The sequence below is a fragment of the Rhinolophus ferrumequinum genome, chromosome 11, assembly GCF_004115265.2.
Source record: "Rhinolophus ferrumequinum isolate MPI-CBG mRhiFer1 chromosome 11, mRhiFer1_v1.p, whole genome shotgun sequence".
Classification (NCBI taxonomy): Eukaryota; Metazoa; Chordata; class Mammalia; order Chiroptera; family Rhinolophidae; genus Rhinolophus; species Rhinolophus ferrumequinum.
The window spans coordinates 23,406,350-23,528,245 of record NC_046294.1 but is presented as its reverse complement, the minus strand read 5'-3'; the positions used below and the strand labels follow the sequence as shown (position 1 = coordinate 23,528,245).

The window sequence follows — 121,896 nt, the reverse complement described above, 5'->3', positions numbered from 1 at the left end:
TATCCCCAGAAACCCCTCAGTCCAAGGCAAAACTGGATGGATTGTTTGTTTCCCAAGATGGTGGGCACATCAGTAGTGACCAAGACAAGTAATTGGATGGGGCAGCAAAAGATTGTGGAGGCCATGGCAACCAAAAGAGAGAAGGTGGAAGTTGCCATAGTGACAGTGATGGGGTCTACTAGAAGAGATGCTAGGATACAGTGATGCCATTGGCAGCATGGACCTGGGTTCCAAATAATGAGCTGTGTTAATGGCTCTAGCAAGAAGGAAGGGGTTTCCAGTTTTTCCACTATTGTAACCAGGAGATCAAAGGTGTTGGGATGGAGGCAGAGGGCCAACAGTGGTGATTAAGATTCTGGGACCTGCATTCACAGAGACCACGTTTCTGTTACCATTCTGGTCTGCCTGTATCTCTTCAGTTGTTCTTCTCTACTCTTGGAACTGGGGTGCATTAGCTGGTTATTTCCAGACTTTACCTGGTTTTGCAGGTCTTTTGGGGCCTAGAATCACCTTTAGCTCATATACACATCATAACTTATCTTTCTTGTTCACATTTCTGTTTTTTATAAAAAGATCCCTGGTGCTTAAAAAAAGTCAAGTTGGGTTTTTTTTATGGTGTGTGTGTGTGTGTGTGTGTGTGTGTTTAACTTGTCAGGCAATGGAACACACCTTGGAGAAGAAATTCATCGAGTAGATTTGCCAAGGGGAAAAGTCAGCGTTTGTTAACTGCTCCAAATCAAGGATTGAAATCTATTACTTGGATAGAAAACGAACCACGGGCTTGTATGCTGGTTGAAACAAGACTTGTGGTTCATTGGTCAGGAAACAGTTTCTGGTTACATTTCTTGAGTATCTGGCATACCTGGGGCATTCAAAGTTTATGGTGTTAACAAGCTGCCACTGCTGAGAACCAGTTATGATGACACACCATGTTTTGTTTTGCTATCTCTTCGGTAAGCACAGCTCTAAATGGAAATTTCTCAAAGTGGAAAGGTCTTATAGCCAGACTTTGCTTCCTTCACCTCTCCATTTTAATCCTGGTATCTGGCAGTAGTGCCTGGACTTGGCAGAACAAATTGTACTTTCCTCAGCATTTCCAAGTTGAGATCCTGTCTTGATCACCATTTCTATTTTCTCTAATTGCCCCTTCCCTCCATCCCTCCCTCACTTTCTTTTCCTTTTCTTTTTTTGTGCAGTCGACAGCAGACTCTCAATCTCCATAACTCTATGCCAGTCATCTCTTTGGTTCCTTCCAAGCTTTCCTTTACAGCTCAGTCCCCACAGCTAAATATGTCCTCAGCCCCGTGTGTGGCTCGGGGCTCTCTCAGGAAGGCACTGTCTTTGGTCCCCAGGTCCTTGTTTCTTTTAGACCCACAAGAGTATAAAATAATAGCACATCTGCCTTTAATTACAATTCAGCCTTCCTGGCTCCACATTCACAAATTTCGAATGCTTTGCAGGCAACTGACGTTTGCTACTAACACTGGCCGTAATGACAATATTTCCATCTGCTTCTCATTCCCTAGATATAGTCATAAACAGAGGCGCGGGGTGGCTGAAATGCTTTGGGAGAGGAGGGTTTGGGCCATCTGACATACTGTCTGCACTTGTAATTTTTTCTGGTTTTTAGTTGCTATCTTTAAAAATATGCCTTTCTTTTTCTTCACACTGGCATAGACCAAATAGAACTTCGACTTTGATTTCACAATTTATGTGGCTGATTTCATAAATTATCATGTTTCATGTTACCTAATAATTCTGACAGTTCCTAATAATTTTGTTCATCTTTAGGGCACAGGGCTTTCCTGTTAGTATACTTGATATAACTGGGGGTGGGGGACACTCTGCTTTTTCTGGTACAAACCACATACCTCCCCTGCCCCCAGCCCAATGGGATGCTTCTGTCCACAGTTTATGTTGAATGCCCCATCCATGCGGTGTGTGGTTAGCTACTGCCTCATCCTTCTCCCAACTGTGACACTCCCTGTGGGGTTCGTTGTGGGGTGAGAGGTCTTGGTGAGTGATATTTTTGGCACTTTTTAGTCATTGTGGGCCTGTGCTGCCTCAGCCTCTCTCCAACGTCTTCACACTCTCCTTGCCCAAGCTTTACAGTATGATTGAGTTTTACTATAGACACTTTGATATCAGAAACTCCGACTGTTTATGGAACGCGTGTTGTTGTAAGAAGGGTGCTTTTCTCACCCTTACTTAAGTTCAGACATTAAGACTTGTGTTGTAAGTATCCCTGTCAACGGAACACTATACAGAAGAATCTCTAATTCTAACAGCACGATGCTACAGCAAGGATAGGTCATATCTCTAACACAAACAAAAAGGCCATACAATCAGTGCCTGTTTTGAAAATAATAGCTTATGTTTACTAAACTAATATCAACGAATTATACTGTAATCAAAAAGTCAGAAACAAGTATTCACTGTCAAGTAATTCCTTGCCTCAGGGTAACACTATAAGATAAGCTTATAATAGTTTTTGTCAGATGGCCTCAGGGTTTTATAAGTATAAATACATTAAATCTCATATACAGAGGGTGCCAAAAAAATGTATACAGATATTAAGAAAGGAAAAAGCTATTAAAATTGTAATAATGTATACTGATAACAAAAGATGAATATAAGTCACGTTTGACTTCTGCAATTTCAAGAGGTGCTCAAAGTGGTTACCATCAGCGTCCAGACACTTCAAAGTGTCCACATGTATACATTTTTTTAGCATCCCTGATATATATAAGAACGAATAAAATCATAGGTTTGCTTTTATGTATAGCCTGATGGTCTAACTGTGTCTATATCTTTTTACTTACCCCCTGCTCCTCATACCATGTATCTTTTTACTTTTTAACTTCTGCCTTTGTGTCTTAAATTGTTTCTACAAAAATAAAATAAATCACTGGGTCCAAGGCAAAACTGTGACATAGGTGAGGTTTGAATTCAGGGACTTCCACTTCCTCCTCAGCTTTCTTTTGCTCATTCTTTGCTACTATATCATCCCACATACGGCCCAAACTGGGCCCCATTCTGGATCTCAGCCAGCTACAGAATACTTATAATTAAGGGATTACCTGAGAAAATGTTTCTATATGACCCTTCCTAGAAATGTATTTACATTTCATGGTAAATTTTGACTTTGATATATTAAAAGGGCTGAATGTTACAAAAATAATACAAATAACCTCAGTGGTTTACCCTTTACCAAACTTCAGTACTTATTTACACTTTCCCTTATTTGTTTTATCATTTCCTGCTCTCTTCATTTGTATGTATGTATGTATTCTGAACCACTTGACAGTATATTGTAGACATCAGGCCTCTTTACCACTAATCACTTCAATCTGTATTCCCTTAGAAAAAACATCCCCGTATATAACGACAGTACAATGATCAAAACCAGGAAATTTAACATTGATATAATATTATTATTTATATAAAATTTATAAGATTTTGTTTTAAAAAAGTAAATAGACCTTTGTTTTCAGATTGCATAAAACAATTGCTCTTGACACTTGACATCAGGAGGAGAATTTTTGCTTCATGTCACAATGTCTCAGAATTGAATGTATTTATGTCCACATATCCTGCAGTAGGACTTTCATATAAGTGATGATACAGATCCTCTTGTCTTGTGGAAATCCAGTCTTTTTTTTTTTTTTAAGATTTTTTATTGGGGAAGGGGAACAGGACTTTATTGGGGAATAGTGTGTACTTCCAGGACTTTTTTTCTCAAGTCAAGTTGTTGTTGTTTCAATCTTAGTTGTGGAGGGTGCCGTTCAGCTTCAAGTTGTTGTCCTTTCAGTCTTAGTTGTGGAGAGCGCAGCTCAGCTCCAGGTCCAGTTGCCGTTGCTAGTTGCAGGAGGCGCAGCCCACCATCCCTTGTGGGAGTCGAACCAGCAACCTTGTGGTTGAGAGGACGCGCTCCAACCAACTGAGCCATCCAGGAGCTCTGCGGCAGCTCAGCTCAAGGTGCCGTGTTCAATCTTAGTTGCAGGGGGCGCTGCCCACCATCCCTTGTGGGACTCGAGGAATTGAACTGGCAACCTTGTGGTTGAGAGCCCACTGGCCCATGTGGGAATTGAACCGGCAGCCTTCGGAGTCAGGAGCATGGAGCTCTAACCACCTGAGCCACCGGGACAGCCCAAAATCCAGTCTTTTAATAGACGTGCTTCCTAGGGAATATTTGTCCTGTTATCTTAAAAGTTTGAGGCTCTGGCTCCCCTTTGCTGTCAGAATGGAGGACGGAGGAAGATCCTTCTCCCCCTTCATCTTCGCTGCCTCTGCAAACAGGCCCTTCTCTGACACTGTTAGCACCTCCTTTGGATGTCCCACTATCCCATATGTCTCTCTAGGTCTGCAATGCTCTTGTATCACAAAACCATAACAACTTCCCATTCTTTCTTTCAAAGACAGTCTGGAATGTCGTTTTCCTGGGGCCTTTATCAATTATGTGGGATTCACAGTTAGTATACGTCGGTGTACTTCTGGAAACCCAGGTCTATAGGTGGACAGGAGCTGGTACAATGCTTTAGTAGTATACTAAGAATGGGGACGCTCACTCCAGATCTTCCCATACTCATGCCTACTTTGTGGCTGGCAGAACAATGTCGAAGTTGAAGTATGACCTCCAGAGTCTAGTTTGAATCCTGGTCCCATCACTAACTAGCTATGTGACTTTGTGAGGTTGCTTAACCTTTCTATATCTCGGTGTCCTCATGCATAGAGTGAAGATAAGAGTTCATACCTTATAGAGTTGTTATAAGGATTAGATGGGTTAATATTGGGAAACCCCTTTAGAGGAGAGCCTGGGACATGATAGAAACGTGTGTTAAATAAATAAATATGTTTGAGAGGATGGTTGTGTGGAACGGAAAGGTTTGGTTTAGGGCCGTGGCTGGTCCTTGTTCATCAAAATGTGGCCTCAGAGCCACACTTGCAGTGGCCAGAGGTCGTCTCTTCACTATAGCATACCCTATAGGGGTGGCTATAGTATAATATCTTAATGCAAAATTTATTTGCTGTATGTCCTCAACAGCAATGGCAGTCTATGGAAGAGCTCTATGGAAGGGCTCAAGAGCAATACTGAGAAATGCTGATCTTTAACCCTTAATCCTCCCAACTTCTCTAGGAGGTCAGTCTGGTAGATACGGCTAGTTGACCACCGATATCCATTCTCCCTTTCTTCTTTGATAAATGCCTGAGTTTTGCCAAGCACATGGTCACCCAGCCACTGACTACATTTCCCAGCTTTCCGCACAGCTAGGCATAGCCATGTGACTAGATTCTTGTCAAGGGAATGTGAGTAGAAGTGAGGCATGCCATTTTCAGGTTGTGCCCTCAAAAGGAGGAGGCATATGCTCCATTGGCTCCTTTGCTCTTTTGTGCCCCTTCCCACTGGCTGGTATGCACTTGTGATCCTGTGAGCTGGAGTAGCCACTTTGGATTCAAGAGATGAAAGCTCATATTGAGGATGGCTGAGCTGCCTCACCAGCCCTGTGCCATCTAGGTCTGAGATGTTTTGTGTGAGAAAAATAAGCATTTATCTTGTTTAAGCCGTTGTATTTGGGGGGTTCTTTTAGCATCTTAGATTATACGTAATAGAGAAGATGTTAATGTCTCCATTTTACAAAAGAGCAATGGAAGCCTACACAGGTCAAGTGAATTGCCTGAGGTCACACAGTTTGTAAATGGTCAGGGTAGGATTCAAACTCAAGTGCTTTGACCCTGGAGCTGTGAATTTTAACTGTGCATCCCGTTGTTTTCCCTCTTAAAGGTCTGCTGATCTTTGATGTGGGTTTATGGGAAGCAACGGGAGGACAGAGACCTGTCCCAGTTCTCTTAGTCTGTCATCGCTAGCTACAACCAATGGTTCCACTTAACACATACATTTTATAGCTATTCATTTCTTCATAGATACATAATTGTGGAGTCCTAGTCCATATGGAATGTGTTGATTTATCTATGAGGTTTCTGCAGTTTTTGGATTTTAAGAGTTTTTGGAGACAGAGTTTAAGGCTCCACGTCTGGTGTCTGCATACAGATTTAAGCCCAAGGTCAACACAGATGCAAAGCTTAACAGCTTATACGAGAAAGACAATGGAAATATCTCAAAGACAGCAGCCCTGAGAAATAACTTCAAGCCGGGCATAGCAATCCCAGGAGTTGAATATGACGGGTTTGCACAGGCCTTGCAGGATCCCGGATGAGGGGAGGGAAAGTGGGTGGGTATGCAGCAGGAGTCAAAACCAGTTCAAGTCAGATACAGAGGCCTGCGTACATGGACAAACGTGAAACAGGCTGAAATTCAGTTGCAAATGTTCACTTGCTCTCCTGCTCCTACTCAAGTCTTCATAACACCGTGATTAATGAAGTCAGATGTTTAGGGAAAAATGGAAAAAATCTCTTCAGGTTTCTGTGGTAAAGGATGGATCAGGGTCACATCATGCTTATTCCTGGCACTGTATCCAACACTGACACATCCTGCAACATTTCACTTGGCTGTTATGTCCTCAAGGAAGCCTCCCATGTCCTGCTAAGTTCAGGTTAGGTGACCTTCCCAGGTACTACTACCGCAGCTTTCTCTCTCCCTCAGAACACTTTTCACATAGCGGTATCACCTGGTGTTTTGCCTACGAGTATACCCGTCTCCTTCACTGCTACGTTCCCAGAACCAAGCATGCAGAGTGCCTAGGAGCTGGTACACGTTCTCTAGCTGGAATGAATCCCATGGGATGGTGGTGATGGCTAAATACAACACAAGATCTTGTCCATTCTGAAGAATCTAATAAAATATGCATTTATAGGCATCTAGAATCTAACTACTTACCTATTTTTAAATATTTACTTCTAGTCCACACTCTCAGTGCTGGTGAGAGTGTAAACTGACTCGAGTTTTGCAGAAAACAATTAACAATATGTCACAATATGTTTTGCAGAAAACAATTAACAATATGTCAAATCAAACATTCATATGATTTGAACCAAAAATTACTTCTAGAAATAGATCCTAAGGAAATAAATACAAAAACAGTATAATGAATATAGGATATTCACTATATTGTTACTTATAATAGAAAACAAAATTTAATGTCCCAAGTAAAGGAATGTGTTAATAAAGAAAACATCCTTTGATTGCATATTGTACAGCCATGGGTGAGGGGGGAGGAAATCACATTTTAGAAGAATATTTAATGACTTGGGGAAATTTTCACCCTATAACGTTAAGTGAGAAAAGCAGGATGCAGGATGCAGTTGGTGTGCCATGGTGCCAGTGAGGTCAGCAGCAGGTGGCAGTCAGGGAGTTTTGGGATGGGTGGTGAAGGGGTTTCTCCAGTCAGATTCAGGAATAAGAATGTGAGTCAAAGGACATGGCGACTTAACCATACCCACGCATTCGTGGGGAGCGTTCATGAGGGACGAGGCTTTGCATTTTGGAGAAAACTGAAGATTCAACAAAATTACAAGAAACTGTTACGGAGGGTAAAGAAAGTTGAAACCTCCCAGGAACCCCAATTCACAGATGGATACCCTGATCATTTGAAACATCTTTAATTAGCTGAAGGGGAAAGACTCAGAAACAACTTAGAAAAGGTGACCAGCTTTGTCAGAAAAACAAGTTGATCAGACTTTGCCAGAACAACAATGTAGCATTGACCAGGTTTTGTCTGAAGAACACCCATAGTAGGAAAAGAGTAAACCTCATAACCATTCCAAAGAAAATGTCAATCAAAAAGCACAAGAAGAATATGAACACGTACAAGCTAAGTGTACTGCTGAGAAGCAAGAGTTTGAGAGAAAACAAGAGAGAAACTCAAAGGCTCTACAAAAAGAAGGAAATGGAGGTGTTCAAAATATTGAGCAAAAGGATTAAAAAGGGCTAACCAAACTTGAATTTACAAATGAAGTATCTTCAAAAAAATATAAGAAAAAGTTTAAATCAGGCATTTTGTCCTTAGTCAAGGATTAAACTGTCTGCTGTCTATTGAGTTCTTTTGTATATGTAATGTACCTCCTAACAATTAAGTAAAGTTGTGAACATAACTGGATTGCTAAGTTGTACCAAATATAAAATGTCCAAATATTTTTGCTTTTGTAAACAAAATTTTTCTGTATGTACTCTACATAATTTGATTTGCCTCTTATTTATTTGCCTCTAAAGGAAGGTTGGACTGAAGAATGGAAAGAACCTTCTATTTGAGTGACAGGTTCAAGCATGTAATACTTTTGTACCATATAAAATTCAGGTAAAATAAAATATTTTGAAAATTAGAAAAAAAGCAGGGCACAAAATTATATATTCTATATGATTCTCTCTCTCTCTTTCTCTGTCTGTCTCTCTCTCTCTCACACACACACACTACATACAAACAAGAAAAAATATTGGTAAGAAAGATATCTATTACCATCTATAGATGATTATTTATTTTATATATTAATCTGTATTTTCCAAGCCTTCATTGGTAAGCATATATTACTTTTAAAATAAAAAGAAGTTAAGGTATAAATTCCAAATTCTTGATTCTGTATTCCCTTTTTTCCTCAAACACCCAGATCAACAGCGTGGCCCATGGGGCCAGGTTGAAAAATGGATTTTAATTTTTCCCTCAGGACAGTTGCAACTATGGCCATTACCAGACTCCAAGGGACATCTGGGCTACCTCCTCCTAATAATTGTTAAAGCAGGAAGATGTGGGAAAGCAAAATAGGCAGAGCAGAGGATATGTGCCATTATCACTTATAATAAAACTGCTGTCATTTTAAAATGCAAATTCTACTTCCTCCTCCTGCATGCTGTCAGGCCTAGTCCATGGTGGGGTGAATCACACAGCTGCGGTGGTGTTCACTGCCCTTCCCTCAAAGGCCTTCTGGATTGTAAAACACCTCTTCTCTTTTACATTGTGTTCTTTTTTTCTCCCTACTCCTGCCTTTACCTCAGAGAATATGATTGAAATATGTGGAATATTCTCAGCCCCTGAGAGGGTGAGTGGAATCAGAACAGAAATGATTATTTTGGTTCCTGTTATTGCTCATGTTGCTTTATATACTTGTCATCCAACAAGACATATGTTCATTCTCTCCATTCTTTTTTTTCAAAGAAAATTTGTCTATAAAGATTCCTAGTTGAGTGTCTGAAATTTTCTCTTAAACATTTATTATATGGCCTACTTTGTAAGCTTGGTTTTAGATTTGGTGTTGTCAGGATTAATAACATTATCTTTTATGCCAGTACATTGTATTTCATTGGGTCCTGAACAGAGAACAGCATTTCCTAAATAACAATTTCATTCAGTACCAACAAAAATACTCATGTGTTTATATTAATAAAACATAAACATCTGGGACCAAAACCAATCATTTGGAATTACCTTGACGGGGTCAAACAGATTTGGTTTAATGTATTTTTAAACTAGGTCTGATTTTCAGAAATGTTTTTACTTAAACTATATGTAAATTTGAGTCATAAAGCCAATGAATAGAATTCTACCTAAGTAGCTATTATAAATTTATTGTCATTACTTGTAAGCACACACCTTATTTTAACATACAAGATACGACAGGATCTGAACATGTCTTGCTTCTCCATTTCTCTTTCACTGAAAACAATTCCTTAGGAATCCAAACCAACATGAAGGGAAACAGAGGAAAAAACACAGCAAAAGATAGGACAATATTTATTTAAAGAACAAAGGTTAACATATGACTTCAGGTCTTTTTTATTGACTTTGTTGATACTTATCTTAGTTAATGAAGAAACCAGATTAGTTTGTTTCTTTCAACATTTATTTATTCAACAAACCATGGGCTCTGGAGTTAAATGGACAGGGCTAGAATCCTGGCTCTATCCCTTAATAATTGTGTAACCTTGGACAAGTTATTTAACCTCTCTATGTCTGTTTCATAATTTGTAAAATGAGGGTAATATTAGTACCTAACTCATAGGGTTGTTGGAGGGTTAACTGAGCAAATGCACACAAAAAGCTTAGAACAGTCCCTGGCAGAGTAAGAACTCAGTCAATTCTAGGTGTGCAGCAATACAACAGAGAACAAATCAAGATCCCTGCTCTCATGGAGTTTATACTCTAGTGGCAGTGTATATAGGGTAGGTAGGGAAAGACATCACACAAATTACACAGCTAGTAGCATCTTTACAATTGTGTTAAGTGCAATGAAGGAAAAATATGGGATGCTAAAGATTAATCTCTGAGCAGCTTTTCCCATGAAGTGCAAAGGTTAAAATTTTACGACTTAGATTCTTGATATCACACTTTTATAAAATCAAGAACATCTGAAATTTTCACGATCATATATCCATCCATTATATGTAGTTGATTGAAAAAAAAATCAAATTTAAAGTTGAGAACTTTTAATTTGAAGGTGATGGTATATTTATATACAAAGGTCCTTAAAGATAAACTGAGGACTTGAGGGGGGAAAATCATTTAGTCCATTTGATTTCAATGACAAACTAGTCAATGACTTATTTTACTTTCAACATGGCTCTTCAAAGACACATAATTTTTAAAAATTCTTATTCTTAGAAAGGCATTACAGCATAGTGTTCCGGGTCCAGGCTTTTAAATCGAAAGACCAAGGATCTAGGCTCTGACATTTAGCTAACTTTTAAACTTTAGGCAACTTCCTCCACCTCTCTTAAGCATCAGGTTCTTAATATTTACAATGGGGGATAACAAAGTTTTCATCATGAGATTGTTGTGACGATTAAATGATATAGTCTGGCAAACAACTAGCAAAGTGTAGCACATAGTAGACACTGAAAAAAGGGGAGCCTAAAAGGTTGACCTTTCTTGCAATGGATTTTAGACTATTGAGACCATTAAGAACTTGTCAATGTTTCATTTTTCTGTGTTTTTTTTAAAAAGGCACAATTTTTCCTGTACATATAATACGTGATAAAGAAAAAAATAATGTACATTTGAGAGTAAGATAACTTGTTAAGCCTTAATTGCAGAATAGTGTTGGCATTTATTCCAAATTTCCATTAATCTTTCAGTTTTAAATAACACTAATATTAGGGCATGTCAAAACCTCATTGTGCACAGAGGAATTCAATCCAGGATTTCTGACTTTTTAAAGAACGGAGAGCAAATTTGTAGAGTTCAAAGCCCCAACCCGTAGGGCCTAACCGTTCCCTCAGCAAAACTGGCAGGATATCAGCATCCGCGTTCTCTACCCCAGGCAGCCAGAAAGATGCTGATAACCGCAGGCGAGAGTCAAGTCATTGTCTGCAGGGCGCGCCCTGGGTTCATTAAACCCCGGGTTTGGAGGTCGGAGGGCCCTGACTCCCCTCTTCATCACTCCGCTCCCCCGCCTCTCCCGGTCCTCCGGTCCCGCCTGCCGGAAGGATCCCGGGCCCCTCACCCCCTCAGGCTCCTCACCCCCTCAGGCTCCTCACCCCTCCACTCCCGCCCTCATTTAGCATTCATCCCATCCTGCCTGGCGCTCGAGCGGCCAATCAGGAGGTGGTCCTCCCGAAGGGGCGGGACCAGGGGCGGAGTGATCGACGGAGTCTGAAGTCGTCTAATACAGCTCCGGGGTTGTAGAAACGTTGTGCTGCTGCGGGTGGAGACGCGTCAGCCTGGGCCGCCAGCAAAGTTCTGCGACGCTAGTCGGACACCATGGCGGAGGACCGGAATCCAGCCAGCGACCAGATGAAGATTTGGAAGGAGCAGCGGGCTGCGCAGGTACACCCTTCGCTCTCGGGAAAATGGGGCCGCGAGTAACGGCCTTGGCTTCCCCAGCGCGGCGAAGTTCCGGGGGCTGTACCATTGATCCTGGGCGGGGGATAGGGGTGGGGTGGGGAGCTGTTTTTCTTTCCAGATGGAGTTACATTTTCGGGGAGGAGGGCAGAGGGTTCTGGGGCGGGGGGCAACGGGCCTGAAGGATTTGTCGCGAGGGTTGGTTGGTGCAAGTTGTCGCGTGAGCTGGTCGCGGGTGGTTAGTTGGCTCCGAATGTTGCACTTTTGCCAGCTGGGACAGAGGTCGTAGGACAGAGGGAGGAATGGAGGCGCCGTGGAGAAAGAGGCAGAGAGCTGCAGCTGCAAGAAAGGAACTGAGGGGAAAGTGGGAACAGGCTCTTCTTTGACGTTGCTCAAACAGTAACTACAAGCGTTCATATTTGCGGGGTGCCGTGGGATTAGGGACCGTGTTTTATCATCTCGATGTCCCTAGCACCGATCACGGTGACTGACAGTACGCACAGCATTAAACGACTAAATAAAATCATTTTTATATCATTATTTCATTTGCACTGAAAAACATCAAGCCTAGCGTTTTAGAGCTAGAAGTGAGATGAGGGATTAATGTATTTATTCACACCTATTGTTTGCCTGTGGTAGGCACTGTGCTGGAGGGAGGTGTACAAATTCCAATGAGGTCAGAAATGTGACATTGAGAAGCTCAAAGTCTAGTCTGGGAAACAAGACATATAAACAGATGATTACCATCCATCGTGGTCAGGGCTCATATAGGTTATCTGTAAAGGGAGCAGCCGACTTTGCCTAACAGGCTTCCCAAAGCAGGTGACATCTGAACAAGAGCTTTACAGATGAGTAGGATTTCAGCCAAGTGGGGGTACACGAGGCATTCCTGGCCTGTACCCAAGGGTGAAGGAGGTTGGATTAGATAAGAACCCATCTGGTCTGAGTCTTCTTATATCAAATTTATCAAATTGGCCCAAAGAGTCTAAGGGACTTGCCCAATTCTTTGGCAGCTGATTAATAGCAGAGGGAGGACTAGAAGTATGCTTTTCCTCATCTTTCCTTTTGCTCTTTTTCAAAACCGGGTTAGTATAGATGAAATGAGGTATTCATGCTAAGTGCCCATGGATTACTTTCTTTTTGAACCATTGATTTTTGTACTTTTTTATTTAATGCTTCCTTCATTTGGCAAAAATGTTTTAAGACTAAAAAGATGTTTTAAGATTCATGTTACATGCATCAATAATTTGTTTTTCTTATTGCTGAGTAGTTTTCCATTGTATAAATATACCACCATTTGTTTATCCTTTGCTATTTCCAGTGTTTGGATACATTATGAATAAAGCTGCCATAAAAAGTCTTACACGAGTCTTTTTGTGTGCATACACTTTCATTTCTCTTAGGCAATACCTAGGAGTAGAATTGCTGGGTCATAGGGTATGTGAATGTTTTATGATAAACTGCTAAGCCTTTTTCCAAAGTGGTTGTACCCTTTTACTTACACTTCCATCGTCAGTGTATGAGAGTTCACTTGCGCCACATCCTGTCAGATTTTGGTGTCGTCAGTCTTTTAATTTTAGCTTCTGGTGGTTGTGAAGTGGTAGCTCATGGAAGTTTTCATTTTCATTGCTCTGATGATAAGTGGTGCTGAGTGTTATGTGTTGAGTGACAATTAGTATATGTATGTTCCTTGGAAGTATCTGTTCAAAACTTTTGTTCTTTAAAAAACTGGATTGTCTTTTTATTATTGATTCATAACCCATATTTTAAGTTAAAGCATGTGTGGGCTAAGTGTTATAATAATAGATCCTAAAATAAATAATGATATAAACATATTAGAAATTTATTTCTCTTACTTGATGAGCCTAACTGGTTTGAGGTTTAAAAGGGAAGTGAATACTCTGCTGCTCAGTTCCTGAGGTCTCCAGGCTTTTAAGATTGCCCTGGGCATCATTGCCCAGCCACAGAAGCTTATGAGCATGGAGGAGTGTGTGTGGGAGGGTTAGGAGCCAGGCTGGAAGTGGGTCACTTCTCACATTCCATTGGCTAGAACTCTGTCACATGGTCGCACCTAACTGTGTGGGAGGCTGGGAAATGTAGTTTACCTCTGTGTCTAGGTAGATGACATTACTACATTATCCAAACCATACATTCCATGTTTGTTGAAAATCTATCCATCTATTGTCTTGTGGTGTGAATGGCAAGCAGATATAATCTCTTTTTAAAGGTTACTTCCTTTTTACTTTCTGACATTAAAATATTCTTTCAATTAGAAAATTATGACAGTAATGGATGGTATGTTTTTTTTTAAATCTCTTGCTGGGAGATGCTTTTATATAAGTGGGCAGCTATGCATCAATATCCTCCCTCTCACTCCCCAAATAGTTTTTACTTTTACTGGACTGTGAGAGCTTTAAGTTTTGGAACTAGTATTGGGGGTCACCATGTTGTCTCCTCCTTCCTCAAGACCCAGCCGCAGAATGCCAAGAGGGCGTATGATCCTCTGGAACCAGAGTGTCAGCTAATGTGAAAGGAATTTATTGGGCGTCTCCTTTTGTGGACAGATTTTGTCGCTGATGAGTGAACCGGTAGCTTTGTAAATTTTAATAAGCGAGCATTGCATCAAATGTGTTCATAGGTATGACTTGGATCTTCTCAAAGATCTTTATTTCTCTTTTTCTCAAAATACATTGAGGGCAGGGAGATGGTTCTCCACATAGTCACTTTGGATGGAGCAGAAATGGGAACTTTGTTGCTCACTGCCTAGAATGCCATGGGCTCTTCCTTTGGCATACTTAGGCTTAATTGGTGACCTCGGATCCCTCAAAAACGGGAGAATTTGAATATTTCAAGCCTTACCTTTTAGAACAGTTCCCTTTTTACCTGGGAGAGAGGTTGGGTCTTAGTGCATCCTTTCCTGTCAATGAATCATAAGACAGAGTCTGTGAGGGTCTATGTATTTTTTAAGGTAACCTGACGATAACCACATTGATGTAACACTACCAACATTTGGAATAGAGAAGGGGTGACTGGTAACTCCCTGTGCACATGTGCTTTCCTTTGAACTACTCAGGAATGGAATTGCTGGGCCATAGTGTGGGGGTGGGGGAGGCATGCCCTATAAGTAGTGGAATAAAAATTTTAAGCTTTCATTTCTATTTGCCAATATCTAAACCACTCCATATTTTTTCTCCAGGCAAGACTAAAGGCTGATTGCAAAATATAAAAAAAGCAAATATTTGTTTTTATTTTCTCTTCATTTTTGTTCTTTATTTTCTTTCTGAGTATTGTGACTACTGTAGTTCCTATTGCAAAGAGCAAAGGATTTTTTTTTATATTTGTGGATCAGTTATCCTTCATTTTTTGAGTGTTTCTTTGTCCTCCCTCTTACTCTGTACTTTTTTTCCCATTTTTTTTTAAATTAAAGTTTATTGGGGTGACAATTGCTAGTAAAGTTACATATGTTTCAGGTGTACAATTCTGTAATAACATCATCTATATATATCCCATTGTGTGTTCACCACCCAGAGTCATTTCTCCTTCCATCACCATATATTTGATCCCTTTTACCCTCATCTACCTCCCCCCACCCCGCCTAACCTCTGGTAAACACTAAACTATTGTCTGTGTCTATGAGTTTTTGTTTCTTCATTTGTTTGTCTTGTTCCTTTGTTGTTTTCAGTTTTGCATCCCACATATCAGTGAAATCATGGTTTTCGACTGTTTCTGTCTGACTTATTTTGCTTAGCATTATAATCTCAAGATCCATCCATGTTGTCACAAATGGCACTGTTTCATCTTTTCTTATGGCAGAATAATATTCCATTGTGTCTATATACACCACATCTTCTTTATCTAGTCATCTATCAAAGGACACTTTGGTTGTTTCCATGTCTTGGCCACCGTAAATAAAGCTGCAATGCTATGATTATTGTTGTTTTGAGGTTTGAGTGTGTCTAATAAGTAAGACCTCGCACACACATCCCGTTTCCAAGCTGAGAGAGAATAAAGGATTCAACGTGATGGATGGGTGGAGATCAAAATTTACCTTTATTGCCGGTAGAGGCTTGATTGGACAATGTGACTTAGCAGTTTTGGCCAAGAGGTCTTGGTGAAATTGCACCCAAGTTTAATTTATGCTCTGCCTTTAGGCAGCTCTGGATATTACCAGCCCCACCCCTCCCCCCAGGGTTGGCAGGTGCAGGAAGAATGTGTGCTGCCTGTGGCCTGGCCTGCTGGCTTCTAAAGAGGGAAGTGTGGAGCCCCTGTGCAGGCCTGGATCTTTTTCGCAAACTGTTGTGTCATGGAACTCTCCCCCCTTCCCAGGATCTGGGCAGAGGGCTGGAGCACTGCTACCCTCCTAACACCCTCACCCCGCCACCAACACCCCCACCTCCCCAAAAAAAATTGAAAGCCAGGCCAGTCTTTCGTTTTCTGTACATGGATGTGTTCACTGCGGGTACTTGATGAGTCTTTGTTGAATAAATGTAGAGTGTTAGGCAGTAATTTGCTAGATAATACCAGGTATGTTCTGTATTGATCTCTGAGAATGTGAAGCTATCATTTGACTCCTTTGGGATTCAAAGTTAGGGATTGGTTGTAATACTCTTTCAATTTAAAAACAGAATATGATGTTTAGTAAGTTCTTGCAAATTCTGTGAGCAGAGGGCACTAATCAGTGGAAACTAGAAACTACCGTGTTTCCCCGAAAATAAGACCTAGCCGGACAATCAGCTCTAATGCGTCTTTTGGAGCAAAAATTAATATAAGACCCGGTCTTGTATTACATTATGTTAGATAAGACCCGGTCTTATATTATAGTAAAATAAGACCAAGTCTTATATTAATTTTTGCTCCTAAAGATGCATTTGAGCTGATGGTCCGGCTAGGTCTTATTTTCGGGGAAACACGGTGTTTAACCAGAGAAAGCCAACCTTCTACTCCTCCCAGGAAAATTTATATATTGATGCCTTGACTTGAGTGAAAAAATAAAAAAGAGCAAAGCCAAAATGGAATTTAACTTTGAGTCCCTACTTGTAGTCACTGTGCTAGTTTTTAGCTAAACCAGAGTACTTTGCCAATTTCTGCAGCAGTTTTCATAAAATTTTGTCTAAACGTGTTTGATCAAAATTTGAAGTTATAAGTTCAAATATTTCCCTTTTATTTTTTGGAGGGGAAATGTGGGGAGAGGGATAGGCTGTTGCTGCTTTCTCCTATCGAAATAATCTTTCTTGGCTGTTTCATATTGGTCCAAAGTGTAATTTATCACCTGTTGAATCCACAGCATTTGTTGTACACTTGTTGATAACTGAGCATCGTGTCAGGTGTCAGGGATAGAGAGAGATGTAAAAGAAGAGACTGTCTCGAGAGGAAAAACAGTGAGGTAAATAGGCAATTATAATATTTTGTTTTATGGGGCACAAAAAGAAAGAAGACCGCGAGCGCCCTGTGGTCTAGTCTAATTCAAATTCCTACATTGGGTGGGAGGGAGGGCCAATGGTGGCAAAATTCCAGCATTCCCACTCTAGGATTCCGTGATTCGGTGTCGTCAGGGGAGTCCATCTCATTCTTTAGCTCTTCCCTTATTCATTCATCCAACTACTCTGCATCTGCCTCCTTTGGGCACAGCTTTTATTTTTGACCTTATCACCATGACCTGGTCTTGAGGGGACATGTGGTCTCATCTCTTTTCCTAGCAGTAGCCTTTTCCCTGTTTTAGGAATGAAAGGATGTAAATGACACTCTGATCTATTAACCTTTTTCCTTTTACTGTGCTTCTTGGTATCCTTTCTCATAGTCATCTCATTTTTGGAATGTCCCCTTTATTTTTTTTTAGGTTTCCTTTATTGCCTTGTTTAGATGATGAAAAGACTGTTATTATTTCCATTGTGGATCATCCAAAAGCTTTAGGTCAGTAGTTCTAAATCCTGGCTTCACTTTGGAATCACCTGGAGAGATGAAAAAAAAATCCCACGCTCAGGCCTCACCCAAACTAATTATATAAAAAAATCTCTAGGAGGATGAACCAGGCAGGCATCAGTATGATTTAAAAAGCTCCCCAGCTGATTCCAGTGAGAGCCAAGGTTGAAAAATCAAAATTTTAGGTTTACACTGAAGGTGAGGTTATGCAGTTTCACTCTTCCTTTTTCTGATTCATGTTCTGCTTTAAATTTTCAATGGATGCACAGTGTCACGTGTATTAGCACATGTGTATCTCCCAAAGAGAGGGGCGTGGTTGGGTGGTAACTGCTGATTGGACCCTTAAACTTGTGTATAGTTGGGAAGGGTTTGCTGCTGGAGGGGAATAGGGTAGGGTGAGAGTGTGTGGACGGATGCCTACATGTCTGTCATGGTTTCTGGAAAGTAAGACCCAGAATGCCTTGCTTCTGCTGTCAGGTAACTTTCTCACAGCCCAGTGAAGTGGTAGCATATAGGTGCCTCGTGTGTGGCTTGCATTTTGCGTACATTTAGCTCTTTTAATCCACGTACTAACTCTGAGCGGTACTTATTTTTTGTCCATTCTGCAGATAAAAAATTGAGACTCAGAAACAATGAGTAACTTGCTAGTAGCCTCACATCTGGTAGTTAGTTGGCAGAGCTGGAGTTGGACCCCAGCTCTGTGATGCCAACACTCGTGCTTTCTCCATGTTGACCTCTTCCCATTCCATGGCGAATAGAGTTCTAGGGAGTGAGGGGGGTTTATTAGTGTGTGTGAGTCTTGTTCATTAATTCTGCAAGTTCCCAAATCTCTTATTCAGTACGTTTTCCCAAATTGCTCAGGTACTTTTACAGTTTTTTTTTTAAGTGATTTCCCCCTCCCCCAGACATCCCCTTCTAGAGAAGAAGCAGGTATTGACTTTAACATTCAGGACAGATGTGCACGAAGAGTCAAAGTTATATACTCCACTCCAGGTTCGTGGCAATTCTGAGCATAGTGCTTTTCTGGGTGAAACTGGTACCACTGACTTTTGTCACTAGACCTTTTTGAGTTGTTCTGCCAGGTACTTTTGTTTTGCTTTCCCCACAAATCTCCCTGATTTCCCAGTGACCAGGGGAGGATATTGCAGAGGCACTTGTCTGTGGTCAAAAGTAGATTTTATGAACATCGGACAACATGAAGCTAAGAGTTGCCCAGGATCTTGTGGGATTTAAAGAAACACCGCTCCCGCCCTAGAGAAGGGATAGCTGCGAGGCTTCAGTAAAATAACCTACCTATCCCATTTCAGACATTTGACATCTTTAGAAAATTAATACCATAAAAGCCATTGACTTTTTTTTTAATTGAAAAGAGATGTTGCAAAAAGCAGGTATACACTGCTTGAAAAAAACGAATATCACTGTACAGGATGACCCACTTTAATATCTATAGCAGGAGTACAGATTTGGGAGTTCTGATTAAGCATTAACTAGCATAGCTTCTCCAGAGATCATCTTCTCACTATGAGTTTGGACACTGAGTGTGAAGCACATATGATCCCTTTTTGGGGATCCCTATCTGGGGGGTGTCCTGTGTGGAGCCTGGTCGCTCCATCTAGAGCAGGAACCAAGCAGGTTGGCGGGTTATTGATTCATCTGTCTGTTCTTCGGAGCAGATTTCTTAGCAGATTGGTGTTGAGATTTCTGAAGGACTTCTGAGACCTGGGTATCAATTTCAGGCAGTGTTATATCTTGTATTTCAGTACTTTGGACACAGGAAATTTAGAAAGACTTTGGCAGAAGGTATAAAAATTGCAAAACCATGTACCTATGACAATGTAAATTAATGGTTCTTTTGGTTACTGACTCTCCTGCCCTTTTTTCCTTTTCATGTTCACTCAGAAACCTGATGTCCTCACCACTGGGTCCGGTAATCCAATAGGAGACAAACTTAATACTATGACAGTCGGGCCTCGTGGGCCCCTTGTTGTTCAGGATGTGGTTTTCATTGATGAAATGGCTCATTTTGACCGGGAAAGAATTCCTGAGAGAGTCGTGCATGCTAAAGGAGCAGGTGAGAGCTACATCTGTTTGTTGTAAACGAATTGTTTCATAACCCCTGGGTTAAAAATTATTTCGCAGAAGGTTGGAGCTCCTTTAATAGGAGTGTCATGTCTCCCTTCCTGGGAGGAAGAGAAAGATGTCCATCGCAAGAGGAATTAGTAATTAAGTGATGCTTACTTCCCTGGACTGAACAGTACATATAAAATTCTTTATTTTACTAAAAATAAAAGTAATCTTCCTTTTCTTCCATTCTGCAGTTTAGTGAAGAAATAAAAATGTGGATATACAGACACAGACATGCTGTAACTGTAACTAGATTTTGATGGTGCACTAACTGGATAAATACTGGGATGAACTGGGCAAAATTGAGAATACTTGTGTTAGGGTGGTGGGTTTGTGGTGATTCTTCCTTCTTGTCCAAAACGTCTGTAAAACTTTTCCCTTGCTTTTATTATAGAGACAAAAGATGGAGTTGGTGTTTCAGAGAAAGCTAAAAACTCAGGAAAAATATAAGCCTGATAGAAAGGAAGAAAAAGTTTTTCTATTAGCTGCTTACGTGACTCCTAATTAGGACTTCCTGATTTCTTTGTTTCCTCTTCTGTTTTCTCCAGCGTTTTTTGCATGGCTGTTCCATGATGACTTTGATATTTTGTTTAGTTTGTTGTTTGGCTCCGTGGTGTCCTTCCTAAGTATTTAATCTATTTCTTTCGTTCTCTGTGTTTTCTTTTCTCCTCCTCGGTCCTACCTGTACTTTAGAGTCCTCTCCGGCCCTTGTCATTGGGTCATCCTTGACCCTGATTAGTTACTTCTAGGCCCACTCCTGTCCTCCTTCTCTTGGCTCCAGCTGCAAAGCACTGAGTTAGCACTGAATGATAATAGGGCTTTGCATTTTACTCTCATTTTTTTTTTTTTTAAGGAGGGGGCAGCACACAGTGGCCCGTGGGGTGGGGATCGAATGGGGGAACCTTGGTGTTATCAGTACTACGCTCTAACCAACTGAGCTAACTGGCCACCCCCTACTTTCCTCATTTTGCGTTTGGACATCTCCCCCTCTCCTATTATATTGGAAGCTCCCAGAAGGCTCGTGCTAACCATCAGTTTCTCTTGTCACCCAGATCCCTATGGAGGGTCTGATAGACTGAGTGATGGTGTCATGAGGATTTCTGTGTCTTTCTCCTTAGGGGCTTTTGGCTACTTTGAGGTCACGCACAACATTACCAACTACACCAAGGCAAGGGTGTTTGAGCACATTGGAAAGAGGACTCCCATTGCAGTTCGCTTCTCCACTGTTGGTGAGTCTGTCCGATTGCATGCCTCGTCTTGCTTAACTCAACACTGTACCTTATTTGGGGGCATTTAGAACTTAATTTCAAGAAAACCTTATTAGAAGATAGACAATAAGCACTTCTGCAAATTATAGCCAGGTTTTACAGTAGAAAAAATATTTTGAGACATGTAGGAAATTACTTATAATTCTGTTTGTTGAGGTCTTAGGAAATCACACTTGTGCAGAGGCCACCTCTGCACTTCTGTAATGTTTGTTTCTACAAGTGGTTGCCTCAAACGGAAGTGTGGAGTTGGGGCTCTTACTCAAAAACCAAGATAACAGCTGCCCTTTATTGAGAATTAACTCTATGCCATCTATGGTTAGGTGCTTTAGATACATTAGCTGTAATCTAATCTGTGGATTTACGTTGCAAAGTGGAATTATTTCTATTTCCGAGAGGTGAAGTGATTTTTCCTATGTAACAGAGCTAGTAAGAATTAGATCTATCATACTGCACTCAACACACTGTAATGTTGTGATTCTGTGTCTATTTCAGTCTGTGTTTGTGCATTTTTAAAAATACTTTGGAATGCCAAAATAAACAAAATTAAGAATAAGAACCCATATTTTAACTCATTTTCTTAATATTAACCTCATCATTTTGACAGCTCATTTATTCTCTTTGTTCACTACCTTAATTTTCGTAATTATTCTCGTCCCTTATTTTAATTCCCTATTTGAACAAAGCTATCTTATGATATAAATGGACAGTCTTTTCAGCTGTTATTACATAGATAGGCATACCTCAGAGATATTGTGGTTTTGGTTCCAGACCACTGCAATAAAGCGAGTACTGAAATAAAGTGAGTCATAATCTTTTTGCGGGTGGACGGTCTTGCTTTAATTTGTAAAAAAACACAGCATCTGTGACACTCAATAAAGTGAAGCACAATAAAACAAGGTATGCCTGTACTCTCTTATTACTCTCAATTAATTCTTTTGTTTAATTTGTAGACCAATTTAGCTGGTGGGTGGTAGAAATAATAACCTAGACACTTTAATACCTAATTTCCTTCTAGGAAATGGATTGGAAAGGTTAGACCTCAATGTTTTTTTATGACTTTAGGCTTCTTGGATGCAAAATACTCTGGCTTATGCTTCATTTTGTCCGTATGCATCTTTTAGCTGGAGAATCAGGCTCTGCGGACACAGTTCGTGACCCTCGTGGGTTTGCAGTGAAATTTTACACAGAGGATGGTAATTGGGATCTTGTTGGGAATAACACCCCCATTTTCTTCATCAGGGATGCCATATTGGTAGGTGGTATTTTGTACTCTACAAATGCTTGTTGATTTAAATTGATTTCAAATGCTCTGTATAGATTGGGATTTGAGGGGAAGCCCCGGGAAAGGCAGAAAGAAGAGAATTTGGTTTGGCTAGATTGGCTTTTTAAACACATTGTTCTGTGTTTTATATCTGTTTATAAGATCAAATAATAATCACCATTGGTTTTAGATTTGGCATTTCAGGATTCACTGACTTAATGGGAATAGTCCAGTTTTCCTTTCAGTGTGTGGAAGAGTAATAAAAAGAGGTACTTTGCCCTAGGAACAGGTAGAGGGTAAAATTCATTTTAGGGTTTGGCAGTTTAAAATTCTAGGATGATATTGTTCATAATATCATAATAATCCATAAACCTAGCAATAGGCATTATATAATATAAGACACCATATTTCCTGTAAACTTTTTTTTTTTCCTCTCTCTTTCCCATTTAGTTTCCGTCCTTTATCCACAGCCAGAAGAGAAACCCTCAAACACACCTGAAGGATCCGGACATGGTCTGGGATTTCTGGAGCCTGCGTCCCGAGTCTCTGCATCAGGTGAGACCACTTCTTTTTCACTATGTTATGAGTATAATATATCACCTGGGATGAAACTGTAATTAGGCTTCATAACGTGTTTCTCCAGTTTTGACTATTTTATTGGAATTGGTTTCTGACTTTCTTTTTGGGAGGCTTCCTCAGATTTCTTGATCTTGAAGTTTATAATGACTGATTTTGTTTGTTAATCTTCCCCCAGTCATACCCCTTAAGTGATACTAGAAACATTATCAGTTGATATTTAGCAATATTAAGGATTAAAGCCTCTAGTATGAAGTCAAGCTTTTTGTATTTGGGAAATGAGGTAAAAATAGTGCCAAACAAATTTGCTATTAAAATAAATTTTGAATAAAAAGTTAGTCTAGTTTTCAGATTCGTTTTAGCTTTTCTTTGTAGGATTTTGAGCCCTGAGGTTAATGATTTATCTGTCATTCTGCTTTAAAATTCTTTTTCTTTTTTTTTTAAATAAATGATAATAATGGTAACTCTTGTTGTGGGTACTTGGCTAGTATGTTCCATGTCATTAAGGGATTTTCTGGAAATTTAGGAATGTCTTAAAAATCTAGGACATTGTGATTTAAACTGAGGATTTTTAGGCTTTAGTTTTTGTTCCTTAGGTGTCCTTCCTGTTCAGTGATCGAGGGATTCCAGATGGACACAGGCACATGAATGGATATGGATCCCATACTTTCAAGCTGGTTAATGCAAATGGAGAGGCAGTTTATTGCAAATTCCATTATAAGGTACACGTTCCCTTTGGGGCAGGGTGCCCCATCTCCTTACTTCTGAGGATTTGGCAAAGATCAAGGCCTCTCCCACCTTTCCCTTAACTCCACCCCCAAGGATGAGAAATATTGATCTCTTTGGTTAGTACCATGAGTGTTTTGTTGGCCACCAGCCAAGTGAATAGATGCACGCTGTCCAATTAGAAGGAGTGTGTGTGGTCTCTTTTTGGTCTCCTTTTCATGTGGCCAGAGAAGACCACACAGCTGCTGTCAGTAGTTAAGCTTGCTTCTTCTGGACCCTGGGAGCTCTGTGATACACATTTGGGAAAGTGTTCCTTTTCGGTGGCTCTCTGCTTTAATGGTTCCGGTGCCGGAAGGTGCACACTGAAATTCATTTCTCCCTGGAGAGAGTAGATCGAAGGTTTTGGTTTGTGCTCAAATGTGAGGAGATAATACAGGCCTCTAGGCAAGATCTACCTGGGTTAGCCTACCTTTTAGAGTTCTTTGGTGAAGTTTAGAGTCAGGTATTACCAAACAGTAAAGTATCATGCTTGACATTTCTTAGCCCTGAGTCATGGTTCTGAGCATAGATATCTTTTCGGGTCCAGGATGGGAATAAGGCAGAATTAGAGCATCCTGTTGGTAAACACCTGTCTCACCATTACTTTTGATATCCGATGCTATCTTTCCAAAAACATTTCAGCTTGAACTTCTTTCTTTTGTTCTGTAGACTGACCAGGGCATCAAAAACCTTTCGGTTGAAGAGGCAGCAAAACTTGCCCAGGAAGATCCCGACTATGGCCTCCGGGATCTGTTTAATGCCATTGCCACGGGCAACTTCCCCTCCTGGACTTTTTACATCCAAGTCATGACCTTTAAACAGGCAGAAACAGCTCCATTTAATCCCTTTGATGTTACCAAGGTGAGTCAGTTAACGACTAAATTGTTTTCTTTTTTAAGTCTCTTTGTACCTAATTTTAACAAATTTCCAGTCAAGCACTCATCATGTTAGGGAAGTCACGTACAAACTGCAGGGGTACCACTTTAGAGTGTCCTAGCTTGTGAATGAATGCTCACCAGTTCCTGTTTGGTAAGATCATTGCAGTCATCTAGGGGGCTTGATGTATTGTTGTTAGCAAGGAACAAATTTTGTAAAGATGATGTACTTTTGCCTAGGGAAAGTGTCAGTATTTACCGTTTGCTGTTGGGAAAGAATCAATCAATGTATTCACCTTAAGTTCTTATCATTTTATTGGATTCACCATTACTATTTTCACTTATTATCATTGGTTTCATTATATTTGAAGGTTGGCATTTTTGTGGGTACTTTAATTTCCTTCAGTTGGTTGTCTTGTAATTGGGACTATGACATTATTTTCAGATTTGGCCTCACAAGGACTATCCTCTTATCCCAGTTGGTAAAATGGTCCTGAATCGGAATCCAGTGAATTACTTTGCTGAAGTCGAACAGTTGGCCTTTGACCCAAGCAACATGCCCCCAGGCATTGAACCCAGCCCTGACAAAATGCTTCAGGTAAACCTGGGGGGCTGAGAGGTACTGTAGCGGTAGTGCCTGCGAGTGCCTGCTGGCATGTGCGCGTACGCGCGCACACATACACAGTGTAATTTGGCAGGGTCTTTGTATGAAGAATTAACTAGAACATCTCTTAAACTTTCATCTGGGTTCGTAGTTCCCAGATGCTCAAATGTGAGGATATAATACAGGCCTCTAGGCAAGATCAAAGGAGGTTTCTACCTGGGTTAGCCTACCTTTTAGAGTTCTTTGGTGAAGTTTAGAGTCAGGTATTTTTGAAATGGTATCACAGTAAAAACCAAATTTCGTATTCAAGTCCCTCCATAGATTAAGACTTTGACATTTAGTCTCTGAATTAAAAAAAAAAAAATCGTATTAGAAATGTCTCAGGTATTTGCAGAGTAAAGCACTCTGTCCAGTCTGTAGCTGACAGGAGGGAATATCATTCATTGATTATAACGCCTTGGTTGGCATAACTTTATTCATTTCCCATTCCGTGGTGATGCTTGAACTTTTCCATCTATAAAAAGAGGTCCGGACCTGATTTTTCCAAACTAAATTTGTGCTCTCAGTGATTAAAAGCAGTGGGTTAATTTAACCATTTGTCTTGGTAATGTTCCTAGGCATTCAGTACTTGGTTTTTTCTCACTTTCCATTACACTCTTTCAAGAGTTCAAAGAGTGAAAAATTCTTCTTGGGACTAGAAGTCAGTAGGAAAATCACTAGCTTAATAATTATTGAGTAAATCAATCTTTTGCGTTTTTTGGACTATGACGATGAAACAAAAGTTAAAGATCACACCCTAGATCAAACTGCGGGGACTGATGGCTCTTATGTAAGCATCCAATTCCAGTTCAGGTGTCACTCCTTGAAGGCAAGCTAAGAGTCCCTTGTTTATTTAATACCTTTTTTGCTTTGACATTGGGAACATTTGAGACTTTTATAGAAAAATAAGTTTTCTATGAGTTTTTAGTGCAGTGTAACTAATAAAAATTGAATCCCTATCTACTTACTGTGTGTGATAGACCGTCCTGGCTGCTATAACAGATACGAAAACACAAGATAACTGTAACGTAAGGCAGAATGCTGTGGTGAATCAGGAGAAAGCTTGTCTGATAGGAGGACGATGACAAAGTCTCGAGAAGGAGGTAGCATTCGGGATGGCTTTTGAAAGATGGACAGGATTTTGATTTTCCACAGAGGTGAAATGGGGCAGGAGGGGGACATGAGGAGAGACACAGAGGTGGACGGTGTTGGGTATATTTAAATTGTAAACAGTCCACTCTTTCCTAAAGGAAAGAAATAAGATTGGGTACACTGAGCATATGTTGGAAGGGACCTCAGTGCTTGAGTAGCAATGTGTACAGTTGTCCTTTCTAGGAAAAGAAAAGTTTCCTTCAGTTTTGAGAAATTTGATCTGGTGTATCAAGTAGAATCATTCCGGTTGGTGATAAAAAGAAGAGGGAACTTGGGTTGGGAATAGAAAAGGGAAGTCAAGCAGAGTACAGAGGGTAAACAAGAAGTGCTCACATTGGAACCGGGGAGTAGGGGAAGCCAGACAACGTGACCCTGAGCCTTCTCTGCCTGGGTGCTGGAAGGGAGCTGAACTATGTGAGCAGGAGCAGTTTATGGGATTTGCCTGTGCCAAGGCACAAAACTGTCCTGGCTAGAACTAAGACTGCATAACCCTGGTATTGAGGGAACAGGTTCAGGAATAAAAGGTTACCCAAAGGCTTTTCACAAGAATCCAGGGTTACCATGGATTTCTGGGGCCACAGTGAGACCTGGAGGCAGTGAGTGACACGGAGTGCCACAATCAGAAGAGTACTGGGGCATTGGATGGAGGCCTAAGCCCCGGGAAAGGGACCACACAGCAAACACGACATCTTCTCTACCTGCAAAAAACAAATGTGTCGGGCATCTCATTGACACCGTGAGGAAGAGCGTTCTGGAAAAAGGATGATAAATGGAAATCCCATAATTCTATTAGTGAATTGGCGTATATGAACGCATCCTAGAATTTCTATTAGTATTAATTTCAGTTATGGCAAATACATATTTTAAATTTTGTGTTCTGTCTTTATAGTTTTTTAAAATTGAGTTTAAAAAAGTGAAAGAGCTTTAGTAGGTTCAGTCAGGATATCAGTTCCTAGCCTCGTTTTTCCTACAACTTCTTAGGTCTTTGAGCTCTGAATTGTAATGCCATGAACCATGTTCCGGCCCATGCAGGGAGGGACGTGGTACTTATTTAGCCGTTTGGTGACTAGTGAGGAATTGTTTAAGGTTTTCTAAGTGGGTAAGTACTGTAGTCTGCACGGGGCCCTAGGAAAATTATTTTGGCAGGAGTGTGTGGGGTGCGCTGTTGGAGGAGGGACTGGGAGTGGAGAGCCCGTTAGCGGGACTTGGAAATTCCTCGGATGAGCACTGATGAGCGTCCGAGGGTGGTAGTAGTTGCACAGTCATGGACGGTGTTCTCAGTTACCTTTCCACAGGGCACATTAATACGTCTGAAAACTTTGTTATTCCAAGCAGTAAGCCAGACGGAGCATGGTGAAAAGACACAGTAGTAGAATGTAAGTCACTAAGAGACTGTCTCCTGAGCACCTGATGCTGCAGGTGCAGCCTTTCTTTACTCTCAGACTCTGCAGTTTACCAGGAATGGAGAAGACGGTGTCCTGATTGCCTGAGTGGGAGAACTTTGTTCTGCTTTCTAACCCAGGACCAGCAAGGGGGCTCAGGCACAGGGCCTTGGGTGAGGCCTAGTTCATGTCAGGGTATACCGTGTTTCCCCGAAAATAAGACCTAGCCGGACCATCAGCTCTAATGCGTCTTTTGCAGCAAAAATTAATGTAAGACCCGGTCTTATATTATGTATTATATTTTATTATGTACTGTATTGTGTTGTGTTGTATTGTATTGTATTATATTATATTATACCTGTTCTTATATTAAAATCTTATATTTTAATATATAATTAAAATATAATTATATTTTATATATATAAATAAAATATATATTTTATATATTTTATATTAATTTTTATATAATTATAAAATTACATATTAATTTTATATTTATATTATATTATAAATATATTATATTTATATTATATTAATATATATATTAATATATATTAATTAATTTTTTATTAATTAATATATTAATTTTTGCTCCAGACGCATTAGAGCTGATGGTTAGGCGAGGTCTTATTTTCAGGGAAACACGGTAGCCTTGCTGTGTCCATTTTCCAACCTTGGCTCTCTATCTGTAGGTGGGGTAGCGTTGCCTTATAAACACAAGGTGACACAAAACCGGAATTACATGATAGAGGCTATATCCAGGAGCTGCTTGCTTGTGGCTCAATAGTATCTTCTGTCCTGTTGGTACATTTAGAGCATAGCTTAGTCCATTTTGAACTAAAGGAGGAAACCAGTTTCTAAACTACAGGTGGCTCTGTCATGGCTATATGACCAGTCATCTAAATCTTACCATAGGCTATTTGAAATGATGATGTGCAGTCGAGTCACTCAGCCAAAAGCAAATTATTGACAGAATAGTGAGACTGGAAGCGTGAGACTTAAGCATGTTGGTATGAGTGATTTGGTACAAAATAATTGCATAAGTTGCCCTATTCAACTTGATTTTCATAAGAATATTCTTTCAGATTCAAGGTCAATGAAAAAGTCAGTAAAAGAAAACTGCTCATAGAGTAGAGCTTTAAATAATGAGAATATTTAAATAACTGGATACTAAGATTAAGGCAGAGTTAATCATATAAACCTTTCTGTTTCAGCACTAACTGAAAGAAATTGCAAAATGCTTATCATTCTGCCTTGGTAAATATATAACTTAATTTAATCTTTGATTCAGGACCTTGTGGCATCATAGGGCCATGATTTTGAACCACGGATTTCTTTGTGTATTACTTTGTTTATATCTACAAAGTCTCAGAGCTTTCTGACATAAATCAGATGGCAATATGGGTGGTGTTTTTTCGTGTAATTTCCTATCCAGTTGGTTTTGTGGAAATTTGTTTCTTTTTGTTACTATACACAGTCAGTGTCTGTTTCATTTATGACTGTAGGGTCGCCTTTTTTCCTATCCTGACACTCACCGCCACCGCCTGGGACCTAACTATCTTCAGATACCTGTAAACTGTCCCTACCGTGCTCGAGTGGCCAACTACCAGCGTGACGGCCCCATGTGCATGTTCGACAACCAGGGTAGGCCTAAGACATCTGGCTCCCCCTGTGAGGGCAGAGGGCACCGCTGAGCAGAAGGGTGGGATGGCAGGCCCGTGGTTTTCAGTCTCACCGCATGGGACCTACTGTTCTGGGAAGGTGCTCCACAGACGCTGCTGCCAACTGCGTATTTCTTGCCCAGCAGTGATGGTTTAAGCTGTCTGAGGACTCTTCGTCCTTTTATCTGTTTTATATGTTTCATTGAGAGTTTCCACTTCAAATTTTACTTGCTATCCATCTGATAGTGAAAGGCTGGGAGAAAGAACTTTCACTCTGGTGATAGCAGAGTAGGATCCATCTTAGAGGTTAAGTTTTGGAGACTCTTCACAAAGGGGACTATTCCTTAAATCACTCTGAAATCACCAGGACTTAGAATCTTGGACGTCCAAAAGCCAAGAGTTCATGTCTTTTATTTCTCTACACTTCTGCTTGGGCTGTGGAGGAGCAAGCCTAGCTATGTAGAATTTGGAGGTGAGGGGTAGGTTAGAATAGGGGACATAGAGCAAATCAAAGGATTCATTCTCCCTCACCTTTTTTTTAAGTGAAGGAGTTGAATTCATGTAAATCAACTGGTGAGATGAGACCACTGCATTTTGTTTTTTGGAGCTCATTTATCAAATTTATGTTATTTTACCCCCCTGTTAACTACTTTTTGTTGGTGCCATGTACCAATAGCTTCTATTTCTAACTACTTGTTCTAATTAGAGAATGCTTGATTATGTTTTTTTCCTTTTAATAGTCCAGGTTAGCATAGATCTTAGCTTTTTTTAATTTTCATATTTAGGACCTGTGTTTTAGTAATAGGTTGCTTACATTGATCCTTTCAGAAATTTCATTAACATTTATATTTATAGCCCTAGATGTCTGTATTCCAACAAAGTTAATTTTCCTGTGATAAAAATAATACACGTGCCCTAAAGCCCATTTGGAAACTAAGGGATAAGAAAAACCTCCTTATAGTCCCAACACCCAAAGGCCACAACTGTTATATTTTGCTGTATTTTTTGCCAGTCTTTTCTGGGAATATTTTTTATACACTTAAGATTATTTTGTGTAAATAATTTTGTGCCTTGCATTTGTTGCCATTCTCACTAAGCCTTTTCCACGCATTTATTAACAAGTTTACATGCCCAGTAACTGATTCTATCAGACGATTACAATATTTCTGCTCTCTGAGTTTACAGAGTTACAGGCTGTATTATTGCTCAAAGTAACTGATACTTCCTGTGTCTGTCTGCTGCATTTTTATTCTAAAATGATTTTATTTTCCGTTCGTATTTCTTGGTCTTTTCGTTATTGAGACTTATTAGAGAAGTTGACGCATGTTTTGGAATCCATTAATAATTAATTGCTTCATGTTTACCACTGTAGTGGCATACATATGAAAAAACTATAAAAAAGGTTTAACCACCCTTTGCCTCATTTTAAAAGTAGAGCATTTGGGCTGTGCTCTTAGAGTTCGATAACAGAGCTTAATTTTTCCCAGTAGCGAGTGACTTGAAGACAACTCCCACTTTGAGTGAAGGTCAGAGCTTTTTTGGAAATCAAATTTAAAAATTACTCAAATAGGTACATTTCAAAGTGCGAATTAATGCAGAAAACCACTGTGGTTGCTCGTCATTGGCACACTTTGCTTTTCATATAGAAACGGCTGACTTCCAGTAACTGGGCTCCATAATAGTATGGTGTACTCCCTCTGCCTACATGCACTTGGTACCTTGATAAATGTGATAATCAGGCACCTCTTGATTATCCACTCTGAGTAATCCATTCTGGCAGTGTGCTGGGGAAAATTCCAACCCAGGTTGGTTTGTTCAAACCACTTAATATGTTTCTAGGCTACGCCTTCTGTTTAGGCAGTGTGTGTTCGTATAATTCAAGCTTCTGCTATTATTAGCCAAAGCAGAGTATAGTTAGGAAAACAAACGTGCCACAATGGAGAAAAAAAGGCTTTGTATGTTTTTCCAGAAATTAGAACAGATGTTTTGTTTTTTTTCTGGTAGTTCAGAATGCTGATATACTAGACATAGCACAGTTTTAAAAGTTCCTTTTCTATTTATTTGTGGAGGGAAGTAAAAGTGAAGCTAGAATTGAATAAAGTTGTAGTCAGTACAGGAGAGATACCTTGAGAATCCTAAAAACCTTTAAGGAAAAGTGAAGTTGTGTGATAGGAATATAGTATGTGCTGGAATGGAAGAGACAAAAAACCCAGAGTTCTAATCCCATGCCTACCACTAATTGCCGTGTGACTTTGCAGCAGTTAACATCTCCAGTCACAGTTTATGTGCCTGTAAACCGAAGGTGCAGAGCTAGCACTTTTAGTTGCTCCCAAGAATGTTGCGCTTCAGTATTGGATTGAGCCTGAGTCCACATCAAGTCCTCACATTTGAAATGTGTCTTTGGGCCTCATTTTCTGTGGGGGTCAAATCAAACCTTTATAAATATTTTTTTGTACGGTAACCATCAGAAGATTTTATAGATTAGACCATTTGAAGTGTTCAGAGGGAATTTGCGATCTCTTCATCAAGACGCAGAGTGAGATAGCCCATGCGCACATTTGGGAGATGGCAGTGTTCTCTGAGAATCTGTGAATATGGCACATTAAAAATAACATGTTCATGGCATGCATGTGTATGTGTGTGTATGTGTGTATACATACTCGTATACGTAAGTAATTGAATTTATTTCATATTGCACTGTTTGCAGACTTCCTTCACTTTTTGTCTCCCTGAGTGAATCTGTGTGGTTTGCCTTTCAAGGTGGTGCTCCCAATTACTACCCCAACAGCTTCAGTGCTCCCGAGCAGCAGCAGAAGTATGCCCTGGAACATAGCGTCTACCATTCTGGGGACGTGCGGCGCTACAACAGTGCCGGTGATGATAATGTCTCTCAGGTAACGACTTCCTTGTCTGCCGTGCGCGTCACTGAACCACTCTGCGTCTCAGTGTCTGCTGGTTTCCCCCCTTGCAAGGTGACTGACTTCAGGGAAGACCTGTCTAATCCTAAGTCAGTCCCATTGTGAGATGGAGTTGAAGAGTTGTGTTACTGTGCTCTTTCAGTACAAGATAGGACTCATTTCAGTTCCCCCACATTTTATTGAAGGGATAAGGTGGGGGCCAATTGGGGAAGAAGTGATTTCATGGAAATCTAAGAAACGGGCGAGTAAAGCTTACGTCAGCCAAACCTAAGGATTTGGGCAAGACTGCCCAGATTTAAGGGACTAGAACTTGATTCAAAATACTTTCGGAGCCTCAGTAGCAAGAGGGTAGGTGTTTCCACTGCGGGGCCCAGCATTCCCGTGACGCTGCTGGTCTTCATCTGTCTGCTTCTGCGTTTTACGTAATACCAGCTGCTTATTCTTACCATGTCCTTCTGTTTTCTCCTCCTTGCCTCAGAGCTTCTGTTTTAACACGGCTGTGGCTTTGCTATGACCATGGCCTAACTCTTCTTGATGGTTTCTTTCTCCATATATTGCACTTTTTTTGGGGGGGGGGTCGGGGAGCCATCTTTTACTCTTTCAATACTTCTATATCACATCTGGAGAGCGGAAATCAGATTGATTTGACTCATCTTTTCTCTCGAGGTCGCATCACTGCCTCTGGCGAGCCTATAGCTAACTGCCCCGGGTCAAGTGCCCACCTTCCCCATGACCTGTGGGCTCCCACGTAGACGCACTGAAAGACACCCTTTAACTTTGAAGGGCTGCCACCTCCTTAATGTGTTCAGTGCAACTTACACCACACACAAGAAAAGAATAAAGTTAAAAAGTATAGTTGTCGTAGAGCTCTGCTTTGGTAGTTGGTGTTAAACTTAGTATTTAAGTGAGACTAGGACCTATTTCTAGTTTCTCACTTTGTAAATGTGGGTTCCAAGTAAAATATACTAAAATACAGGAATTGATTCACTGTGAAGATAATCTTGATTTGAAAGGCACTTATGTGTATACGTATATATGTGTACATAAAAAAGAAATTACTTTGTTGTAGGATATGAACCATATTTAGATGGAATTAAACAAATCCTGGAAAGCCTGTTGTAGAAACTGCATTATACTTGCTATGCAAGTGATACCAAGTATATTACAGTACAGTTCCTGCCTCTCAAAGAATTTTGCCTACATGAGGTCTATTCCGGTATTAAACTAGCTTATATAAACCCTGCAGAATTAGATAATGAGGCTATTGCTTACACATTAAAGCGTACTAGATAATCATTCTTATTTTATTGAGATATTATCGCTATACTGAAATCATGTTTTTGAGCAGTCATGATACTGCTTACAGGTTTATAGCATAATCCTGTAACTATAAGTCTCATGGGAAGTGAAGAAGGTCCAGAGTTATACTCTTAAAAAAAAAAAATGACTCGTTTGGACTTCCACTTCTGGCTTATGGCAGCCTAGCTTTTATCAGACCTGTTCTTTCATGGAGAACATGGAAAGCTAGATAAGATACAAAAAGCATCTGCTTTTTAAGGCTTTGGGGCGCAAACAGAGCAATAAGGATTTGAGGGGCCAAGATCTTGGACAGAAAAGTAGTGCAGAGATGTGAGCTTGGCATTAGGGCCCTGTCCTAATGAAGCATTTGTTACTTTTGTAAGCATTGGCCAAGATGCTGAACAGAGTTTACAGCATTTTCATGGGTCTGGAGGGATAAAAATTGGAGTTCAAGGCCTGCTAAGGAAGAGGCCTCTGGCTAACCTCCCAGGCTTTCAGTTGGAGTCTCTGAAGGATCATACCCAAGAATAAGGGCAAACCTGAAATAAGCTTTCCCTCACAAAAACTGAGGCACAGCTTTGCATCAGCTCAATATCAGACTGGATTAAAGCAATTTCTTTCTATCCTAACTGTCTGCCAGAAGCAAACATAAATCTTCAAAGGAAAATAGGGCCTCAAATTATCTCTCTCTGTTGTTTTATTTACAAATGTCCAGCATTCAATAATAAATTGCCAGCATACCCAACACATAAGACTTTATGACTGAAAACCAAGAGGGGAGTAAAAAAGCTGTCAATAGAAACAAAACTACCGTTGACCCAGATAATGCAGTTGTCAGATATAGACTTTAAAATTACTGTGATTAATATGTTCAAGAAAAAAACAAAACATGGAGAATTTAACAAGAGAACTTTATACAAAAAGAATTGAATGGACATACTGAACTGGAAAATGCAGCAACTGAAGTTAAGAACTTAGTAAATGGGTTTAAAAGGAAATTAAACACAACTGAAGAGAGGATTAGTGAATTGAAACAGAGCAGTAGATATTATCAAGAGTAGCTCATGAAAAGAAAACAAGAAAAGAACTCTTCATTATGAGACACCATGTAGAGATTAAAAAGGCAAGTCACAGAGTGGGAGAATACATTTGCTGTTCATCTAACAGATGACTCGTGCAGAATATATAAAGAACTCCTACACAACAATAAGAATGAAACAGAACAAATAAATAGAAAAATGAGCAAAAGACTTGAACAGGAACAAATAAATAGAAAAATGAGCAAAAGACTTGAACAGGCACTTCACAAGAGGACAAACAGCCGAAAAACATATAGAAAGATGGTTTACCTCACTAGTCATCCAGGATATGCAAAATAAAACCACAAAGCAATACCACTACATACGCACCAGAATGGCTAGAATTAAAAAGACTGACCATACCAGTGTTGTGAGAATGAGGATGAAAATACTCCCTGGAGCTGATTTCAAGCTGCCAGCATGATGTCACTGAACCTGTGGCACTGGGAAGTGATGTTCATTATCCCACTATTATAGTATTTCCACCATAGAGATGAAGTAAATACAAATGTCCTCAAGAACAGAGATAATACGTATTAATTAAGAAGTGACGTGTGTTAAGGATTTATTACTTTTGTTTGTAATGTTATTTAATTGTAAGTTTGTATAATTTTTAATCATGGCCGTGTTTAACAAGTCACTCACAGATTTCCTAAAAATTTGACAACCTGCTCTCAGGAGCAAGTTGGCAGCAGCACACCAATGGAATTGCAAGACCAAATTCCTTTTAGTTCAGGATGGTAGATTGAAGTGCCGTATTCGTAGGAGGTCTTTCTTCTAATTCTCACACACGACATATTAGACTAAAAAAATCAATTAAAAAGTATGTAGTTGAGCTAATAAACAAGGTTTAATGTCCAGTTTCCAGAAATGAAAAAGGAATCACAGCAGTGCATGAACATTGAAGGTGTATATCTCATGGGGGTAACCAAACCCCATTTACATCTTATTAATATTTTATGCCTCCAAGGGGCTAGGAGTTGAGGGCTCAAACTTATGTTGCAGAGAGAGAACTGAGCTCTTGAAATAATGACCACAACCAGGAACTGGCATCTCATTGGAAAAATTACCCACCAGACTGAAGATGCAGCTTGGAAGCATGTGGACTCTACATGGGAGCAATTGCTTCTGAGAAGCTGGGGTCCCTTTCCTATACTGTGCTCAGCTGTGGTCCGTGCATTCTTGTCCCACTTAGAACCATATGGAAGTCCTGAACTGAGAAACAAGTGAATCAGTGAACCTTGTTAGGCCTCTGCATAGGTGACAAAAAAAGAGTCACCATGTGAAGACACCTTCACAGCTCATACATATTTGGAATTTCTGCAGAAGGTAACTTCTGTTGAAGATGAGTCGCATAGAAAAATTACAATACATACAAGGAAATCCAATGCCCTGAGAGACTGTACATGCAGTAAATGATTGCACATGCAATAAATGATTGCACATGATAGAATAAAAGGGATTTAAAATAAGCACCTGTACAACATTAAGGAGATACAGAAAGGAATATTTTCTATTAGACGAATAGGATATAAGAAAACAAGAACAAGTAGATTTGAAAAAGAACTAAATAGAAATTTTTAGAAATAAAAATACAATCTTTGAAATAAAAATCCAACAGATACAGTGACTCAGTAGGTGTTTAAATAATATGTTAAATACAGCTAAAGAGAGAATTAGTGAATTGGAGATAGATCTAAGGAGATCCCCATAATGTAGTACTTTGATTAGATTGTGTTAATATCAAAAGTCTGATTTTTAAATTTTCATATCAGATTTAAACTTTGCTTAAGTTAAAAAAATGTTATAGCTTATTTCATAACTTAGAAAAGAAAGAATGAATAGATGAATGAAATGTTGGAATAAAATTATACCTGTAACTTAGAAATGGTTGTTTTCAGAAATGAGCAAAGACCATTTGGACTCACACTTGATACTTACTGTGTTTCCCCGCAAATAAGACCAGGTCTTATATAATTTTTGCTCCAAAAGACGCATTAGGGCTTATGTTTAGGGGATGTCATCCTAAAAAGTCATGCTGGGGCTTATTTTCCGGTTAGGTCTTATTTTCGGGGAAACACGATAGCTCCCATTTTTCATTTTAATCTAATGATGATATTCATTTTAGAAGTAAACCCAATAATCTAAGGCAACTATCACTGTTAACATCTATCTATCTTCTCCAAGAAATCTTGGCTTTTGAATAACTAAGGTTATATATTAATGAATTAGGTTTTGTTTTTTTTTTCTGTGGTTTTGGGTGAATTGAACAAAGGTTGTGTTGTGCTAAGTTTGCATTTGATAATTTGCACAATCTGGACTTGTCAGTATTAAGAGTGGAGTGGGATTTTTAATTGTAGGTTATACTGGCTTTTACTTATAACAGATTTATTAGCAGTGACTACAAAGGACATTATTAAATAGCAGTTAACAACTGACTTCTTCCTATTTTGCTTAAGATAAAACAAAACAAAAAGTGAAGAACTCAACACAAAAGGCAGTTTCAATTATAATTTAAAATTATTCTTAAATTCTAAAAGCTTTTCATTCTTATGTAAAGGAGAAGTCTCACGGTTTCATTTCAGCAGTCACATATTGGGCGAGTTTTGTTTGTGATAACTCTGTATTTTCTTTTTTTTATTAAATTTATTGGGGTGACAATGGTTAGTAGTTACATAGGTTTCAGGTGTACAGTTCTGTAATACATCATCTATATATCGCCTTGTGTGTTCACCACCCAGGCAGCTCTCCTTCCATTACCATATTTTTGCACACTGTATTTTCTGTGAGCAGGTGCGGGCATTCTATACGAACGTACTGAATGAAGAACAGAGGAGACGCCTGTGTGAGAACATTGCCGGCCATCTGAAAGACGCACAACTTTTCATCCAGAAGAAAGCGGTGAGTGATATTTTGGAAGCTGAAGGATGACCTCTGCTGGCTTGAGAAGGGAGTGCAGCTGTGTGAGAGAACCCTTAAAAGTGTCTATTTCTATTTTACTTGAGCTAAGTGGACTTAAGAAAATGAGAACTAAGCCCCAATCAACCTCTGGTTATTTTCTCTCCAACGCATATGGTATATCCATTGATCCTTAGCCTTTTGTCCAGTGTGTAATAATTTAGTTGAGTTCAGGGTGAACTCTCTCCTTTACTGTTTAATTTGACTGCGGCCAAGTTCTGTGCAGCAATGTTCAATATCAAAATGGGGTCCTGTCACAATTTTGCTTTGACTTTAGATGATACAAAATACAGATTACATTTTTACATTTAGATTTGAAGCCTGTCTAACCACTTTATGTCATGACCCCTGACCCTCCCTCCTTCAGAAGCAACTAGAAACTTGCGTGTTTTCAGGGGTGAGAACTGAGCTGCTTCCAAAAGTCAGGCTGAACTCTTGAACTAAGATGCCTTGGTATTTCTGATGGCAACTCATTGTGTTGTGTGAAGTTTTCTCACTTGTGGTTTCCCGGCCTGCCACAGGGGTAAGCTTCTTGTAAATATAGGAAACTTCACTATTTCCTTGTCTCTTGGTTGCTGCTTCTGTGTTCATAGGAGCAGCTGGGCTAGCAGCTATCTGGGATGTGTTCAAAGGCCTGGAGACAAGTAGCAGTGGGCTGGGCATTTTGTCTGGAGGCAGTTCTGTCTCTGTAACTATCTTTTATGAGTGTGTGTGTGTCTATAAAAATAAATCTTTGTGGCACTATTTAGTTACTGCTTTTTCTAGCAGAGAGCCGGACAGTTGCTCTGTGAGATAGCTGGGGCAGGTTTTAATCTTACTGATGAGAATGATGGTAAGACACAGAACTAGGCAGGCCGCTTGGCGTTCTTCTCACATACGAGTATGTTGAAGCTGTAAGGCTTCGTGTGGGTTCATGATACCCCACCTCTTTCTGCTGTCTGCTTGGGCTCAGCCCGGGGTTGGGAATTCCTGCTTGAAGTGTGTGGAATTGCTCAGCAATGTCTTTGTATGCCTTAAATTCAGGCGGTGTCTGGGCCCATTGCTTAATACAAATCACTAGCTTGTTGAGTTACTGTGAGGTCAGCCCTTTCCATGCAGTCAGTGCAGCTCACCTCCTCTGTGTTTTTCTCATAATAGGTGAAATGATCTTACTCATTTTATGGGGGGTGAACGTGCTCAGATGAAGGATGTATCCAAGGTCGTTCAGTACATGTCAGAGTTTTCACGGGACCCCAGTCTTACTCTTTGTTTTTCATCACTGCGTGGTTCTTTCTGTGGAAGCGTTCTTCCTCCTTTAGAGGAAACGCTGTGAGACCAGCATTGGGGCCTGGCCTGGTAGGGACTCGGGTCATGTTTACATTTACTTTCAGGTCAAGAACTTCTCTGATGTCCATCCTGACTACGGGGCCCGCATCCAAGCTCTCCTGGACAAATACAACGCCGAGAAACCCAAGGTGAGCCCAGAGCAACCTGGCCGAGGCAGGGCGTGTGTCCTGGGTCAGACCTTTTGGACTGATTCTCCTCAGGGACAACTATTCGATTGCTCAAGCAGCTGTTCAGAAACTCATTTGAGACATAAATGAACTTATATCTCCTCACCTGTAAAACATATACTCTTGATTTTAGCTTTGGGCAATATAAGACAATTCCAGGTGAATGCACTCTGAATTGTTATTTTTATTTGTGTGCACATTGAAGCTAAGATAAACCACCAGGTTGCTCCTGCCAACTGAACTGATTAGTCTGCTGGTCTTGTTCTTTTAAAACAGAACACGATTCACACCTTTGTACAGCATGGCTCTCACCTGGCTGCAAAGGAGAAAGCTAACCTGTGAGGGTCGGAGCCCGGGGCTGGCGCCTATGCAACAAAGCACAGTGTCCACATGCGCAGTCCACTCACCGCGGGATAGAAGATTCTACTGTGCGAGATGCGCCAGTGTAAGCATTTGTCTTTAGAATGATAACCCAGATTTCTGTAACAAATAATCTAATAATGGCTTTTAATCTGTTTCCCTAGGGGAAAGATGAAGGCTAAGGCTTAACAGTCACTTAAAAGAAACATGTAATTGCTTTCAGTAGTTGGTTTGATTATTCATTTAAAATGACTTGAATGAAAGTTTCTAGCAGAAATATAATTTAATTCAATAAGAAAAAATCTTGATGGAATTAGTATGTTTGCATATCATCTCATGGCCGGTTATATAAAAATATGGTTGTAGTTATCTAAGAAGAAAAGATAAAGATAATCCTCCCAGAAACTTTAATTTTCCTAAGTTCTCTATAGGAAACACACATTTAATTGCCTTAGCATCTTTTGAAACTAACTTCAGTACCATTACAGCCTTAATGCTTATTTCTTCTGCTCGGAATGGAACCAATTATTTTTTTTTAACTTGGAATTCATTTATGCCAATACAACATTGATTTTACAACAGACTGATGTGTAATTATTACATTTTTGCAATAAAATAATCTATACATAAGAATAGAGAATGGTATTTGATTTTTTTCGGCTCCATATATAACTTGGAATGTTCCACCAGACTTTTAATCTGAATATCATCTGTTATCAGATACTTATTCTTAAAATTGAAAATACCAATATCATGAGGATACTGTGTTATTTGTTTAAACCAATAGCCTTTAGATACTGGGGACCAGAACTTTATTGGAAAAATAGCAAACTTCTATACTTTGAAAATTACTTAGATCTCTTGCACATTAGCTCACTTCTTTATCTGATTCTGAGTTTTTAAAATAAGCATTCACAACCTCACTTTTTTTTTTTAACCCATATTTGCCGATCATGCTTGAAAATCAAGTAGAACACTTTAAAGATGAATTCTGAATACCAAATGAAAACCTGCTTTCCTTAAAACTTATCTCCTTCGTCTCAGATCTTCAAAACGAGTTTGTACTTAGTGTCAGGAATTCCCTGAGATCTTGGGCTTCAGGAAACCGTTAGACCACTAGTAGATACAAAGTCTCAAACTTTTAGCTCAGACTTCTTTACTCTATTTTGTCAAACTGTCCTGCCTAAATTCCTCCTGTATTTGAGTGTGCTTGAAAACTTGTAGTATTTGTAGACATAGAAAATAAATTTATCCATTTGTACCCAATGGTGAATACTTTTAACGTGGTAATTTTACTATACTTATATCTCTTTATAGTATTAAATATATAAGATAAACTCAAAAATTAATACAATTTGACAGTGGAAAGAAGGTTATTTGAATATTGGTTATTAACTACAAAGACAGTTTTTTGAGATATTTTTCTTCTTTGTTCTATTCTGTAGTGTAAAAATAAATTGATAGTTAAAATCACATGTATCTAACATGTTTCTTGTATGTAAAAATTTGACACATGTAAGTGTCCCCAGTTTTGTTTTGTTTTTTAATAATTGTTATTGGGGAATATTGGGGAACAGTGTGTTTTTCCTCGGCCCATCAGCTCCAAGTAGTTGTCCTTTAGTCTAGTTGTGGAGGGTGCAGCTCAGCTCCACGTCCAGTCGCTGTTTTCAATCTTTAGTTACAGGGGGCACAGGTCACTATCCCATGGGGGAATTGAACCGGCAACCTTGTTGAGAGCTCGCGCTCTAACCAACTGAGCCATCCGGCCACCCCTCCAGTGGCTCAGTGGCAGCTCATTGTCCTTCAGTCTAGCTGTGGAGGGCGCAGATCACTGGCCTGTGTGGGAATCAAACCAGCAACACTATTGTTCAGAGCTCGCGCTCTAACCAACTGAGCCATCTGGACGCCACCAAGTGTCCCCAGTTTTACTCTGCAGACCTCTTTTGTAATTTTCAAAGATAAATAGTGATGAAGTTAACTTCCAGTTAGGTTTTACTTCCTGAGAGATACTATCTAATTACATTCCTTTAAAGTGACATTAAGATACATGGGACCCATGGTGATGGCTAACCGGTAATGATGGCAAAAGTGCACGAATGCAAGAAAGGGAAACCATGTTTTTCCTTTCTCAGGAAGTTGGGATTGCAATTTCAGTTGCACAAGTGCGTTTCAAGCCTTTTTTCATATCATGCACACTAATATTGGCCAAAGCAAGTCACATGCTAAGCCCAAAGTCAAAGGGTGAGAAAATGCACTCTACTATGGAGCTGATTGTGTGTGTGTGTGTGTTTGTGTGTGTGTGCGTGTGCGAGTGTGTGTGTGTGTGTGAGAGAGAGAGAGAGAGAGAGAGAGAGAGAGAGAGAGAGAGAGAGTTCTTCAGCACTACTGGAAACTTCACTGGTCATCACCTTCTTCATGTCCTTACCTCCCTTCTGACTCTGTTTAGATTTTATGTTTCAAAATGATAATTACTCCAGAACCCAGCCTTGGTAAAATACGCCTCTTACTTAGCTCCTGCACTGAAATGACTGTGGCTGGAGCAAAGCACAGCCCTGCGGACTCGGTTTTACAGATTTGACCACAGACCTCGCGTGGACCCTCGGCACTGCCTGGAAATCCATCTTTCCTTTCTCAGTAAATTCTCCCTCTTGTGTCTCCCCTCCCTCTCAGTTCCTTCGTTCCCCAGGAATAGGACCCTTCCTTCCTTTTCCTCCACCCAAATCCTCCAGCTTGCCGGCACGGACACCCATGTTGACGAGGAGGGGCTCTGATCTGCTCAGGCTGAAGGTCAGCCCCCCACTGGTGCGTGGTCCCATGCCTCCTGCCTCCTCTGGAATTACCCTGCTGTCTCTGCACCACCAGTTCTTCTCTTCCTTCTGCATCACTCCTCTTAGCTGCTGTTGTAAGTCTCCGCAAATCCTCTTTTGACCTCATAGGCCTCTCCTGTTATTGCCCTCTTTATTCTGCTCCCCTTTATTGAAAAGTATCTTAAAAGAGTTGCCTTTACTTGCTGTCCCCGCTATCTTCTGTCCTCTTCGAACCTACTCCAATTGGGCTGCCCTTGCCTAGGTCACCAATGACTTCCCTGCCACTCAAATCTAATGGTCCCATCCAGGAATCCCACTTCTGGGCATATACCCCAAAGAAGTGAAAGCAGGGACTTAAAAGGATATATGTGCACTCCATACTCATAGCAGCATTATTCACAATAGCCAAAAGGTGGAAACAGTCTAAGTGTCCATTGATGGATAAATGGGTCAACAAAATGTGTTACGTCCAGACAGTGGAATATTATTCAGCCATAAAGAGAAAGGCAATTCTGACACATGCTACAACGTGGGTGAACCTTGAAGATACTATGCTCCGTGAAATAAGCCAGACACAGAAGGACAACTATGGTACGCTTCCACGTGTATGAGGTCCCTAGAGTAGTCAAAAGCACAGCTACAGAAAGTAGAACCAGTGGTTGCCAGGGACCGGGGAGGAGAAAACGGGGAGTTACTGTTTCATGGTTACAGAGTTTCTGTTTGGGACGATGAGAAAGTTTTGGAGCTGGATGGCGGTGATGATTGCACAGCAATGTGAATGTACTTAATGCCACTGAACTGTGAGCTTAAAAATGGTTAAAACAGTAAATTTTATGTTATGTATATTTTACCATAATAAAAAAGAAATCCAATGGTTCATTCTCATTCCTTGTCTCACATGCCCTCTCAGCAGTGTTTGACACAGCTGGTCATTGGCACCTTCTTTTTTCAGCAACAGCTTTTTTGAGATATAATTCACATACCATAAAAATCACCCACTTAAAGTGTACAATGGTATTTAGTATATGCACACAGAGTTGTGCAGTCATCACTACAGTCAATTTTAGAACATTTTCATCACCCCCAAAACACCCTATACCCATTAGCAGTCGCTTACCATCCCCCTAATTTAATCCTTCTCCAACGCTTGGCTGTTAACTAACCTTACTTTCTGTCTATGAATTTGCCTGCTCTGCGTATTTCATTTGAATGGCGCTATGTAATGGGTGGTCTTTTGTGGCATGATGTTTTCAAGGTTCTTACTTGTTGTAGTATATATCAGTATTTCATTTTCTTTTATTGCCAAATAATGTTCCATTGAATAGATACGCCATGTTTTATTTACCCATTCTTAGTGGCTAGAGGTGTGGATGGTTTCCCCTCTTGGGCTATTACGAATACTGCTGTGAACAGTCGTGTACATGTTTTTGTGTAAGCACATGTTTATTTCTCCCACTCTCATTTTAGAAGGCATTTTCATTTACTTTCTGGCACAACAACACTGAAAATCCACTGTTGGTATTTTAAAATCTATTACTTGCTCTTCCGGAAGGAGGACTTGCTCTGGGCCTTTTGAAGCACTGTGAAAAGGATTACCTTGTTCGTTTCAAATTCAGTGAACAAACCTATTTCAGAATCGGTTTAAATACACAATTTTTTCTTTCTCTGATAAAGGGGCATCACCTTAATTTATAATCTCTGCTAAGGAAATGAGTTTTAAACTCGCTTTTCTGAGACAAATACAATGGATGAGCTTCTGGGCCATTTCTTTGCATCTTAGTTCATGGTATTACCGAAAGGCCAAGGGCCAAATCACACTAAATGATCTGATGAGACAAATTGAAGGTTTAAAACTCTTCTCAGAGCTTTTAAAGATGTGAAGGGTTAGCAGAGGTGAACTCAAAAAGTTCTGTATACTTTTGAATTTCTGCGATCCTTTTTACAAAGGAAATACTTAATCCTTCATCTGACTGTTTGATAAGTGAATTTTGCTTTGTCAGTTTTCATTTTTTGTTGTTTTACTTTGGTTTTGTTTAAAGTGTGGTATTTTAAATTGTCCTTTGTATTTTCTGTTCTTTAATGAATTGTATTATGAAGCTCTGCGTTTAAGTAAGACGCACATTTTAAAAGGTCTAGTGGGTTAAATGAGGTTCCCCAAAAGGATATGTCCATGTCCTAATATTGGAAGCTGCGAAAGTGACCTTCTTTGGAAAAAAGGTCTTTGCAGATGTCCTTAAGTTAAGAATCTCAAGAGGAGATCATCCTGGATTATCCAGATGGGCCCTAAATCCAATGACTAGTGTCTTCCTAAGAGGCAAAGGGGAGGTAGAGGGGCAGGCCACCTGAAGACTGAGGTGGAGATTGGAATTTCCTAGCCACAAGGTAAGGAACGCTTGGAGCAACCAGGAGTTGGAAGAGGCCAGGAGGATTCTTCCCCAGAGCCTATGGAAGGAGCATGGCTCTGCCAGCACCTTGATTTCGAACATCCAGTTTGCAGAACCATGAGAAAATAAATTTGTTTGAAGCCACCAAATGTGGTGATTTGTCTTGGGCAGCCCTACGAAATGAATACAAAGAGGATGCTGGTTGAATGGTGTTACAGAATGCAAACTTCCTGAGTAGCCTCATTGTTTTGTTCTCTGAGTTGCCTGATGCCCTTCTGGGGATGGGCAGCATCCCCAGGTCGGGTGTTACTCCTGAGTGTGTCTGCCCCCACCCTGGGCCCTGCCAGCCCCACCCCCCACCCCCAGCGGCTTGATTCTGCCAGGCTCTTTGCCTGGAAGCCCCGTTCCCCTCCTGTTAGCCAATTTTCTATTTCCTGGATGATCTCTTCTTTCAACTGGACTGTGGGCTTTGATCCAGTCCATTAGTATGGTACTTACCTCTTCAGGTAGCCAGGACAGAGGTCCCAAATTCAAAATGCCCAGGCTCTCTGGATGTATGAACCGACAACAGTAGTGCAAGAACAAAGCTGAACTCTGGAAGGCGGTAGAGAGCGGTGACCAAATTTAAAAATCAGAGAGCGGTGACCTTATTTAAAAATCAGATTTTTAAATAAGGGGCAGCTTCTACTTAGCTGCAGGAAATTAATTGCCACAAGGCACTGAGAAACTGATGTTGCCAGATCTGATTTTTTAAAAAAGAAGGTGGGAATCTGGATTTTTCTGTAAATCTGATTTTTAAATAAGGCAACGAATTTATAGTAAGACACAAAACAAAACCTCAAAACAACAAACAAAAAAATTTGGCGTGTGTGTGTGTGTGCACCAAACATAAATATATCTGTAGGCCCCACTGCCCCATACGTTCCTTTTATGAGGTGACTTCTGTCTTACGATGTAAAAGGTGGTGGGTAGGATCACTCCATATATTTCTTGCATCTTTTGGGGCTCTTCAAAAATCTCCATCTCCTATAAATGGAAGGGTCATCAAAGGTTTTACAGCTTGTCAATGCTTTGCTGGGTCTCTCTTGATGAATTTAACAATACAGAGGCAGTTTAACATGTTAAATATTTTATTCACATTGTTTACAAACTATATCCACCTGGAAAACATATGAATCCAAAAATAGATTATTTTACAGTCATTCACATTTTTTAAAACAAGTACCTTTTGAAGTTAAACTCTAAGTTTGGAGGTCCTCAGCCTGTATTGTGTGTGGTTCAGTGCCTTGTCACATGGAGCTTCCTGCTCTGGTGAAGGGGAAGTCCCGGGCCGTCCACCTAGTTATAGGTCCCTAATGGCTTACCTACAGTGACTGATGAGAAACGTCAGTGCAGACTTGAACCCGTGAACGTTTCCTGGTGTAAATTCACTGTTGCTATTTTTGTCAAGGAAATACATGTTTTGGAGCTCGAGTACACGTCAAATAAGAAGACAAAATGAGACGTAATTGAATTGGCCATTACAGAGTCGTCAGGAGAGTTCCAGTTCTATGAAGATTGAACGTTTTGGCCACAGACAGAATCGATGAATTATGATTTTACTGTGTCGCGAGCTTGAATCAGAGAAACAGCAATGATTTGGAAATTGGTGCAAGTGTCTGTTGACTAGCTCTTTGCCTACCGGATGCCACCCCACCAGTAGGAGAAGAGGGGAATAAATTAAGCAAGAATCAAGAGTATGCCTGATGTTAAGTTACTCTGGACCAGGGGTGTCCAAACTGCGGCCCGCAATCCATTTTTAATTGACCCGCAACAAATTCCAAAAATATATTTAGTTTACTTAAATAAACCAGGTGAGGCACTACGTACTTCACCTCGAGTGAGTGGCCCGGCTGTTTGGGTATTTTACTGCATATGGCCCTTGGTGAAAAACGTTGAAAAAAGTTTGGACACCCCTGCTCTAGACAAATGGCCGTGGGAGTTTGCTGAGTGACCGCAAAGATGTCCTGGTTAAGAAACTTACTCTTGGCCTACGCTAAATCTGATGCCGTACCAGCTCGATGGCTTAGCCCTTTTACCGATTAAGAAGCTTTTCTATGGAATTTGACTTTTACGATTTAAAATCGACAGTATGTTTGTCTTACATCTCACCCCCTCCTACCATGTTAACTACCAACGAATGACTTTTTTTTCCCCCTTTGTGAGCTGCCACAATTTAAATGTGTGAAAACTTTGGAACCTTTGGAATGGGAGCACGAGATGAGTCTCATGGCAGAAGTGGGTCCCTTGTCTCTGTGCAGCACCCATGGCGCTGGCTATTGTGGTTCTGCACTCTTGATTTGGGAAGTAATATTTGCTCAAGGTACCCATCCTCCTCTCGGGTGGCAAAAAAAGTTTCTTAAGGGTTGCTGCTATTACCCCCAAGTAGACAACAACAACTCTGAATCCAAACGTAAACTGAGATGTGGAGAAATTTTATCAGCACTTTTGCAGGTTTAAAACACGAAAACAAAGACTTTCCAATGTCTATTGCAATCTGATTATTTTAAACGACAGAAATCCATAGCATGAGCTTGATGATGGAGCAGATCATAGCTTGTCTTCCTGCCACCCGTGTGCGTTTTTTCCAAACTTGTACACTAACCTTCGGTCAACCCGTTCCAAAATTCCCGTTTTATAGTAGTACCTGAGAAAGACAGCAGAAGACAAATGTGGGGAGGGTTTGCACCCCAGGAAAACAACAGAACATAAACACTCCTCATTCCTCTCAGGTGACAAGGCTGGTCTTTGGTTACCTTGGTATTTTCACACCCTGTTATCAACTTACACTTAAACCTTTTCCCAGACATCTTGGAAGAGTGAACCTCACATTCAGTTCAAAACGTGTTTTGTGTGTATGTATGTGTGAGATCGCCTGGATTCAGAGTGATCCCTGGGGGACACTGCCAAGAATGAGAAGGACGGCATGTCCATTTACAAACCATAATCCTGCCTGTAACTAAGAACCAAAGTGTTGTCTCATGACCTTTCGATTATCAGGAAAAAGCTGCAAAAACAATTTAATTTTCTGTGGCCGGCCATTTTATATAACTCTGCCCGAGGGTTCATGGCATTTCATACTATTAACTTACCTCAGAGCTCTGCTCAACTTTTCATACGTCATTCTGTCATTTTTCTTCCTTTGTCCCCACATCTTTGCCAGGGCTTCTGATTTGACCACCCGAAAAATACCTTGTTCCCTATCTTCCCATTCCAGAATGCCACAGTTTTCTTCAGGAGATAGAAGCAGGTCTCGTACAAATTCCCATAGATGAGAACTCTGCAGACCTTTGAGGAGGAAAAAGAGTTACTTATTTTTTTTTTTAATTGTAAGAGAAAATGTGTACACTTTGTCATTAACCCATGAGCATTGCTGCTTTGTGGGGTTACCTCCCGTAGTTGTGATGGAGTGCTCTACTTGGGACCTTACCGAACTGTGAAACATCTGTCTCTGGTAAAGCAATTACAAAACACACATACAGGGACACTAAACTTACATCGATCAGCAACACTGGCTCATGGATTGTCCTTGCTCTATGGAATCATGGATTAATTCTTATGGAATCAATGAAATGACCATTAAATAATCTTTTCTTTCTGAAAGGCAGTGTGGTTGCCCCACAGCTGCAGCTGTCTGGGTGGACCAGTCCTACAATTAAGTTTTTCATGGAATTTCTCTTGTTCTACTGTATTGTGGTTAAGACTGGTTCTGGAGTCCAACTGCCTGAATTCACCTCTTCCTAGGTCTGTAATCATAATCTCTCTACTTCATCTGTAAAATGGGATCATAAGAGTACCGACCTCATAGCAGAGGTTAGAGGGTTATGATTTAATACATATCAAGTGACTAGAACCAAGCCTACCAGGCTGATTGTGCACTGGTAGATGTGTCCTTGTTTGGGGAAAGGCTAACAGAATTGCCAACTCATGGTGTTTACTCTTGTCCCTGAGTACTTCAGTGAGAAGGACCCCCCAGGATGCCAGGACAAAGAAACCTTTCTTCAGAAATTCAACATGTTTAGAAAATGTTAGAAAATTCAACATGTTTCTTCCTCATTTTAATTCTGTATAGTACCATTTCCAAGTGAAAAGAAGTAAGTATACATTTGATAACATAAAAATCATCGTCGACTTCTGCTACCTCTTTTGGGAAATAACTGGTCCCACTTAAACGTCCAGTTTCAAAGTTATGAAAGCAGATTACTTTGTCTCGTAGTTTTAGGACATTAGAAATGAAAAGTGGTGTCTGTACACTTACTCGTTCGACTATGACTGTGACAGTCTTGACTTTTGATGCCACTTGTTTTCAAGCAGCTGGAATCAGCATCTGAAATAGAATGATTTATGGCCGTAGGAAGGAATCTAGAGGCCACATTCAGACCTCAAATCACATCCAGATATTAATCGAACCACTTTGTGGTAGAAGATGCCAATTTGGGCGCTTTGGGGGTAATTAGGAAGTGAGAGGTGCAAAGATGCCCGAGAATCAGTATTTCTCTTTAAGGAGCAGGGAGCATTTATATTGAACACTGGGGGCCTGCTGTGTGCCGGGTTCTGGGCTCCATGCTGGGGATTCAAGAGCGAACAAGACAGCCTCGGTCCCTGCTGATGTGGAATTTAAGGACGAATGGGCAAGGTAAAATGCAAATGAAACAAATCACCCATGGTTTTAAGTTTTATGAAGGAAACGAGACATTGAATAGAGAATGAGGTGGAGGAAAGTCTAGTACTTACTTTAGACAGAGTGGCCGAGGAGGGCCTCAGGAAAAGGAGACATTTACGCTGACAGATAAAGATGAGAAAGAGCTGAGTGAAGAGGAGGGATAGATACTCCAGCATGTGCGAAGTCAAGCACGGAGAGAGGACCAGGGAGGCAGGGCCAGTGAGGCAGGAGCCTGGGGAGAGGGGTGGCCATGGTCCTGGGGAAGCAGGCGCAGGTAAGCACTTAGGGTTTATTCAAAGAGAAACGCGAAGACTTTGGAATTTGACAAGATCCACGTTTTAAGAACATCCCTCTGGCTAGTGTGTGGAGAACAGACCGGAAGGGGCACAGGTAAAAAAGCAAAGAGATCGGTGCCTAGCTCTGGGCCTGGCACATAGTAATTGTTAACAGATGTTTGTCAAATGAATGAAAAGAGATAGAAACGGATGAGAGAAGCAGAGAAATTACGGGCTTCAGATTTAGACACACCTCGGTCATCTGTCACCTAACCTTGTCACCTTAACCTCTAAGCCTTAGTTCCTACCTCGGTAAAAGGCGGCGGTACTTACGAGGCCTTGTCTTACAGGGTAATAGGAGACATGACCTGAGACAATGTCTGTAAATGTCTAGCCCAGGGCCTGGCTCATCGTAAGCCACATCTCCTGCCCTCAAGGCCAGGACCTTTGTATGGGACTCAGTAACTAACAGCAATAATCATTATCATCTTAAAACATGAAAGCGCCCAAGTTCCCTTGCCTAAACCTTCTCCATCTGCAAAAGCAAAACAGTGAGGGTTAATTTCCAGAATCAGCAAGGCCATCTGAGTTCCTCCATCACCTTATAATTACGAACTCGACCTGCTTTGTGAGCTCAGATTCTTCACAGACACTATCAACCACAAGACCGCTCATGGTTAGTAATTAGGATGATGACTGCTAACGGATACCAGTTTTTGGAGCTCCTCTGCTGCTGGCCCTGGCCAGACGCTTTGTAGGCATTGTTTCTTGAGCTCACACCATTTTATAGATAGGCAAACTGAGCCTGGGGGAGGCTAGGACAAGCCCCAGGCTCTGTCCACTGCCTTTCTCCTGCTGTCTTCTCTGAGCCTGATTGTTGCACATCATCCACCTGTCAGTGTGCTCCTAAAAGAATGATTACGCCCATGTGCCAAACAGTAGTCTCAACAGAGCCTCGGGTGGCTTGAACTTGGCTACTTACAGTCTTTGATGGCAGCCTTGGTCTCTTCAGCATCATTAAAAAAGGAGTAACCTGGGAAAGAAAAAGAAATCCACAAACCATACCATACAATCCTGATTTCCCCTGGCCAGAACTGGAGAGGAGGTCCTGGGGAGAAGGGGAGTAACTGTCCCCTAAGCAGCATTGTTTTCTTTCCTAAGGAACCTTGGAGACCATCTGGCCTTTATAAGGCCATCCTGAAGCCAACCCTGAGAGGTGACAATCTCCTCGTTTTGAAAGGCTGCCTGGAGAGATTCCCCCGGGGCCAGGTTTTCCAGCAGCCTCTAAGATTTTCTGAGTGGGCACTGGCGAGTGAGTCCTGACTCAGGGCCTGGAGGCCTGGGCTCTGAGCTGGGTTGGGTCACTGACCTCTGTGAGGCCTTGCCCAGCCATTCAGTCTCTGGGCTCGTGTTCCTCATTGGCAACGTGACAAAACCACCACTGAGCTCCCCCTTGGCTCTGAGAGTCTGTGATCTGTGACTCGGCCTCTAATCCCTCAGGGATTTGAATGCTTGTTGGGTGCTGATCAAAGGAGAAAATGGACATAGGAGGCCACAAGGAGTGCAAAACCTGACATGAGAATTTAATGAGGATTTGGGAGACTCGGGGCCTTGGTTTGCTCCTCTGAAGAATGGGTGGGCTGGAGGGGAATTAGGAATTTCAGATCATGTTTTCATGAAGCTGCACTAGCCAAAGGACACTGACTTTCTAGCTGGGTGTTTTGAGTTTTTCCTTTTCTTTTTAAAAATGTACTCAGCTCACTTTCCTGTGACTGGCTCCCTTTTACCTACAGTCTCCGATTCTAGCATACTGGAGCTTTCTCTAGGTTTTGAGAGGTTTGGGTTCACAGGGAAGTTGGGTGCCTGACACTGACCTTGCGAGCGAATGTTCTGGAGGATGAAGTACAGGTACTCCCCGCAGATGCCGGCCGCCTCGACGAACTCCTCCTGGGTCATGCTGCACAGCTGCAGGCCGCTGATGTTGAAGTGGCAGAAGGAGATGCAGTTGATGTCTAACTTGTACTGGTCGCAGCAGAACTGGAGCCATTCCCAGACGTGGCGCTTAGTCCAGTACTCAGGGTGGACGGATGTCCAGTACGAGTCGCAGGCTACACCAGAGGAGAGAGAAGTGAAGGACTGTGGCCCCAGAAGAGCCTTTGGAAGGCCCCCCAAAGGTGGCTCTGGTTGTTGTCATTCTCATCGCTTGTCCAATGAGTCGGAAGGACCTCCAGCCCTGGAGTGTTCTGCTGGGGCCCAGGTCACTTCCGTTCCGCAGTAAAAACCAGAGGGGATTGATTCTATGGGTGGACTTTGGGGCAGGAGAGGGAATGACAGGGGCAAGAAACCCAGGCACGGCTTGTGAGTGCCCATGTCTAGTTACATTGCTTAAAAAGAAAGGAACTAGTGGAGAAAGAAAGAATGAGGCCCATCAGCGATTCCACTTCAGACAACATGGTGTCAGGAGCACAGGCTTTGGAGCCGGACAAGCCTGGGTTCAAATCCTGGTTCTGCCACTTTCCGCCTGGGCCAGGTCCATAGACACTTAAGCCTCAGTGTCCTCATCTGTAAAATGGGGATAATAATATGCCCAACTCATACGGCTATTATGCAGTTTGGGGTTAATATATGGAAGCTGTGTGGTGCATAGAAAATAATCAGTTCAATACTTATTAAATGCCTACTGTGTGCCAGCCACTATGTGAAGCTGATTTGATTTCCTCTTCTCCTGGACAGCTGCCACCACCACTGTGCATTGCCTCTGGACATCTTAAGCTGAGGGCCTCGGGCTGGTGAAACAGTCCTTAGATCACTATAGCAGGCTCCTCGGGGGGAAAGGGAAGTGGAGGAGTTCATTGTATTGTGGAGTTGGTGGTGTTCTGAAGAATTTCTCTCCTGAGACCAGTGCCCCTTCAGTCCTTCAGAGGAACCCTGCACACACCCAGACAGAGCTGGGTGCCATCCCGTGTGGGAGGCAGGGAAGTGGCCATGTTTGGCCCAGGGCAGACACTGAGTGCTCAACAGCCCTGTCCCAATGCCAGAAGAAGGAGACAGGGTGGCGGACATAGGGGATGGAAGAGGTGACGTACCAGGAACTTGGTCAGGCTCTTTGACATAAATAATTCTTGCCACTGCTGTGGTACTCGTTCGTTCATTCATTCATTCATTCATTCATTCATTCATTCATTCATTCAATAAATGAGCTTCACTTTCCTCATTGGTAAAATGGATGTACAGTGGTACCTCGGTTTTCGAACATAATCTGTTCTGGAAGTCCATTCGAGTTCTGAAACGTTCGAAAACCGAGGCATGGTTTCCCCATAGAAACTAATACCAAATGGATTAATCCATTCCAGACCTTTAAAATCAACCCCTAAAGCTGCAAATTTAGCATGAATTTTACTATCTAATGATACCATAGATCCATAAAATTTACGGTGCTCGTAAACCGAAATTGTCAACGGAGACGTTCGAAAACTGAGATACCACTGTAACGATATCACCTATATCATAGTTGTTCTGTGGATTAAATGAGTTAAAACATGTAAAAGTACTTAGTACAGAGCCTGGAAGATTTGAATGCTATTATTAAGACTGTGATTGAACACCTAGTATATGCAAAGCAACAGATTGTGTGCTAAGGAGTAAATAAGAGGTTTGGTCCCTGTCCTCTAGGAAGTCACAGATGAGGAACCTGAGGGTCATGGAGGACGTGCCCAAGACCCCACAGCCAGCGTGTGGCAGAGCTGGGATTTGAACGCCGGTCTAAACTTGAAAGCCCGTTGCATCTCTTCCCATTCCATGAAACTGGTCCTCAGAGGGTCAGCACAGACAAGAGATGATCCATGGAAAGAGAGGTGGGAGCGGTCAGAGAGCTGGAGAGAATAAGAAGGCTTGAGGGGAAAGGCAGAGAGCAGGGAACAGACTGGCTTAGGCTGGGTGGATGACAGAAAGGGTCACTCACAGGTTAGCCTCCACAGCAAATGGCAATGAGACTATTCCGATGCCCTCTTTAAATGCTGCATTTGCTGCCACTGTCCCCAGTGGAGCTGTGGATCTTCCAGTCCCGGAAAGGAGATGGATTCTCTGCCCTGTCAGGTGTACTGCTCCCTAAGCAAGCATCTCCTGCCTGGCAGCTTCTTAAGTTCCTCAGATCCTCCTAAATAGGTGTGATTAGGCTATTTTATAAAGAAGGAAACTGAGGCTCCCCCTAAAACTCAGAGCTTTCACAGAAATCTCTTTTCCTACCCTGGCGTGGCTTGAGAGGCAGTCAAACTTACACAATCAATTTGTTCTATTTAATATTTTTAACCAGAATTCTGTGTGCATGAGGATCAGAGTTAATATTCTACCAGGATAGTGGAGACCGATGTCGTCCACCTCTACCTGGTGGCTGAGGAGAGAAAGGGAGCCGGTGAGGTCCACGCCAGCCCTCTGGCTCACTGGCTGCTGGCTGGAACTGGCCCAGCGGGCCGTGGTGCTGGTGGTGTGGCACCAGCAGGGTCTCCTGGGAAAATAGGGTGGCCATTCCCTAGTCTGGCCTGTGCTGTCATGTACTGATTTGTGGCTTGAGGAAACCTAGGGGCCTTTAGTTTTCTGATCTTCTGAGAGAGATGTTTATGAGCCTTGAAATTCTTCTACCCTTGGTCCTGCGCTGAGCCCCGGCAGAGATGGCTATCTCTGCCCTGCAGCTGGAGGACACAACTTATTTCTTTTCACGGAAAGGTTTCACCAAGTCTTCGTTCCCCTCCGTTCTTCATGTCCACCCCCTCCTTATTTTCTTTGGCACTTGAAGAGGGCCATGTTGTTTCTGGAACACAAGAGGGCCTAAAGGATTCGGAGAAATGCCTGGATGGGGGTGGCCCTGACACTAGGAAGGTGTCGCTGGCACAGGCTCCCTTCTCCTCAGCTGTCTCCTTTGAAGCTCACCCACAGAGCAGGCTTTGTGTATGGCTTGGGCCCCTGGAGGGAAGCCAGGGCCAGAACCAAGCATGGAGGGCTCTTCTCACCAGGAAAGTCCTTCCCACAGCCCCGAGCAGAGAAGAAAAGGGCAGTTCTCAGCGATGTAGGGACACCATCATGGGGTACTTTTCTGTTGCGGTGTGTTTCTATGGCCCCATCCTCACAAGGAGGGCGACAGAGGTGAGGCTGACGGGGTGAGAAAGGTCTGCTAATTCTGGGCCTTCCCTTACCGGGCCTCCCCTGTCACCCCCTCGGAACTGGCTCCTGGCTCAGTCCTTCCACAGGTGCTTCCCTTTGGCTAGGACAAGGTCCCCATCTGCCTTCTAAATAATTCCTGCTCCTCCTCAAGACCACACGCCCCCCTGTCAGTCTTCGTCTCCCTGCACAGCTCTCCGCAGGTGCCCATCTCACAAGGATTTGCACCTGCCTCCCTCCCTCCCCAGACCTTGTGCTCCATGAGGTGGGGCCAGCTCTGCATTGCTCACCCTGAGTCAGGAGTGCTTGGAGCCTGGCCTGGCCCACTGTGGGCGCTCGGCGAGAATAACTGACTGAATAATGGATGATTATTAATCTCCACGTGACAGGTGAGGAAACAGGTTCTGGGAGGTTAGATGAGTCTTCTAACGCCACACAGCTGGCCAGTCAGGGAATTAGGCCCCCTGCCAACTCTTCCCATTTTGGACGTGGGAATTTTACATCGTATCTTGCCTCACTCATCTTGGTTGAGGAGGACCAAGTTGGATATACATCTTGAAGACTGATTAAAAAAGATTTGGATGAATGCAGATATATACATACGAGTGTGTGTGTGTGTGTGTGTGTGTGTGTTTCTATATATTCTATTCATATATTTAGATACATTCTGTCTACATGTAGTGTAGGTTTGCAAAATCAGAAAAAGGATTGAGAGATGACAGTGTTTGCAACCCCAGTGAATGACATGAAGAAGACCCTTTTACTATTTAGAAGAGATGAACTCAGGGCAAATAAAGGAACGGGTAATGCACCCACAGAAGACATTATCTTTTGTATTGAGTGGAAATGTAAAGTGTTTTTGTTGTATTATCTGGAAATGTAAAGTGTTTTCCTCAATGCACCTTCCTTTTATAAAGTAATCTAAACTTTTTGGAGAAGCTGAGCTATGAGGACCTTCTGCCAATGTCTACCGGTTGGGGACAGATGGCATCCAGTACCTGGTAGACTTAATCCAAATGTCCACAGGCCACTATTAAGCAGCAGCCTCAGCCAGCTCCTTTGAAGTCAGAAGTGAGTCAGGACACTTGTTTAGGGGCCAGCTGCCCTGGGAAGAATTGAGGAGCAAAAAGGAGCAATTCTGGGGGAATTGCCACAAGTAATGCTACAAACTGGGATTACAGTCAGAAGGAGGACTTGAGCTTTTAGACTTGCCTGGCACACTCAAATACCCATAGGCTCAGCAGGCAATGTCCATGCCTGAAGTGCCCCCCGTGGGGACAGCGGAAATTGGAAAGTTCATGCTAAGTAGACAATTGCTGCCGAACTCCACTTGGCCACTGCCATGAGGGAAGGTGGGCCCTGTGTAGCCAGGCCCAGATTGGTATGTGTTGGCAAGTTATTTAATTTTTAAAAAAACACTCTGAAGGCTAATCACAACTCTTCCATAGACTAGATCACTCCTGGAAGTCACTTTGTGATGGAACATTTCACATGCTTTTGGACAGTTGTCTTTTTCGAGATTATTGCTTAGAATGGGCATGCTAGAGTTTTAATTTTTTTTTTAAATTGAATAGTATTTTCTTCAAATTAAAACTTATTTGCAAAAAAGGAGCACTGCTTTGCTGGGAGTTGAGATGAAGGTACTAGATGGCTTCCCTTCCATAGCTCCAGAAGGCTCCTTGAAAATCTTTGCTGTAGAACGTGAAACTAGGGTTCCTGTTTGGATTCCCCCTAAAAGTTGAAAAGGCATGTGGTCTCACACTTACTGGCCTTGCCTTCTTGGTACTCATCTGCAAAATGGGAATAATGGGACCTCCCTCACCACGCTGTTGAAAGGATTAAGTGAATAAAACATGGAAAGTGCTTAGATTGGGGGCATGAATGGAGTAAGTGTTCATTAAGGGCCATCTATTTATACTTGTTAATACTGGGGCTATCCATACGGCTACTTTGATTGCATTTCTTCAAATACTTCTAATACGTTTTCTCTCTCTCTCTCTCTCTCTCTCTCTCTCTCTCTCTCTCTCTCTCTCTCTTTCAGTGTGTGTGTGTTTAGGCCAGCAGCTATGTTCTTTTCCAGACTTTTGGGTTTATTTTCGTTATGAAAAATGAGGATATTATATTATTGATCATGCTACTTTGTCCTTGTATGGCTAGCGTGAGTTAGGTGGCCAGTGCTATTCCAAATATGGGAACACAGGTGAGTCTGTGCGACTTTGTAAAATACTTCATGATCAGGACATACGCCAGACCCACGCTTCTGAAATTGGGGTAGAAGGATGGAGGCTAAGGCCCCAGAGCAGATAGAGGGTGACAGGGATAACTAAAGTCATATGATAATGCCTGTGCCTCTTTAGTGGAGATGCCAGAGAGGGGGTCCATTATCTCCCACCTTTATTTTTTTGTTATGGACATCTGATGTCTTCTCAGTGTTATGTAAAGCGCTTTAAAAAAAATTCTAAGCAAGTCCCTTTGCCATCTCTTCCAACTGGATTGCTGCCCCTAAGCCCTTCCTGTATAGAAATTTGGGAGCCAACACTGTTCGTTTTCTTGGAGCCTCACTTGAAGCAAGAATTTGGGGGCGAGGTTTTGCCTTTATTACCACAAAATAGATACGCAGCGGAATGCAAAATCTGCAGATTGCAGAAGTACTTTGAGCTTAGAGCTTTGAATTCCTAGACTCTCTGGAAGAGAAGTTGATTTTTCTCCTCTGCTGATCGGGGAGCATAGATGGGAAAGTGTGCGAAGCTAGAGGAATCTGCCAGACTCTTGTTCCCATCCTCCATTCTCGGGGTCTATCAACCGAGCTGGAGTGAGACGGACCTTCCAATGGGAGTTGTAGGCCTGTGTGGGGTAACTGAGCTTGGGCTGTGGAGGTGGACCTTCTTGATTTGTAGTCCTGGCTCTTCAACTTCTTAGCTGTGTAATCCTAACAAAGTTTCCTAACCTCTCTGGACCTCAGCTTCCTTCATCCGTAAAACAAGAATAATAATAGTGCCTACCTCTTAGGAAGTTTGCTGTGAAGAGGAAAACAAGTGATCCATGTACAGAACTTAGCTCAGTTATCTGAACGACAGTAAACTTTTGATATAAGTCACCTATTATTAGTTATTATGTCGGGACAACATTTGTTCTCGGGAAACGAGGCCTTCCCCTCTGGGGCCTCCGTCAAACTGAGGGACAACCAGAATCAGCAAGTCCAGGGATCAGCTCAGGGGAGGCAGAGAGTCTGGGTCAGAGAGCGCCTGAGTTACACAGCTTGGACCGTAATTAGCATGATTTATTAGCATGGGGGTTGGGAAAGTTTTTTTGCCTAGGGCGGCACTGAAGAAACTCGGTCAGTGAACTGGGTAGCACGGGCACCATCAATTGTGGCTTTGTCACTGAAAGGAAGGACTTTATGAGGGGAAACTTGCAGTGATAAATTGCTTCCAGGTTTCCTCTCAGAGCAGGTGTAGCCCTTCTTGGCTTTCCTTTCAAGCCTCTGGAATGATTTAGGCCAGGAGATGGGGAAAAAAAAAATATTCAGAGCAGTGTAAGAAACAGGATGGAGAAAAGACGAGAAGGGATGGCTGGGTATCAGCAAAGAGCTGTGGCCTGAGGTGTGTGGAGTTAGGAAGGGGTGAAGAGTGCCAATCCCCGAGTGGCCCTGGGCCCACAGCTGCCCAGAAGGCTCAGATAGATGCAGGATAGGCTATCAGTGGCAAACAGTGAGGCGTCTCTCTGGGGGTGTCCTGGAATATGACTACTGCCGCAAGGCTCACCTCAGACTTCCCAGCGATGTATTTATTTATCTGCTTTTGATTGAGTCTTAGATTCTTTCCTTTTCACATGCTCTCAAACTTCTATACCCAGCACATGAATTTTGCTTAGAAAAGCCCATATGACACACAAATACCTCTCTCTCTGATCTTCTGGCTATTAATACCCAAGATCAGTGGGTTTTGCATGTCTTTTTAAAGTTGTATAATAACGGCTAACACATTTACTGAGCACATAGTATGTGCCCGTTACCGTGCTACGCTCTGAGTTTTCTCATGCTCTCCTTCACACAACGTTATGAGGTAGGTCCCAGATCACATCACCCATTTTTCAAAGGAAATGAAGGAAGTAAGGCTCAGAAGGGTGAAGTCCCTTTTCAAGGTCATGTGTTTATAAGTGGTGGAGCTAGGAGTAGGTCACACTGCTTCCTTCCAGCTCCTTAGCCAAGCCTCGACTACCACTCATTGTGCTGTCTTCAGAATTAAAGTATAGGAACCTTGCTTGAGGGTGGGGGTGGAGAGGGGGGAGCTGGAACCTGTCCTTCTCAATTGTTACCCCAGGTCTCTAGGGGGACCTCCCAGGAACCCCTATAGCTGCTCCAGCCTAGAAACCACTGCTGCGAAGTACAAATGTGATTTCAAAGCAAAGGGGGCAGTGCATGGGGGAGTGGCCACCTTGGCAATCCCGGAGGCCTGTGGGTGTGTGGAGGTTGGCATGAAGTTCCAGAAAGTAGGAGTGAGGCCAGGACACTCCATGACTTGTCAGATGATTGGCTGCTGGAACTTGATTGGAGAAATAATGTTTTAAAAATATCATATGCTTGTGAAATATATGCAGCACCTCCTTTGACAAATGTTTCCAGTACTTGTAATTCCCTGTTTTAAGAGCCGAAGAGAAGACCAAGGTGAATGGATGAAATTCTAGAGTATTTGGCAATGTGACTGCCCACTCCCCAGCCTGCAGTGCAGCCACGTAGAAGTCCTGCTTTGATGAGCAGGTCAGATCCTTTGCAGTTAGTGCAGATTCAGCTGCCCTCTGCTAAAGCCATGGGAAAAGCTTGTGAAAACCACTGGTTCTCTTAATTTTGTTGCATATCCCTCCCTACCCTCTCACAGACATCCTCTGTCCAGCGGGCACCTCATTTATTTTCCCCTTTCTCTCCCTTTGATCTCAAATGTCTAAACTGTCAAAAATTCCAAATTGGAAAGGTGGAGATGGAGACCTTTGTTACTTTTGCTCAATATGGAAAATGAAGCGAGGCGAGAGAAAGCTACTTTTCCATTAACTGGGAGTCATCAGCTATTTCTGGCTGCGGTAAGTGCCAGGCAGTTTGTCACGCACTTGATATATGCAACCTGTCGGTTCTTCCGACTCGAGGAAGCAGATACTGTTCCAGCTGGGGAAAGAATATCTCAGAGATGTTAGATAACACCTGCTCAAGGTCACGGGGCTGGTAAGAGGCAGAGCCAGCCCTCGAACCAATACTCTAACAGGAAGCTGCCACTGGGACAACCCTGAATTCGAGATGGAATTTCCCATGAGGTAAGAGAGATGTCTCAGAGCCTGCTGACCACAGAGCACACCGAGCCTGCTTGCCTCTGAACCAGCCCTCTCAGAGGGGGCTTTTACAGACAATCAAACTGATGTGTGGAGAGAGAGACAGAAGGCAGCCCCAGGCCTTCCTCCCACAGGTGGGGCTCTGAGGACAGCAAGACCTAGGAGGCTCATCTAGTGCTCACTGGAGACTACCCACTTTTGACCTTTAGTAGGTTGGAGACACCCAGCTCCTTCGGAAACCCAGAGGGCCAGATGGCAAGTCAGAAGTCTGGCTCCTCCCTCAGGGAATATTAGGAAGCCAGATCACTCCTGGAAGCTAGTTTATTGCCATTGGCCTCATACGTTGGTGAGAATTTCTATTCTCTCAATGGGTGATGGGGGAAGAGGGCTACATCTGTGATGTTGCCTGATGCAGGAATCAGAGAAGCTTCTGGAAGGGATCCTAGCAATGACCTGGTTCAACCCCTCTTACACTGATGGAAGTGCAGAGGTCTCAGACAGGAGAAGGCTGTGTCTACATATCTAAGATTGTTGGATTTAAGCCACACTGGCCATTGTATTGGTGATCACTCCAGTTTACTCTTCATTTTCTAAATTGTGGTAAAATACACATAACATAAAACTTACCAATTTAACCCTTTTCTTAAGTGTACACTTTAGTGGCATTAAGCACATTCACACTATTGTGTAACCATCACACTATCCATCTCCAGAACTTTTCATCATCCCAAACTGAAACAAACCCTTCATTTAAAAACACTTCTGTGTGCTTGCCGCATGCCTGACTGTGTCCCAAACACTACATGTATTAACTCATTTTACCCTCATATCAACTCTACAAGGTAGGCATTATTACTATCTCCATTTTACAGATGAGAAAACTGAGGCATGAGAGGTTAAGATGGCGGTTATTAAATGTCAAAGCCAGACTCAGCAGGTAGGATGCCTGGCTCCAAAGTCCAAACTCTTGATGACTGCAGAAGCTGCCTGGGACATTGCACGAGGTAGGCGGCTGAGTCCAGCCCCTCCTACCACGGTTCCAGTTGCCACCCTGCAGAATAAGCAGGAAGAGGGGGCTCCCAGGATAGCAGGCCATGGGTGGAGAGAAGGACCAGGATCTGGGCCCACTATCGTGGGACACCTGGGCAGGGAACGGGAAATGAAAGCCTTCATTTTCCTCCTTTGAAGTTAAGCTTCTTAACCAAATATTGGGAAGAGATCAAGTACATTTCCCATTGTCTTTCTGGGAGTGAGGTGCATTTTAGGCCTAAAGGAGAATTGTAATATGCCTCTGAATGAATCAGGTCAAAATGCAGTGATCTGGACCCTTCGGACAAGGGTGTCAGATGTCATGTGCTTACGTGTGCATCGGGGCGGTGTTGGGAGCAGGGACACGACTGAGTTATGTAGGCAAGTGACTCAAGTCTGTAAGTGCGGCCCTGGCCTCTGGCCCGGAGGTGGGTTTTCCTTGTGGTGATGGACATATCTCAGCATCCTGGGAGGCCTGGCCTTTCCTGGACTTTTCCCTGAGGGAATGTTGCCTCCTGCCTCCTGACCCAGCCTCCTGACTCTGAGTGTGGACCCGCCAGCCCGGGGTGAAAGGGTTAAGGCTCTGTGGCCTGAAAGCTTGATTAGCAATTGCATCACCGCTGCCTACAGTCAGCCAGGTTTTCTGCGCTGTGTAGTAGTCACCCAAGCACCTGCGGACAGAGGCCCTCAGTGTTTCTGGGGCGAAGCTTGGCTGGCCTGCCTTTGGCATGGCATTTGCACACGGCCCTATTCTTCCTTCTCAAATAGGGATAACTGGGCCCGGAGAGGAGGAAGGGTAGGGACGGTGGCCTGGGGGGACAGTGAGGGTACTCATACGTACTGAGCACTTGCTTGTGCCAGGCTATATATTTTACATACTTCGGCTTCCTTAATCCTCAGAGTGACTCTCGTCATTCCTGCTTTAGGGATAAGAAGATAGAATCTCAGAGAATAACGATGATATTAATATCAATAACCACAGCATTACGTCATTTATAAGATGACCATGTAGGATAGTTAAGAGCACAGGTGCTCAAGTCAACTTGCACACAATTTAACTAACTGTGAAACTAGTTTGAGCAAGTCTCTTAACCTCACTGTGCCTCAGTTTCTTCATCTATAAAATGGGAATACTAATTGTTTCTCACAGGGCTTCTATAAGGATGAGATGGGTGCTTGGCATGGGGTGCGGTGCATAGCTAGTATGCAGTAAATGTTAGCTAAAGCCGTGATGATCAAGAAATAACTGTACCAGGCTATAGGCTAAGAGATTCTTTCTACTACATTGTTTAACTATAATAACTCCAAGAGATTGGTATTAGCATCTCCATTTCACCTGTTAGCAAAACGAGACTCAGAAAGGTGAGCAGAGCTGGGAAGAGGTGGAGGAGAGGGTTCCAGTGCTTTCCTCTTTACAGAAGCTGCCCTTTTGTACACCCAGGCCTCCCCTGGACCTCTGCCCTGAATACTGGTGAGATCTGGCATTTATCGTCCCCCAGCATGGCCTTGTCACCTGCCCGAGGCCAGCACCACCTCCTGCCCCCGTCCGTCCCAGCTGAAGTGGACTTCTCCAGACATACGCACCTGTCTGATGCTCAAAGGCAGGGTAATACTCTTCATTGCTGAACAGATCAGTCCACGACATCAGCGGGTCGCAAAAGGACGTGTTGGGCAGGAAGGTGCTGTGTGTCACTGAGTCCAACATCACCCTGCAACAGCGGGAGAGCCTGTGAGGAGGCGGAGGGCTCTGGGAAGCCACACTGCAGGAGCCCTCAGCAGGCCACACTTGCTTTTAATAATGAGAGCAAATACTGTACTTACAAACAGGCAGCCTCCTAGGAGCCAGGCACCCCCCTAGGTGCTTTCCATGATGACATTAATTAATCCTTGCCACATCCTGTGAGGTTTGTTCATCCATCCCCATTTCATAGATGAGAAAACTGAGGCAGAGGGGTTGAGACAATGGCCCCTATACCATGGCCAATAAGTGGCAAAGCAGGGATTTGATGATTGGGGCTCTTATTATGCAACCTTGCGTCTTTCTTTACTTTTCCTTTGCACTCACATCTGACCCCTGAACTCTGGCTTATAATGTCTAATAATATGCTTCTGAGAACAGAGCAAGAGTCGCTATAAATGAGTATACCCACAAACCCTTAACCAAAATTCTGAAATTAGAGAGCTCTGAAACTGAGAGAGTGTGTGTGTGTGTGTGTGTGTGTATGTGTATTTGATGCACTTATTTCTCAGCAAAAAACAGTCCCGCATTGATGTTATATAGTTTTATATACTGTTCTATATGTTACATCTATGCATCTATATATGTGTATAAACTATATACTATACATATCTAAGCACATACAAACTATATGCTATATAGTTTTATAACTACAGTTACAATTTTATTTATTTTACTTGAATATTCACGTGATATACTGCAGGAACACTGATGTGTTCAGGAGGTCACAGAAGGAATTCCTGGGGAGAGGTATTCTGTGTTCTACAGTGTACACACTCTATAAACTTCCTAATGCCTGAAGAATTCTTCCTTCTGCAGCACATGCAGCCTCAGGGTTTTGGATAAGAGGGTGAGGACCTGTCATTGTAACACACGCGTCGTCACTTTGGATTCCACGCGGAGCACTTTAGAACTTTACATTCTTTATTCATAGTCTCCTCAGAACAGCTACTCTGAGAGGTTCTGGTAGTGGTTCCATTTTATGGCTGAGGGATGGACGTTCTGCCATTCCAGGTAACATGCCCCAAAGCACCCAGCTAGCAGGTGGTGGAGCCTGGGTGACAGCTCAGCTTTGTCTGTGTAACAAGTCATGACCCTAATGGCTGTGCTCTACTCCCTCCCCACACTGGCAAGTAGAACGTTTTGAAAGGGAAAGGGACAGAAGAGATGGGCCTGGGACCACCACTGCATGCATTCTTGGCCATACAAGTCTCATCTTTCAAGTTTCTCTCTGCTGCTTCCCATATTCCCACAATTCAGACATATATATATATATCTCAATATGTATCAATATATCTATATCAATATATATCTATATCTATATCTATCATATATCCATGGTGTATATATCCATGTTGGTGGATTAGGATTAGAAAAATCTATTTGCCCAACTTCTCTTTTCTTATTATTGCAGTAATATTGATGAGCTAGGGTGGTTCTACCCCGCCATTCTGCAAAGGGGACACAGCAGCTCAAGATCACGTTAGAATAAAAACACATGGAATTTTAAGATGGTCACGGGCTTATAAATCATCTAGTCCAGTGGTTCCCAACTTTTGTCATTTGCCCACCATCATGATAATGTACTTAATACATTTTAAAAATCAACTCCCTTTTTGTTTTCACATAAATACATTTATTTAAAAGGAAAACTTTATGTCACCACTATCAATGAAAAGTCAGTATTTTTTAGCATACATAAAAATCAAAATGTAAGTATTTAAGTAAAAATTGTTCATCCATGCACCTAAATCAGGTGTTAGCAAATTAAAACCTACAAGCCCAGTGCAGCTCACCACCTGTTTCTGAATGGCCTGTAGTTAAAAATGATTTTACATTTGTAAATGGTTACATATTAAATGATTATTTGCCTTTTGGCCCACAAATCCTACAATATTTACTTTCTGGATCTTTAAGTAAAAGTTTGCCTACCCCAACCAGTTTCATCCCGTGTGCCATGAGTGGTGTTAAGTACCACATGTTGGAAAGTAATGTTTTAAGTCCCATCTTTCTCCTCACCCTGTCATTTTAGAATTGAGAAAGTTAAGGCCCAGGGAATTTGTGTCACTTGCTCAAGGTCACACAGCCAATGGGTGGCAGTGTTATATTGTATGAAGAGAGCTCTTAAAGTTTTCCAACTCTTAACCTATCTCCTCCCTTTTCTACAAACACTCACAGTCCTATCTGCCCAGAGACACATCCCAGCCACACTTACATATCAAATAGGACCTCAGTACTGAGGGGACAGGGTTGTGTGATTCCAGAACCAAAGACCCAATTGCTTGGAGATGTTTGCGAATCTACTATGATCATTACCATCAACTGTGCATGCGAACTGTGCTTCTGACATAAATAACCAAGTTCAAATTCTCACCCGGAGGCGCCCTTTCTGTGCCATCAATGAAAAGTTACTAGACCCCACTGGGAAGCCTTCCTGACGCCCAGAGAGGGTTAACGTGCCAGGCGGATTATCATGGTCATGGATCTCTCCCTGGGAGCCATATCAAACAGAGGTCAAGGCTGCCTGGGTTTAGACTCTGATTTTCCCACGGATTGGCTGGTTTTATATCCTGAGCGGGAGGCAGGATTAAGAGGGGTGGGGGTGGGAGGTTACGAGAAAGGGAAGAGCCCCTGGAGCCCAAAGCCCCTTTTGCTTTCTGGACTCAACGTCAAGAAAGTTCCCGTAAGTGAGGGCTCAAGGTAAAAACGCCTCCTGTCCCTCTGAGGCTCAGAAAACCGAGGAAGAGGATGGCGATCTCTGACGTGACCTTCATGGTGGGTTTGGAGAAAGGATAGGTGGACACCACATGGAAGAAAATAGAAAACCGTCCCCAGGTCTTTCATGTCAGTTAGAAATCCTCCAGACATAAAACAACAGCAAGAGTGAGTGCCCCCTCTTCTCCACCTGACAAATAGCTCGCACAAGTCATTCGGTAAGTGGATTTTGGTCATAGAAAAATTAGGAACATTTTTGATCAGTAGGACATTTACCTCCTTCAAGGATATTTTTTTCTTACACCAGCTCACTCGTTCTGTAATCTCTCTAGTGTCTCACACAGCGCAATATCTGATTCCCTTTGCTAATTCCTTCTGTGGACGATCATATCCATTAAGTTTTCTTAAACTGCTGTTTTTCTTCTGTAATCATTTCTTGCTTTGGGGGAAAATATCTTTTATCAAAGCAGCAGATTTTTTTTTTCCCCTGCTATTGCACAGGAGGGGGTATTATTAACTCTGGGCTCTCCACAAAAGGACTTGGCTACTTAGCCAGCATGCTCTAGGTGTGAGTGTTCAGGAATAATGGCTGCTTTGTACTCAGTAGCCAGCTTCTTAGGCTCTCTAGGGTCCTTGCTATAATTGAACATTTTTAGCTCTTAAGATTTCCTTAATGTAGGTGGAACAAGGTGGGTGAGAAAGCACAGCTGTTTGGTGCCCCGTTTCTCACCGAGGACATTGAGACCCAGCGATAGTTAGGCCCAGGCCTGAAGTTAGATCATGCATTTTCAATGCGGGGGGTGACATTGACCCCAGAGGGAACAAAACTGGTTCTTGGGTGTCAAAAACGTCTTAGATGTTATTATGTTTCATGACCCTCCAAAGGGCCACAGTACATTAACGATATACAGTATTTCTATGGTATTAACATTTCATGGAGAGGGGAGACGATTAAGAAACAACGATCGAAAAAGTCTCCTTGAGCAGCACTGGGTTAGACCTGGAGTCAGCAGCAGGACAAGAAGGGGATCTCTAGGGAGGGTCACGGGTCTGTTGTTCCAGCCACACAGTTTTGGTTTTTGAGGCGCTGGCTAGTTTGTCATCATGGAAAGAGCACTGGGCAGGGAGTCATGTTTCTGCCTTGACCCTCCCCAAGCCTCAATTCTTCATCTGCTAAATGAACACACTGACCCAGTGGACTCCAAGCTGTGCCCCAGCTCTGTGATTTTCTTCAGGCACCCACCCGATGGGGCCAACACACCCAAACACGTGCACTCACCCACATATGCATAGATGTTGGTTATATTTGGCTATTTTGGTCAAGCAATTCATGAAACCACTACAACAGAGGTTAAACTTTTAGCTCTGAAAAGGGCCCCCGATTTCCTCTTTCTCCCTTTCCTCCTATGCTCACTGCTTTCCGCGGTGGATTCTGGATATTCTTTGCCTGGGCTAGCCAGGCCCCTTAAGCACGCTGGACTCCCACTGGCTGCCCATCAACAGACCCATGGCTGTTGCAATCAGTTTCCCCACATGTGGTCATCATTCTAGCTGCCTAGTAAGTAGGCAAGGATCAAGCATAACCCACACAAGGGGAGGAATGAGGTGGGTTCCCTTCCATGCACAAGAAAGGCTGGCCGCAGGTACCTTTCGGAATGAGACAGCGATGGCATGGAGGCGGAGGTCCCCGATGACTCCAGGGGCTTCCTAACCCCTCTGAGAGCCGGCTCACTCACCAAATGTGCACAGGGAGGGTCCACACAGTCAGAGGGACAGGCCCATGGGCTTCTCGCCCTACACGAATCAGAGGCAGCCATCAGAGGTGTGGTGCCCATGGCCTGAGCAACCAGCCACCTCTGTTCAGCCTTCCAGAGAGAGAGGGGAAGGAGCAAACCACCCAGCCTTGGCCTGTTTGCCAGAGGAGGAAAATTCCTTTCTGACCCTGGCAGAGATCATCAACTTCACTCTGGGCATGTGACCAAAAATCCACCCAATGAAGCATCTACACATTGGCTGTTTATGCACCAAAACATCACCGGGCAGAACCAGGCCGTAAAGGTATAACCCATGGGAAAGGGAGCCAAGGAGGGCCTTCCTCAATCCCACCAGCTAAGCCGTCTCATTGGGAAGAAAGATGTTTTTCTTCCTTCAAAGCCACAGTGACATCAGAATGTCCACCTGGTTCTGAGCCCTGCGGGCAAAGTAGGGTCAGTTTCCCACCCTTTGGACCTCCCTAAGAAGGGACACATGGAGGAAAACCCAAGGGACTATTTCGACACTTGCTCTTAAAGGATTGTGGGTTGGGTGCTTGAGTGTTTGTTCTTCTGGGAGAAACCAGACCAGCTGTGAGAACAGACTTGCTGACGTCTTGCCAAGCGACTCCTCATTTTTCTTTAGCTTGCTTAGGGAGCTTATGAGTTTGTTTTTTAGTTGTGTTTCTGAAGGGGCAGCCAAGACCTACAGAAGGTATTCCATATAGTGTGCTGTAGGCTCTAGTGAAAAGCTCATTGTTTTTGGATTAAACCCATGGATGGTTCAATCCTACCTCCGCCATCCACAAGGCAAGAAACATGGGACACATTTCTTAACTGCTCAGCCTGTCAAAATTATTTTTGTTTCCTACAATGTGTGGTATATAAAACTTCATGACCCTCTCTGAGCTCATCTATAAAACGGGGATTTTAATATGCAATCCTCAGAATGTCCTGAGGACGTAATAAAATTAGATAATATACGCAGAGGCCTGAGCACAACACATAGATTCATTTCCAGAGGGGGAAACAAACTCATTTGTCATCAGTGTATCTAAAAAGTTGCTACTTAGATGACTCCTGAAAAAAGAAGACAACCAAACTGTGGAAACTTCTGAGAACACCTTGAATCACAAAAAACATTCTCACAGATAACAGAAGGAGACAAGAATTAAGCTTTCACTCAGAGGGGCAAACAACCTCTCTCCTTGGATCTTTAGACTAAAACACGAAGTTGTCTTTCTCAATCACTTTACCTTTCTAGCCCTCAGTTTCCTCACCTGTAAAATGGAGAGGTTGTGCCTAATGGTCTCTGACATCCTTTCCAGCTTGTAAAATTCTCAGCACAACCAAAGGTGGGTGGGTGGGTCCCCAACTTCCAGTTTGAGAAGGGAGCATGTGCTACCAGTGACTGCCAGCAGGGGGCGGATGCACAAGAACCCCCCTACACACTGCACAGTTTCGGAAAAGGTCTGAGAACATATAGTGGAAAAACCCTAAACATTGCTTTTCTGGAAGGATTCTATATTAAGGTGATGTGAGAGGGCAACATAGGTTTCTTTAGAGTATTACATACAGACGCATTTCTGAGAAACGCCCCACACTGGAATAAGGCAGCTGATTTTCTCTGTCTTAAAGTGGGGATCATGAACAGACCAATGGGGAAAGGAGGAGTTTGGCTCCAGGGAGGTGGGCTTTCCTTGAAGCTGAATATTGTTTTCTGGGTAAAATCCAGTTTTCCTTCCTAACGATAGCTTTAGGAGGCACAGAGAATTGAGTGCCTGTACACATTCTCTCTTAATTCTGCTTGGTTGAGTAAAGTGATCCCAGGGGCTTCCGAGGAGGGGGTGGGTGGTTCTACACAGCCTGAGGAGGCAAAATTGTCTCTCTCAGGCAAACAGTTACCTCCCGGTCACACAGCTCCCAGGAGGCACTGTGACTGATGGGACTGGCAGGAGGGCTGGCAATCTGGGGATGGAGACCAATAATCAGACCCAGGTTCCAGTTGGAGCCTCTAAGCCCTGACACCCCGTACAATTCATCCAAAAGAGCAAAGAAAAGGTGCTTACGTGAGGACAGCGGTGACTAGGTCCAAAGAGGAGGCTTTCAAGGCAAGAGAAGGCAGGCGCTCCCAGCACCAGTGTACAGTGGAAATAAAGGCACCTGTAGCCTTGTGATATAAGTAACACCTACAGACAGGTCCGTTTGGTTTTTCAGGTTTACGCACAGCCCCTTTGATGACGGTGACATACAGTGTGACACGGCTCCTTGGAGGGGGGGGGATGGTTCTCACGTGAAGAAAATTTACCTTTATCCTGCTTTTGTGCCCAGCTCACCACCCTCCCTCCTGACCCAGGGGACTCGGTAAACAAGCCGAGAATTCTTACCTCTGGGAGCTTTGCTCGATCCTGCATTGGCTGGGGATTCTCGTTTGTGCAAGTTGGAGGGGAAGCTCTAAAATACAGCCCTGGTGCCTGTCTCTGTAGCTTCCCTCCCAGCCCAGAGGAGTCCTGCCCTTTTGTAGAGCGTGTCATTCTCCCCTTTTCCCTTGTGGCAAGGAGGAAGGGCAGGATGGGGCAGTGGTTAAGAACACAGGCTTTGCAGCTGGATGGCTTTGGATTCAAATTCTATGTCCATCATTTTCTAGCTGTGTCATCTCGAATAACTTAATTAGCCGGTCTAAGCTTCATCACTCTGATGCAAATCATAGTACCTATCCACCGGGGTTTGTGAGGTCACATGAGGTAATGCACGTGAAGCACCGAGTAAGCCCTTTGTTAGCTATTATGATCATAGTGAGTTTTTTTGGTAGTCCATGGTAACCAGAAACCCCTTCTCTATCATTTCCTCCAGCCTTATGCCTTCGGACCAGGTGAGGGGAACAGCCAGCTTGTAGAACCATGGTTGGGCCTTTCTTCTACATTTTCACTCAAAGCATGAAGAGAGCATTGGATACATTCTCTTACTCGACTTCTAACGTCTTTGTCTGTGTCTAATGAGCCGTCTGGTGGCTTTCTCCCTCCCTGCCCCCCTTACAGACAGAGAAACAAAGAGGTGTGGGGGCCCAGTTAGCTGTCCACAGCTATGAGGCAGGATCTGACTTCCATGCCAGCTCTCAGGTTGTCTAGCTGAGAATTACCTGCTTTTTAGGACTTCACTATGAGAGCAGAAGTTCGACCTGAGTTAGGCTGTAAAATACAGGGACCCCGGTCATCAATAGGACAGCGTGTGTAACTCTATGCCTTTTTGCACTGGGCTTCTGGTTCTCTTGGGCAGTTAAGACATTGTGTACAAAGCGCACACTCCAAGCTTTAGAGTGAGAGCAGCGACTGGTTTGTTGGGTTTTCTTGGGAACACTGGGCACAGGGACAAATACACAAATACAAACACACATATAGTCCAGAGAAACAAAAGGCAATTCATTAGCGAACTCGGGTGTCATCATGGAAAAATTGTTGAAGGAAGACCGGGGGACTATCTAGGCCACCGACTTGCTGTGTGACTTAGGCAAGGTGAGTAGCTTCTCTGGGCTTGATTTTCCCCCGTTGGTAAAAGCAGGAGTTTAGATTAGAAGAGTGGTTTTCAAACTGTGCTCCAAGGAACCCCAGGGGGGTTCCCCAGAGCCCTCATAAAGGCTACTGGGGACGAGAGGATGGGAATGGAGTGGGTTCGACTTTAAGCTTCTCTTCCCTACTCCAGCAAGAGCATCTTAGCTTTTATACAAATCTTCAGGATAAGATTTCACTTGAACAAAAGCATCTGCACTTAAAATGTGTTCTCAAAGAACTGGATTAGATGGTCTTTAAGATTCCTTTCAGCTCAGAATTCTGTGATCTGCCTCTTAGTGCTCGGTGTCTGGGAGACGCAATGGTCCTACATCACATTCCCTGCTGTTGGGCGCGTTCCCATCTTGTCACTGGTTTCTGCAATGCTTCTCATGTTTGTATCTGCACACAGACATTCTTCTTGGTGGAGAGGTTTTCAAAGAAAACATATTATTCTGCTATTGCTTTTAGAAAAGTGTCTTTTGGAGAAATTATATATATATATTTTATACTGCCTTGGCTCAACTATTTCAGAGTGAACAGTTTTCTGGCAGTGGATGTGTATGGCCACAGACCCTGTTTGTCTCATGGTTCTGACTGTATAATACGGCATCTTTGTGTGCCTGTGTGGGAAATTACAGGCTTCGGGACCAGTGGATAAAAGGGGTGATTAAGGTAAAACCAAAATAAAAGAGGAATTTGACTCTAATTGAATCTAACTATCACACTGAACCTAAACCTGATAGGAGCTGTGGTCTGGGATGATATCAGACACTAAGCTTGTAAGAACTGTGTTCTGCATGTCGGTCAAAGACAAGACATGGGGGTTGAGAACGAGGAAGAGGCAGGTAGAAGAAGGAATGGAGCATTTTAGAACATCCCGCCTATCCTTCTGGTGTCTCCACCACACAGTAATAACAGGTAACACGAGGCTTAGAAGAGCCACTGGTGACCAAGCCCAGATTCTGGAGGGAGACTTTTCAGATTTGGCTCCTTGCTTTGCCATTTGCTGGCTGGGTGAGCCTGGGCAGTTTATTTAACACGCTGACATTCCAGTTCCCTCATCTATAAAATGGAGAAAGAGAATACATCTCTTCTAGGGTTGTTGGGTGAATGAAATGAATCAAAACCTGGGGAGTGGCTGGAGTCCTAAGTTAGGTGCCCTATTATGTACGTGCTGGCCTGTTACATTTGTTAAAGTAATTGAACAAGGAGGCCGTGAGACTCTGCTGGCTCTAATGCCTTGGTATCCTAGATAAGCAAACTGAAACCTAAGCCAGGGTTGATTGTACATGCACTCATATCCAAAAACCAAAATTTAGAAACAACCAATCATAGTCAACTAGGCTTTCCTAAGGAAGGTAATGTCTTGCGCTATAGCCAATCCAACAATGTTCTTGCTTTGCGTCCACGTCTGCTCGATAAAAGTCTCCCCTGTAGCTCTCGTCGGTGGAGTGCTCCTAACCACTTCCGGTTTGGTGATGTCCAATTGGAATCCAGGTCTGCTCAAATCAATAGTTGACATTTTCTTGTGCCTCAGTTTACCTTTGAATACATTCACTACATTAAATTCTCACAACTCTTTGATGAGGGAGTTACTTAGCATCTCCGTTTTACAGATGAGGGAACTGAGACACACGGAGGGTAAGTAACCTGCCCAGGGTCACACAGCTAATAAGTGGTAGAGCAAGTCATTCCGTCCAGGTGGCCTGACTCCAGAGCCCATCCTCATAACCAGCCTGTTACCCAGTCTCTGGGTGCTCCTGGGGTGTTGTGTGATGACAGGGAGGAAGGAATCACACACATGTAGAGAGCATGTACCATGTGCCAAGTATTGTGCTAGAATCGCTCACCTGTCTTACCTTGGTTATTTTTCACACGAACCCTGGGAAGTAGCTATTCTTACCTTCCTTTTAGGATGAAGAAACAGACATGCCAAGCTTGCTGGGTGTCACCCAGTTGGGCAGTGGCCCAACCTGGGTGGAACTCAGGCCTGCCCAGTGTTAAAAGCGCAACATAGACACAGGAGCTCAAGTTGGCCCCTCTCCTTTTGCTGAGGCCCTAACATTGGTCTCTAAGGGGAGCCTTCCCTTTCTGTTGGTTCGCGATCCCTGGGTCTCATAGTTGTCACAGGTGCAGACTGTCTTTCAGAGTGGAGTGGAAATTCTGGTATTTCACTGACTTCCTGGTGTCTCGTATGGTTCTTGGGACAAAGGGAACACTCAATACATGCATGTACCATGGAAGTGAATGAAAAGACAAGTCACCTGACTCATGGCCAGAGGCTCCTACCCAATTCTTTTTCCCAGATATACGAGTGGATTTCATAGTTTTCCTAGACCTGCCTTCTTTAACATCGGCCACCATTTCTTTAGTCTTTTCTTGTCTCCCCAGTCTGCCACCCTCACCACCACCCCAAGAGGCAGCACAGGCTGACAACAAAAGTGAGTTAAAAAATACATTCAGATTAAAAAAAACAATTCATAGATGATGCGGTGAGCGGGAGAGCTTTGTAGGGTGATGGTGGAACGTATCAGCTTCGGATTTGGCCTCCTGTCTCTATTAGCCTGATGCTATTTTAAGAAATTACAGTCATTGGAGAAATTACATTTTTCTATGCTCTATTGGTTCAGATATCTAACAATGAAAAGTTTTCTATCAGGGGGTGTGTATGACAAAGGGCCACCTGGAAGACTTTGGATGAGACATCAGCTTTTCAGGGCTTCAGGGTCTTCATCGGGAAGTACCGCTATGATTTCTGGTACACAGTAAGTTCTCACCAAATGGCAATCACTACGGTCTACGGAGAGAAACGCAGATGTTGGTTGAGATGCTACCTTCCAGCTACCACACGAAGAAGGATAATGGGGCCTTTCCACCAGGAATAATCAAATCACAACCATACGTCAGGCATTTAGTAGGTGCCAAGAACTGTTTAGGCATGCTATTTGTGTTCAGTCATTTAAACCTTACATCACTCATCTAGGGTGGGTGCCATTATTATTATCTGAAATTTACTAATGAGAAAACAGGCATAGGGAGTTTAAGGAACTTGCCTAATAGCACACAGCTGGTAGGACTCAAAACAGGATTTGAGCCCAGGCAGATGGCACCATAGTCCACAAGCTTCACCATTATGCTATTATTTGGTACCTCTGGAGGAGGCAGAATCTAAGTTAAAGAGATACCAAGTTTCCTAGGCATCTCAGGTTGCTGTCAGGTTCCTCGAAAGCAGAGACAAGAGTTGTAAACCTATTATCCCCTGAAACACCTAGCATAGACTTAAGCACCAATAAGTGCTCAAACGATTCTTGTTGGCTGATTGTGTATCTGTTTCATTTTGTCTTTGGGTAGCTTTCTCCAGTCTCCTATAGGCAACTCATCATTTAGCTGTTTGTGCTCCTGACCAGGAGCCCTATTTCAGTATGGCGAGACAGTGAGGTGGCTCTCTGATAATCTCTGCTTGGCTATCTTCATGGAAATAATGGATCTTAGTATGATTTCTAGCACTGAACACATCATGAAGGTTCAACAATGGCAGTCAATGGTTGGCAGAAGTATAATGAAAATGAGGATAAGAATACTGCTTCTGTCGTTATAAGGCTGAGTTCTCATGATATTTATGAAACAGCAGACACAACGGCATGATGGTATTTTTAGTCTCCCTTCTTCCCCTAATATACTGGAAGTCAACCTAATCAAAGTTTCTATGCGTTGGGTCAGCTTGAATAAATCTGAAGCAATCATGGCTGTACAAAGGCACAGATCTGAGAGTCCTGGGCAAAGGATGCCTTCTCAAACAGAGAGGTTTCAAAGACAGAATTTTCTTTCATTGTTTTTCTACAAACATCAGTCCCTTGGCAGGCATGAGGGCTTACTTTTACAACTGCAGGCATTTTGATTTGAGGAATGGATGACATTGATTCCTCCATGCTATCGGTTGGAGGATGGCATGGTGCTAATAGTGCCACCATTGAAACTTGGGGTATTGACTAGATCCGTCCCTTCAGCTAGGGCTAATTAATTAGCTTGGTTAATCTGGAAACCACGCTGATGAAGGTTAGGCTGTCAGCAGATAATTAATCAGTCAACCATTAAAGACTTAATCTTCCTACAGGTGAGCTGACACAAGGTCTGCTGGGAACTTAACTATCTCAACCTGTTTCCTTGCTTCTCCGTGGGCGTGATCATGCATGTAGTTGGACAATGTGTGTGACCACACGAACTTCCGCGTCTCCAGACTGAACTCCTCACTTTTGCCGGTTGTCATTCAAAATCATGTCTTTAACCAAGGGATGGAGATGGTGGGAGTGGGGGGAAGGGTGTGAGAATGAGGGTGGAGGGTGAGGAGGGTAAGGTTGCTAGGGGACATTTGTGATCGAATCCATGAAGATTTATCCGCATCGATCAACCAAATCTTATTCTAAGATGGTGATTACAACATACTTCATTGATTTAGATAATTATCTTGAGGAGAAAACATTATGTTAAATGTGCAGATAGATTACAAAGCTTATCCCGATTACAGAAATGTTAAAATGTGAATTTGGTATATACATATAGTAATTTTAAAAAAATATATATACATACATATGTGTATATCTATCTATCTATCTATCTATCTATCTATCTATCTATCTATCATAGGCCAGTATTGTCAGGAATATAAAAAAGAGTAAGACCTAGTTGTGGCCTTTAAGTAATAGATATTTTAACAGAGAATCATGAGGAAACATTTAGAGATAGTATGTAATTCCAAGTCAAATTTTGAGTTAGGGGCTATAGGACATCAGGGAGAGGGAGGTCCGTAAGGGCTGGAACAGTGAGAAAAAGCTTTCTGTGGGATATGGCGTTTGAGCTGGGCCATGAAACATTGCAATGACTTGCTCAAAATGGTTGGTTACCATGTGCCAAGCACAACTCTCAGAGTAGGGGACTGCTACTACTCCCATTTTACAGAAGGGGAAACTGAGGCTCAAAGAGTTTCAGTAATTTACCCAAGGACACACAGCTCATAAGTAGCAGAGCCAGGATTCCATCCTAGGATCACGTGACTCAAAGCTCAGGCCACTGTCCATTATGCTCTGTGATATCAGGGTTGGCCAAAAAGAGAGGCTCTTTCAAACAAGAGGAAACCTGAGATGTGTGAGAGGAGAGAATAAGTGTGGGATAGCCCAAGATGCTCAGGAAAAGTTGGCAAGAGTCTCACACATGTCCCCACATGGCAGCCCTGGAGTTTTGAATCATGATGCCTGAGGTGTCAGATCCTATGAACGAGAATGGTTCCTGGCCAGTTGATGGGGATTTTGAGTTCGAGGAGACCCCATCTTGTCTACTTGTCAGGGACACATTTGTACAGGGCAACCAGGTGAGACTTGGTCAGACTTTGGTTTTGCTCTCATTTTTCGCCCATATATTTTTCCATGATCGTACAGTTATTTCTTATGGAGGTTGTTTATGAGTTTTCTTCTTCCACCAACTCTGAAATAATATTGTTACTGTTGTTTCTTTGTGTGTGTGTGTGTTCTTTTAACCGTCTCCCACAGTTTAACTTGCCATTAGAAAGTATAAATGTCTGAATGTCCTGAGTTTGCTTCTGTGTAGGAACTGATTTAGAGAAACAATCTGGGTTGTAAACAGAATCGTCTTAAGAATTTAGGCATTGGGCTTTTTACAAAACCTCAGTCTATCACTATTATGAAGTTTTCTGTGTTATCACTTTCTTCCAGAGTTTGTCGTCACATCCTAACTGAAATCCAATGATTCCTGGTACTTATAAACCTGAGGGGAGAGCCCTGAAACTTGGGAAGCTGCCCATCCTTGCCAAGAGGTCACATGGACATGGACACATCTGTGCCTGGGAGGTTCCAAGTAGGAACTTTTCACTCCCCGAGGTGTGTGTCTGGGATCAGCATTGGTGGACGTTATTGCTGAGCTGTCGGTGTTAAGGTGACGGCAGCTGTCTTGTTTGCTCCATCTCTTACACCTCTCTCGCTTCCATCCCTTTTCATAAAATGGTGTTTCAATTCCTTCTCAACGTGTGAAGAGAGAGGGCAGGAGTCCGTTTCGTTTTGTGTCGACAGCTATCACTTTGGTTCCACAGAACCGGTGAAATACGGGACTTGCATGAATATTTTCAGGTGATGCAATAATGAAACCGATAACCACAGTGTTGCTAAGAGCAAAAGCCCGACGAGAAGGCAACTAAAGAAAAACCAGTATTCCGAAGAGCACTGGATTTTGAGTCTGACAGATGTGAGTTCAGATCTCAGTGCTATCACTGAACCACAGTTTCTTTGAACCACAGGTCCCTCAACTAAAAACCAGGATAAATTGTAACTTCTTAGGGTTTTGGTGAGGATTAAACCACATAACATAAGAATGTCTTAGCCCAATGCCTGACACATAATAAATACTCAACAAAGGATGGCTATACTATTACTACTAATTATTATTATTATACGACTACTACTAATTATCATCTTCACCATTATCATTCTCATCCAAGTCTCAGTTTCCTAACCAGCAAAATGAGAATAATATTGGCTACTCACTAGATTAATTGAAATAATACAGGGGTTGGCATTTGCCACATACTAGATATTCCTCCTTCCACTTCTTTATTTTCAACCTCTTATCTGGTATCTTTCAAAAGTTTATCAACCTTGGCAGTTAGGAGAAGGCTACAATACTTGGCCAACAGTCCTTAATTATCTTAAATGGAGCAATATTTTTATGAGACATTCATTCCGTCATCCAAATTTCTTTTCTGAGCTCCAATGTGCACTTCTGGGAACGAAAAAGCTCCAGGCGTCCCAACAGGAAACTCACTTTATAGAGTGGCCAACGGATCTGCCACGTGGCCATAACGATCCCAGCTGGCCCACTTTGCACCTTTCTACACAAGCCCTACGAGTGGGGCTTTGGCAAGTTCACCTTTCTGCAGAACCCTTGGGAGAATGGGTGTCACCTGGCTCTATGGGAAGGAAATAGCTGCTGGATCTCTCTGGTTTTCAGGTTGTATCCACCCCAGCCTGCAGCTGTCCCTTTGGGCAAAGTTCAGGTAGCCTCTGTATTTAGGCAGAGGGCAGGTTTTTCACAAGGCCTTCTGAAGGAGGAAATAGTCAATTGGGGTCAAGTGTGCCAGCTAAAGCAAGTGGTCAGTTGCACAATCAACCAGCAGATATGGGCTGTGCTGAGAAAGGGCTGGTCTCGGTGTCTAATGCTGCAAGTAGGCTGGGGGCGGGGGCCAGGGGAAGGACAGAGATGACTAGGCTGGCTTTGTGCCTTTTCCACAGTCTCTGGGCTGTTGGTCACCCCTCTGTAGGGGGATCCAACTGAATCAAGCCTTGGAGTATTACCTGACACCCACCTGACCACTGACATTTAATTACTTTTAAGTCAGAACTGGTGACTTCACAGGGGACACCTGTAGTGTCTGGACCCCCAAGAGATTCATTTCTCCTAGCCAAAGGTGAGTGGCATTGACTTAAAGTCAGGCCAAACAATGTTCAGGAGGGATACTACTCTTTCAGGATCCCTTGCCTTTGACAAACTGGTTTGCAGTCATGGATGGACGTTTAAAGGCAAGCCAAGATAGGTCTGGAGATAAGGTTTGAAAATTTGGTTGACAATTAGTGGCGAAAGAGGGCTCCTGCAGGTGGAATTGGCAATTGGGAGCTCTACAGACTCCAGCCAAGTACAAAAACAGACTATTTTTTACGGAAAAAGAGTTATGACAGATCCAACGTATAGTGGAGAAACAGGGACAATTTCAAGTCCAGTGGCACGAACCTGAGCTAACCCACATGCGCACCGGCTATCAGTGCTGTCACAGGTACTCCCGTCCCTCATGCACAGAGCCCAGGCAACACCTAGACTCAACGCTCCGCCACACCCCCTCCCCAGAGACTGTGCTCCCCAAGGACCAACCCCACAGAGCACAGATCCCTCCGCCCCCACGCCATACACAGCCATCAGATAACACACAGTCCCCTTAGGAAGCGGATTAATAAAACTATTTTATCTGTAATTACACTTGACTGATAATAATGTCCTCAGAGCCTGCATGGTTAGATCGGCTTAGATTGTAACATCCAGATTAGGGCTGAACTCCCTTTGAACCCGGGCCACTCGGCTGATCTCTCCAGCTCCGAGATTACGAGTGGCTTTAGCTGGATTCGCCCCATGGAACCAGGAGGGTAAGTAGAATTCCAGCTCTCCTTGGTTTTCTGTTCTGTCCGACGCTGTACAGATGATATCTGTGAAAACCCTGGCGAACACTCGGAGGGAGGCCCAAATCAAATTACCTCCTCCAACCCACCACTGCGTCCCCTGGTGGGTCGCTTTTCAAACCAATGTCAAGCTCAGATTCCGTGGAGGAAGGCCCTGTGAATGCTCCCTGGAAGACTGACACTTGAAAATAAACAGTTGAATTCCCGGACCTTGGGCTCTTGGGGACGGGCTGCAGTGAGCCATAATTAACTCTTTTTTTTTTTTGAAGGAATCTCTTTTTTTTAAATTATTTTTTAAATTTATTGGGGTGTCAATTGTTAGTAAAATTACATAGATTTCAGGTGTGTAATTCTGTATCACATCATCTATAAATTACATTGTGTGTTCACCACCCAGAGTCAGTTCTCCTTCCATCACCATATATTTGATCCCCCTCACCCTCATCCCCCACCCCCCAACCCCCTTACCCTCTGGTAACCACTAAATTACGTTCCCCAGATTAATTTTCAAACCCCGTGGCCATCCTGTGGTCACCGACTGCCCTCCGATCCCCTCACCCTCCCCCCCGCCCATCTAGCATAATTAACTCTTTCAAGTGTTCACAGTGTCCTGAAAGTAGTAAAATATCTGATTCTTTATGATGTAACGCTGAATGGAGGCAGAGAGGAGGCCTTTTAGGTTAATTACATGTTGGAATGAGGTTAATGACATGCCAAAGATTCTTCTGACATTGACAAGTCACTTGGTAACACACTAGGACTAAAGACAGCGACGGCTTTTAAAGAAGGCAGGGGCTGAACACTGAGCTAGACGGGCCCCTGACGTCATTCCCTGAATCTAGTCTCTCTCTCTCTCTCTCTCTCTCTCTCTCTCTCTCTCTCTCTCTCTCTCTCTCGGGACTAGCCCCCCTGATTTCCAGGAATTAAGAGACCGGGAGTTTAAACTGGCATTCCCTGGCGTGGGCCCGAAAGCGTGGGCTGACAGACGCTTGGGTCTCAGCTCTCTCCTGTGCATTTCACAGCTGCAGAATTGAGCCCCCGTTGAAAACGGAAGCCCACTCTCTGCGGGGATGCTTTGGGGCTGAGCAGAAGGCATGTCAGTACAATAAACCAGGTTGAGAGCAGAAGGCATGTCAGTACAGATAAGCCAGGAGTGTGTCCGAATGAACAACTGGATCGCAGGGCAATGCCCAGTACTCAGGAATGGGCTGTGATAGCAGCCGACTGCGAGAGCTTCACCTGACTACGATTATTCTGCACAGGAGCACACTGGCGCTTCAAAACCACACAGGCAGATCCAACAACACTCCTCTTCCATCCTCCTAGTCAAGGCCAGGCATGACTTTGGTCGCCCGCCAAGCTGTTTCCAAGGGACTCTAGCTTAGTGTCCAGGTTGCCGTGTGCTGCTCTCCTGACTCCCCAGTAGTTTGAATAGGAACCTCAAGGTTTCCTTGGCACTTGAAAGAAGGCACCCTTTTCCCTCCCTCGTGGAAGGTGTGGGGCAAGGCTGCTTCTGCCCACGGGATGCCAGTGTTTCCTCTCCCACCAGGTGCCCTTTCTTCTCCCTTTCCACGCAGACACACAGCACCTACCTCAGCTCACTCGTCCCACCAGGCTGGGCTGGCACGGGTCCTCTGATGTCGTCATCACCCTGTTCAGAGAAGGCCCCGGTTGGGGGACCCCTTCTCCTCAGCGAGAAGGATACCACATGGCTGCCTCCAGGCAGGTGACACCTCTTCTGGGTATCCCGGCCCCGAGCAGTCTCCCAGGTGTTGCAGGGTCCCAGAATGGCAACCGGCTGGTGGGTCATCCACCTCCACAATGCTCAGGTAGTAGCAGAAGGTCAGGTGAATCTCCTGTTTGGATGGGAGCTACAAAAGGGAGAGACGGTGGCCTGCAGAGAGATACCTGCTCCCTTCCTGAATGTTGTTGAGATCTGAGCGCCCAGCGGGGGATCGCTGACAGGTCTGTGGTCTCCTGACGAGGATGGTGTGGTGTCTGGAGAAGTCAAGGAGAAATGTGTCAGACAGAGCTTGTTAGCATCTCAGCACCCTGCCAACTAGTAATTACCAGCGCCTTGTGCCGCCCTGGAGAGGGAGGGCAATATTTTTATCCCCATTTTATAGAAGGGTAAGTGGAGGCCCAGGGAGGTCAGACAGCCACTTTAGCCAGTCAGAGGCTAAACTTGACCCTGAGGGAGCTGACTCAGAGGTTACCACTGGAGCTTGGGTGAAGCCAGGTCTGTGGGGACACCACAGGCAGGTCTGCCTCATGGCAATTGTGTGCCCCAACAGCTGTGGAGCCTTCTAGCCTCCTCAGGGATCCCTTCTCTCTGTCACTTCTGCTTCTCCCATAACCCCTATGTGACTACTTTCTACTCTGGCCCATTTGGCATCTGTCTAGTGCACAGTTCCTCCCCCACAGGGGAACGCTAGTCTCCGAAATGCTATATGAAGAAAATGTCTCTGGGCAGCTAATTTAGGACAGGGTGCCCTCTATATTGCTTGCTTAGGATTCACCAAGCACGTTAGCCTGTTAGAAGCTCCAAGAAGTCATCCAGCATGGCCATCTGTTTAATTTCGCTTACCCCAGCATTTTCCAAACTTATTTGAGCAACTTTTTCTAAGTAACACCCATTAGCGTACCATCCAGCTAGTGTTCCACCAGATGCATGTTGAGAAATGCTGATGGAGATGGTCAACTGCCCAAGAGAAGGGACTGGGGTGTTCTCTACATCACCTGCTCATGACAGGCTCAGTAAGTTGGGCAGAATTGAGCGGTGCCATCATTTCCCTAGTTTTTCAGGCACGAAAGCCTGAAGTCATCTTTCCTACTCATTCCTTAAAGCCCTGGCCCAAAGCCAGCCGCCATGTCGTGTGGACCACCCCCGCCCACTGTGATGTTTCTCTCGTATCTCTCCCTCTTTCCTTGCAGCCAGGGTCGAATGATCTACCACCTCCACAGAGAGGCCTTACCTGACCACCCTTTCTAAAAGAGCACTTCTCAGGGTGGCCGTGTTGCTCGACTCCGGGGGGTGCCCTTTCTATAGACCACAACATGCATGGTGACTGCTGGTGATGCGATAAGGCTGCCCCGTACTCCCAGTCCCCTTTGCATTAGTTTTCTTCATAGTACTTTTAATATTGTGTTTACTTATATGTTTATTTGCTGTTTAATGATCTTTAGGACATCATATCATGGTTGTGCAGGTTGCTCACTGCACAAGGGGGCTGGACTAAGTATTATCTTGTGCCCTTTGGTATCATTCCTGAATCCACACCAACACTGCAAATCCCTGCCTACAGTAAGGGAGAGGAGGTAGAAATTTAGCCTGAGCTCTGCTTTCTAAGCTGAGCATCCTGGAAAGGCCTGCATCCTACCACAAAGATGCCTGTACTCATTTTGCACAAGAGGGATGTCTGCTTGACCAACTGTGCACCTTTGGGCTATGCCCACCCAGTGGGGCACCCTTTGTCTAATGTACACAAAGGTGCCATGTGGGCTAGCCTCATGGTCTCTTCCATAGAATGTAGACTCCATGAATTGGGTGACACTTAATTTATTATCCAAACCAGGTGCACTATTTAATAATGATGTGGGAAAACAGACAAATATTGGGATTGTCCTGGGCAAAACCAGAGCATATAGTTACCCTGTCCATGTTGGGTAGACTTTGTTTTGTCCCACTCTCTAGACCAGTATCTGGCACTTCATGTTTGTGGCATTATGCCTTAGGAGAATGACTCCTGATGTAATTTCAAACTGGTTTCCTGGTGTCAAGTCTCCTTTCCTAACCTATCCTGCCAGATGGGTCTGCCTAAAAACATCATTACATGTGCATAAACCTTCCCTCCAGCGTCTTTAAAGCTTCGGCAAGTTCTATTTTCCAAATTGTCTTCAAGGAAACACGAATCCAGTGTGGTGTGTTAAAGAAAGGAAAGGAAAAAAGAGTGCCGTGGGTCAACACTCGGGGAACACTTAGACCCACAATGAGAAGGTAGAGTGGAAGAAAGAACTACGGAAAAGAAACTTGCTGAACTTCGTTTAGCCCAGTGATCCCAAAGTGCATTGGAACCTGCAATTCCTGTTTCTGACCTACTACATCCTATGGGATGGGATGGGAAACAGTTTGGAATACTTTCTATAGGCTAAAGTCCTCGGTTTGATATCCAAAGGCAATAAGAAGTGAGCCCACCTATTTTTCCTGATTGAGCTCCTCCAAGTTCCCCTATAGGAACCCTTGGTCCATTCACTTATCCAGTAAATATTTTCTGAGCACGTCCTATGTGCCAGGCACTGTCGCAGGTTCTGGGAACAGAGAGGTGCAGGAAGCAAACAAGGTCCCTGTCCTAGTATAGCTCTTCGTGGTCTAGATGACCACGAAGAAAAACAAATCCTTATTTTATTAGGTTGGTGCAAAAGTAATTGCGGTGTTTGCAATTATTTTTAACCTTTTAAACCACAATTACTTTGCACCAACCTAATAGCTGCACTGTTCAGGGAAGGCCTCTCCGAGATGACATTTGAGCTGAATGTCACCTGAATGACCTGGGTGTTAGTTAAATTGGTTTGTTGTACATTGCCCAAGACATCCCATGCGTTCCTGTCTGTCCCTGAGCTTTAGATCTTATGCTCCTTTACCTCTGAATTTTTCTCTCCATTTTTGTCTGTCTAATCCTATTTTTCCTTCAGTGGTCCCCTATGTCCTCCATCAGCCTTTCAGAGCCATTATGGATCTCTACCAACATCGAAACTCCTCCAACACGTTGATCCATCGTGTTTGGCCCTGAGCACATTGCCTTGTACCTCTTTGTGTGTGTCTTTCCTGAATCCACACCTAGACTATCAGCAACTTGTACACATTAGGAGCTCAGCAGATGTTTGTTGGCGATACGATATATTCTCTAACACAGGCTAAATGAGGAATGGAAAGTGGCTTGTATCCCACAGCTGTGGCTGCCTGAGGAGCTGCGTTTAGAAGACTCCTGGTGTTGTGTGTAAGGGGAGCCATACTCTAGTAACAGTTTTCCGTGGGTGGGGGCAGTTGGGGTTGGGGGTGGTGGGCCAGACAGAGCATAGGCACATCTATTGCGTTTCTGAGCTGTACCTTTGCAGGGGTTCAATGTCGTTAAGCGCAGAAGGGATTATGAGCAGGATCGGAGGAATTGTCAAGGAGAAGACGAGGTGATGTAGTTTGCCTTTAAGTGCTCAGCCTCTGGTGTGCTTCCACATCTGTATTCCCTGTGCCAGAAGGGAGAAGGGCAAAATGATCAGAGAGAGCCTTTATTAAAATATCCCTCTCTGGCTCCGTGTTGCCTTGGGTGGCTGCAGAAAAGAAACTGCTGTAGGAGAGGACCGAGGGGGTAGGGGTTCTTCACTTATTCAGCCTTCACTTATTTAGGGTGGAGCCCAAGCCAAGAAAACTTGACTCCCCACCTCTGTTCTTTATATTGGGCTATAGGAATGTTTTAGCTTCCTCGCTTTGAGGGACAACGATTTGAGCGTGGGTGAAAAAGAAGGAAGTAAGCATCTGAAAAAGGTAGTAACAGAAAGTAACAAAGGAAAAATAAAAAGGAAAGAAGTCATCTCTAGTTTCTTATCCTGAACACAGTAGCAGTTTATTCTTTTTCAACAAATAGTTACTTTGTGTCTCTCATGACCAGCACTGGGCTCATGAGCTACAATAACACACAAAGCAGTGAGTATCTACAAGGAAAACATAACATTTGTGTTTGTTCATTGTAAAGTGTAGTAGGCCCAAAGGTAGCTCCCCCAAAGATACATCTATGTCCTAACCCCCAAAAGCTGTGACTGTTACACTACACAGTTAAGAATGAATAAATGTGATTAAGGATCTTGAGGAGAAGAATCTAGCCTGGATTATCCGGGTGGGCCTGCAAGGCAATCACATGTGTCCTTATAAGAAGAGAGAGGCAAAGGGCATTTAGAGACAGACGCACAGAGGACAGACACATAGAAGAGAAGGTGATGTGAAATGGGGGCAGACTCAAGTGAAGGAAGACTGGCAGCCCCTGAAGCTGGAAGAGGCAAGGAAGGGACGCTCTTTCAGAGCCTTTGCAGGGAGCATGGCCCAGCTTACATCTTGGTTTCAGACTTCTGGCCTCTAGAACTGTGAGCGCATACATTTCTGTTGTAAGCCATGCAGTTTGTGGTAATTTGTTATGGCACTCTGGGGATCAAATATACAAAGTAATGTATTGTTTTGGTAGAAATTACAGACAAACACCCAACGAAGAAAAGTCACAGTAAATCCACAGTTAACCACAGTTAAGTGGTTCTATGGTTAAGGAACACACACCCGCACACAGTGGGATTATTCCGAACACCTTGCCATGACTTGTTGGTCTTCAGCATGACTTTAATGGCTTTCATCCTATTCGGCCTGAATGCACGTCCTGTAATTTATTTAATTAATTTCCCCGTGTTTGATGTTTTGGTTGTTCCCAGTTTCCCACCGTTACAAACACTGTGGCAGGTCTTTTGGATGGTGGAAACTGGGGTCAGGGCAGGGTAGGGCACCTCTACTGGCTGAAGGAGAATCAGCCTCCCGAGCCCAGCCAGGGAACCTGTGAATGGCGAAAGTCTCAGGCTAAGCTTATTAGCACAAGAGAGCAGCTTCAAAACCCACAACACCACTTTTTCATTTTGTTGAATGAGTGAGATTAAGGAAAGAATTACGACCCAACTGAGAAGAGCAGGAGGGTGTTTTCAACTTTGCATTCAGAGAAAGATAGGTGATGGGGCAAATATAGATTTATGGCTTTGCAATGGTGTTGCTGTAAGTAAACGTTGGGTAGAAGCTGGCTGCCTGTTTGCTTCAGCCCTGCCCCACCCGAGAGGCTGTAAAGCTTAATAGAGCCATTTCTTGCACGAAATAAATCCGTCGTCAAAGGGCAATGGGTGACATGCGGCCTTCAGAAGAATTTGGAGCTATCACCAAATGTCCTGTAGAAAAGAGTAGGCATTACGTTTGTAACCAGTGAAAAGACATTTTGTGTTTCCTGTGTATGTAGTCACTGCCTTATGCATTATTGTGTTTCCATATTTCCACTTGAGGGGAGAGTGACCTAAATTAAAGTCAGGACCGACAAATGGGCCTGAACTTAAAAAGAAGTGGTCGGAGAGTGAAATCCCGACGCTTGCTACAACTATGACACAGGAAGGTGAACCCTGAAGACATTCTGCTAAGTGAAATAAGCCAGTCACAAAAGGACGACTGTCGTATGAGTCTACTTCTATAAGGTACCTAGGAGTCCCAAATCCACAGAGGCAGAAAGCAGATGGGCGGCTGCCAGGGGAGGGAGGGAGACGTGGACTGAGGAGTTCCTATTAATGGACACACAATTTGGGTTTGTGAAGATGGGAAAATTCTGGAGATGGATGGTGGTGATAGTTCCACAACATCGTGAATATGCTCAATGCCCCTGAGCTGTACACCTAAAAATGGTTACAATGGTAAATTTTATGTTATGTGTATGAAAAAGAACGAAAGCTCTTCTAGGAGCCCTGTCCAGACGGTGGAGGAAAAATAGAGGATCCCAGGGCTCCTGTGCAGACCGGGGGAACCGAGCAGCGCTCGGGTTTACTTGTCAGCGACTAGGCCAAGCCCTTTGTATACACAGCTCATGCATTGTCACAATATCTCTAGGAGATAGGTGATGATTGTCCCTATTTTACAGAGGCAGGAACTGAGGTTTCATGACGTCTCGTCGCTTCCCAAGGCGGGACTAGAGCAGGGCTGGAATTCAAACCCAGGTCTAATGCGTCCAGAATCTGTTTTCATTACATTCATGGAGACTCGAACATTAGAGGATGGGCTTTGCAGATTTGTTTCACTTAATCCACATAACAACCTGGTCAATTTGTTATTGTCATTCCATTTGATAGAAACCCAAACTAAGACGTGGAAGTTAAGAAGTTTGCCTAACTGTGCACAGCTGATGAGTAGCAGAATCTGGATTTGAACCCGGGTCTGCCTGGATTTGGAACCCATGTCATGTTTTACTATGGCTTACTGGCTTAGACCGATCTCCAGGGCAGAGTTTGTCATACACTCTCCTTTCAGTCGGGCTCTCTGCTGCAGCAGGAGGGGGGAGATTATTCGCTGATGTTCTCTTATGTGAACGTTAAATATTTAAAGGTGGTCCCTGGCTTATGGGATCTCTTCTCCAACTTCTTAGAAGTTGTGCAAGTCCTAGCTTGCTTGCCTTATTACTTTTCTAAGACACCAAGACAGCCTTTACTCTGAGACACTGCATTAGCAAGATTTATTGACCTATCTGTCTTGTTTACCAGGTTATAAGCTCTAAGAGGGTGTAGGCTCTGTCTGATTTATCTGTTTCCTCTGTGCCTACCACTGTACTCACTCATAGGAGGGACTCATTAAATATTGTTGAAAGAACGAATGCATGAAGCCAGAATGGCCAGTGGAAGGTTTTCTTTTCTTTTCTTTTTTATTAACTCGTCAATATAAGCTTTATCTGGTTCATTGATGAAATAATCTATGAAGAATAGTGGTCAGCGTTTGACTCTGACCTTGGGGTTTCTCTCTGAGAGATATTAATGGAGCCATTGCTACGTGGGTTGGGAAAACAGAAATACATATGATAAACCCCTGATTTTCAGAAGCTTACAGTCTAGAAGGGTGCAAAATGACACACACATCTCCGGAATAGTGGAAGGTAAACAGTGTTGAGTGTCCTGAAAGGAGATGAGATTTCTGGAGAAGGATAAGAATAGAGGCAGAATAAAGTTAAGATTTAGGGTGCTTACGGGCTGTGTGACTCTGGCAAATTACATAAATCCTATAAGGCTCAGTTTCCTCATGTAAAAAAAATGGGAGGTGCTATGGGTCGACTTATACCCCCCCCTTCCGCCAAAGATGTTGAAAGTCCTAACCCCCAGGACCTGTGAATGTGACCTTATTTGAAAATAAGGTTTTTGCTGAAGGTGAAGTTAAGATGAGGCCATTTGTGTGGGGCTTAATCCAATGTGACTGGTGTCCTTATAGAAGGGGCTTTTTGGACATAGAGGCAGATGCATGCAGAGGGAAGACAACATGAAGACACAAAGCGGACAACATCTGTAAACCAAGGAAAGTCTGGGACGATCAGAAGCTCGAGTTGAGACGTGGAACAGATTCTTCCTTCCTCAGAGCCTTTGTAAGGAACCACCCTCCCGACGTCATGATTTCAGATTTCGAGCATCCAGAGCCGTGACAATACGTTTCTGTTGTTTCAGCCACCCAATGTGTGGTACTTTGTCCCGGCAGCCCTAACAACTAAAACAGGGGGCAATAATAGTGCTTATCTCATGCAGATATGAGGATTAGATAAGATGATATAGGCAAAATGCTTAGCAAAGTTCTTGGTACACAGCAGCAGCCATTGGGTAATGTGGAGGGATTGCTGCTATTTTTGTCTGCCCAGCATTCTTTTCTCTTCTTTTGGTAATAGGCACTCCATTTTCCTTTGGTAAAGACTCCCGTCTCCTGCTCCAGTCACAGTTCTGCCCTGCCCCAGGCTGGCCAGTTAGAGGTCTCCAGCTCCCAGGCCACATAATGACTCCAGGAGGGGCATATGCCCCAAATAGGGCCAGTCAGAGTTCTCACTATGATACGTATGGGTCCTGAGAAAGGAGGATTTCTGTTCCTTTGGGATGAGGAACAGGAAGGACAACAAACCTGGAGCTTCTTGGGGGCCATTTTCCCATTTTTTCTTGACCATGTGGAAGAAACCATCTTCAGGATGAGGGAAGTAGGCTAATGTGCAAACAGAAGTGAATCTGAGTTGGAAAGTGGTGGAGATGAGTGACTAGAGAGAGGGGGAGAGAGAGAGAGAGGTCTGAAGATGGTGAAGTAGTGTTTGAGCCCTGGGAAATCACATTCCTGAATCCACGTGCCCAAGGGGCTTTAAGTTATGGAAACCAATATATATTTATTGACATTAATTTGTGTTGGAATTGATCACAAGCACCTACAAGAGTGTGACCTAGTTGTTATCTTCAGATGCCTGCCTTTCCCCCAGGGCAAGCAGCTAGCTTCTGGGTAAGAACATTCAGGAAGGTAGTGATGGTGATTGTAGTGGGGATTGTCATGTCCATCACAGACCAGTGGATCAGAAGACAGGAAAGTCTTCCCCTGTATTTTCACATCAGGATTGGCTTCTGTCTGTGACTTTCCCTCGAATGTCCTTACCAGGCTGTGATATATATTTGGGTCCTTCTGTTTTGACCAAAATCCTCTGTGGAGAATAAGGCTAGTCCTGGAAAGAATTTCAGAGGTTGTAGGAAGGCAGAGCCCTTACTGCTCAAATTCAACGGAGAGTTTCAGGCGTTTGACTTCGGAGACCTCCAGGACCCTTGGGGATGGGTGTGGAGAGGCATCCCCTTTCTTTTGAGGTGTCAAGGGAACTAGATCATTTTGGAATTTCTGCTCAAGCTTAATTTCTAGTACTCTTGATGTATCCACCTCAGTGATGATGTAGCTGTTTTTCTCATGCAAAGGGGTCATGAGAAACTTTAGGGTCCAGATTTGACCTTCACCCAACTATGTGCAAATATCCATATGCAAAAGACCAATAATCTCTGAATGTGCTCTGTTAAACTATTACATATTTCTATTTAGCCTTCTAGTCTAAAGGTGATTAGGTAATGTACAAGGCTATTGAAAGCATTGAAAACTTGGAAAAAATTATTACTCAGTAAGTAGATTATGTGAGAACACATAATATACACTAAATTGTAGAGTTACGAGGTATGACTATTAAGTTCGCAAACGTGTTGCAAGGCTGTTGCCAACCTTTTTTGATATCAGAGGGATTATTCATTATGAATTTGTACTAACTGGACAAACAGTTAACTAAGTTTACTCTTTGGAAGTGCTGAAAAGGCTGCGTGAAAAAGTTAGATGACCTGAACTTTTTGTCAGCAATTCATGGCTCTTGCGACAGTGCACCAGCTCACACGGCACTGTCTGTGGGGGAGTTTTTAGCCAGTAAACAAATAACTGTATTGGAAAACCCTCCTGGCCCCCCAATGACTTCTTTCTTTACCCAAAGATAAAGGAAATATTGAAAGGAAGACATTTTGATGACATTCAGGACATCAAGGGTAATACGATGACAGCTCTGATGGCCAACCCAGAAAAAGAGTTCCAAAACTATTTTGAAGGGTGGACTAGGCACTGGCATCAGTGCATAGCTTCCCAAGGGGAGTACTTCGAAGGTGACCGTAGTGATATTCAGTAATGAGGTGTGTAGCACTTTTTTCTAGGATGAATTTGCAAACTTAACTGTCAGACCTCGTAGATCTACATTTTTCCATTTTTGTGCCAGGGAGCTTGAGGAAATGGTGAACACGTCATGGCTGTATTTCAATCATCAAAGATGCTGTGCTCCCATGGGGAATATAGTCAATAACATTGTAATTACTATGTATGGTGTCAGATGGGTACTAGCTTTACCAGGGTGATCACTTGGTAAGGCATATAAATGTCTAATCATTGTTATACACCTGAAACTAATGTAATATTGTACGTCAATTGTAACTGAAAAAAAAATAGACTTAGCCTTGGTAACCCCCTCCCCCATCCCACCCCCCTCCACACAAAATAAACATAAAGATGAGGTGCTCCCAGGCCTCCTGGAAGAATTAGACGATAACAGTGATGTGGGCCAGGGAATGAAGGAGTGGATACTGAGCATTTCAAAGCTTATAGAAATAACTGTGATAGACTCTTTACCAAATGGTTTGGACTGCATGTTTATATAATTCTAGTTACTGATTGAGGACTGTAGGTGAATTCTGCTTTTTCATGTACTCAGACTACATGTGTGACTTATGCATAGAACAGTGCCTGGGACGTTACTGGCACTCGGTAAAGACTTGGTGACTACATGAATGAAGTATTGGCAGGGGACTCTATTTCCTTTCTCTCTCGATGTTCCAGCTTTGTTGGACTTCTCCTTTTGGTTCCTGGGATGCCCCACCCTCTTTCTTTCCTCAGATACTTTGCACACAGAACTCCCCTTGCCTGGGACACTGTGGATTCACCCAACAAATATTTATTGAGGGCTAATTATGTGGCAGGCACTGGGACAGGTACTGGGCATACCATAGAGAACAAAACAGACAGTGACGCTTGCATCCTAGTTTAGAGAGACGGATAATAAAGGGAAATAATACATGTTACGTCAGCTGAAGAAAAGAGCTAGAGAGAAAAATAAAGCCCGGAAGGGGGACAGGTGGGTTGGTGGGTGGGGGCTGTTGTTGCAAATTCTAAAGAGGTGTCAGCTGACCCGGCTAAACCCCAGTCATCCTCCAGGCCCTCCCTGAACCCCTGGATTCATCGAGAGCTCCCTGTTTCAGGTTCCCAGAGCTCCTTTACTTCCTTTGTCATTCTATTCAATATCACTGTAATTATTTCATGAAAACTGTCTTCCCTGCTGGACCGAAGCTTCACAAAACCAGGGGACATGTTGTTTTATTTCCACTCTGTTCCTGTCACCTGGAACTGTGCTTTGCCTATAATATTATAGACACTCCGTGAATATTTATTGGGCAAACAGATGAGTGAAAATAGAGCCTTTCTTTGAAAACAGCCTACATTTTCATACTTGCCATGTGTACACTCTAAATGATGTGCTGGGTTTTTGGGTGGTATTAGGAAATCTGGAAAGCAATGTATCAATTACGTAGGGAGCCTAATGTTGGTGTCGTGCAGGGCTTCTCTAACTTGAATGTGCATACCAGTCACCTGAAGACTATATTTTCCAGAGATAGCTCAACAAGATATCCAAGCCCACCTGCTCTTCTTACAAGGTAACGTTGACATTCTTCCCTGGAGACCTGGGTCTATTTCCCTCCCCTTGGGTCTGGGCGGGACATGACTATAGTGAAATGATACTATATAGTGGAAATCAGCCAACAGGCTGTGAAAAGACTTAATCTCAGGATCTGTGTTGGAGCTATTGAAAAGAATTTCTCTTTCTCCTGGGTGTGTAAGCCTGGAGCAGCCGAGGGTCCATTATGTGGACTGTACCCGAGTGATACTCACATGGAAGGACGCGGAGCAGACCAGAGAGAGACCAAATCCCAATGATTGTTTGAGCCCCTTGATCCAGCAGTGTCTGAACTTCCCTTCGAGTTTTCAGGTAGATGAACCAATAACCCTTCCTTTTTTTGTTTTAAGCTAGTTCAGTTGGATTTCTCTCACGTGTATCAGAAGAGCCATGACCTATGTAATGGACAATATTGTTGGCAGCAGGGTATCTACAAACTTTGTCTTTGAAACTGTTCATTGCTTAAAAAAAAAAAAAAAATTCAGGGCTATGCTAATCCTACTTCCGTACTTCCATAAGACTGTGCTAGAGAAGCCTACATCAATTACTATTGATGAGTACATCCAAATGCCAGCCCTTTGATGATCTAGGCACTCTCATAGGTATTTCTGCCCTCTTCCATCCATGACCCCTGAAGTTTCCCAGGCTGCCCCGACTCGAGGATAAACACCATGTAACTATTTTCAACATGCCTTGCTGAGAGCAGGACTGGCTTAACCCAGGGGAACGAACCCCTTGGAGCTCCCGAGTGACTCATCTTCAACATAGCCCAAGGTTTATCTGAGGATGTTGAGAGAGTTGTTTGAGAAAATGTAGAATACACATGAATAAATAAGTTGGGACTCAGTGCCAATTTGGAGCGATTAAAGGATCCTGTGAAAGCGGAACCTCTGGAGCGAGGTTACGCTTCTATTGTATAATCCTCTAAAGTAAAAGGGCAGAGGAGTAGGCCCTTTTGATCTGAGCACCTGTGCACACCAACTCTTGGCCCTTGGGTTCTTGGCTCGAGCAAAATTTGTTGTTATCATGGCGGCCAGCCCCAGGCTCTTTTCACTCTGGGAATGCCTTCTTGTGAATTCCTCCAGAGATCTGGTTCTGGACTGTGCTGATTATTCTTAGTATGTTTAGATATGGCCCCTGGGTGTTAATAGCAGGAATAAGTTGCCAGAAAGACCAAATTCCTCCTTTGAGGCTGTTCACTCTTCTAGCAGGAAGTGGGGATGAGTTCTTTCCTACGTACCTCTCCTTTCTCTCCGAATCCCAATCTACTTCTAAGGAAGCCAAAGGCCACCACATCTGGGAATACATCACTGACTATTTCTTCACTCAGACCTCAGAGCTTTTGAAACTCATTACCCATGCTTTAGTCAATGAGTTTTTGGCACAGTGCTCCTTCAGGATTTGGTGGTGATGCTCCAGGATTCAGAAACAGCTTCTTGAACTCCCATGTCTCTGAGACAGTCTCTTAAAAACTTCTCAGAGGCACACGTTGGAATCCTAAGGGCTCTAGCTAATGCAGACTCAGTAAGTCACTTTCCTCTGTCTCCGGAGAGCGGGGTGGCTACACTCTGGAGACAAGATACTAGCATTGGAAAGCTGCTCCATCCCTTTCTAGTTGTGTGATCTTGCGCGTGGGGCTTAACTTGTCATTATCTCACATCCCTTATCTGTACAATGGGGAGAATGATGGGCCGTACTACTGAGCATTGCTGTGAGGATTAAATAAAATGATCCAGGTAGAGCATTTGGTACAGTGCTTGGCACATAAGAACTCAGTAACAATTAGCTGTTGTTACTACTATAAATCAATAAAAACGTATTTAATATCAACTAGGAGACAGGGTACAGATTTAGGTTCCAGCCTCCGAGCTTCACCTGGAATGGACCTCTCGGAGTCTTGAGGAAATGTTCGGATCTTGCTGTGACCAATTGTACCATTTTTCATCATTTTGTTCATTCACTCAACAGATACTCACTGCCTGCCTACTATGTGTCCACCATAAATAAGCTACAGCTCCCACAGTTGGGTTGTGGGAGTCAGGACTAATGCCCAGGAAATACTTTGCCGTTTTGGCTGAATGATGGATTAGTGTTCTAGATATTTGCTTCTGCACTAGAATTTATTTTGCCAGGTCCCAACTCTGTGGTCAGGGACAAGAGATATTTGCTTTATGTCAGGGGAATGGCCAGGGTGAAAATAATACCCTTATTTCTGCTATTTCTTACACAGAGGCAATTTAAAGGAAACTTAAGAGAGAAGTGTGTGGGTTGAGACAATGCTCTCTGGCTAGTAAGAAATGAAACCACAAGGATTAGGAGGTATATTGCACATTCTTTTTAAAAACAGAACAAGCAAGGAACTTGACTCTTTATGTGCTGGGCTGAAGTGCAGTATTCACAATCACAGTCTTTGGCTACTGGTAGTATATGGATCCACATATGGATTTATATATGGATTCATATATGGATCCACATATGGATTCATGGGTCCTAGGTGATTTTCATATGCAGCCAAGATTGCAAACCACTGCCCTAGGGCAAGATGAAGAGGATAGAGCTGTTTCCTATTGGTTCCAGTCTCTTCAAGAGCATGTGATCAGAGGTTTTCAAAAAGAGCTGGCAAGATACAGGAAACTAGATGACCTCTTAAGTTGTTGCTGTGGAGAAATAAAACCAAAAAGTTGTGTACTGGCTGGGGTTTGTAAATGAACTCAGAAGCCTGCATTGGAGTGGATGCTTCATCACGGCGCCTGATATTTTCCTGCAGGTATGCAGTCCCTCGGATATAGGAGTGAAGTAAGTAGATAAAAGGTGGTGACCCAGTAGATAAAAGGAGGTTCTATTCCACCAGCCCTGGGTCACCAGCCTGGTGACTGGAGGGGCTAAGCAAAGCATACCCAACCTTTGGCTCTTCGAGGAGCCCGAGGAGACCAGAGATGGGTTTTGATGAAATCTGGCAAGAAGAGCAGAAAATCATCCAAGATGAGGAAACAGGCTGCAGTACCTTTTACTCTATCAAAAGCCACCAAAAACAAACGGGGCAGGAAATTGGGAATGACCTGGATGAGCAAAAGGACATAATTGATGACCTTGGCAACTTGCTGAGTAACACAGATACCACACTTCACACTAAAACCAGAGGTGTGAATATGGTGGACAGAAAGTCATTATAGTGTGGGAGGGTAATGGTGCTTTTATAGCTGCTCGTGGCTACTGTGGTTGTTCCAGTCTGCCCTACCAACTAGTGGCAATCCAGGGACCACCAGCGGTGACACCTGCCAAAGGTGGAGAAAAGCTTAGTATCTTTTTTCAGACATGAAAGCTGCTTTCAATAAATGCCCCCAAAGCTCTGAGACAAAAATTTATGCATGTATATTTATATATATTCCCTATATTTGGTTCCGCAGGGATTGTGTTCGCCATATAGAACCCTTTGTCTGACTCTATGTGGAGGAGCAACCCTTTGTCTGACGGTAGGTACAATTCTGCAAACAGAACTTCCCCCCTTAAATTCTGTTTGCGCCTTGTAGTCTGCCCAATTAGTCAATGGCAAGGATCATATAAAACCCTGCCAGGCTGCAGTTCAGCATACAGACCATTTTTTTTTTTTCTGTCATTGGTGCAGTGTTGACTGCTTACAATGTTTTCTCTCTCAAACCTAGGTGCTATTAGCATTTTGTGTAGTACGATTATTCTTTTTGAGAGATTGTCCATTGTGTTCCCACTAAAATCCGGTCACGCCTTCAGGTTATCACAACAACTGAAAATGTCTCCCCCCATTTCCAAAAGCCCCACAGAGAGACTGCACCCACCATCCCCTTTGAGAATCACTAGGTAATGCAGCTCTCTCTATAGGTCCTCTTGTTCGATGATGACGTGGAGTTGAGCATAGAACTTTCCCCACTACACTGGAAGGTCCATGAATCCTGCACAGACCCATGTCAGGTTTCATTTTGTTGTTTTTTGATACTTGAAACAGGGCTTGACCCTCTGTGGATTCTTAATAGATATCTGCACCAGGTTCATGAAAACACTACATAGTATAGCATTTACTTCACAAAACCTAGTCAAACTGAACTGCAGAGGTTTTTGTAAACAAAGGAGATAGTCAAAACATCTAAGAAACAGTACTTGCACAAGAGCTGACCAATCAGAACTCATCCTGGAGCGTCTGGAGGCCCCTTGCTGGAAACAACAAGCTTTAGTTGCTGCCTCATGGCGCAGTCCAGGGGTCCCAGGAATGGGTATCAGGGAGACAGGGGACAGCATCTCCTTGTCAACCGAATTTAAACAACCAGCAAATCAATACTAGAGGGTGCTCCTGAATATTATCAGAGAGCCTATTGTGTATAGTGTAGGACAGGATGTTTTCAGGACGCACTGCTAGATAGTCATTCATTGAATAAATATTGTGAAATTTCTTTACAAAACATTCTCCTCTGATTCTCAGCCTTTTACCACTTACCATTTTCCGGAAGTCTCTTTCCTCTATGCTTTGCTCAGTCAATGACTGTCCACTTATTCAAGAAAAGAGTGCGAAAGAATATTGGGGCTTATTTGATATTTCGCAGACGTAACCCAGAGACAACTGTCTGCTCCTCAGGAGCCCGTCAACATTGACTACACTAACAATTTCTCCTAACCCCCATTGCCTCTGCCCTCGAAGCCCTACCCTTTTCTTCAGAGGACTCTCCCAGCCTTCTAGTCTCCACGCCTTGGTTGAGCAATTTATTCCATAGAAATGTGACAAATGTTTGGATTCCAGGACATCAGGAGACCCAGATTTCAGTCCCGCCTCTTCCCTTACCAGATGGGTAGTTTTAGGATTTCTTTAGTTAGGATTTATTTTTTCCCCTGCGGCAAGTTGACTTGGCTCATTGAATACATATGGGTGTGATAAAGTCAGTTAGGAATCTGCCCTTGAACATTTGCATTATCTGTCCTTCAAGCCTGCAGGCAAATCACTTAGCCTCTCAGTTACATCAACTGTAAAATGTGGGGTCTGTATCAGCTGCTCTCTAGGGCTCTCCCAGCCCAGACTCTTTGGGTTCCATCTACTCTGACCATCTCTGGCTTTTGGCAGTGAAATACTTGTCCCATGTTTTGGCTCTATGCCCACTGCTCTGGCTGCTGGTCAGCTCTTCCCTCACCTGCATGGTGGGTACCCTTGGTCCTTGCACACAGAAACCCAGGCTTTGTCCACTCTCCCTTGCTTTGGTCCAAAGCGTCTCTGGGTGGTGGAGCCTCCAGACCTACGCCTTAGTTCAGAGGGCCTCCCACAGGAACCTATGGCAATGACTCTTTTCCTGCTCCACATCCATTCCTGCACTCCTCTCACCTTCCCTCTCACTCTTATTCACGCTTTTGCTCTTCTTTCTTGATTCTCTTTCTCCTTCTCCTATCTCCTTTCCTTTTCCACACTCTCAATACTGGGCCTCAACAACTTATTTGCTTCAACTCCAAGGAAACTATGGTACGCCCTCCATCGCTGTTGTCAGATTGCTGCTTTCTTACTCTGGTCCTTGGAAGTTAGCTAACTTCTGCTTACCTCAGTTTCCTCATGAATAAATGTAATATTTGTTCCTACCTTACAGGGTTGTTGGGACAATTCAATGAGCTTATACATGTAAAATACTACAGCAGTGCCTGGCAAGAGGGAATTGCTCAATGTTAGTTACGATTTATTTTTTTTCCCTGCAGCAAGTTGACTTGGCTCATTCAATATGGATGGGATAAAATCAGTTATTAATCTGCCCTTGAACTTTTGCATTATCTTTCCTTCAAGCATTTAAAATATATGAGTGATTTACTCCCCAAGCTTTTTTCCCCCCATTCAGCTGCCATTCCTATTCCTTCCTACAAACACACACATGCTTCAACCTGACTGAACAATTTGGACTTCCAAGACTCACTGGGGTTTTTCATCCTTCCTTTCTTTGCATATGGCCGGTATGCTCTTTCTCCAGTCTACCTTCTTTGTCTTTGGTTGGTGAGACAGGTGGACCTCTTATTGAAAGATGCTTCAGGGATGAGCTCACATGCCACCTCCTCCAGGAAGACTTCCCTGATACCTACCACTCCCCAAGGCAGATTAAGCGCTTTTTTTTCTACTTTCTAGGTACTGTTATCACAAGGCTTATACCATGGCAGTATTGTGATTTCTATTTACCTGTCTCTCTTTCTAAACTAGCAAGTCCTTGAAGACAGGCTCTATGCTTTAGCCATCTTTTTGTCCTCAGCATGCAGCACAATATTTTGGAATATAATGTGTATTTAATATTAAATGAAGAGAATGGGAAAATACCTCATAAAAACTTACTACAGAAATTGCAGTCCTTATACGAAAGGGCATTCATTTCACTCAGAGAAAAGCTGTTCCTTTTGCTTTCCAGACATATGTTTCTACTTTTGGCACAATTACAACAAGTTTGATTTTTACAAAATCCATAGCTGTTAAAAAGTGCTGATTAGGAGGGCTGGGGAGGAAGCTGTTAGAGATAAGAACACTGAAAGTAGAAACGACCCCTCCTCTGATAGTGATAGTAACAGAAAAAGTACAAAACACAGAACTGTGTGCTCAGTCAAGTATGGGATCATTTAGAGTACGGGGAAACAGTTCTAAGTAGCACAGAGTATTCTTACACAGTCCAACAATTGACATTCAAAGGGAATACTCTGAATTACTGAAAGGTTAAATTATCCTTTGCATACTCTACTTAAGAAAATGAAGTGTTTAAATTTATTAAGTTTTCAATGGGATACTTTTCAGTCACCTAGAAAGGCTGCGACCCTCATTCGTTAAGATGCTACTTGGACATTTTAAGACAGAAACTGTGTTGCTGGTTTGCAGATGTTCTTGCAATCTCATAACTGTTTTTGGATACAGAAGGCATCTTGCCAATAAACAACAGGGTGGAAAATAGAAGATGTCTTCTCTTTATAACCCTGGGGATTCCACTGCATTCTCTCCAAGATTGATTCTGGGATAAAGGAGTGTGGGAGCTACATTCTCTCCACTAACTGTCTTCAGCTCCCTATTTTCTGTGCAGCACTCTGGGTGTCAGTGTAGGATTTTGTTTGAAGAAAAGCGTCCTCAGCTAAAAAATGTGGTGACAGTTTTCTCATGGCAGGTAAAATGGGTATCCAGGTATATGTTCTTAGGGGGCAGCTCCGGGGCTTCAGCTTGAGTATCCTCAGCTCCGGGGCTTCACCTTGCTGTACCTCAGTTTACCTATTTCTAAAACATAGAATTGGAGTTCCTGTCTCACCAGGCTGTTGTGAGAATTAAATCAGTTAAGATATGTAAGATAATTAGGGAAGGACCTAGCATGTAACAAATTTATGCAAGCGTTTGCTGTTTAAGCCCCTTGATCAAGCGCGCCCTGTAATGGGGGAGGGAAAGCTCTGAAAGCCAGCGCTATCTGAGCCTTGAAGAATAAGTAAGTGTTTGCCATGTAGAGAGGAACGGGGCATATTTTTAGTCTCAATAACAGGCAAGGATGAGAAAAGATCATATGTTTGGGCCTGTGTTTAGGACCTAGTATAGAGAGAGGACAGGCAGAATACATGGCAAATATGCAATTAATAGGTAGTGTCTCACGCCAGCCAGTGCGGTGGGGATGGAAAGGGGGCGGGGGTGGGTGATGGGCAAACTGGGGCTGAGGATGGGGAGTGGCGGGTGCTGTGTCGTGGACGACCCATCTTGCCACCTTGCTGAGGAACCAGAACTTTATTCCTAGTGATCTCTTTGGACCTGAGTTCTAGATAGATACTCTGGAAGTGCCGTGGAGGATAGAGAAATTAGTCGGGGAAGAGAAGGATGGAGCCGATGGCTGTTATAGAGATAAACTCCCAAGGCAGGGTGTGAAGCAAGGCAGAGGGAGAGGTCGAAGGCGGTTCCAGTTTCCTGGTTTGGCAACTGGGTGGATGGGCTGCTACTCCTCAACATAGGGAAGGCAGGAGGAGGAGCAGGTTTAGGCGGGGAAGGGCATGAGTCCATTTCCGGGACAGGCAGAATTTGGGGTGCCTAAGGGAAATTGAGGTGGAGACACCCAGTAGGCAGCTGGGCGCTGCATCTGGAGCTCAGAAAGAAAGGGCAGCACTAGAGATTCTGATTCGGAATCACCTACTGATGAATGAAAGTAAAAACCTGGGGAGTGGTTAAGTTCATTCAGGGGCTGTGTGTCAAATGATGGAAGAACAGGAATGGGGCCCTGGGGAACAGAGACAGCCGGGCACGCGGGCTGAGGAAGGGGTCGGCCCCACACAGCAGGAGGGGCTGCCAGGAAAGCAAAGGCCTCTGCTGGAGCACATGGGACAGACACACAGTGGCTTCCAGAAGGGCCCTTCCCAGGATTTGCCCGCCCTGATAATTTATCTGAAAAACATTATTGCTCTCAAAGGGCAAGACGGGATTTATGGCCTTGGAATCAGTGTGCTTCGGTGTTGGAAAGAATCTCAGAGATTTTATGGTTCAGTGGTTTTTTTTTTGAAAAAAGTGTTTAAGACAGACAACCTTTCAAAAAAAAAAAAAAAGAAAAAGGAAACCTGGTGCGAAATCCCAATAGATGATAGAGTGATAAACACAGCTGCCGTCATTGGACCTGGGGCTGGTAGCTTCTCAGAGCAGCCCATGCACCTATTCATCCCACAAATATTTACGGGGCACCAAGTGTACGGCAGGCCCTGTGCTCTGCTCTGGATTAGCTGTGGGCAAAACAACTTCTGCCGCTGAGGCTCCCTGGTTCTCTGTGTTGGCTGCACCTTCAGATCACCCGGGGAGCTTTGAAAAATTCCCAGTGCCCAGGCCGTGCCCCGTACCCGTGAAATAAGAATCCCTGGCAGTGGGACCAAGTATCAGAATTTTAAAAGAATTTCCAGATGATTTCAACGTGTCAGAACCAGCTCCGGAGAGACCATCTAGTGCACTCAAGTATTTCCCCTGAACCCAGAGGGCAGAACCTTGAGCCAATGCACTGCCCTGGAGTTACCCACCAGGGGAGACGTCAAGTGGGCTGAGGAGGAACGTGAAGGCTCTGGGCTGGAGCCCCTGCATGTGGCCCTGCTCCTCAGCCCGTGCTCCCTCTTCTGGCACACCGGTGTGCCCTCAGCCCCTTCCGGCTGTGTGGCCCTTACCCTGCTTGGTCAGCCGGCTTTGATGTTAAGTACAAATCAAGTGAATGATCTGCATTGTTCTCGGTTTTTCACCTGGGCTGTCGTCTTTCTCTGTGAAAAGCCAGTGGAATTCTTTCTCTAAATGGGGTATTCTTCATTGAGAGGACGCACAATGGGCCTCTTTCACCGGCAATGCAGGCTGTAGTAACAGAGACCTCGGGGCCTGCCAGCAATCTCCTTGTGAAACTGGCATGCACCTGGCTTCTGAAAATGAACCATGGGCACTGACACCTGGGGAAATGGAGCCCCACACTGAGAGAGCCAGGGGCTGCTTTGGCGTTGGTGTGGGAGAGCTGCCGACAGGGCTCTGAGCCCACGTTGAGGTCTCCTGGAGTTTCTCTCTTCAAGGGGCAGCTAAGCCCTCATCTCTATGTGCCTCATCACAAGCCTGAATCTGGCAACCGCTGTTTAAGCCAGGCAGTGTACCTGTGTGACTTTGGCTTAGCGGCGCAACCTCTCAGAGCCTTGGTTTCAGGCTGGAACATTGAGGATGTAGGATTATTGTGAGAATTCAGTGACATGATGGATGCAAAATGTGGAACATTCTCATTTATGTGTCAAGTGCTAACGTGAGGCTTTTATATACATATATAGATATAATATGTACTTGAATCCAGAGAACTACATCAGAAAGCGAGCTGTTGTAGACTGTTATTCCTAGTTTATAAATGGGGATACCGAAGCCCAGAGAAGTGAAGAAACGTGTCCAATGTTACACAGTCCTGAAAAGAGCTGGACTTTGAACTCAGGCCTCCCACAGTGAGAGGTCAATGGTGGATGAGCTGTTACTGTATTACCAGCTGTTGCTTAGAACTCAGGTGGGGGGAAAGAAAAGATGGCATAGGGCGTGGGGAAGACTTTTCTTTTATTACTTTGGGGTTGTGTTCATAGCCATGATATTTAAGCCAGGAGCTGAAGAGTTTTATACCGGGAACAGGCGAAAAGAAACCAATTTTTGCTGGGACTAACTATGGGCTGGGTACCATGCGAAACCTCTTTAGTGTGCACGTCTGCATTATTGAATACACAGGAAGAACTCTGCGAGGGCGGAGCTGTGGATTTTTATCCCTATTTGGGGAATGAGGATTCAGAAGCTCAGAGAAGTGAAGCCATACGCCCAACGTCACAGAGTTTAAGTGTTTAAGCTGGACTTTGACCCACGGTCTGTCTGGCTTGAGAAGCATCTGCCCTTTCGCTTTTGCTTGGCCTTACCGAACGTGTCCTTTTAACCCTGAGAACTGAGGACACCTACGTGTTTTCGTTCTCTCACTTCCTTATGGATTCTGTCCCATTTTCCTAGATCCTGCAACAGTCAGAAAGGGCGGTTTCATAGGCTGTTTCTTTGGCAGCCACGTTGGGAGCAGAGTAGCTCTGATACTCATATCAACAGTAAGAACGATAATTATAACTAACATTGAACGCTGTGTTCCAAGAGCTCAATGTGTTCCGGACACTGTTGCAAGAACTCAACAGACCTTATCTCTTTTAATCCTCACAGCACTCCTAGATGGTTGGGATCATTAGTCTCCCTGTTGTTGCCAATGGGAAACTGGCACAGATCAGTTCTGCAACTTGCCTAAGGTCACACAGCTATTCACTGCTGGGATTGGACCATGTGGTCAGATCCAGAAGCCACCACTTGGCAGAACTTGCTGGAAGCAGATGTTGTGGTCTTTGTGCCTCCTGATCTGGTTTCCAATTGGCAGCTGTCGCAAGTGGTGTTCTCTGAGGGAACACTCACTGGGGAATGGTTCTCCCCTCACTTCATTCTGAGGAAACGGTAGTTCCTGGTGTGAGGAGGTCGGAGTGAATTTGAGAGGGCTTTTACTCTTTTCTGCTCGTAAGTTTCCACTGATTTGGTCTTTGTTTAACTTGGCCCTGACCCGCTCACTCAGCTGGGCTCCCAAGGCCTAACAAGCCATTCCCTGTCCTTCTTTAATGAGGGGGAGCAAAAGGTGGGTCTCCTGCTCTTTCTCGCCTTGTTCTCAGGCCACATCATTCTCTGCAGGCTGCCTCTGTGTACCCAGACCTTGGATCTAGGAGCCAGACCCAAATGCTGTCTCTGGCCAATCAGGGCCACCAGCCCAGGTTTGGCCCCAGGGAGCTCGGCCACAGTGGATGAAGCATTCCAGCTGTGCTGGGTCGTAGCTACAACTCTGCGCCTGGACTTACATTGCAGGGAAGGGAGACGGCTTTTTCTTTAAAGGGATTTAATTCAGTCCCCTCTTTCAAGGGGGTGTAAATATGGTAGCATTCTTTCTGCCCTTTATATTCTCTACTTAGCACAACAACAAAAAGCAAACACTGCCTTAATCATATTATAAGCAGCAGTGGTTGACTGAGAACTTACTATGTGCCAAACGCTTTGCAAACATCATCTCATTTTAATCCTTTTCACAGTTTTGAGGGGAAGGCCTTGATTATCCTGTTTTTACGGTTGAACAAATTGAATGTGGAGAGATTAATTTACTGCAAGGCACACAGTAGGAAGTGGCTGAGCTAGGATTTGAGCCCTTATCAGCCCGACACCAAAGCTCTTAACCACTAGTCATACGAATTCCCACCTCTCTTCTTATCCATCTTTCCCTTTGTCTTGAAGTCCAAAGTGTCGCATTGATGGGTGAGAACTTGGGCAATTTGGGGGACACGAGGAGCTATTCTAGTTGCTAATTTCTGCCTATCCACACTGTGTGCATGTGGTTTCTTAAATCTGGGACCAGGGGGATCTTGTACAGTTTCTTTGGGGCAGAGTGTAAATCAGTCACTCGTTTTTCTCTCTCAGCTTGACAAGAACAGCCCTGTCATGTGTGAAGGTGCATGTACACTCTCGTGTTCCACTCTTACTCGCTCCTCCTGACAGATAGCTGGTCCTGTGCCCGAGTTTGATTCATTTCTAGTGAAAAACAACCCCGACCTGAAGATAAGAATTCACTCAAGCAAGATTGGGGGGTGAGATAATGGGGAGCTTGCAATGAGTTCATTTTAACTGGTAATTTATTCCACCCAAGCGTTCTCGTGTGTGAGAAGTGAGTCTGGGGAGATGTGCAGGGAAAGCTGGAAGTCAGCTAAATTCTCCAGGAGAGCCTAAGGCTTCCTCCTGCAAATGCTTCAGAGCCCAGATCCTGGGCCAGGAGCGCAGGGTGGGGGGTAGCTGCTGATGCAGGCTTCTGGGAGCCTTTCATTCTGTAGTCGGCGTTCCTCATGTTTGTGGCATCTAGCTTTTTTTTTTTTTTGCACACCTTCTTAGGTTTGTTTCTGCATTCTGATTGATTCCCCAATGGAGAAGCTATATGCTGGCTTTCTCAGCCCCCCTTGCCGCTGAGTGGGGACTGATGACTTAGGGTCCTTCAATGAGACACCCCCAAAGCAGACTTTGATCTTGAACGGAGTCATATGAGGAAAACGGCACTGCAACGGAGACATTTTCAGGGGCTGCAATGGTTGGGGTCCTGGCAGAGTCAGCATGTGGCACAGTCAGTGGTGGTGGTAGGGGCATCTCCGCAGGAGCAGGACTGTCGTGGGGCTTGAGTGGTTGGTTGTCTTGCTCTTGGTGGCAAGAGCTCCCATGTCTGACTCTCTGACCTTCCAGGAGATTCGCGACTCACATCCTTTAAATTTGTTCAGGTTTGAATAATGGTGCAGACACGGTCCAACTGTATATGCTCCATGGATGTATAAATGTGCATTCTGCTCTCTCTGGGTGGAGTGTTCTATCATGGTTGATTAGATTCTGTGGGTTGACAGTGTTGTTGAATTCTTCTATATTCTTGTTGACATTCTGTCTAGTTGTCCTATCAATTGTTGAAAAAGGGGTGTTGCATTCGCCAACAATAATTGTGGATTTGTCCAGTGTGCCTTTCAAGTTCTATCGGTAATTTTGCTTCACATATTTTGTAGCTCCATTATTTGATGCACACTCTTTAGTATTGCTATGTGTTTCTTGTGAATTGACCCTTTTTAAATCATTATGTAATGTCCTCTGCCTCTAATTTTCTTTTCTCCGAGATTTACTTTATCAGATATTTTATAGCCTGTTTTCTTTTGATTAAAATTTGCATGACGTATCTTTTCCCATCCTTTTTTACTTTCAACCTACCTATATCATTACATTTGAAGTGAGACAGCATATCATTGCGTCATGTTTTAAAATCCACTCTGACAATTTTTCTTATCTAATCTCTGTATTTAGACCATTTAAATTTAATGTAATTTTTGGTATTACAGTCCTTAAGTAAAGGGAGGTGGCCTTGTTACCAATGGGTGGTGATGAAGTCCAGACTCTTTCCTAGTCTTCTTCTAACACCATCCAGTGGGGAGGGGCCAGGGTGCCTCGATACTTCTAGGTGGGGGTGGAAGTCCAGGATGTGAGGGCTCCACTGACACCATGGGGGGTCAGGTACTTGTTACCATTTGGTGAGGACGAAGGTCTCAGCTCCTTACTTGGCCTTCCCTGGCATCAGAATTTTCTCTGTGATGTTTGGCTAGAGTAGAACAGTTATTATCTACAAGTTTCTGTCTTACTTCCCTTTTCTGGTTCTTGGCTAGAGAAAGGAGATGTATATTTGGTGTTTTTTTTTTTAATGTCTGTGCTCATTTGTATTTCTGGGTTACAGGCTTCTTCAGCTCCTAGTCGGGATACATGAAAGAAAAAGAAAATCCAGAAAACTTGTTTCGATGGCATTCCTCAAATCCTAAGACCCTAACCTGAAGCTTTCCCTGCCCTACCTTTCAGAATTTTCTCATGATTATTTTATATATGACGTCTGTGGTTTTTAGTTGTATTAGTGTGAGAAATAGGCAGAAGTATGTCTACTCCATCTTCCTGGAAGGGGAAGTCAATATCCTTTTATAAACTCTCCTTCTGCTGAAACTAGCCACAGTGGGCTCTGTTGTCTGCAGGAAGAACCCTGATTAAGACACAGCCCCTTTGAGAAGGATAGAGACACAGAAGAGCTATCCCATAAAGTGGGCATATGGGTCTTGTCAACAAATTTCCAGAACTGGTAGCTCTCTGTTTTACCTATGAGTGGTTGTCATCAAATCCACACAGCTTTTCTTATGAACACAACCAAAACTGTTTTGTATTACTTTCTTCTTTTAAAAAAGACTCGCTTTTTGTAGAAAATTTAGAAAAACATAGATAAGTAAAACAGAGAGCATCTCATACCAGAATAGCTATTGTTAATATTTATATACCTTATGTGTATATAATAAAAATTAATTACACTGTATTTTTTGCTTAGTAACCTGTTTTTTCACTTAGCCAGATATCTTAATATCTTTCCAGTCCAATAAATATAGTTTAGATCGTCACTTTGCAATGGTTATATACTATTCCATTGCAAGAGCATAGTTATTTACATATCTGTTCCATATGGTTGAACATGTAGATTATTTCTATTTTTTTCCCATTGTAAACAATTCTGCATGGAACATCTTTATAGATAATCATTGTGTACTTGTTAGGTTATCTCAAAATAACCCCCTAGAAACAGAGTGGCTGGGCTACAGAGAATGCACATTTTTTAAAAAAGAGGTTCTCATCCATGTCTTTACATAGACTTCCCACCCTGCTTCTAGGCCAGTGCCATTGCTTGGCTCCCTTCTGCTCTAGTGTTTTCTCATTCATCGAGCACTAATGGTGTCCTACCTTCAGCCTCTCCTCCACCTGTCTCTGTCCCCTGGTGCTAGCTTGTGGCAGGGTGACATGTGACAAATTAGCTCGTGTTGTGACATCCTCTGTGTTCCACTTGCTCACATTCTGAGGACCTTTTACGGTTCAAGACATGGTGGAACTTCCAAACTGGGGTTGCACAGTTTTAAGTTCAAGGGCTGAGAATTCAGATGGAAGATTTGGGACGTAGTTTGATCAGCTATTTCCTTCCCTCACCTCTGACCCCTGATCTTCAGGGAAGAAAAGGGATAGAGATGATGTAAGAGGGTTAGACATGAATGTGAGTGGCCCTATCTCGTGTCTCCCTCCATCCCCTAAGATGAATCTTGGTCAGAGGGACATAATAGGATCTGTCTTGAAATCAAGGGGAACTGTGTCAGGCTTCCCAGTGGATAATTTGGAGAGTCATCAAACTACATGTGAGTTCTCTATTCATCAGAGAAAGACATCCATAGAGTAGGAATGGTAGTATGGTAGGTCTAGGGGGGAGAAAAGAGTGTAGGGACAGACTTCCGATTTTCCCTAGGCCTCAGAATGCTGAGGGTTAGGCATCTGAATGTCCCTGTAACATCAAGTTGGTGTATAGAGGAGGAGGAAGAAGACAGAGAGGAAGAAGGAGGGGAGAATAGAGGAGAGAGAGAAAATGAGAAATGAGAGCTGGGAGGCCTACAAGTGCTCCTTGCTTGAATGTGTGCGGACCTCATGGCAGAGGCTGGAGGGTGGGTCATGCTTCCAGACGTCTGATGAGAACATGGTTGCATTTTGGAGACTTTGCTTGCATGGGACACAGTAAGGACCAGATGAGATATATTACATTTGAAGCCAGAGGCCAGCATGGGACCAAGACAGATGCAGACAGTGAGGTGACTTCTTTCTTACACTGTATGCAGGGTGACACCCCATCTCTCTCTCTCTCTCTCTCTCTCTCTCTCTCTCTCTCTCTCTCTCTCTCTCACACACACACACACACACACACACACACACACATTGAGCTGAAATGGTGATTAAGAAACACTGATTTTGACTTAGTTTACAAGAAAGTAAATAGATGAATTATTCTACACTGGCCAGAATAGGGATCCCAGGTAGAAAGTATAATTTTTAGAGAAAGAGTGGGAAAGAAAGAAAAGGAAAGAATTTTTGCAGTTTTGAGTTCCCATTGGTTGAAAATTCTTACCAATTTAACTTATTTCTCTAAAGTACCATGGCCCAAGGAAAGATGTTTTCCAGATGTGAGCCTTTGTATATCTCCAAAAAAAGCTCCTTTTATTTATTTCTCTGTTATATGCACATATATCAAAACTTTTAAATTTCCATTTTGTTCAAACAAAAATTTTCGCGATGGCTGATATCATGTAAAGCAAGTAAAAACTCAGCCAGCGAGGTGAGGAGGCTGATTTCTATCAACCATCTGAGGTTCATAAGGGGGCTCTATAGAGCCCCTAGGAGTCATCCGATCCAGGGCTGCCATATATGAGTGTGCAGTGTGCACATCACACAAAACTGTTGGCCAAGGCACCCCTTGGGAATTGAAATCCAGTCGGTGTTCCACTCAGCAAGACTTGGGCTCTGGCACAGGCCTCTCTCTACTTGGGGATCACGATGACTTTTTCTTTGCACAAAGTACAATCTGCTTATAAGCCATGTATCCACAGAGCAACGTGCACCCACAAGAGGTTTCTTTTCAAATGCATCCACCCAGATGAGGCACCTGTTGTACACAGGCCACATAAAAGCCCCCAATGGTCCTGCATGAGCTTACTTTAAAAACCACAGTAAGTATTTACTGAGACATAGAATTTGGCTTTCTAATTTTGAGTCCCCAGTTTGCTGGTAAAGTTCAGTACCTTTCCTTGTCCCAGATTTAGAACATTACTACTTGAGTGCGGGCAAGGGGCCAACAGCCTATTGGAAGAGCAGTGATTACACTGTGGAGAAATGTGCCAGGCAAGACCTTCTCTGGGCAGAATCCCCAGTGATTTTTAGGGTAACCGTGAAAATCAGAACTAGGAGATCAAAGATCAGTTTAGTGAAACATCCTTATTTTACACTCAGGGAATGAGGATCCTGAGAAACTATGGCTCATGCTCAAGGCCACCAGAGTCTACGTGGTGGACGGTCTTAAGGCTCTTTAGTTGGCTATGTGACGATGGGGACTATATAATCAAAAAATGACGGGGTCTTCCTCACTGGCTTCCTTCTTCCAAAGAAAGGTATTTTCCTCTTGGAGATGCTCTAGGTGTGGTCCTACTTCAAGAAAGGACACATGCTCATACCACATGGAGAGCCAAGCGATGTGCCGTCAGGTGAGGTCGATGAAGTGGGTGGTCTCTAAGTATCAATGGCTCCTGCTGTGCTAAAACGCCTCCTCACTCTGTGTTGGTGCTCAGCGCACCCCCTATTTCCTGGGCTGCAACGTGGCCACCCCAAACAACAACAATCACAATAACAACGCTAATGATGGTAAGCACCCTCATCAGCTAGTTTGGTCCTTCCTGGCAGAGCTCCTTTGATCTGGGGAATCTCTAAACACGGTGCCAACAGAATCCCGTGGTTAGTGTCATTACCTCCCTTTTACAGAAGAGAAAATGAGGAAGAAGATGTTTAAGCTCGAGGCTCAAGGTCATGTGGGGCATCATTAATAGAGGCCTGTGAGGAACTCATGTTGTTAACTCTGAAATAAAATCTGTAGGCACTTAACAGGCTTTTGGTTGGCAATGGCTGCCCTTTATGAGGACTGTATATTTTTTATAAACCATGCCCTAAAAACAGATACTGATCATTAGATTTCATTTCAAGCCCGTCTTTCACAATCTTAAATGCTGTGAGCATAGGAGAGACGCTCTCCTGCGCCAAGCAGCCAGTTTCACACATAGTCCTCCATAATGCTCAGGTGGGTCCCCAGTGGTTCAGAAAGGTGAATCTTCTCTCCCAGGACTCAAAGCTGGCATTATACAACAGAAAGAACATTGGTCAGAGTCTCCGGAGACCCCGCTTTCTTTTCTACCCCCAGCTTTATTGAGGTATAATTGACAAATAAAACTGTATATATTTGAAATGTACAATGTGATGATTCGACATACTTTATGAAATGGTTACCACAATCCTGTTCATTAACACCTCCATCACATAGTTACTTTTTTTTTTAATGGTTTGAACGCTTAATGTCTACTGTCTTAGCAAATGTCAAGTACACAACACAGTATTATTAACTATAGCCACCATGTTGGACATTAGATCCCTAGCGATTATTCATCTTAGAACTTCAGGCTCGTGTCCTTTGACCAGGCTCTTCTCATCTCCTCCATTCCCCAACCCCTTTTTACCATCGTTCTACTTTTTGTTTCTATGAGTTTGACTTTTTTTTAAGAGTTAGCATGTGAGATCATGCAGTATTCTTTTGTGTCTGGCTAATTCAATTAGCATAACGTTCTCTAGGTTCATCCGTATTGTTGCAAATGGCAGAATTTCCTTCTTTCTCATGGTTGAATAATATTATTGAAAAATGAGATTGTTTTCTAAATTTCTCTTTCCTATAGTTCATTGTTGATGTATAGACACGCAACAGATTTTTGTAAATTGATTTTGTATTCTGTAACTTTACTGAATTTGTTTATTAGTTCTAACCATTTTTTTGGTGGAGTCTTTATGGTTTTCTATATATAAGATAATGCCATATGCAAACACATAATTTTACTTCTTTCCTTCCGATTTAATAAGTTGTATCTCTTTTTCTTGTCTGATTCATCTGGCTAGGACTTCCTATACTATGTTGAATAGAAATGGCGAGAGGGGGCATCCTGATCTTGTTCCTGGTCTTAGAGGAAAAGCTTTCAGTTTTTCACCATTGAATATGAGGTTAGTTGTGGGCTTGTCAAATATGGTCTTTATTATGTTGAGCTACATTCCTTCTATACCTTATTTATTGAGAGTTCTTATCGTGAAAGGATGTTGAGTGTTGTCAATTGCTTTTTCTGCATCTATGGAGATGATCATATGATTTTATCCTTCATTCTGTTAATATGGTATATCACATTTATTGATTTGCATCTGTTTAATTAATTAATTAATTAATTTTTTTTATTAGTTTCAAGAGTACAAAATGACATGATTAGACATTTACACTCCTCACAAAGTGGTAACCCAACAAGTTTGACTTGCATATGTTGAATTGTCCTTGCATCCCAAGGCAAATACAACTTGATAATGTTGTGTGATCCTTTTAATGTGCTGTTGAATTCTGGTAGCTAGTTTTGTTGAGGACTTTTGCATCGATATTCACCAGGGATGTTGGAATGTAATTGTCCTGTAGTGTCCTTATCTAGCTTTGGTATCAAGGTAATGCTGGCCTCGTAAAATGAGATTACAAGTGGTCCCTCCTCTTGTATTTTTTGGAAGAGTTTAAGAGGAATTGGTATTAATTTTTTTTAAAAGATTTTTATTAAAAACACAGCGTACAATATTATATTAGTTTCAGGTATACACAATAGTTACTCAACATTTATATACCTAAAGAAGTGATCACCATGATAAATCCAGCAACCGTCTGACATGGTACCATCCTATCACAATATTATTGACCATATTCCCTATACTGTATATTACGTCCCCCTGACTTATCTGTTTTATACCTGGAAATTTAGACCACTTATTGCCCTTCACCTTTCCTTCTACCCCTTTTTAATTTTTCACTTACAGTTGACATTCAATATTATTTTATATTATTTCAGGTGTATAGCATATGGTTAGACATTTATACACTTTAAGAAGTGATCCCCCTGACTAGTCTAGTACCCACCTAGCACTATACATAGTTATTGCCATATCTTTGACTATATTTCCTATGCTTTACTTTACATCACTATGACTATTTTATAACTACCAATTTGTACTTCTTAATACCTTCACCTTTTTCACCCTGTCCTCCAAGTCCCTCCCATCTATCATCCCCATCTGACACCATACATAGTTATTACAATATTATTGATTATATTCCTTATGCTATACTCCATAACTACTTTGTAACAACCAATTTGTACTTCTTAATTCCTTCCCTTTTTTCACCCGTGCCCCCAAAACCACGCCCATCAGGTAGCCATCAAAATGTTTTCTGTATCTATGAGTTTGCTTGTCTTGTTTGTTTATTTTGAAATCTTACTGCATCTCTCTTTCACTGTCTGACACTCCTCAGCGCAATACCTTCCAGGTCCATCCATGCTGCTGCACATGGCAGGAACCCATTCCCTTCCATAGCCGAGTAATATTTCATTGTATATATGTACCACCTCCTATTTGCCTATTGATCCTTCTACAGACATCCAGGCTGCGTCCACATCTTGGCCATTGTAAACAATGCTGCAATGAACATATGGATGCACACGTCCCCTCGAAGTAGTGTTTGGGTTTCTTAAGATAAATACCCTGAAGTGGGATTACTGGGTCCTTCTTTGTCTCTTTATAGCCTTTGTTTCAAAGTCTATTTTGTCTGGTATAAGTATTCCTACCCCAGCTTTTTATATTTATTTTCATTTCCATTTTCATAAAATATCTTTTTCCATACCTTTACTTTCAGTCTGTGTGGATCTTTCAATCTGAAGTCATTCTCTTGTAGGTAGCATATGTAAGGATTTTATTTTATTATCCATTCAGCCCTCCTGTCTTTTTTTTTCTTAACATGTATTTTTTTTTTTTTTAAGATTTTTTTATTGGGGAAGGGGAACAGGACATTATTGGGGAACAGTGTGTACTTCCAGGACTTTTGTCCAAGTCAAGTTGTCCTTTCAATCTTAGTTGTGGAGGGTGCCATTCAGCTTCAAGTTGTTGTCCTTTCAGTCTTAGTAGTGGAGGGCGCAGCTCAGCTCCAGGTCTAGTTGCCGTTACTAGTTGCAGGGGGCGTAGCCCACCATCCTTGTGGGAGTTGAGGAATCGAACTGGCAACCTTGTGGTTGAGAGGATGCGCTCCAACCAACTGAACCATTCGGGAGTTCAGCAGCAGCTCGGCTCAATGTGCCGTGTTCAATCTTTGTTGCAGGGGGTGGAACCCACCATCCCTTGCGGGACTCGAGGAATTGAACTGGCAACCTTGTGGTTGAGAGCCCACTGGCCCATGTGGGAATCGAACTGGCAGCCTTAGGAGTTAGGAGCATGGAGCTCTAACCACCTGAGCCACCGGGCCGGCCCCTCTCCTATGTCTTTTGATTGGAGCATTTAATCCATTTACATTTTAAGGAATTGTTGATAAATATGTAGCTATTGCCATTTTATTATTCATAATTTTGGTCTTTTTTTTTTTTTTCCATCTTAAAGAAGTCCGTCTGATATTCCTTACAACACTGGTTTGGTGATGATGAACTCCTTTAGCTTTTTCTTGTCTGGGAAGCTCTTTATGTGTCTTTCGATTTTAAAGGATAGCCTTGCTGGGTAGAGTAGTCTTGGTTGTAGGTGCTTGGTTTTCATCACATTGAATATTTTGTGCCAATTCTTTCTAGCCTGCAAAGTTTCTGTTGAGAAATCAGCTGACAATCTTATGGGAGCTCCCTTATAAATTACTAGTTGTCTTTCTCTTGCTGCTTTTAGGATTCTCTCTTTGTCTTTAACCTTTGCTATTCTAATTATAATGTGTTTTGGTGTGGGACTGTTTGAGTTCATCTTGTTTGGGACTCTCTGTGCTTCCTGGACTTGTACGTCTCTTTCCTTCACCAGGTTAGAAAAGTTTTCGTCATTATTTTTTCAAATAGGTTCTCAATCCCTTGCATTCTCTCTTCTCCTTTTGGTACCCATATGATGCAAATGTTGTTACACTTGATATTGTCCCAGAAGCCCCTTAAACTATCCTAATTCTTTTTTATTCTTTTTTTCTGTTCTGATTGGGTGTTTTCTGCTACCGTGTCTTCCAAATTGTTGATTCAGTCCTCCGCTTCATCTAGTCTGCTGGTGATTTCTTCTAGTGCATTCTTCATTTCACTTATTGTATTCTTCACTTCTGATTTGTTCTTTTTTTTATGGTTTCCATGTCCTTTTTTTTTTTTAAATTTTTATTGGGGAATATTGGGGAAGAGTGTGCTTTTTCCAGGACCCATTAGCTCCAAGTCAAGTCATTGTTTTTCAGTCTAGTTGGGGAGGGTGCAGCTCACTGGCCCATGTGGGAATCGAACCTGCGACATTGGTGTTATGAGTACTGCGTTCTAACCAACTGAGCCACCCGGCGGCCACTCTATGTCCTTTTTTATGCTTGCATCTCTTTGTTGAAATTCCTACTATGTTCCTTATAAACATTATTTTGAACTCTGTCTCTGTAGGTTGCTTGCCTCCATTTCGTTTAGTTTTTTTACTGGAGTTTTCTCCTGTTTTTCTTTTGGGATGTATTTCTTTGTTTCCTCACTTTGGCTGTCTCTCTGTGTTTGCTTATATGTATTAGGTAGGGCTGCTATGTCTTCCAGTCTTGCCTGGTGGCCTTATGTAGTAGGTGTCCCGTGGGGCCCAGTGGCACATTCTTCCTGGTTTCCTGAGCCGGGTGCTATAGGAGTGTCCCTTGTGTGGGTTGTGAGCACCTTCCTGTTATAGTTGAGCCTTGATTGCTATTGATATGTGTCATGCAGGGACTCTAGTCCCGCTCTTCGCACAAGAATGCAGGGTATGGTGAGGCCAAAAAGGAACACCAGTGGAGCCATGGCTAGGGCGTTCATACTACTTTCTCACTGGTGGCTGGAGACACAGGAAGCAGTAGCCACATGATCTGCAATCTGCGGCCCGCTTCTCTGCCAACCCACCTCACTTGCAAACTGCAATCCATGCTTGCTGGCTCAGCCACGGCAGTTATATAAGTGGCCAATGGCTAACTGGTTATAGCTGATGGCCAACTAGTCACAGCTGATGGCCATCTAATAACTGAGCCAGCACTTTTCCACGTGAGGCTGAGAGTCTGGAAACTGCTCTCTGGGACTCTGTCCCCACCCTATGTCAGTGGGTATATTGACCCCCAGGTTGACTGGCTGTAGGGCTTGGCCACGTCCACAGCTTATGGGCTGCTGTGTGTGGGGATTACCCCATGGAGCAGGATTCCCCCTCAATAAGGGCTCTGGGGCTTGTTGAGACTGCCCTTTGTGGCTAATTGGGAGGTGCTCTGCTGTGATCTGCAGTCAACCTCCAAGTATGTTGCTTCTGGGGCGTCTTGGGTGGGGCTCTGGTGCAGGCCCTGGTCAGCCACTGCCTGTGACTGGCTGGGAAGTACTTGGTAAGAGCCACAAAATGATCTATGGTTGGTTGCTGCCTGTGCTGTACCTGAAGGTGTGTGGGAGAGATCACGCTGCAAACCAAAGACAGCTGCCACCATTACCGGGTCTGGGGTAACTGCAAAAAGCCAGGACACTCCAAAGCCTGCTGCCACCTGCTGGCTTCCGTAAGTTTCAGCCTCTGATAAAGCCTCTGATAAAGCCTCCAATGGTAGCAAGTTGGGTGAGGCAGGGTCTCAGTGAGTCAGCAGAGTGGAGCAGCAGAGCTCACCAGGCCAATCAGATTCAGATTTGGCCTGTGGGGGCGGGCTCAACCCAGGAAAGATGGCGTCTGCCTGCTGGCTGCGCAGGAGAGCCTCACACAGGAAAAATGGGAACTGTCCCCTCCAGTCTTCACCCTGAAGTTGCACAACTCAGTCTCTCCCCATATGTCTCGATGCCCCCAGAGTCACCATCCCTCTGCTGGAGCCCAGGGTGAGTGCCTGCAGGGGCCCTTTAAGAGGATGCCTGGGTTTCCCGCAGCCTTCAGTCCCATCCACATGGTCAGAATCCCCACTGTTTTTCACAGCCACATGTGTGGGGACCCCTGGTAGTACACGGGACCAGTACTACAGGCTGGGGAGCCTGGGATGGAGGGCTGGGGTCCCTCACTCCTCTGTGGGGAACCTCTTTGGCTGAGATATTCCTCTCAATTTTCATCTGCCACGTGGAGGTTTGGGACCAACTTGTTCTGTGTCTCTGCCACTCCTGCCAGTCTCGATGTGGCTTCTTCTTTATATCCTTAGTTATAAAACTTCTGTTCAGCCAGACTTCAGATGGTTCTCCAGGTTCATTGTTCTATTATTTAGTTAAAATTTTGATGGGTTCACAGGATGAGTCAAGCACAGTGTTTACCTACTCCACCATCTTGAATCTCCTCACCTTTTATTGGTGTTGTTCTTGAAATGGTAAAATTCATTGGTAAATCCATCAAATTATAAGCTTTTGTTTGTTCCAAAGGTTTTTAATTACTGATTCAATCTCCTTACTCATTTTAGTCTATCAAAATTTTCTTTCTTCACAATTCAATATTGGTAGGTTGTTTGTTTCTAGTAATTAATAAATCTTTTCTAGGTTTTCCAATTTCTTGGTGTATAATTGTTCATAGAAGTGTCTTCCAATCTTTTATATCTCTGTTGTATCAGTTGTAATGTTTCCCCTTTCATTTATGATTTTATTTATTTGAGACTTCTCTCTTTTTTTTTTGGTCTAGCTAAAGGTTTTATCAGTTTTATGTTTTCAAATAACCGGCTTTTAGTTGCATTGATCTTGTCTATTTTTCTGGCCTATTTCTTTTATTTCTGCTTGGATCTTTGTTATTTCCTTCCTTCTGTTAACTTTGGGTTTAGTATATTCTTCTTTTTCTAGCTCCTTGAGGTGTAAAGTTAGGTGGTTTATTTGAAATATATATTTTTTCTTAATGTAGGCATTTATTGCTATAAACTTGCCTCTGAGAACGGCTTTTGCTCCATCTTATAAGTTTTGGTATGTTGTGTCTCCATTTTCATTTGTTTCAAGATATTTTTTGGTTTCCCTGTTGATTTCTTCTTTCTCCCAGTGGTTGTTTAGGAGTGCATTGTTTCATTTCCACACATTTGTAAATTTTCCATGTTTCTATTTTAATGCTGCTTCTCACAAGGGCATTATTGGGGGAAACTAATTTGCTTCTAGAACTATGCTTTCAAGGAAATACTGTCTTGGGAAATAGTGTCTGGGAAACACTGATTTGTTTTTCTAGCGCCTGAATTACAGGGAATGGTAAATTAGTGCCAATGGTTCTATTCAGCGCAAATACTGTTCAAATGTTATCTTGCATGGTGTATTAGTCAGGATAGTCTCTGCTATGCTGCAGTGATAAGCAATCAAAATTTCAGTGAATTAATGTAATAAACATTGATTTCTCTCTCACCAAATGCAGGCTGGTTGGCCCTCCTCTTCTTTATAGGTATGCCATCCACAACAAACAACTTTCAAGACATTGGGGCAGGGGAAGAGAGACAGAGGAGCCACATTAACCATTAACTAATTTAGCTTAGGAGGGGCCCATGTCATTTATGCCCACAGTCTGTGGCCATAGCTAATCAACTGGCCCCAACCTAGCTAGAAGGCAGGCGGGGAAATTAGGGGAGTAGGGGAGCGTTTGATAAGCACTTATTATCACTCGTGGTAAAAGGATGAGGTACTTGGGTTCCAAGTTGGGGTGAACCTGCCTCTCCATCTCCCTTTCCTTCCATAAAAGCCTCTCAAGACAAAGTTCATATAGCTCCTCAAACGCCAGTCTGAACACATTGCATATTAAGGAATTCCAAACTCTAATTGGATGTCTGTGTGGTATCCTTGGCAAATCAGCAAAAAATCTGTTTCCCCATAAATATTTCTCTCATTGGCCTAATCGAGCACCTAAAATGTCCACCATTAATATTATTCTTTTCTCTCTTCCTCAAGGACATGCATGTATTTAAAATAGATTGAGGCAGTAAGGAATCTTGGATTACACTGGAGCTCTTTCACAGAGCATAGAGCAGGATGTGGGATAAGTAGACTGAAGGCATGCTCAGGGGTCTGAGAAAGGAAAACTGGTGTCAGTGGGTCCTATAGATGAGCAAGAGGGTCTTGATGATGTAGATTAGGGTCTGGAAGGCAGTGAACAGGGCACCCAAGGAAGATGAGAAGGGGGCATTAGGCAAATTCTCCACAGCACATCTTTGCCAAGAATCTGACCTATTAGGGGGCTCCAGAGCAACCATACCTTCACCCAATGCATCCAATAAGGTCACAGATATCTTTCTGGATTGAGCTTCCTTTTGAAAGATAAACTTAGGTCCCACCAGACTGTAGACAGGAGAAATGGGGCTGAAATGGAATGTTTGATTTGGAGTCCAGTGATTGATTTTAAATCCTGACTCTGCCAAATTCTTTTCTTTTTAAATTTAATTTTTATTGGGTAACAGTGTGTGTGTTTTTTTCCCAGGACCCATCAGCTCCAAGTCAAGTCATTGTCCTTCAATCTAGTTGTGGAGGGCACAGCTCAGCTCCAAGTCCAGTCGCCATTTTCAATTTTTAGTTGCAGGGGATGCAGCAGCCCACCATCCCATGCGGGAATCGAACTGGCAACCTTGTTGTTCAGAGCTTGTGCTCTAACCAACTGAGCCATCTGGCTGCCCAACAGTGACAGCTCAGCTCAAGTCATTGTCTTCAATCTAGTTGTGGAGGGCGCAGCTCACTGGCCCATATGGGAATTGGACCGGCAACCTTGTTGTTAGGAGCATGCATTCTAACCAACTGAGGTAACTGGCCACCCCTCTGCCACATTCTTGTTGGCACTGCTGTGGACTTGTAACACAACTGTGTGATCTTGGGCAAGTTATGTAACATTTCTGCACTTCTGTTGGGAGTATTAAGTGAGAAATACATGTTAGGCACGTAGTAGAGAATCAGTGGATCCAAGCTCTGCTCCCCATTTTTGTTCACCCTGGTCTCCCTATCTGTAAAATAAAATGCATGCACCAGATCTTTCTCTGAAGCTCTAGGTCTCCACAGTTGTCTCACTCATCCGAGGAGGTGAGGAGGAGGCTAAGTGGGGAAAAGCCTCTTTACTCTTATTTAAATTAGAGCTGCCCCAGGTAAGATTTAGTTTGGAAAAAATGTATTCTGCTGCTCAAGTGCACTCTGAAACCCTCTGGACTGGGTGATCCCTGCAATCACTTCCCTCTAATATTTTGATCCTAAGAGATAGAAATGTTTGTGAAAATGCCTTAAAAATTACAACACACAATACAAACGTAAAGCTGTATTATCACTATCATTTTTCATTGTGATCTTAGCTTGGATTTTGGTCAGAACAGATTGAAATATCAGCTTCCATAACCCCAACAACTCCACCAAATTATTCAGAAGCCCGTTTAGGATGAGATTGTTCAGGATAAGCTGAGAAGCTCCTATCTTTCCTTTTCTTATGAAGGAGTATGTTTTGCAATTTAACTCAATGCATTTATTGATACTTCATAGTCTAATATAGTAATAGGTGTAATTGGATACTCTCTTTTACTGTGTCTTTGTCTCTTTGTCTCTCAAAAGGGGAGAAAGATTATCAAAACACAGTGTTTCGGGGGAATTATAAATGTTTTACCATTTATATAAAATTTTACAATTGTTACAATGTAACAAACACCAAAGATTGCTAATGGATACCTGAATATATGGTAAAACTATAAAACAGGAATGCTAATAATGACCTCTCAATTCAGGAATATGCTTAAAACAATTCAGCATTTAGAATCCGCTCATGGTGTGTAGTAGGTAGTCAGTAAACACTGTTGAATAAATGAATAACTTGTTTTCTTTGGGGAAGGTGAGGAGATAAAGAATTAGGGTTGTGTGCAGAAACTTAATTTTTACATTTTATTTTTCAGGTTGAGAGTTTCTTGCGCATTTGTGATATTACATACTTTTATATGTTTGAACTATTTCGTAATTAAAAAAAAAACTAAACCCAAATCCTACTATCTGCTTTCAAGGAGCTCACAGGCGAGGGCTAGAATTGTTACTATTAGCTGACATTTATTATCCTGGTCTCAGCACTTTTTGATTATGTGCCTTGAGCAAGTTACCCACCTTCTCTGAGATAGTATTTACATTGTAACATTGGGATAAAACAGTTCCTACCTCACAGAGCCCTTAAGATGAAATGAGACCAGGCCATTCCGGTGGCGCAGGTGGTGGAGCATTGTGCTTCTAACGCTGAGGTTGCTGGTTCGATTCCCCGTGGGCCAGTAAGCTGTGCCCTCCACAGCTAAGATTGTGAACAATGGCTCTCCCTGGAGCTGGGCTTTTGTGAGCAGCCGGAGGTCGGCATGGGCTGCTGTGTGCTGCCAGGAGTGGCCAGGAGTGGCCGGTAGCCAGCGTGAGTGGCCGGCAGCCAGTGTGGGCTGCCGTGAGTGGCCGGCAGATGGTGAGGGCTGTCCTGAACTGCTGTGAGCGGCCAACCAGTGACTGGAGACCGACTGCCTCAGCCCCGGAGAAGCGCAAGGCTTATAATACCAGCATGGGCCAGGGAGCTGTGTCCTGCACAACTAGACTGAGAAACAATGGCTTGAACCAGAGTGTGAGGGGGAGGCAGAAGAAGGGGAAAAAAAAAGATTAAATGAGACCAGCAATGCATGGCACTTAGCACCTGGAATATACATAGTAAGTGCTCACATCCATATATAGCATCTCGGATACACCCAGCAACCCTACAAAGATGAGGAAACAGAGTCAGGTGAGAGCTGGGAAATGATGTTTCTCAAATTTGAACGCAAACAACACCCTTTCTCTTAACCAGGCTGAATGCTAAAGAAGTTGTAAGATAGCATTTACCTGTCACCTCCATTTTCCTCTCTTTCCTCCTCTGCGTCCTCCAGACACCCAGCACCAGTGGCCTCCAGACTGTCGGCTCCCTGAGTTAGCAGAGGATTTCCCCAGCTCTGCCCTGTGACCAATCCATGAGCTGAACAACTTTTGGAAAAGAGCTCTGCTCACCCTTTAGTCCCTGTCAACAAACGCTGCCGGCTATTCCCAGAACGCCCCTGGAGAGTTAGAGGCGCAGAGTAACCAGCTGTGTCCTAAGGTTGGCAGCAGTCTTGCCTGGTGTTAACAAACAGAAGTTAAGTCATCCCAGGAAACTTACTGGTGGAGGCTGAAGTTGTGGTTCAGAATAGGCTGGGTCAACGCTGAGGCGGCTTTGGCTTCATCTGGGCTACAGCCTGCACATGTGTCTCCCAAAGCTCAGTGGAGAGGAATGAAAACTGATCCCGGTCCAAGAAGGCTGGGGTTTGAATCCGTCTCCTATATTTACTAGCTGTATGACTTTGGTTAAGTAACTTCACCTCCCTGAGCTGATATTTCCTCATCTTAAAATGGTGGTAGTAATCTTTCCTTACCTCAGGGTTGTTGAGCAGCTCAAATGACATAAGGAATTAAAAGCCTTTTGTATGGTTTGGTATGGGTCCAGATAGTGTTCTCTAGACAAGGGGGTATAAACTGGAAAAGGAACATTCTGAGGATAGACTCGTTCCAGTCCTTGTAAACTGCCCCCCTGAACTCTAACTCCTCTGTTGGCTCAGAGCCACTTTCCCATTTAGAGCAAACCAGACTGATAGCCTTGAGTCCTGTAGTTTGCCAACATCTCCGTTTCTCCCCTAATTTCAGTTTTGGACTGGATTGTGGTGGAGAGGGCAAGGAGAAGGCAGGCCACATTGTGAATCGCTGTTTTAAGAAAATCCAGGGTTCTCTTGGAAGAAGCACCACAGTGAAATGGGATGGACCTAGACGTGGAAGTGGTGTGACCTTCAATGAGTTGTTTTACCTCTCCGAGCCTGATTTCCTCATCTGTAAATCAGGGAGCATATCTTCCTTATATATGGTTGTGAGAATCAATTGAGATGATGCCTGGCGAGGCAACATGAGCCTGGTAGGTGGCAGCCATTAATAATAGTAATCACTGAATAGTGGGCTACCTTCTGTGAAAACAGACCCACCAAGCTGCTCTTTGGGGCCATCTCAGTCCATTTACGTCTTTCCCAGGCTTCTCTGAGTGTTCATCTGCCCCAGGCTCTCCTGTACACAAATCTCAGGGGTGAGGGCTCCCTCCATAAGATTTACACAAGGATAGCCTTGTGGGGCTTTTTCTAAGAGCTTGTGACTTGGATTGGTCCCCTAGTTGATGCTGACTGATGAGGGCTGGTGGAAGTGTGTTTTAAAATGTCTGACAGCTGAAATATAGAGACTTGCACATAGAATATTCATTCATTCAAGAAAGTAGTAGT

The 121,896-nt window shown here is 43.2% G+C and overlaps 2 protein-coding genes and 1 pseudogene across 5 annotated transcripts; 2 read left to right on the top strand and 1 right to left on the bottom strand.

Moving 5' to 3' along the window:
* The first annotated feature begins 7,254 nt into the window (after nt 1-7,254).
* LOC117029659 (thyroid transcription factor 1-associated protein 26-like) lies at nt 7,255-7,964 on the top strand (annotated as a pseudogene).
* A 3,561-nt stretch (nt 7,965-11,525) lies between these two features.
* Nucleotides 11,526-40,092, top strand: CAT (catalase). Its single transcript, XM_033119947.1, has 13 exons — nt 11,526-11,711; nt 19,545-19,716; nt 20,888-20,998; nt 22,159-22,289; nt 22,749-22,853; nt 23,471-23,596; nt 24,309-24,500; nt 24,960-25,112; nt 29,197-29,335; nt 32,113-32,246; nt 37,442-37,549; nt 38,977-39,060; nt 39,376-40,092. The coding sequence occupies exons 1-13, from the start codon at nt 11,646-11,648 to the stop codon at nt 39,439-39,441; spliced, it is 1,587 nt and encodes a 528-aa protein (XP_032975838.1). The 5' UTR covers nt 11,526-11,645; the 3' UTR covers nt 39,442-40,092.
* A 5,762-nt stretch (nt 40,093-45,854) lies between these two features.
* Nucleotides 45,855-69,514, bottom strand: ELF5 (E74 like ETS transcription factor 5). Of its 4 annotated transcripts, XM_033120519.1 has the most exons (8): nt 69,403-69,506; nt 67,230-67,376; nt 62,714-62,838; nt 51,502-51,735; nt 50,610-50,660; nt 48,948-49,016; nt 47,782-47,977; nt 45,855-47,336 (listed from the first exon to the last, which is right to left on the bottom strand). In XM_033120519.1, the coding sequence occupies exons 2-8, from the start codon at nt 67,253-67,255 to the stop codon at nt 47,240-47,242; spliced, it is 798 nt and encodes a 265-aa protein (XP_032976410.1). In that variant the 5' UTR covers nt 67,256-67,376; nt 69,403-69,506; the 3' UTR covers nt 45,855-47,239. The 4 variants fall into 4 exon arrangements, with proteins under 4 accessions (XP_032976410.1, XP_032976411.1, XP_032976409.1 ...); XM_033120520.1 differs by lacking the exon at nt 67,230-67,376 and having other exon boundaries at nt 69,403-69,514; XM_033120518.1 differs by lacking the exon at nt 69,403-69,506 and having other exon boundaries at nt 67,230-67,475.
* Nucleotides 69,515-121,896: the final 52,382 nt, after the last annotated feature.

Excerpts from the sequence above, each read along its gene's own strand:
- ELF5 (XM_033120518.1), bottom strand. The coding sequence starts at position 67,417 with ATGGGCACCACACCTCTGATGGCTGCCTCTGATTCGTGTAGGGCGAGA. Across the intron at positions 62,839-67,229 it reads TCGCTGTCTCATTCCGAAAG|GGTGATGTTGGACTCAGTGA; the intron begins GTACCTGCGGCC and ends CCGCTGTTGCAG. Across the intron at positions 51,736-62,713 it reads TGCCTTTGAGCATCAGACAG|CCTGCGACTCGTACTGGACA; the intron begins GTGCGTATGTCT and ends CCTCTGGTGTAG.
- CAT (XM_033119947.1), top strand. The coding sequence starts at position 11,646 with ATGGCGGAGGACCGGAATCCAGCCAGCGACCAGATGAAGATTTGGAAG. Across the intron at positions 22,290-22,748 it reads TCATCAGGGATGCCATATTG|TTTCCGTCCTTTATCCACAG; the intron begins GTAGGTGGTATT and ends TTTCCCATTTAG. Across the intron at positions 22,854-23,470 it reads GTCCCGAGTCTCTGCATCAG|GTGTCCTTCCTGTTCAGTGA; the intron begins GTGAGACCACTT and ends TTTGTTCCTTAG.